General features: G+C 33.9%; 13 protein-coding genes, 3 long non-coding RNA genes, 1 other non-coding gene and 2 pseudogenes across 19 annotated transcripts; 11 read left to right on the forward strand and 8 right to left on the reverse strand.

Annotated features, from left to right (window-relative positions):
• The first annotated feature begins 1,781 nt into the window (after positions 1-1,781).
• On the forward strand, positions 1,782-4,694 carry LOC103868668 (AP-3 complex subunit delta). The gene has a single exon (XM_009146751.3). The coding sequence runs from the start codon at positions 1,908-1,910 to the stop codon at positions 4,458-4,460; it is 2,553 nt and encodes an 850-aa protein (XP_009144999.2). The 5' UTR covers positions 1,782-1,907; the 3' UTR covers positions 4,461-4,694.
• Positions 4,695-6,707: 2,013 nt separating this feature from the next.
• Positions 6,708-7,295, reverse strand: LOC103868669 (non-specific lipid-transfer protein 2). The gene has a single exon (XM_009146752.3). The coding sequence runs from the start codon at positions 7,225-7,227 to the stop codon at positions 6,934-6,936; it is 294 nt and encodes a 97-aa protein (XP_009145000.1). The 5' UTR covers positions 7,228-7,295; the 3' UTR covers positions 6,708-6,933.
• A 1,279-nt stretch (positions 7,296-8,574) lies between these two features.
• Positions 8,575-13,511, forward strand: LOC117133884. Its single transcript, XM_033290917.1, has 4 exons — positions 8,575-8,859; positions 8,957-9,053; positions 9,142-9,266; positions 9,352-13,511. The coding sequence occupies exons 1-4, from the start codon at positions 8,631-8,633 to the stop codon at positions 9,501-9,503; spliced, it is 603 nt and encodes a 200-aa protein (XP_033146808.1). The 5' UTR covers positions 8,575-8,630; the 3' UTR covers positions 9,504-13,511.
• On the forward strand, positions 9,518-10,720 carry LOC103868751. The gene is made up of 5 exons (XM_033292629.1): positions 9,518-9,658; positions 9,752-9,945; positions 10,040-10,163; positions 10,256-10,471; positions 10,571-10,720. The coding sequence occupies exons 1-5, from the start codon at positions 9,518-9,520 to the stop codon at positions 10,718-10,720; spliced, it is 825 nt and encodes a 274-aa protein (XP_033148520.1).
• Positions 10,762-22,725, reverse strand: LOC108871974. 2 transcript variants are annotated; one of them, XM_033290915.1, is made up of 4 exons: positions 18,059-22,725; positions 17,777-17,873; positions 11,350-11,489; positions 10,762-11,105 (listed from the first exon to the last, which is right to left on the reverse strand). In XM_033290915.1, the coding sequence occupies exon 1, from the start codon at positions 22,663-22,665 to the stop codon at positions 21,658-21,660; it is 1,008 nt and encodes a 335-aa protein (XP_033146806.1). In that variant the 5' UTR covers positions 22,666-22,725; the 3' UTR covers positions 10,762-11,105; positions 11,350-11,489; positions 17,777-17,873; positions 18,059-21,657. The 2 variants fall into 2 exon arrangements, with proteins under 2 accessions (XP_033146806.1, XP_033146805.1); XM_033290914.1 differs by having other exon boundaries at positions 10,762-11,489.
• On the forward strand, positions 12,450-24,855 carry LOC117133885 (annotated as a pseudogene).
• Positions 24,856-30,681: 5,826 nt separating this feature from the next.
• Positions 30,682-32,209, forward strand: LOC103868671 (receptor for activated C kinase 1B). The gene is made up of 2 exons (XM_009146753.3): positions 30,682-31,621; positions 31,954-32,209. The coding sequence occupies exons 1-2, from the start codon at positions 30,740-30,742 to the stop codon at positions 32,053-32,055; spliced, it is 984 nt and encodes a 327-aa protein (XP_009145001.1). The 5' UTR covers positions 30,682-30,739; the 3' UTR covers positions 32,056-32,209.
• A 5,538-nt stretch (positions 32,210-37,747) lies between these two features.
• On the reverse strand, positions 37,748-40,315 carry LOC103868752 (lysine histidine transporter-like 1). The gene is given in 8 exon segments (XM_033290919.1): positions 37,748-38,303; positions 38,388-38,456; positions 38,571-38,662; positions 38,872-38,977; positions 39,155-39,548; positions 39,802-40,001; positions 40,093-40,230; positions 40,232-40,315. Coding segments are annotated over 8 exon segments (1,182 nt in total). The 3' UTR covers positions 37,748-38,204.
• LOC103868754 lies at positions 37,748-42,472 on the reverse strand (annotated as a pseudogene).
• Positions 42,473-51,024: 8,552 nt separating this feature from the next.
• On the forward strand, positions 51,025-53,367 carry LOC103868672. The gene is made up of 4 exons (XM_018659374.2): positions 51,025-51,420; positions 51,485-52,240; positions 52,633-52,707; positions 52,795-53,367. Exons 1-4 carry the CDS (start codon positions 51,226-51,228, stop codon positions 53,044-53,046), a joined length of 1,278 nt encoding a protein of 425 aa, XP_018514890.1. The 5' UTR covers positions 51,025-51,225; the 3' UTR covers positions 53,047-53,367.
• Positions 53,368-53,971: 604 nt separating this feature from the next.
• LOC103868674 (putative DNA-binding protein At1g48610) lies at positions 53,972-57,224 on the forward strand. Of its 2 annotated transcripts, none has more exons than XM_009146756.3 (4): positions 53,972-55,463; positions 55,628-56,057; positions 56,554-56,598; positions 56,854-57,224. In XM_009146756.3, exons 2-4 carry the CDS (start codon positions 55,635-55,637, stop codon positions 56,938-56,940), a joined length of 555 nt encoding a protein of 184 aa, XP_009145004.1. In that variant the 5' UTR covers positions 53,972-55,463; positions 55,628-55,634; the 3' UTR covers positions 56,941-57,224. The 2 variants fall into 2 exon arrangements, with proteins under 2 accessions (XP_009145004.1, XP_033146809.1); XM_033290918.1 differs by having other exon boundaries at positions 55,628-56,062; positions 56,541-56,598; positions 56,854-57,202.
• On the reverse strand, positions 57,089-57,885 carry LOC103868673. Its single transcript, XR_632991.3, has 2 exons — positions 57,744-57,885; positions 57,089-57,360 (listed from the first exon to the last, which is right to left on the reverse strand). It is a non-coding gene; the product is annotated as an uncharacterized LOC103868673 (long non-coding RNA).
• A 3,468-nt stretch (positions 57,886-61,353) lies between these two features.
• On the forward strand, positions 61,354-62,382 carry LOC117133883. Its single transcript, XM_033290916.1, has 2 exons — positions 61,354-61,933; positions 62,037-62,382. Exons 1-2 carry the CDS (start codon positions 61,409-61,411, stop codon positions 62,328-62,330), a joined length of 819 nt encoding a protein of 272 aa, XP_033146807.1. The 5' UTR covers positions 61,354-61,408; the 3' UTR covers positions 62,331-62,382.
• A 6,629-nt stretch (positions 62,383-69,011) lies between these two features.
• LOC103868675 (glutamine synthetase cytosolic isozyme 1-5-like) lies at positions 69,012-69,747 on the reverse strand. Its single transcript, XM_033292630.1, has 4 exons — positions 69,649-69,747; positions 69,504-69,557; positions 69,222-69,434; positions 69,012-69,158 (listed from the first exon to the last, which is right to left on the reverse strand). The coding sequence occupies exons 1-4, from the start codon at positions 69,745-69,747 to the stop codon at positions 69,012-69,014; spliced, it is 513 nt and encodes a 170-aa protein (XP_033148521.1).
• Positions 69,748-77,951: 8,204 nt separating this feature from the next.
• LOC103868677 lies at positions 77,952-79,184 on the forward strand. The gene is made up of 2 exons (XR_632993.3): positions 77,952-78,188; positions 78,895-79,184. It is a non-coding gene; the product is annotated as an uncharacterized LOC103868677 (long non-coding RNA).
• Positions 79,030-80,190, reverse strand: LOC103868676. The gene is made up of 2 exons (XR_632992.2): positions 79,939-80,190; positions 79,030-79,449 (listed from the first exon to the last, which is right to left on the reverse strand). It is a non-coding gene; the product is annotated as an uncharacterized LOC103868676 (long non-coding RNA).
• LOC117134522 lies at positions 79,921-80,036 on the reverse strand. Its single transcript, XR_004458707.1, has one exon. It is a non-coding gene; the product is annotated as a small nucleolar RNA snoR113 (small nucleolar RNA).
• Positions 80,191-102,307: 22,117 nt separating the features above from the next.
• On the forward strand, positions 102,308-104,024 carry LOC103868678 (UV-B-induced protein At3g17800, chloroplastic). The gene is made up of 3 exons (XM_009146757.2): positions 102,308-102,570; positions 102,670-102,953; positions 103,014-104,024. Exons 1-3 carry the CDS (start codon positions 102,448-102,450, stop codon positions 103,828-103,830), a joined length of 1,224 nt encoding a protein of 407 aa, XP_009145005.1. The 5' UTR covers positions 102,308-102,447; the 3' UTR covers positions 103,831-104,024.
• An 11,725-nt stretch (positions 104,025-115,749) lies between these two features.
• On the forward strand, positions 115,750-119,302 carry LOC103868758 (zinc finger MYM-type protein 1-like). Its single transcript, XM_033292267.1, has one exon. The coding sequence runs from the start codon at positions 116,280-116,282 to the stop codon at positions 118,746-118,748; it is 2,469 nt and encodes an 822-aa protein (XP_033148158.1). The 5' UTR covers positions 115,750-116,279; the 3' UTR covers positions 118,749-119,302.
• Positions 119,303-140,294: the final 20,992 nt, after the last annotated feature.

The raw sequence follows: 140,294 nt of genomic DNA on the forward strand, positions 1-140,294 counted from the left end.
TCTCAGTACCATCTTCATCACCAACCTCTCTATCAGGTAGTGTTCTTGTAACGACAGAACATGTATGCTGCTTGATGAAACTTCTAACCGTCCAAATATTTGACGTCTTTAACATTGCAACTCGCACAAACCAATTGCACCCATCTTTGGCTCCTCGACATTTAACCACAAATCTCTTAGTATCTGACTTAATTATATCAAATTCAAAAGATTTCTGATACGACGCTGCTTGAATAAGAACTTTTGCTGCCTCCTTGGTTATAAATTCTTGACCTATAACCAAATCCATACCATCATCCCGTCTCTGATTGACACCATCATGCATCTCAATGTCTTCGTGAAAAGTGAGCACACCACCATTACCATCTTCATCACCAGCCTCTATAGCCTCTCTATCAGATAGACCGATATAGACATCAGTTTCATCATTCTCAGTACCATCCTCATCACCAGCCTCTGTAGCCTCTCTATCAGATAGACCGACATAGCTATCAGTTTCATCATCCTCTTCTGAAAGTTGCACTTCTTCATTGATGAACTCCACATGTAGAACACTTCTACACTTCTCATGATTTACTTGCAGTAGATAACCAAAAACGTCTTCATCATTCCAGATGTATGATGGCTTGTACGAATACAATACCATTGGAAAGTAACTAATCTTCACTTGCACCTTAGATTCATCTACCCTTATCTTTCTGCAAATACGCTCAACCAAAGCATAGTAAGTGATATCTTCCATTGATTTCCTCAACACAATCGTGTGGATTTCATCTTCTCCTTCACCACCTCCTGAGATCCATTTTATTTCAGCCCCATCTTTCATATAATATCCCCCATAATCAAAACAAATGATTGTGCAATTCGGATTTTGCATTTTCCTGAAATAAAATAGAATATCATTAGAATTCTCATTATTAAGATGTTTAGAATTAATTATCACACCGTACAATCTTCTCTTACTAATACTAATTTAATTCAGTACTATACATAGTAATACTAGAAATCACAGTAAGAAATATCAATATAGTAATCCTAGTATTTCCAGTAAACCTTTTTTCTTTAGTAAAACTAGTTATACCAGTAATACCCAGAACTTATCCTTGAACTAACTAATTCGCTTTTAGGACCCTATTGTTAGTATTTTACATCAACCATGATGTATAATTCATCTTAAATGAAATTACACACAGAAAATCATCGAAACACACATAAAAATACCCAAAATCTATAAACACAGTTTTCAAAATCTTTTTAAATCTCTCATAATTTTCACTGGATCTTCTTTTTTTTACACTAGCCGAGATATACACTTGTTTTAATAACATTTCAGCAAAAAAATTCATCCAAAACGGACGTTAAAAATACCCGATAGCCCTAAACACAGTTTTTGAAATCGTTTTTAATCTCTCAAATTTTCATCAAATCTTACTTTTTTAACGTTACCCATCATATACACGATTTTTAAATGTAATATCACAAAAAAAATCATCGAAAACGAACCTGAATTGCCTATTTTTTGAGCTTCAAAAAACGCTAATGGAGGATGAGAGGAAGAAGCTTGTACGATGAAGAAGGAGACATGTGGGTCAGGAGAAATCTGATTGGTTAAGGTTGTTTTGTGGGCCATGTAGGTTGTTGAATTATGGTTGGTTTATTTAATTGGAGAATAAATGAAAGGCTAGTTTGGGGAGTGCAAGGATAAAAGGGTAGGAAGAATAGAGAAGGGGCAGTAAGAATTCATTTAAGGGGGTATGGGGTATATGGAGTTAATCTCCCATTTGATCGGCACAAATCTTGCTTTCATAATAAAGACGCAATTCTGTTGAAAAGCCCCTTGAATCTGATGAATTCATGCCTCCTTCCGAGATCTGATCAAAAGCACTTCACCCACGAGAATCAATCTGATGGACAACCTGTTCCAGCGAAGCCTCGAGGATCTGATCAAAGGCTTTCGTCTCCAACTCCTCGGAGACTCATCTTTCATCTCCAGAGCCTTAGAAGAACTCCGCCGCGAGATTAAAGCCACAGATCTCTCCACTAAATCCACCGCCCTTCACAAGCTCTCTTACCTCGCCGCCATCCACGGCGTTGACATGTCGTGGGCGGCTTTCCACGCCCTCGAAGTCGTCTCCTCTTCTCGATTCCACCACAAGAGGATCGGTTATCAAGCGATTACTCAATCGTTTCACGACCAGACACCGGTTCTGCTTCTGATCACGAACCAGTTGCGGAAGGATCTGAACAGTGTCAACGAGTACGAGGTTAGTCTAGCTCTGGAGTGTTTGTCTAGGATTGGAACTCGTGACTTAGCTAGGGATTTGTCTCCTGAGGTGTTTACTCTCTTGGGTAGTAGCAAGTCTTTCGTCAGGAAGAAAGCGACTGGTGTGGTTTTGAGAGTGTTCGACAAGTATCCTGACGCTGTTAAGGTGTGTTTCAAGCGTCTTGTCGAGAATCTTGAAACCTCTGATCCGCAGATTCTCTCTGCCGTCGTTGGAGTGTTCTGTGAGCTCGCCAGTAAAGATCCTACCTCTTGTCTTCCACTAGCTCCTGAGTTCTTTAAGATACTGGTTGACTCTAGGAACAACTGGGTTCTGATTAAAGTTATTAAAATATTTTCTAAGTTGGCCTCGGTTGAGCCGAGGTTGGGTAGGAAAGTGGCTGAGCCGATCTGTGAACATATGAAGAGGACTGTTGCGAAATCTCTGGTTTTTGAGTGTGTTAGGACCGTGGTGAGTAGCTTGAGCGACCACGAAGCAGCTGTGAAACTTGCTGTTGCAAAGATCAGGGAGTTTCTAGTGGAGGATGATCCGAATCTTAAGTATCTCGGTCTACATGCCTTGTCTATTGCTGCTCCAAAGCACCTGTGGGCGGTTTTGGAGAACAAAGAGGCTGTCGTTAAGGCTCTGAGCGATGACGATCCGAACGTTAAACTGGAGGCCTTGCATCTTTTAATGGCAATGGTGACTGAGGATAACGTGTCGGAGATCTCCAGGATTCTTATGAACTATGCACTCAAATCAGACCCTTTGTTCTGCAACGAGATTATTATTTCTGTCTTGTCTGTCTGCTCGAGGAATGCATATGAGATCATAGTTGACTTTGATTGGTATGTGTCTCTTCTTGGTGAAATGGCTAGAATCCCACATTGTCAAAGAGGAGAAGAGATTGAGCATCAGTTGATTGATATTGGCATGAGGGTCAGAGATGCTAGACCGCAGCTAGTTCGTGTTTCTTGGGCACTTCTGATTGATCCTGCATTGCTCGGTAACATGTTCCTGCACCCGATATTATCCGCAGCTTCGTGGGTTTCAGGTGAATACGTTGAGTTCGCTAAGAATCCATATGAACTCGTGGAGGCGCTTGTACAACCACGCACTGATCTCTTGCCTCCTTACATAAGAGCTATATACATACACTCAGTTTTCAAAGTTCTTGTCTTCTGTCTCGGGTCTTACTTCTCCGCCCAGGAATCTAGTTCCGGCTCTTCATCAACGGTTTATGAATCTATATTGAATTTAGTGAATGTGATTGAGATTGGTGTATGGCCGTTATCTGGAGCCTATGATGTCGAAGTGCAGGAGAGAGCTAAGAACGTTTTAGGATTCATTGGTATGGCAAAGCAAGATATAGCTAAGAAAGTAAACCTTCAAGACAACGAAGCAGAAGCTTGTAGAGTCACAGCATTCATGGAAGATGCGTTCTCAGAAGAGCTCGGCCCCATTTCTGCAAATGCACGGGAAAAAGTTTGCGTACCGGATGGGTTAGAGCTGGAAGAGAATCTTGGGGACCTGGAAGAGATCTGTGGGAAATTTCTTAAACCAGTGGAATCGGATTCGGTTTCATGCACGGACAAGATCAGCTTCTCTGTCTCCAAGCTCAGAATCAGAGATCAACAAGAAGCCTCGTCATCGACATCTCTTCCACCTAAAGAATCTTCATCTCTGCTAGCTGAACACCGCAAACGGCATGGCATGTACTACCTTACTTCTAAAAAGAACGATCCGGATAGCAACGGCACACCAAACGATTATCCTCCGGCTAATGACTTAGCAAGCGAAATATTGCTGGATCCATTGGATCCAAAGAGAAAGGCAAAACACCGTAAATCGAGGCCTGTAGTGGTGAAACTGGACGAGGGAGGTGAATCAAGAATCACTACTTCCCAAGCGAAAACGAAACAGGAGAGTGTAACTGACGATGAATCTCTGTCTCGAGATATTCAGAGCGCTCTTCTGGTGAATAAAAAGGGAAAAGAGAGGGAGAAATGCGAAGGGAATTCAAATCTAGTAGTAGTGCAGGAGGAAGAGACCTCGAGAATAGAAAAACCGCAGAACTCAGAGAAGAAGAAAAAGAAAAAGAAGAATGGGGAGAGAACTAGTAGGAAGCATCGATCACGACGGCGAAGTGAAGTAGCTTCTTCTTCAGAACAAGTTGAAATCCCAGATCTGCTCTTGTGAATGCGATAAGTAATTTGTGTGTTTGTATGTTTAAAAGTTGATATTTCGTTATCTGTCTCTGTTCTTGCACAAAACCAAGCAAAAGTTGTGTAATTCTTTTGTGTATATCAGTTTATGTTTTGGTTTCTTGTGTGTTATTATTTGTATTTTTTTTTTCTCATACATGAATTTAATTTCTGTTTTCTTTTAGCAATTTTGTATTCATCTACCTGTTTAAAAATATTTTGTTTTCAAGGTTTTTAAACTTATAGATTACTATGTTACTAGAAAATGAAATCCGGAAAGCTAAGAGAACTGAAGAATCTCTAAACCTCTGTTTTGGAATTGCGAGAAGAAATGTCAAGGATCCTTGTTCTTTGTTATTTCTTGTTCTCTAGAGATTAGGTTGTACAACAAGGATCGTTTGACGCTCTTATGGATTTTTTCATCACCCTGGATTCTTCTATAGCTCAATACAGGATACCTAGTTGCATCAACTCTTCTAGTTCCTGAAAACAGAGTTCTTGCTCGGGTTTTCAGCGGCAAATACATTTCTTTCTACTCATAATTTATATGCTTTGTCTTTTTACAAATTAGGTTTCTCATTATCATTACTTAACTTAACTTTATAAATTATTAATACCAAGCTCCAAAGTCTTTTTTTTTTAACAACTCCAAGCTTCAAAGTCTTAAATTTATGGACTGAGAGGAACAAGAGACTACATGGAGAGCCTCACACCTCTGCTGGGAACCTTCACAAGATTACTGACAGTGGCGGAGCCACGTGGAATAACATGGGGTCATCTGCCCCCAACTCATTTTGAAAGTTCTTTGTAAAACACTGACTATTTTTCAGTATGCCCCCATGTTTTTAACAAATCTATCCTTAGTTCTATGAATATATTTAGTTTTGCCCCCTACAGATATTTTTTCTACCTCCGCCCCTGATTACTGACAAGAGTATCAGAAATCGTCTATGTCTTCTTCGTTGTTCAGACAACAAGAGATACGAAGGGTTGCTGCGATTGTGGTTTAGCACGAGGTTGTAAGTAGAAAGCTATATCTAAGACTGAATTTGATTTAAGTTGCACTTGATGTTTTTGATGAATATAATTTAACATTCTTTCAAATTTAAAAAAATAAAAAATAAATGTATGAAGTTAGAAAAAAAAATAAAATAAATGTATAGAATAAAAAGAGAAATTAAACTTCAAAAGTAAAACCTTGCTAAATTTATTATATGAATAAAAAAAAACCACTACACACCTGGTACGAGAACCCGGTCAAACATCATTTAGTCCTAGAAAAGACAATGGACCCACAAAAGTTCAAGGTTCATCCCAAACTCAAGAGGCGGCTCATGGTGAGCAGAGCCGTGCTCACCCATATAAAAAAAAGGCGATTGCCTCAGGCTCCTCATTTTCTCACTGAACTTAGGGCCCCTTTTTTGCAAAAATATACTTAATTAACTATATCTTCTAAAGATATTGTTAAAACTATTTATTATAATCCTTAAAAAATAATCTTCTTCTTTCTTGACGTTTATATAACAAAAAAACGTTAGTCTTCTTTTTCACAGTCTTGATATTTTAATGATTATGATTTATGTTTTCTATATCATATTCTTAAGTAACTATACTTTAAACTTGTTCAATATAATAGCTACAGAGAAGTATAAACTGTGATAAATTTATATGTATATTTAAGTAAATAAAATAAAGTTTTCATCAGAAAAAAAAACATGATATATAATGTTTGTTAAAACTTTATTTTGTAATAATAGTTTAAGCACTAAGAACATCAGAAACTATTTTGTCATATTCTTAAGCAAAAAAAAAAAAAAATTATTTCGTCATATTTATAGTTTATTTTTTCAGAATTTTTTTAAAAATATGATGTTTGCTAAAAAATTTAAATTTCGCCTCAGGCCCCTGGAAACGTATGCACGGCACTGATGGTGAGGTGACATATTCAAACTATAACGTAACGAAGGTTTAAGGCATAATGGCTTTGAGGAATATCACTTGTGACGGTAGAGAAGAGTATTTCACAGGAATGAACCTCAACATTTACAAATGTATTTGTTATGCACAAGTTAAATGATCTAAGAATTTCTATACAAGATACACAGAAGATACTTAAAATTGTAACTACAATGATTGCTGTTCTTTCATGCCTTTGTTCTTGAACAGAAACAAAATAAATGTGTGTATAGCATTGCCATATATTGGTTTATGTTATAATTTGTAATAGAGATCCGATGAAACATTTATTTAAAAAGACAGTTTTCTTTTACCAAATATATTTCATGTTTTTACTTGGGGTCTTAAGTATATTTCATGTTTTATAAGACAGAAACATAGATAATATTCAAACATGATGATGATGATCATCACCCATTATTATATTAAACAGTAGTGAAAGAGGACCAGACCCACTTTAACTTGTAACTTAACACTCATAATCAGCTACACTTGTCACTTATTAATCATTATTAACAGTTTGGGGAAGCAACCTTGCAACTGTTGGAGACTTTTTTAGCGTTTGGGGAGGTAACATATTGGCGGAGGCCAGGGTTCCTCATGTACCCACAAAGGCATGGCTTCTGCTCTCTCAGCTTGGCACAGCACGACGCCGACGGTTGCGAAGATGACATAAACGCCGCCAAACATGGAGACAATTCCGTCACCGAGCACGTCACTCCTTCGGCCACCGGAATTTTTTCCACCGTCACCAGGAGAAGCGCTGCCACGAGAGCTAAAACGAAAACCCACATCACCTTCACCATTTTCAGCTTCTTTGATTGTTTGTGCTTTGTGGTTGTTCTGTTTTCAGTAATCAGTATGCTATATATCTATTAACAGTCCCTTCTATTTATAGAGAAAAAAAAGTATGATTAGTGATCTCAATTTTATTTAAAACAAAAAAGCAATTGTTGCCTTGTTTATCTGAAAAGCAGAATTAAATGCGGAGCATTAGCTAATTTCTTTTAATAGTTAAATAAACCTTAGTTCACTTCATTGTAAGTTTTAGTTAATACTGTTTAGTCAAATTTGGTGGATTGACCGAAATATAAATTAAAAAAAAAAGAATTTGGATACTGTTTAGATCATTTTAAATTGTTTGCCATATTTTTTTCTTCAAAATAGAATAACTCTAAAAAAGCACATTTAATGGGAGCATCTAACCAAAAATTCTTAAAATATTAGAAGATACAAATATCTAAACTATTAAGGCAGAAGTACAAATAATACTTACTCCTTAAAGTTGCACAAATATTACATCCCTATGCCATTATTAAAACTATGTCGTTTTACTCTGTATCTCTTTTTCTTTCTAATTCGTTGATACATATCAACTAAACAAACCTTATATTATTCTGGGCTTACAATTTCTAAATGGCCCAAACATACTTATTTAGGTATATGTGTATATTAAATCGATTTTGGAATATTACGGGATATGAATACGTTTTACAACAGAATGCGGATTAAAATAACTAATTCAACTTATTTCCTTCCATAGTACAAACCATTCCTAAAACAATTCCTACATTTACGATATTTAAAAAACAAATCAACGCAGAATATTTTTTCCTTATTCTACGCAGTCGGCATTTAAAAAAGGGATCAATATAACTAACGAAATCACATAATTATCTAGCCAAAAACTTGGTTACCAAGTAATTCTTATCTTTAAAGATCGAATATTCTCTTTTTCCTATTAGATAAAAAATTATGAATGTACATTAAATGATTTTACAAAGATTTTGCCATTGATTCTGCTTTTAAATTATAACTACCAAAATTTACCATTTAATTATTACGAATTAACCTAACGGGATCCCATTTGATATGCCAACTATATATACATCCCTCCTCAAGTTGCGTCGAAATCAAATCAAATCAAAGAAAAAAAAACCTCAATATGTCTAAGCTTACGACATTTGTTCCTCTCACAAAACTCAGGCCATTCAAAGACAACTGGAGAATTCAAGTGAAATGTTTACATTCGTGGAAGCAAAACACACCTTTTGCAGGTGATACTTTCGAGATGGTGTTAGCAGATCAATGGGTAAGTTTTGTTACACACGTTTCTTCTTTCATTGTATTACTAATGTCATGAATCTAACTAATATGACTGTGTTTTTGTTAGGGTAACAAGATCCATGCTACTAGCAAACGATCTCTCATGCAACGGATTCAACGTGTCTTACCTATAGATTCTTGGGGAGTTATTGAACACGTTACTGTGACTCCAGCTGGTGGTCAATATCGAACAACCAACTACAAATACAAGATGGTTATAGCAGAAGACGCTGTGCTATCAAGATCGGATTTAGTTGATGATAGAGTTTTCATATCGCTTGCTAATTATGAAGAAATTGAGAATGGAACCAAAAAGCAAGCTTTTCTCATTGGTAATCTCTGTTTATGTTATATTCATATTTTTTTAAAACTATACTAAAATGCGTTTGATATACATCGTTACCTATGTTTCTATTTGTTATCTCACAGACGTGATAGGAAGAATTCATGACCTTGGTGATGTACAGACTGTACAAGTTTCTGGCGAAGACAGAAAGAGGGTTCTGTTTCGCTTAGTTGATGCAGAGTTAGTTTCAAAACATTTTGATTTTGTTATCTTATACACTTTATTTTTTTCTTTTCTTTGACTAAATATCATTCTTTGATATCGTTAGAGGAAACAATCTTGCATGCTGTCTGTGGGGAACATATGCTGAGCAACTTGAACCGTTTTCTGGTCACGGAAAGGATCAAACAATTATTTGTTTGATCAGGTTTGCAAAAATCAAGGAATTTAGAGGTATTTGTTTTGACTCTTATAACATTAGTTGATTAATTTTATTTCTTTTTGATTGAATTCAAAGCCTATGTTTAATGTTTTATAGGAGAGCTGCAAATCACTAATGCTTTTGATGCGACACGACTGTTCCTGAATGCAGTGATCCCTGAAGTTTCTAATATAACTCAAAGGTTTTGCTTCTGTTATGATTATGATTTATATATTATTACATGCCTATCTTATAAAACTAATTTTTAAATGTACAAATTGAAATGCATTTAAGGCTGTCAAATGATGATCTCTCTGTTGCTCTGGTCCCAAAACCGTCTGGAAAGAAGGATGGTAAGAGAATTTTGTATAACCGGAATGATGCTGAAATCAAAACAATTGCAGAAGTCGCTGAGGCCAATCAGGTACATCTAACCATTTTTCCGAATGTAATTGTTTTGCTTTATGGTTATGAATATTTGAATAAAAATCCGCTTATGATTTTATAAAATATTTAGGTGGAGATTTGCAAAATAATATGTACTATTGAAGCTATAGATACAGATTGGTCTTGGTTCTACATTGGTTGTAACCGGCACCAAAAACGTGTACTTAAGATTCCTAAAGTTGATTATGGAAGGATGACAAAAAAAGATAAGCCTATGTTTCGTTGTGAACTTTGTCGTTCTAATATCAATACTGTTGGACCCAAGTAAGTGATTATATTTACTTGAACTAATTGTTGAGAGTTCAAATATTTAGCAAGATCAAAGTATTCTTACTATATCCGATTTTTTTTTTTTAAGATTCAAGCTACATCTGGTTGTGAAAGATGACTCTGCAACATGTAATGTGATGTTGCTAGGCTCTGTTGGTAACTCCATCGTTGGAGTGGATGCTGAAGAATTATGGGATGGCTCATATGAGGAGGTATATATTTTTTTATGACTTTGTGTTTTGCAGTTATTTTTTTCTACAATAATAGTTTAGATTTAACCCCATATATTTCTACTATATATCAGATTGAAGATCCAGATATACTACCAGAACCTATTCTTAGTTTGGTCGGCAAGTCTTTCTGTTTTGGTATTTCCATATCCTCAGACAATGTCACAAATGGATCCGACACTTTTGTTGTTTTAGAGGTTTGTTCTGGAGATAAAGTTCTTACTATCCAGACAGACTCTCAATCTAATTCTGATATGGTCACAACTTCTTCTACCATGTCATCTGGATCTGTAAGTATATTTTTTAATTAATTTATGCTTTACATTTGTTATTAGTGTGTGCTTTTTGATAGTGTCTAACGAATTCCTTGAAATTAAAAACTAATTTAGGCCATGATGTTGGATCAAATTTCCTCTGATGAGTGTCCAACTCCTATAACAAAGCGCAAGGATGATGATTGTGATCTACAGGACCTAACATCTTCTTCCAAGAAACAATGCACCAAGATAATCAAAGAAGAGAAGATCAAGAATGATTAGGCTGAAGATCAAGTTTCTATCCAATATCAAACTCCTTTCGCTTATTTTGGTTTTTTTTGTTATGCTTTCATTTATTCCGTTTTTTGAATTTGAGGCTTTGTTTTTTTAATATTTTATTGTGTTATTTTGAAAACTTTATTTAATAATAAGATGGGTTTTTATGTCATTTTTATGCATTCTTCAAATTAATTTTTAAGACAGTATATTGAAATTCCTTATTACTAATCAAAACAAGAGCCTAACTAACCAATCAACTCATATAGTTCTAATGTAAAACTATACTAACAATCGTATTTCTAAAGGATAATAAGTTTGGTAAGAAGAGTTTACCTGTCTATAAGAGTATGAATGTTCGAACCTGCTCCATCATTGTTTGTCATCGGATCTGTGATTCCAGTACACCATAAACGTTTTTAGAACGAATAAATGTCTTGCGAAGTAATTTTACTAAAAAAGGCCATATCAATCTTACTAATATATATAGATCCGATGGTGAATAAAAATGAATGTTACAGATGTTTAAATAAAATAATTCATGGATTAAACTTCCTTATTTTAACTATTATCCTACATCTAAGCAATTTATATATTGTCAATCATAAATTATGACCAGAAAAATAGGAGATTACCTGAATATATGCAAATCTCATAGTAAGCTAATCCATTCTTCCCAGAAAATCTTTCTGAATAAATGCCGTGGAAGGAACATTCCTTCATCCTCATACTCAAGAGATGAATCGCAAGAGAGGAGACTTTCAGGGATTAGTCACTGGAAAAGATAAAGGAAAAACGATGATTGTCAATGATATGCCTAACCTTGAAGAGATTCAGAGGTTTTCTAATCCCATCTCAAACCAGCCGATTCCTATAAGTTCTATCTACTACAGACTCTTCGAAAATATTGAGAATCACAAAGTTCCAAGCTACACTATTCCTCCATATCAACAAATAAGCAAGCTTTCACCACAAACACCTTTAAATAAAAGAAGATGTATCCTTGGTAAGTCATTCATCCCTAATGAATATTAAGTATCATCATGTACAATCAACAAGATATAAAAACTGTTTTTCATTTTCTAATGTTTCAAAGGTCTAGAAAAGATAAAAGACCAAGTGAATGACACCCGGTGTTTAGCAGCTGCTTAACCTCATTATCAAGTAAGTGTTTGTTTGTTTTTTTACTGTGTATATATAAATATATATAATATATATTCTAACATGCTCATTTTTCATAATCATTTTAACCTTCTTTAATATTATAACAGAGGATCTACAAAAGAGGAGTTTCAAATCTATGAAAACTAAGGCTTGCCATCAAACCAGAAGTTCAAGTAATGTATTGAAAGACATTACTAATACAGCACATCTGAGGAAAAAACAACGCAGTTCATCATCAGATAACTTCGATGCGTCAGCTCAGTCCATAGAAGAAGAAGATGAATTTGTCGGAACTGATTTGTTTGGAGGTAACAAGACCTTGAAAACAAACGATTTTTTAATGGACTGAGCTGAGTGATAATATAAGAGTATTTTTTCGCAGGGATCATTGATACAGATAGCCAGCAAGTCTTTGAATGTTCTTCTCTAGAGAATACTGATACAGAAAATGATGACTCTGATTTAGATGATCCTATGGATTTTGAGCCAGAGGTTGAGCCAAACGATAGAGAGAGAGTGGCATTGGATGCAGAACACACTGTTGGTGTTGTAAAGGCGCCAAAACCTTCTTACCAAAAGTATTATACTGAAAACGGTATTGGTTTTGTTTGTTTTCTTTATTCAATGACATGTTTTCTGTTTCTATATTCTTATTTACGTGTTTCTATTTTGATGTCAAATATTTAGACTACTTAGATGAAGGTGATCCAGACTACAAATGTTCTCATTGTGGTGCTATCATGTGGTATGGAGAAAGGCTAAACAAGCGGAGAAACGCAAAGAATCCTACATTTTCATTATGTTGTATGCAAGGACAAGTGAAATTGCCGTTGTTGAAGGAACCACCAACAGCCTTAAAAAATCTGTTGCAAGGAGATGATCCAAGAAGCAGACATTTTCAAAAACATATAAGGCCCTACAATATGGTTTTTTCCTTTACTTCTCTTGGTGGAAGAGTAGAGAGGTCTCTGAAAAAAGGTAGAGGCCCTGATATGTTTCAGCTTCAAGGAGAAAATTATCATTTATTGGGTGCTGGTATCACACCACCTGAGGGAGGTACACCAAAGTTTGGACAGCTATATATAGTTGATACGGAGAATGAAGTTGAAAACAGAGCAAAATGTTTAAGGTATAATATTTTGTATCTTTCGGAAACTGTGCTTTTAATAGTAGTACGATTACTAACATTGTCTCTTTTTATATTTTATGTTAGCCTGGGTAAACAGAAAATTCAAGTCAAGAAAAAGGATCATCTCAGAAAAGATATAATAGAGACTTTGATGAAGATGTTGAATGAAGTCAATCCATATGTTAAAAAGTTTAGATCAGCAAGGGACCGCTTCAACACAGATCCTGAGAACTCTTTTCATATGAGGATTGTTAGTGAGAGGTTAAAGGATGGAAGGACATATAACACACCCACAGCTTCAGAGGTTGCTGCGCTGATTCCTGGAGATTTTAGTCTTGATATGGACAGAAGGGATATTGTTCTACAAAAAAGTTCAGGAAAACTACTGAGAATAAACGAGATTCATGCTTCCTATCTTGCACTTCAGTATCCTCTTTTGTTTACATATGGTGAAGATGGATTCAGACTTGGTATTAAGAAATGAGCAACAGAAAAGACCAAAAAACAAAAGAAGCCTAATATCAGTATGAGGCAATGGTTTGCTTTTCGCCTTCACGAGCGTAAGAATGAATCTCATTCTCTCCTACATTCTAGAAGGCTATTTCAGCAGTTTGTGGTGGATGCCTTCACCACAATTGAGTCTAATCGTTTAAGATATTTGAAGATGAACCAGCCTTCTTTGCGATCAGATAGCTATGATTCTATTAAGGAGTCTGAGAACGCAGGAAAAGAGGATATGAATGAGCAAGGAACTGAGTTTACATTACCAGCTTCATTCGTGGGGAGTCCTAAATATATGAAGAATTGTTACTTGGATGCTATGGCAATATGTAAGCATTTTGGATTCCCTGATTTTTTCATCACTTTCACATGTAATCCCAAATGGCCAGAGATCATAAGATATGTTAAGGCAAGGAAACTAAAGGCTGAAGACAGATCAGACATTATCTGTAGGATTTTCAAGATCAAACTTGATTCTTTGATGGATACTCTAACCAAAAAAAATATATTGGGAGAGACACAATCATGTAAGTTAAACCTGTTTGATCTGTATATTTATAAAAATTCCAAACATTTGAATTTATATAAATTGTGACAAACGATTTTTTTTTTTTACAGCTATGTACACTGTTGAGTTCCAGAAACGGGGTTTACCACATGCTCACATTCTCTTATTCATGAAGAAGTTAAAGAAGCCTACAACAGCCGATATTGACGACATTATTTCTGCAGAGATTCCTAACAAGAAGGAAGAACCAGAACTGTATGAGGTCATTAAAGATATGATGATTCATGGTCCATGTGGAAGAGCTAATACTAATTCTCCATGTATGGAGAATGGTCGTTGCTCTAAGTCATATCCTAAATCATTTTCTGAGAAGACCACTATTAACAAAGAAGGTTTTCCGGTTTACAAGAGGCGTGAGCAGTCACAGAACTTTGTTATGAAGAGTGGAGTGAGGTGTGACAATCGGCATGTCATTCCTTACAACCGGAAGTTATCTCTTCTATACAGAGCTCATATCAACGTCGAGTGGTGCAACCAAGTTGGGTCTATAAAGTATTTATTCAAATACATTAATAAGGGACAGGACCGTGTCACAGTTGCTGTTGAACCACCAGACAACATTGTTGCAAGTGAGTTAGGAGATGTTGAGATTACTAAAGAGAATCTTGATAAGAAAAGAAATGAACTTAAGGAATTCTTCGATTGCAGGTATTATTACCATTGTTGTTCTTTACAGTATACCAGTTCATTAATTTAGCCACTGTTTTTTTACCAATATGTTTTTTTTTTCAGATACGTGTCAACATGTGAAGGAACATGGAGAGTATTCAGATTTCCTATTCACTATCGATCAACTGCTGTTGAGAAGCTTAGTTTCCATCTCCCTGGAAAGCAAGTTATTACATTCAGAGGGAAAGACAAATTGAAAGCAGTTGTCACCCGAAAGCTCATTGAAAATACAATGTTCTTAGCTTGGTTTGAGTTGAACAAGACTGACTCCTTCGAAAGAACATTGACCTATGCTCAGATCCCAAGCTTCTATACTTACAATAAAAGGTTAAAGAAGTTCAACAGGAGGAAACGAGGATTTGCTTTGGGGAGGATTAACTATGCTCCTAGGACCCAAGAAGATGCTTATTACTTGCGTGTATTGTTGAATGTTGTCAGGGGACCCACGAGTTATGAGGACATTAAAACATACCAAGATGTTCTCTATCCGAGCTACAAAGAAGCATGTTATGCTCGTGGGTTATTAGATGATGATCAGGAGTACATTGATGACATAGTAAGAAGAAGTTTTGAGAGCACAGCAAGTGAGCTACGGAAAGTGTTTGTTATGATGCTTATGAGTAACACTTTATCTAAGCCTGAGTCAGTATGGGAAAACACTTGGATGTTTTTATCTGAAGATATTGAGCACTCTAGGAGAAGGAATTTTAATAGACCAGGTATGTTTTTAGATTTTAAACTTGATTGTTCAATTTAGCTACATGAATTTACGTTTCAAGACTTATAATTTTAGTTTCTTTCTTGACTTTTTCATATTCATTTTAGGTCTGATGCTGAGTGATGACGACAAAAAGAAGTATGCTTTACTTGAGATTGAAAAAATCTTGAAACGATCTGGAACTTCACTTGCAAAATTTGATTCTATGCCTAAACCGCCAAAGATAAGTATCCACGATGAAAATGTCTTGGTGCTAGATGAATGCAGCTATGAGCGTTCTGATTTGTTAGAGACTCTTCGAAGAGATCTGCTGAAGATGACTTGCGAGCAAAGAAAGATATATGAGGAGATTCTTTCTGCTGTTAATAAAGGAGATGGTGGAATGTTTTTTGTTAGTGGTTTTGGTGGAACAGGGAAAACTTTCCTATGGAAATTGCTTTCTGCAGCTATCAGATCCAGAGGAGATATTGTTCTAAACGTGGCTTCGAGCGGCATTGCATCACTGTTGTTGCCTGGTGGTCGGACAGCACATTCCAGATTCGGGATTCCTCTAAATCCAGACGAGTTTTCTTCATGTACTATGAAGCATGGAAGTGACCAAGCTAATTTAGTGAAAGCCTCATCACTTATCATCTGGGATGAAGTGCCTATGATGAGCAAGCATTGTTTTGAGGCTTTGGATAAAAGTTTATCTGATATTGTTGGGAAACACGACACACAACCATTTGGTGGAAAGGTTATCGTGTTTGGTGGTGATTTTAGGCAACTTTTGCCTGTTATAAATGGTGCTGGTAGAGCTGAAATAGTTATGGCCTCACTTAACTCATCCTATCTTTGGACGCACTGCAAAGTTCTTAAGCTCTCCAAGAATATGAGATTGCTATCAGCAGGATTGTCACCAGCAGAGGCAAAGGATCTTCAAGAATTTTCAGAGTGGATATTAAAAGTTGGTGATGGTAAACTTTCAGAGCCTAATGATGGTGAGGCAGAGATAGAAATTCCCTCTGAATTTTTGATTACAGATTGTAATGATCCTATAGAAGCAATCAGCGAAGAGATTTATGGCACTGCAACTTCATTGCATGAAAAGAAAGATCCAAATTTTTTTCAAGAGAGAGCTATCCTCTGTCCAACTAACGAGGATGTTAATACAGTTAATGAATATATGTTGGACAAGCTAGAAGGTAAATTGCGGTATTTCATCTATTGATTTCGCAGAAGTTGTAGTTGACTCTTATTCTAAGAATTTTTGTTTTCTATTTCAGGTGAGGAAAAAATTTATAACAGTGCTGATAGCATTGATCCTTCTGATACAGGTGCTGTGAACAATGAAGCTCTTAGTGCTGATTTTCTAAACACAATTAAGGTTCCTGGTTTACCAAACCATAGTCTTAGACTGAAGGTTGGTTGTCCTGTTATGGTTCTGAGAAACATAGCTCCTACTGATGGCTTAATGAATGGGACGAGACTGCAGATCACTCAGCTAATGGATTTTATGGTTCAAGCTAGGATTACAACAGAAGAGAGGATTGGGGAGATAGTTGATATTCCTAGATTGCTAATAACCCCTTCTGACACCAGATTGCCTTTCAAAATGAGGAGAAGGCAACTGCCTCTTGCTGTGGCTTTTGCAATCACAATCAACAAAAGTCAAGGGCAATCACTATCTAAAGTAGGTCTTTATCTACCAAGACCTGTCTTTTCACATGGTCAGTTATATGTTGCTGTTTCTAGAGTGACTTCCAAAAAGGGATTGAAAATTCTGATTTTAGACGAAGATGGCAAACCACAGAAACAAACTAAGAATGTTGTTTTCAAAGAAGTTTTCGACAACCTTTAACAGCTGAGGTAACATAATTTGTCTATCTAGAAGTTTTTTTTTTTTTTTCAGTATATGTTTTGGTGCATAATTCTCACATTTTGTTTTTTCTGAAAGAAAGTACAGACAAATACTAAAATTATTTTCTTATTTTGATCGTTGCAGGTGAAGTTCCTGTTATATGTGGTGGATGAATGCTTGCTGGTTCACTAAGTTCTATTTTCTTTATGCAAACAACATTTATTTGTTTTACCAAGTCGCTTCATAACAATAAGACTGTTATATTTTTCATTTAGACAAACGCATGCATTCTATTTGGTCGTTTTTAACCATATCTAAATGAAGCTGTTGTTATCTAAGACAAATATCAATGAGGCATTTCTTCCTCAAACATCTTAACTAAAACCAGGGTTCCCTAATCTAAACAGCAATATCTATACTGTCCTATTTGTTTCACCTTACGAAATAGCTAGAGTAGATCAGTAATTACTAACCTCATTATAACTCTGTTGTCCTGTAATCATTGTAGTCTGCTTTTGCATCTTCATAACTGGTACTTGGTTCTCTCCAGGAAACTTCCATGTCCATTTTCTGGCAAATACAAAGTTAATCCTACCAATAAAGATTCTGGGTTAGCAGTTTAAGTTAGTAACATGAACATACGTTCCTATCAGGATTAAAATGTCTGATGTTTTTAATGAACTGTGAGCATAAATTTCATAACTGGTACTTGTTTCATCCTATGAATTAGTTATGATAGAGAAGTAATTACTAACCGTATTCTCAGGTGTGTGTTCCTCGGGTTTTTGTCTTCCATTATATTTGGATTACTGAAACTTGGTTCTCACAACGTCCAAATCAAACATGCGTCACATTTAAAATGACATAATATCAGCTATCAAACGATTGACAGATGTTATGTTATATAAGATCGTGAAGGAAAAAATAACCAGCTATGAATCACTCAGACAAGTAAAAACCAAACATTTATACTTAAGCCAGCGTTCTTTCATAATCACAAAATATTCAAGATGGTCCTACATTGCTTGGTACTTATGAATTTGTTGTGATAGCTAAGAAATACTAACCGTATTCGTAGTCTTTTGTTCGCCAAGGTTGCTGGCTTACTTTGCATCTGGATTACTAGAAATTGCTTCACACAACGTCCAACTCAAACATGCGTCACAATTAAAAAGGATAATATCAGAATTGACACAATTGTATAAAAATAGATACAGAAATTTTAAAAACTGTTGATTTTGACTTTACGACCTTATGTCTCTAAAGACGAAGGTTAATTGCCGGCATACTCATTGAGACTAGAGATCTATCATTCCATAAGAGAAACAATCAAAAATTTTAGGGAAGAAAACTATTCATTGAATCTTAATCAAAATAATCGATTATGAATCTAACCTTTGATAAAGTAGATCGATTGACTTAACAAATAGAGTGACCAAAGTTAATAAACATCTGTTCATTGGAACAAAGATATATGAGTTGTTGACGAAGTGATCAAGTACTGTAACGAAGCATTCCGTGGACAAAGCAGAGCTTATACTGAGTCTTGACAGGTCTTCATGATTAAACCGGGACCGTGCTATATCTATCCGACAGAAAGCTCTTCGTATGACCCCTTCAGTTGATTTTAAAAACCATCATAACACAGAATCTAGAACAACAAATCAAGATAAATAATTTCAACCTAAACCTCCAAAATCATACCTGTTTGCAAAATCGGTTGTAGTTCTCAATGGATCTAACCATCTTTCCTCTTTTGAGAGAGAAATTCAACCCCCTGAGATGGAACTTATCGCCAGAAAGCGGACGGCACCGACAGAGAGATCTGTGTTAAAACGGAAACCAAGAAGTCGTGCAAAGAAAACTGTTTCTGTTTCTTTTCCCGGAAAAAAAAAATTGGGCTTCGATTAATATTTTAAGCCCACTAATTTGAAGTCAAAAATAAATTGCCTATTTCAATGAATCTAAATGGGCTTTGTATATATAATTGTGCACCCGAATACTTTTTGTGAATGTTTTTTGGGTATGATTTTCCATAATTTGTAATTTTTGCTGTAAATTTTTGTTTAAAAAAAATTAAATCAAATGTAATTTTTAAAATAATTTATCACACAAATTTTATAGTATAATTTAATAAAACACCCAAAATCTAAACAAAATACTCTAATATTTTAGATTTAATTGTTTAATGTAATATTTTAGTTTGGACTAAAGATCTAAATTGTTTAATTTACTCTAAGATCAAAATTAATCAAGTTGATTTTTTTATTGACAAAGTAAAAGTTAAAAAAGTACAAATGAAAAAGAATGCAACTAAAATTTAAAAATTCGACACTTAGCAAAATGACCAAGATACACAATATATCATAACTCAATAACCTATGAAACATTAACCTACAATTCTATAACTACCAAAAATATATAATTTTACAAAATATACACCCGCGCGGGCGCGCGGGTCAAAATCTAGTTATAAATTATAAGGGAATATTTTAGAATTCTTGGAAACTCAAACGATAATATTTTTTTTTTGTCATCAATATACAAATTCAAGTGACTCTGTAAACCAAGAAGGAAGCTCTGTATTTATGTGAATGATGTTAAATGATTGTTTTCTGGTACTGTGTGCGACTATATGTCTTTAAATTCTTCGTCTGAGATACATAAATGATCTCCAAGCTGAGGAAGCATTCTTTCAAAAAATTAATGTCTTCAAGATAAAACCCAAACACTGGCCATTATTCTAGTTCTGAAACCATCTTCACCAATTGAGAATAATATGTTTCAAACGTAACCGATAATATTTCATTTGACATATTATTGGCTGGGTTTCCAAATATTTTACAATACATGTAATATAGTAATTATTATTATATATATGCACTAGTATGTAAGCTGAGAATTCCATAGTAAAAAACTCTCATTGAAATTGTTCTAAAATTGGATTCTACTCAAATATTACTCTATTTTTGATCGAAAAATATAGTGATGAACAAAATATAAATGGATTTATCTATTTATAAAGTAAACCAATATTTTATTCTATTATAAAAAATAGAATACCATTAAACCATTTTTACTTGAAAAACATTATTTCAGAGTTAAAAATAAAGTGGACTTGAATATGCTCTTGAAATTTTCTCATGTCACATCAGACATTTTAAGCTTTGTTTACTTCAACTGTTTTGAGTTTTGTAAGATAATTATGCTTATTAAACCGTATGTAGATAGCTGGATGTTGGGGTCAAAATCGGTCACGACAGAATCAATGTCTGAAAGTCCGTAAAAATCAGCAAGAACGTTTTTACGAAGATACTCATCATAAAAAGAATCTCTACAAGGAATCGCGCGATAAAATATTGTTCAAATCACGATTGAATCGAATTCCGGCTGTCCCAAGGCAACATACACGTATCTAAGCCAGCCATGGACGAGCTCGAGTATGGCGATCGGACCACAGACAAGCCAAGCACGATCGCTACACAGCGACCAAGCATGCACACTGCTCAGTCGCTATGTAGCGACCGAGCTCGAGCCAAGCTCAGTCGCTACGTAGCGACCGAGCACGCATCCTGCTCGGTCGCTACGTAGCGACCGAGCTCAAGCCAAGCTCGGTCGCTACATAGCGACCGAGCACATGCACGTTTCGATCGTTACAAAGCAATCGAGCTTTCCCAAACGGTCGATACGACACGAATCCATGCATTCTTGTCTACTCTTTAATGATATCGCCCGAAGACCGTAGCAAACCCATTTCATGTTTCTCGTGATCTGAAGTCATCAATCGAATTTTACATTAAAAACCGCGGAAATTTCGTTTTATCAAAAGAAGCCGTAATAAACGTTTCGAGTCAAAAGACGGCCCAAAGAGACCTAAGACGTGACTCGAAGCCCACTTACGATTTCTTAACCAAAAGCCCGTAAACCGTTGGACGGTTTATGCTTGGTTCGCAAGGAAAGATAAATGTCAAGTTTCCGCGGATAAATACGAAGTTTTGAAAGATAGTTACGAAGATTGGGAAAATGGAATATTTCCATTTTAAGCTATGACGGCTTAAGGGCATAAGGGGAAAAGCGTAAACCGACCTAGGAACGAGTATATAAGGAGTCCTAGGCGAGAGACACCAGGAAAAAGCTTTTTTCAGAGCAAACTTAGCACTTAAAGCGATTTTAGGAAATTTTCCGTTTTTGTTATTCGAGCTGCGACTCAATTAGGTTTTCGCCGTCTTAGGGTTTTTAGAACTAGGAATCTCGCCGACAGCTCTCGTAGCCTAGACACCTACCTTGTTGTAAACGCTCAAACGCATATTTGGAATAAGAACTATCTTGCTCTCTTTTTCGATTTCTTATTTTATTACTGTTCTCGTTTCGTGTTCTGAGTTCCACCAATGAAATTCACTTCTTCTTCTTCCTCTGCTCTACCCTCTGTGTTTACAGCTTCTGTATCTTCAACCAAGCAGACCTGCTTCCTAAGAAGCTTGTGAACACTATCCAACTTTACCTTCACCTCATCCATCTGATCATTCCCAAGGATGGTGGCAGACTTTTTCCTCTCAAAATCACTGTTTTTGGTGCTGTTGCTAGATGCTAGGTTTTCAATCACCTTCACTACCTCTTCTGGATTCCTGGTATTGAAGTTCCCATTGCTGGAAGCATCAAGACCCATCTGGTACTGCACCGCGATGCCTCTGTAAAAAGTACAAAGCAGTTGTACTTCATTGAATCCATGGTGTGGATAGTTTCTCTGATAAGACTTGAATATGATCCAAGAGCCTCTGAATGATTCTGAAAGCCCCTGAGAGAAGGTAGTGATCTTGCTCCTCAAGTCTTCAGCATGTGCTTCATCAAATAAATTGCATAAGAATGCATTCTTGATATCGCTCCAGGATGTGAGAGATCCTGGTGGTAGCTGCTTAAGCCAATGCGAAGCTTCTCTAGCAAGAGAGAACTTGAAGAGCTTGCATAGGAGATAATCCTCTAGGACTCCTTTGACTTTAATAGCAGATATCAGATCCTTGAACCTCTCCAAATGGTCCATAAGATGCTCGTGAGACAATCCATGGTACGATATTTGTCCTACGAGTGTGTAGTACTGCGCCTTCAACTCGGAATCCCTCTGAATAGTGGGAGGACGAATGGCTGATTTGTTGGTGTAGAACTGATTTGGACGGTTGTAGTCAGCCAACGTCTTGGGTAACGCAACCTCATCTACATGTAGAGTAGTTCCTGTAGCATGAGCATCAGACTCAGGGATTGCAGCCCTCTGAGCGTATATCCTCTGACCTGCTGCATTTCGCAGATGACCCTCCTGGTCATGCAAGTCACCATTATTATCTCGTACAATTATCAAAGTCGAAACCATGTCTCGCGACTCAGTATCGATCGATGTTTGGGATGGAGTATCGATCGATGTCGGATGGACGATGTCGGTTGATGGAAGATGAGTGTCTTCGGTCGACAGTGGTGAGCGAATATCGGTCGAAGGGATTAGTGTCTGGGTCGACAGTGTTGAACGAAATCGAGCGACGAACAATTGTTGTTATCGATCGGTGAGGAGCGCGCTTCTTTGCGGATTGAGTGCTCCAAACTTGCAGATCTAGTGAGAATAGTAGTTGGGTTTCCTTGTTGCTTTTAGTGCTGTTGGGAATGTACCTTAAAATCCAAGAAACATTTTGTGTCAGAAACTTAACAAAAATTAGATCGAATAGGCAATCAAAGCTCCCCGGCAACGGTGCCAAATTTGATACCAGTCAAGTTATCCTAAGAAGTGATTTATACTCTCTCAAATAAGAGATCGAGTTGTAGTACGTAGGGATCGAATTCACATGGAGCTAGGGAACCTAAGAAATCTAATATGATTTGTTAAGCTAGATGGTTTTAGAGATTTAAATGTAAATTGCAATTTTATATTGAACAAGTGTTTGTTCAATTGATTGGTTTGGTTGAGTTTTTGGTGCTTAAAAAGAAAATAGTTAGACATAGAGTTTTTATTCAGGAAACTTGGGATTATAATCCTACAGATGCCTAATGAGTTGCATGCATGATAATGTAAAGCTCAACTACTTAGTCAACAAGTGTATCAGCTTTCGCATGTTTAGACTTGTCTATTAACTAGATCTAATGATCTCAATTATCGTATTTCGACCAATTAGAAAGTGTCGATCGATGATCCTATAGGGATATCGATCATCGATCGATACACCTTTAGCTCTATCGATCGATTATTCAATAATGATATCGATCGACTCGCTTCTAGTTAAGCTTTATGCGAGGGTTGAATGATAGCTTACTAAGTTCCCTAGATCAGCTTTCGCCTTACTCATAGCAAGAAACTTAGCTCAGTTAGAATGTTTTCAGGATGAGAATGATGCTCTCGCTTTTATCTATCAATCCTAGGGCAGGTTATAGGTAGCTAATCTAGAGACAGGTGTTAATGAACAATCCTAATGACAATTACCACAACTCAGCAATCTATAGTTGGGGCTAATCCCTCCTAACTTATTTAAACCCTAAAATCTAACAATTGAACTACTCAAACATGGCTAATCAATTCATAACAACAGTTAGGTAAGAAAACTTCATTAGAATAGTAAATAGATATTAATGGAGTTCCAATCACAAATTATAACTTTGGATCTTCTCTCCAATCTATCATAATCCTAGAAAACCTTGCTTTGAAAATAATAAAACAAGAAAAGCACTATTTGCTTCTAACATGGTGGTAAAGCTTATATAATTAGGTTAAAACTCGTCAGGGGCAATGTTGTAAATTGGTGAAGACTTGGGCTTCAAGTCAGATGTGACCAGACAGGCTTTCTGCGCGCTTCGTTGTCGATCGATGTCAAGATATGAACATCGATCGATTATTCCTCTCCAATATCGACCGATGGTCAAACTCGATGGTCATCTCGGATGCTTGCTCCAAATATCTCCAAAATATTCTAAAATCATCACTTATACCCAAATCACTCATGGTCTTATAAATATAATAAATCAACTCTATAATATAATAATTATTAGAAAAGTACCTATAAATCATAGATGAAAATGGGTCAAATCTATGATCTATCAATAACCTTCTCCACTAAAGTCGACTGATGGCCGGCAAGAGATACGAATCTCCATATTGCACTAATAAGATTACCCACTATTACCGACTAAAGTTTTCTTTAGTGCCATCTCTTCATCACACAGAGAAAAATAACTTATTTATAATATCTTGAAACAATGTGATATATGGCACTAATAAGATTACCCACTATCATGGTGTGCTGCACTCTAATCATATTCATACACCTAAAAACTGTGCCCGTATACATTGTCATAAGCACTTAAGATCATCCCTCCGGCTGAGTGGTGAGTCTTCTAACATTTACCAGTCCGTTATTGTTGGGCATAAAATAACTAAAAAAAAAAAACCTATTGCTTAAGAGTACAACACCAGCCTCCTGCATTTGGCTTTTGATTATTGGGTCAGACAATGTTCTCCTCTTTACTAATAAAATATTTTTTTTTTCTAAAACTAAAGAAATGAATTTAGATAAGAACGAATTTTCCTACATCTAAAGAAAAAATGAAGTAATATAATATCTAAAATTAACGAAAAAAAATTCTAATATCCAAATATATGTAGAAATCAAAGTTTTCACTGACGAAATTTGTTCTAGAAGAAAGGGTAACTTTTTTTGAAGGTCCGAATTCTGTGTCTAACTACATAAACACGAAAAAGCGAAAAAGACGAAAAGAGATGTGAAATAATGATTTCAGACTGATCCCTATGAAAGCCTGCATATTTACCCTTTAAGAGGATCAAGCCAGACGTAATTCAATTTACAAAAAGTTGAACAAGAGAGCAAACTGCTTTTGCGACGTTCGTCTAGTAATCAGGTGCAACCAATAGAAAACAAATAAAAGTGAAAGTGAAAGTAAATGCTAAAGTTTCTAAGTGCATAGAGTTTTGCGAAAACTTCTCCTTTTCTTCTTTGTCTCAGCCTTGTTTATATAGTTTCTCAAAATCGGCTGAGTTCCTTTCCGTACAGATCTGTGTCTTCCATTTTCTTCTATCTTTCCTTATTTTTCGGGAGACGAGTGTATCCTTCCCGAAAATATTCAATTATCATGTTTTCTTCCAGTATCCTCTCCAATCAAGATAAATTGTCATTGACATTGGCCTGCTTCTTTTCCTAAGTTGTAAGTGGGCTGTGTCGGACAGAATTTACATGAGAACATGATGAAAAGAGGAATGAGCGATGCGAAACAGTGAGTCATGGGCGATGCGAAAGAGTGACATGCATGGTTGATGAGGAAGAGTGAGAGGCATGATAGCGATGAGGATTTGACGATGAGTGATAGGCCATGGATTTTATCCACTTTTAGCTACAGTTTATAAGGGTTTTAATAACTAATATTATGTTTTAGAGTTTATTTTGCATATTTATAGGATCAAGAGTGATTTGGAAGAAAGTAATGATTTTGGAGATAATTGGAGAGAGCATCCGAGCTGACCATCGAGAAAGACCAATGGTCAATATTTAGAGACAATAATCGATCGATGCACACCTTGTGACATCGATCGACAGCGATGCTCGCAGAAGCCCGTTTGGTTCTAGCGGACATATAGCCCAAGACTTCACCAATTTAAGATTACCTGACGAGTTTTTAACCTAATATTTTTACTTTGCCAAAGTGTTTTAGGCAAAGTGTGCTTTCTTGTTTTCTAGTTTTCACAGCAAAAGGTTTTCTAGGATTTTAGTAGAATTGGAGAGAAGATCCAAACAGATTTGTGATTGGAACTCCATTATTATCTATTTAATATCTATGCAATTTTTATACATCATTGTTGTTATGAATTGCTTAATTATATCTGAGTAGTTCTTCTGTTAGATTTAGGATTATACCTATAGAATGGGAAAAGCTATTGGAGAATTACCTATAGAGGAGGAACGAAGGCGTCACTGATATTGAAAGATACGCAGAGAGGTTCAGACAATCAGTTGATGCATGATTAGCTCTTCCTTTCGAATATAGTAACTTAGGAAGAGAAAACGGTACCATAAACCTCGTCATTAAAAAAAGAAGATGAAAAAAGAAAATTTTGACCTTTCAATTGGTTTGATAGCCATGGATGTAACTATTCAGAGTAGGTTATAGCTCTTTATATAGGAAGAGGATCAAGGGGAAGAGGAACGGAACATTCAAAAAAAAAAGTAAAGATCATCATTAACTGATAAGAAGTGGCTCAAAGTAACTGAAAATTCAGAGAATAGAACAAAGAGGACGAAGTGGAAGAGTCCTGAAAGATGGACTCAAAGCTTCAGAGGAAAAAGAAAGGTTTGTCGACGTGGGCTTGATATGGGCCGAATTAAAATTTTAAGATTTAAAACAGCTCACACGAAAGACTCAGTTTCACCTTCTCTTGGCGTGGCAAAACCAACTCTTTTCATTGGTTGATTTTCTATGCTGACGTGGATAGGTTCAATGGAGCTCATATCCCCCCCCCCCCCCTCCCCCTTTACTTACTGTTTGATGGTTCACTTATTGTTACTAAGATAGTTTTCTTTAACCAAACCTACTTTTTGCTACAAACTAACTAAATAAGTGTCCACAACACTAACTAAATCTAATATATATTTTCTTAGTTAGTAGACAAAATAAGTTGGCCCATGTATTTTTTTCTTCGTCTTCCTCCAGTTAAGTTTTCTATTTTCATTGTAAAATGAAATTTGTTGTCTCAGTTTTTTTCTTTCCAGAAATGTATATTTACTCATTATTTAAATTATTTTATCTTTCTTTTGAGATACGTCAAGCTACATCTTTGATGGTGGTGTAAAGGTGAGTATAAGACGGTGACGTCAACGACGGAGATCGCTTCAACAAAAGAGACTCTGGCTTCTCTCGATGTCCTCTGCTTCTTCTCCGAAAACGCCAGCCAACCTCAGCCAAGCTCGATTTCCAAGCCGCCACATTTGTCTTCTTCGTGGTGTCTTATGGTGATTGAATCCGGTTTTTCGGGTTCTCAGCTTGATTCAATCCTCTGCATTGTGTCTCAGCTCAAGCTTCCTCGTTGTGATTCTCGTCAGAGAAAAAATTGCTAACTTTGACATTTTTCATATCTGGTCCCTCAACTTTTGTATCATTTTGAATTTGATCCCAATACTATTTAAACGTGCTGATTGCTCCTCAATTTTGTCACCAATATTCCAAATTTGCATTTTAGCCCATGTGATATGCAAACGAATACACAAATAACATATATCCACCTAAATGCAACAAACACTTCAAATCATTAAAATCATAGTCTTGAATCACTTACTTTTCACTTGAATCCCAAATGAATCACTCGTGTTTATGCTAGAAAATTTCAGTTGATATTAGACGATATTAGTCGTTCAAATATTCAAACTTGCAAATGTATGTTAAAACCTATTCGGTGTACAAATGACCTGTGTACATGTGAGTTTTCATGACACATTGTACATGTTGACAGTGAAAAATATATGTGTACACGTTGATAATAACGACCGTAATAATATTTAAACTTGAAAATGTATGTAAAAATATATTCCGGGTACATTGAATCGTTGTACAAGTGAACTGGTGTGCATGTGAGTCAATGTCCAAGTTGGTAGTAAAAAAATTGGTTTTGATTAAAAAACAAATTTCACAATTTTGCCTACAATTTTAATTTGGACAGTTTTAGCTATAAATTTGCTAATATAGTTACATAATTAGTTGTCAAATTTTTTTAAAAAAAAATTACCTATCACAACAAACTGATGTTACGGTTTGAGAATTTTTAATTAAGAAGTAGACGTAAAACATTTTAGTCGAAAAACATGATTTTAGCGATTTGATGGAAAATGTGATTTAAAATTTTTGGCGAAAATGTGATTTTGTGGTTTTACCAGAAAAAGTCAATTTAATAGATTTTGACAAGAAAATTTGTTTTTGGTTTTGACTTCAAAACGTGATTTTGGATTTTTAACCAGACACTTAAGTTGGCAGAGACGGAATCTTTACTTTGGACAGAGGCACATGTTTCAATCACACAAAGGACTGTTGCACATAGGGAGGGGGAGGCTACTACACTGCCTACCATTCCGGCAAGATGGTATTTTACTGATGGATCATGGAAGGATAATGAAATTCTTTCGGGGCAAGATTGGTATAATATATTGGAAGGTTTTGATTGATTGATGGTGGCCAGATATACTTGAGCTAGTTTGTCACCTCTTCATTCAGAAGTGGAAGCACTCATATGAGGAATGTAATGTATGAGGAGTTTGCATCAGTTTCAAGTCACATTTGCAACAGGTTGTTCTCAATTGGTGAAGATGGTTTCGGAACCAGAAGATTTACCAGCATTTACAAGCTATTTGGAAGATATCAAGATCCTAAGAGGAAGTTTCTACAAGTCAAAGATCATTCATATACCCGGACACAGAATTCAAAGGCGGACAGTCTCGCACAGAGTGCAAGGATACAACCGTCGTTTGTCGTCCACATGGATGCGGAGTTTCCAGCTTGGCTGCAGAGTCTTCATGAATCTGTTATGTTGATGACAAAAAAAAAGAATGTGATTTACGGTTTTAGTGAAAAACATGATTTTTTGTATATTGCTTTAATAATGTGCAATCTACACAAATGAGACTGTGCATATGTACACATATAAACATATACACATGTACATATAACCAATTATAAGTCTTTATTATAATGTCGATATAATTATTATTTTTGAATAATTAATCTATTACAATTTCTCATTGTAAAATTTGGCGAATTCGAATTATAAAAGTTTAAACTAATCCCTTTTGCTTCCAAATTTTGGGTCATATCGAACTGATTTCAGTCTTCAGCTAGACATGAAGGATATCGTGTTACATTGTCAATTTTTGCAGCAATACTTTTGGAGATAAACGCAAGACTATTGTAGTGATATGGATTTGGATTTTGGAGATATCGTGTTAGTGGGATATGGATTTGTAGTGATTGTTGAAATTCTCAAATTCTATTGTTATTGGTTGGTGGATTCTAAGATTCTTACTAAAATCTAGTGTTATTGGTTTGATGATTGTTTAATGATTTACAAAATCTCTTGTTATTCAAAAAGTTTGGTTTTTAATGATTCTAAGTTTCCATCAAATCTAAAGTTATTGAGAATTGAATTCTAGATAATTTTACTCATAAGACAAAACTTCAAAAGTCTTGCATATTTCCTCTAGATTCTTAAAATCCTTGAATTAGAACATTTTCATAAACTTTTAAAATATGAAATACTCTTTATAACTCTTTACAAATTTAACAAATCAACCAACTCTATAAAAATTCTACTCCCACTTTGATAACGATCACATGTCCTAATCCTATAATAACTTGTGTTGATCTCTCATATAGTTTAGCGAACAACATCTAAGCTCGCTCATGTTATACACATGTACGCGTATTTTTGTCTATACCCTAACAAATTTGTTGTTTTTGATTGTTGATATTTCACTATTTTAATAAGTTTTAAAACCTGTTTTTAATTCAATTTAGTCATATAGATTGCATATTAGGTGTATACATTGCATTTGTATATCTATTTGCATTTGATGGGTTTGGAGTCCACAATTGAAAGTTTGGGATTAAATTAAGAAGCTATCTCTGCAATTTGCAAAGTTAAGAACCGAACAGAAAACATCTAGAAGTTCAAAAACACGTTCGTGTAATCATGGCGAAGAGAGAGCCAAAGGTTGCGTCTTCAGGTGATGATGGAGGAGCACATCGTGGCTTGCACAGAAAGACGGAGGAAGAAGCGCATCGTGGCTTGCATAGAAAGACGGAGGAAGAAGCTTCACGGCGGAGAATAGGCATTCGCGGATTGTGTGTGAATCAAGAGGAAGAGAAATGGTGGAGTTGTTGCAGTGGCGGAGGAGAACAAGAGACGCCGTGATAGAGCAGATTCATTGGCTTGGAATGGTAAACACGAATTTCAAAACACAAGTTGCAAATTTAAAGGAAAAAAATTCTTCATCGAGAAAGATGAAGAAGTAAGATCTGTTCTAATTTTTTAATTTTTTTTAATTGATAACAAATATAAAAAGAAACCAAACAAATTGTCTCTAGTTTTAATTTGGTCATAGAAAACTAACTTAGTAGCCATAACTGATCCACACTGTAATAAAAACTTATAAAGTAGCCTAGAATGTAAATCATTTGATCTTATATTAAATTTTTTTTGTGACAAACATATTTTCATTTAAAAGCCCATATACAGTATAGTAGTTAAGTAGTATAATCCGGCCATAAAATTGGGCCCCAGACTACTGAATCCGATCAAAACCCTAATTAAATCTTCCACTATCAGAATATATAAGCCTCGTTTCTTGTTAGCTCCATTTTGTCGCCTTTCTGAATAAACCCTAGAGAGAGATTCACTCCTCAAACCCTAAACCATGGCTGACGGACTCGTCTTGAAAGGCACCATGTGCGCCCACACCGATATGGTCACCGCTATCGCCACCCCCGTTGACAACTCAGACATGATCGTCACTTCTTCCCGCGACAAGTCGATCATCCTCTGGAAACTCAACAGGGACGAGAAATCCTACGGTGTTGCTCAGCGCCGCCTCACCGGTCACTCTCACTTCGTGGAGGACGTGGTTCTATCCTCTGACGGACAATTCGCTCTCTCCGGCAGCTGGGACGGTGAACTTCGTCTCTGGGATCTTGCCACCGGAGCGTCCACGCGTCGTTTCGTGGGACACACGAAAGACGTTCTCTCTGTTGCTTTCTCCACTGATAACCGTCAGATCGTGTCGGCTTCCCGCGACGGGACGATCAAGCTGTGGAACACGCTTGGTGAGTGCAAGTACACGATCTCCGACCAAGGTGAGGGACACAAGCAATGGGTTAGTTGTGTTAGGTTTAGTCCTAACACGCTTGTTCCTACCATTGTATCTGCTTCTTGGGATCACACCGTGAAGGTCTGGAATCTCGCGAACTGTAAGCTTAGGAACACTCTCGCTGGCCATTCTGGTTACTTGAACACTGTGGCTGTGTCGCCCGATGGTTCGTTGTGTGCTAGTGGTGGGAAAGATGGTGCTATCTTGCTTTGGGATTTGGCTGAAGGGAAGAAGCTTTACTCTCTTGAGGCTGGCTCGATTATTCACTCTCTTTGCTTCAGTCCCAATAGGTACTGGTTGTGTGCGGCGACAGAGAATAGTATTAGGATATGGGATCTTGAGAGCAAGAGTGTTGTTGAAGATTTGAAGGTTGATCTTAAGGCTGAGGCTGAGAAGTCTGATGTTTCTGCTGCAACCGGAAACAAGACAAAGGTATATCAGTTGTCATATAACTCTCTTGGTATAGTCTATTTCGGTAATGATTGATTCCAAGTTTTGTCATTGTTGAATAATCTTAACTCTGTGCATTCATTTCTATTGAATTAGACATTTCTCATGTGTAGATGTCTGAATGTTATTCTTGTGAGGAACCTAACCAGTTAGCTCTTGTCTCTGATTTAGTAAGATGGCAATGTCTGAAAGTTCTTCCATCTGCATGGTTTTTTTAACTCTGTTGGTTACTCTGCGAATCTGATTTCAAATGTTTTTGGTATGAGATTTGACTATAGGGTTGTGTATGTTTCTAATGTGGATGCAAAATGCAGGTGATCTACTGCACAAGCTTGAACTGGAGTGCAGATGGAAACACATTGTTCAGTGGTTACACAGATGGAGTCATCAGGGTTTGGGGTATTGGTCATTATTAGAGAGAAGACTGGAATCAATTTCCTATAAGTTATTTTTTATTCTCCTATTTTTCGATCGGCTCTTCTGCGTCGGTGTTTGAGATTGAATTTTTTCTCTTTTTTTTCCTGAACCACTCACAAGTATATGATATTGATCCATTGATTCTCTTTTTCATGTTTGGTTTTTACACTTGCACCACATAGAAAATCTCAAAGGAATTAAAGATAGTAAAGAAGTCTGAAAACATAAGTCCTATCTATTACCTACTTGAAAAGCATTTGATACGTTATTCATCTTTCTGAAGACGTGAAAAGACGTTCTCGCAAGTTACACGAAGCACCCATGGACTATTAAGGCAAATCACGTTCCACCTCTCCAAATGTGACTCCGCTAAAACGTTTTCTTCCAGCGACTAGGTATCTTGTAAGCGGATGGACTGCTCCTGTGTATACTTCACTTCATCCTCTGGCATGTGAACAAGTTGGTCGCATTTAATAATAGAGAACGCATCACCTAGCCTGTTCTACTGAAAGTACACTCATTTCCCCATCTCTGAAACCAAGCCCTACCACCACATTTTCAAATCCTGTAACAAAAACAAGAGTCATGAATCAAGAAATCCCAGGTTCGCTTTCAGCTACAACAAGAGAGGAATTCCTGCTAAGTTACAAGGGAATTGACTCAAGTATTAAATATGATTCCTGGTTGTTTTGAGCATGACTTTTATGTGTAACCACAGTTCAAAAGTTATGAACTTCTTTATGCTTAAAGTCAGGAATGACTCAATAATCGAAAATTGAATCATTATCGAATTTACCGCTTCAAGTAAGAAACCAAGATTCCTTACGCAGCTTTCAGGTTCATTAATCACTCAGCTGTACAGTGCAATGCTTCAATTGCTATGTAGTTGTTCACATTTCCAAGTCCAAGAATAGCTATGACAAGATCTGATGGCTCCACAAGCTAGAACTACTTGTCCCCTTCCATATCATGCTTGTTTTAATAGTCTGAATAATCCTCTTTTCTGGATTGTATTTAAGATCGGTGTATAATTTCATATTACATCTCAGGGTTTTAAAATTTACTTAAAAATCATCTTCATAGTAGTTTGGGTTGCATTTTATCTTTACTGTTTCCATTTTCTTTCTCGATCTTGAAATCAGAAATAAATATTTTGTTTCATCATGATTTCTAATAGATAGTAGTGTATGTTGATACAAAATATAGATTTAATAACTCATATCACTGAAATAAACTTATCTTTTTATTTACGTCTCCAGAAAACTCTTGAGTTAAACGTGATTGAATTGAAATATATATTGGATACTCCTAGAAACATATTCAATGGAGTCGTAGTGGGGTTTGTAGAGCAGAAGATTAACCACTTATATTTTCGGCAGTGAAGATGTAACACCCGCCCCTTTCCCATTTCCAACCGGGGTTCCTGGACGCGGGATTAAGGACACACATGTCTACTTCCCGACATCTTCGTGTGTCCTGTTACTGGTCCCATAAGTTTCAGGTGCATTTCCTTTGTTACCATCGTTGCATCCACTTAAGGTTCTGTAAAAAGGGAGGGAAAAAGGAAGGGAGAGTATGAATACTCAGTGAAGCGATTCTAGACTAGTCTCCCCAATGAGCCTCTATACAGCTCCATGCGAAACGAGAACTGACTTGCCACTACACTCAATTCGATGCAACTTACTTAACCAGTTACTACAGTTCCATTTCACGAAATTAAGCAACATAATGAACTCAGTCGTCACCCAATTCACATTATTCGATTTAAGACTTCAATCATTCTAGAACTCTATGAGCTACACAGCTCAAGCGGTCCAACCCACCCATTTTTTGCTGCATTCCTGCGAAGCTGCCTGCCCTGGTACACTCGACATCCGGTTCCCTTGGATGCAGTCTACCCCTTGCAGTGTATTACGGCCCCTTCCCGCCAAGACTCGGCGTGACTTAATCTTACCGACGCCTCTATTCTTATCCCACCGTTTTTGAACGCTACGGCCGCACGTTTCCTGTCTACCCACCCTCTTCCCTGTGGCTTATAATTCATTCAATCATCTTTTCCTTTTTCATATTCTTTCATTTTTCTTATCCCTTAGACTCATTCATTCTTTCCTTTTAAACGCCACTCATTCTCGGTGTCACATTCAATTCATTAAGCATCCATTCACAAAGGTCCTTTATTCATCTATCCAGACCCGTTAACGTTGACTAATATCCTACGTTTAATTCTTTCTAAGCATCCTAGCTCTCAACCACAATCAAGAATATAACATCGACCAATCAATCATTCGTCATCCAATCAGTACATACAGTTCATTTAAAGTCTTTAATCAGTATGAGCGTTCTTATGCAGTATGACCTAACAACCTAGCATCAATCAGGATCTACACAATTCTAGCTCCTCATTAAACAATATAAAAGATCATGAGCGAGATCTAGGTAAAACACCTCACCTTAGCCTAGACCTGGATCTGGATCTGAAAATAGGAGGTAAGAGAAACGGGATCTGAATCAGGACACCACACGGCAACCACCACCACTTGCGGCTGCTCACGGCGAGGAGAGAGTGTCGGCTTGGAGAGAGAGAGAGAGATCACGCGAGGAGAGAGAGAGGCACGGCGAAAAGAGAGAAAGAGGAGAGAGATTGCACGAGGAAAGAGAGAGTGCTCGACGGCTAGGGCTTTCTATCTCCAAGAATTCTCAGCAGGGCTTCGTTTCTAAACTTCTGATGAAAGAAAAAGGAGGTGGAGCCTTGCTTTTATAAGGAGAAGCAAGGGAAAATCCTAGGGTTTTCTAGTTGAGCTATAGAGAACCACTACCCTTTTAAAATTTTAGTTGGGCCAGTTTTGGAGTGTTACAATTCTCTCCCTGTTAATCGGAATTCGTCCCAAATTCAAAACATCAGACTTCGAACTTAACATCCCAAAACCGAAGGTGAGTTTTTAAACGCAATCAAGGGGAGCACACATAAGACATCCTACTTTGCTCAAGATCATTTAAAACCAACAGTGAATTTCAATAAATGAAATGGAGTAGGACTACAATAGTTTAATAAAACTCAAGGCACCGCCCAAATCCGCGAATAACCTTATAACCAGAAATGAAAGCTAAAACCAAAACGTAAATAAAGAAGGTTGTGTCCTACTCCTACTGGCTGACTCAGAAATCACAACTAGCCACTATGAGCTGGAGACTTTTGCCCCGCCTCCGGTTCAGGACCAACCACGCGGTCACTCCCAGTCGGCGACGCCGGCTCCTCTTCCACTCTGAGTCTTCCGATGGATCTTCTTCCACTTCCACTTCCTCCTCAGAGCTCGAGATGGCGACGACCGACGGGTAAGTGTCCGTTCGGCCTCCATTGCCTGACCGGGCATCCAGTTCACCAAGGCAAATTCCCATGGTTCCAACACACCAATCAGCTTACCCTGAATTTCCTCACGGAGTCCTGCCTTATACCACCGGCACCAATCCTCTACTGTCATTGGCTTGCATCTTTTGGTTGTCTCCAGGAATTCCTCGGTGTACTCCCAGACTGAGTGCGGTTCTTACTTGGCATGCATCAGTGTCCCACACCTGCATACCTTGGTTACGGTCCTCAGGCGGTCCGCATCAATACTGGGAATCTTCCTCGGGCGTCCATGCTTCCTTGTTGGCACACTGTCCTCCATCCTAATCGGTCCAAGACCTTCCCCTGTCAACCCCGACTTCCTTGGGCGTCCACGGCTCCTCATGGGCGGTGTCATTTAAACTCCAGGTGGAAACTGGAAGGTCCCATTACCCTGGTACAACTGCCTATACTCAGCTGTCCGCTGGGAATGGGGCATCAGTATTCGATGCCTCACGGTCGTCTCCCGGATGTGGGCGTTCGGCTGCTCCACGAACCCATTCCCTCCTCGTCCGGGAAGAGAGCAGGTACCATGTTACCCCAAGCGTCACAGTAGGGCTTGCGGGCGTACGCCCTCATCCCTTTTGGTCCATAGCGCAAGCGTCTTTCTCCGAACTCGTGATGCACTGGTGAAGACATCCTTCAGTGTAAAAAGATCTGCTCAGAAACATAATAGCAGTCATGAATATATGGCCATTCTCAATCATTTCTCAAGTCTATAGTGCTACTTGAGAATTGAATGAAATAATATCCCGGTGTAGTCCTTATAATCCTTTTTTCCTCCCGAAGATCCAATATCCCTATTAGTACTTCCCATTTTTCCCCAACGCGATCCTCCATCAACTTTGTTAGCATCAACCTTTTTGCTCCATGGTGATCTCCCATCATCCTTTTTACCCCAAGACGATCCTTTTTACCCCACGATGGTCCTTACTACCATCAACCTTTTTACCCCATGAAGATCCAATATCCTTATTAGTATATCCCATTTCGCTCCAAAGCGATCCTCCATCGTCTTTACTAGCATCAACCTTTTTGCTCCATGATGATCCTCCATCATCCTTTTTACCCAAGATGATCCTTAGCTTAGCCACCGCAATCTGAAATCGGTTTTCTCCTTTTGTCCAGCCCCCCCCCCCTTGGCCGCCCTCGGTTTTGCTTCTTCCCTTGCTTATGGGGCCCACGCCAATGGGGTGGGGCCCGCGTCCATGTCTCTTTTTTATATGGGAACGAGTCTGACTGTAATATCAGAATGACACATCGCTATTTTCCTGAAGAGATATCTCTTCCGTGGAGCTATCCACGCCTCGGCCTTGCGTTTGGCCCTAGTCCCCTGGCCTTTCCGGGCTAGCGTGGGGTGGTGCTGCCAGCAAGACGTATCACCTCAAGCTCGTATGTCCAACCTTCCATTCCTCCTTAGCCTGTCGTGCTAGGCAACTGATCCCTCTGTATACTTGTCTTACAACTCTTTGCTAATCCCTTCATGAGCCTTTAAAACTCCACTACACCGCGGTTCGAAGACTTTTTGTTGTTCCAATCTCGGCGAAGCCTCTGAGTTGTTCGATTTCTCTTTCAATATTGACTACAACGAGTCCAACAGAACCATAAGGGAATAATGAACAATGGCGGAAACGTTGATCCTTAAGTTAGTATTAAGGGACCTTAACCTGGCTCTGATACCAATTGTAACACCCGCTCCTTCCCCATTTCCAACCGGGGTTCCTGGGCGCGAGGTTAAGGACACACATGTCTACTTTCCGACATCTCTGTGTGTTCTGTTACTGGTCCCATTAGTTTCAGGTGCGTTTCTTTTGTTACCATCGTCGCATCCACTTAAGGTTCTGCAAAAAGAGAGGAAAAAAAGAGGGGTGAGTATGAATACTCAATGAAGCAATTCTAGACCAGTCTAGAGATTTCAATATCTGTCAACTATTAGGTAATTATTTGAATATTGTGTCCTTAATTTTATTCATAAACCAATATATATACATTTTGGATTAAACATATACTAGATTTTGACATGTGGATTAAATCAAGAGATTGTTTTCTGTTAATAAAAATATTAATTTGTTTATTAGTTCATAATAGAAATGACACATCTATTTGTTGAATCCATCTATAATTGATAAATATTTTGTGACCCGTATCAATAAACCAAAGAAAATTTAACATATAGTTACGTAATGTTAGTTGTTGTTATAAATGTATTCAAGTAAAACTATTGTGTGCTATAATATTAAGGTAAACAAAGTCATCATGTATAGTTTACATGATTGAATTATATAACAACAAATTATTAAATGGTTCCGTTGGAATATATGAATCATGTTATATTTAGGTAAATATTAATTGCTATAGTAGAGACAAAATCATTATTAGGTTGTTCAAAAAAGAAAATTCAAAATAATTAATATTGTTCGGCATAAATATAGGAATGACATGTCATTGTAAATAACTTCAAAAATTAAGAACAGAATGAGGGATTTTGCTTAAGCTTTTTTTTTTTAATAACTTGGTGTGATCGCAAAATCTTTCTAAACCCAATGACTAATCATCAAAAGACCCATAGAAGGAGAATCGAACCCAGGGCGGAAACTCTACCCGGAACCCCTTTACCACTCGGCCAAGATCAATTGGTTAGATTTTGCTTTAGTAGTATAGATATAAAATGAAGATGTAATCGACGATTGCAGACTACGAAGTTGGCTACAAAAAAAAGGATGTGAAGTGTTGACAAAAAAAAGGATTGAAGTAGAGGAAATCAAATCAAGTGAAGAAACTGTAATCTTTGGATTCAAGGATGATTTGTCGTAATCCTCTGATTGATGATAGGATCATCAAAATAAATCCAGGTACTATGCATACCTGTTACATACAGAGTTGTCCAATATCATTGTTACAACTTTTTTTTGTCTCAATTAACAATTTGGAGAACAAATAATATATTACCCAATTCGTCCGCCACGACAAGCCAAACCTCTTTGGCTTATAGATAACTAACCATATTATGCAAGGAAGCTGCAGAACAAGTCATATATCATCTGAGGAGTAAGTTTTACAATATCTATAAATGAAAACTTCATCTGCAAAAGAATTTGAAAGAGATTTAATAATTAATATATGTACACTTACAAAATAAGTTGTTGGAGCAAATGTGAATCCTCCAAAGAAAGCGAGTAGGCCGTCAAAGAAAGGTATCATTATTGCAATGAACATCGTTAATGCTGTCCTTGCAGTTCATAGAAAATTTACAAAAATTATTAATAAATATATAATGTAGCATTCTAATTCAATTACTATGTTTTAATGTTTTTCAATTACAGATCTACGTAATCATATGCAGGACTGAGAGAATAAGATAATTTAGATAAAAAATTTCTTTGTAAGAGATTTTATATAAGATAAGATCCAGATTCTAGATTAACGTACTTACCAACATACACATTCCGTACGATGAAACGAAGAATTGAAGAGGGTTTGAAATTGAGTTTCTTAACTAGGAATGTCTCCACCATGTCAAAAACCGGTATTGCGAATATCTGAAGTTGAATTTTTTTTTTTGTTTTAAATCAGATTTCTTGCGACAAAGTTAGTCGGAAGCAATGGAATACTAAAAACCGGCTGGGTTTTCATATCAGAAACCGGTACTCTACGGCTTGATACGATCGATCAGAGAAAAGTCATGCATGAACTGATGTAAAAGTTATTGGACTGACCTGGTAACTGCCAATGACATGCATAACCACTAACAAGTTAGCTAGTGTGATGGCCCAAACTGGTGTTTTGAGCGATATCAATATGTTATCCGAGACATCATTTCCAAAAACGCCATAACCAACCAAAGCAAGGGGGAAGTAACACAAAGCCACAACCACGTAAGCGACCATGACCCCTTTCCACATAGGATCTTTAGAAGGATTACTTGTTGTAGAAGGTAACGTTGCTTGGATCTCAAGCACCACACTATGACCTGCATAAGAAAGTGCAATGCCCCCAAGCCCCGTAAAGAAGTTTAACACCGTGTCAGCGGTTGTTCCCGCTTTGTAGCCGTACTGAACATCTTCCTGAACGCCCTTTGTGGCTGTAGTGGTCCAAGCAATTGTTGAATAACTAAAAAGACAAATAATGAATGATGTAACATTTTCATGTTTTACATTCCAGTACTTCGTTTATCGTTAGTTTATGCATTTTTGAAAACAATAATTCATCTAACTATTTGTACTGCTTCATTACTATCACGTAAAAATAGTGTCAAGATTTGGTCTAAAGAAAAAATTTCCCTTTTAAATTTCGTTATACATGCTCCCCTCCCCCCGGTAATGCTTATGCATATATATGATGATGGTGATAAGTATATATATACCTAAGAGACATGACGGCGGCAACAAGAGAGATAAGGGAGATGGAATTGAAGTTTGGGAGATGAGACAAAACGAAATGAGAAGACGCAAATATCATTATGAAGACAGGAAGTCTAATTGTTGACCAATCTTGACAGACAAGTTCATGGAACTTCTTCAACGATTGTCCACCAGTCACCATATAAACAATGCACACTCCAACCTTAATTTGTTAAACCAATTATAATATCAAGACTTGTATAAGAAAATGATGGGACAGTTACGAATCAGTAATTGTGTTTCGTCTAGCTTACTTCGACAATTATTTGCTGAGGGACGATAATATAGAGACCAAGACGTTCACCGAACGCAAATTAGCCAAGTTCGTGATAGCGGTCAAAGCGTTTTCCAGGAACCTTCTCGTGCATCTCTACCATTTGCCACAACGTGTTAGAGTGTTATTATCCATGATAGTATCAGTATTGTCACGCCCGGGCCCCTGACATATATAATAAGATCATGTAACATTTCAAACATTTTTCAATTAAAAAAAAAACATTTCAAACATTTGGTTATATAGATCGCGATAACATATAACCAATATATGCAGATCTCTTTCAAGTCTCAAACTAATTGGTCGGCATGTACAACATCAAATCAAATGTAAATGTAGTGACGCTAAGTTTTGTGTAAGTATTACGTTTGCGCTCAAAAGTTCCATGTATTTGGTGAAAAATATTAGTCCAACATCTCTTTGAACTTCATTATGTCCACATATTTGTAGAAACATAGCCACGCTTTCTTCAATACTTACATTGAGTGTTGGTTGTAGACCATAGTCTGTTTGTAGTGTATTACACAATAAGCGGAAATACGGCAGTGACATTCGTAATAACTGAAGACAAGCCGCATCATCTTCTTGTATTCGTCACTAAATATTTCTCCATCCTAAACCTCTATCCGTTTGCACTGGTCCCCTTTGAAAATAGCGATGATAGTAAGTCAATGTTGGATTGATTATTAACTCTGCAAACTGCTCATTTTCCAAATTCCAAATTTCAATTCTTTCTTCGTGACTTAGATTATGTATGCCTTGTGCTCGTAGCTGACATATACGAAAAGCTTGAAATTTTAAACATGAAATATAATAAGCCATCAGTAAATACAAACTATATTAACAACATAAAAATGATTAAAAGACTAAATATATCAATATTTTACAACAAAAGCTAGAATACAAAAACACAACTATCAAAAAAACTAATCTTCATCTTCTGAGGTAATTTTGTTGACTTTCATTTATATTTATAGATGTTTCTTATATGTTGAATAAACCTCCTGGTCTAGGTGTATGTGAAATATGGCCAGTGTTATCATTTGTTGAAGTTTCTACAGCTGTATTTTCTTGTTGAGTATTCTTCACACTTTCTTCTTCGCTTCCAACTGAAAATCCATAATGAACATTTGTTGGATTCGTCCTCGATGGCCCGCCTTGCTGAAAGTTTGATGAAAGCCCCCACCCTGGAGGTGTGCCCCATTGTTGAGAATTTGGTGGTGTACCCCATTGTTGTGAATTTGGTGTTGGTCCCCATGGTTGGGTTGGTTGGGGTGAATTCCATTGTTGAACATTAGGTGGTGTCCCCCATCGTGAAACATTTGGTGGTGTGCCCCATTGTTGAGAATTTGCTGGGGTGCTTCGTTGTTGAGCAAACGGTGGGGTACCCCATTGTTGAGCAGTTGGCGGTGTGCCCCATTGTTGAGCATATAAACTTCCAAATGATTGCTCTGCCCCTAACTGTTTTGGCACATCTTTGTTGTTCCGTGAAACACCGGTCATAGCTTCCAATAGTTGTAACTTATTTTCATCGATGCTTCCAGCTATATCAAGAAAATATTTTCGCCAAAATACTAACTTTTTAAGAGTATTAAGACATGTCCAGTAAAATCTTCCTTTTGGAATGTTTAGAGCAAGAAATATTTCTTCTGCATTTTTCCATTCATCATAATTTTCTTGGTCAAAAGCACATGGACGAAGTTGTTGTAAACTTTGACGTTGGAACTCCGTATATCCAGATATAGTGTCTTGTATAGTTGTTTCAAAAGATTGTCTTCTTCTACCTCCACGTGAACCACTCCTTATAGGAAGCCGTGAGTTGTCTCCAGATCTTTGGGAACTGCTTCCACACCTAATACTTGATTGTGAAATTTGCATTCCTTGTTGATGACTTATGCGGCCAGTATGTTGTACCATTTCATTAGTGTTTTCATTCAAAAGATGTGTATCATCATCAATTAAAACACGATACACATCTTCTTCTTCTTGTGTTTGTGGGATGTCACCACTATCAGTGTCAGATTCATCAACACCACGTCTATTAATTAGCTCTTCTCTTCTTAGTCATGCAAAATGTTGAGATTGTGATTGTACATCGTGTAGTGCGAGACATCGTACCATCACATTCCAAAACTCTGGTGGTTTTCTATTCAGACTTTTTGTTAAATTACATCCCTAAAATTTAAAAATCATCATATTAATTTAAACCTAAAAATATTGATATATGTATATATATATATATGTATATTTTCATGAATGTAAAGATTATATGTACTTACATTCTCACGTTCTTTCCAACATGTGTCAGATGCATATATCATAGATTTATCAGGATCAACCGATATACCAGTATAATTCATAAGAGTCTTCCATCTCTTATAATTTTTTTGAATTCATCGAGCTTGTTTTTAAAAAACGCATCAGTTATATTCATGTTGAAGGCTCGGTTAAACTTATCTACCATATACTCTCTCCCACTGGCACTTGGATTTTTAAGAGTATAATTATCCCTCGAAAGTGCTTCGTCGAATAACTAAATTAAAGTTTTTTCTTGTATATATGACCATTTGTATTTGTCTTTGGTCTACATATTTTAAAATTATAAGATTAGTTAATTTATAGAATTTAAAATCTACAACTATTAAAATTTTGAAAATATAGTTAAAACTTACTCTTAAAGTTGTTTCCGTAGGAGGATTTGATGCTTCTGTAGGACGATTTGAATTTGTTGTTCCTCCAGAATTTGTATTCGTTCGCCGGTTAGATGCCATACTACATTTCATAAAATTACAGTTAATTTTAAATATACAAGTATATAACATATTTCAAATTTACTATTTTTAAAAATAATATAAATAGTTATTATTAAAGACTAAATTTAATTTAAGATATGTATGGTATCAAATATATTTGTAATTATGACCAACATAAAAAGGTTGAGTAGGTAATTTAATTTCACGTAAAGGTTACCAACTTTTAAGCTGCATTACAATCAAATTTCAAATAGTTAATTAATAAACTGTAAAAAAAATGAACTAATATAAAAATTCAGTAAGCTCAGAATCCCATTCTCTTAGGTTTGGAACCACTTTATTTTTAAAGAATGCTTATGTTCGTTAGTATCATTTAGTTTGATTCATTGGTTAGTTCTTATATTTTATGATGAGAATAAAGTGTTAACATACATAAAAGAAGTAATGCGCTTTATTTGAAATTTATCTAGAACTTACAGAAAAAGAAACAGATAAGGAGATTTATGAAAAAGAAGGAAAACTGATATTTTAAAAATTGACAAGAACTTGAATTAAATATATATATATGGTCCTGATTATTTAATATACTCAGAATGAACTATGGTTTCTATAAATATTATGTTATCCAACAAAGTATTACTTTAGCAATTTTCTTAAATTAAACTAACAATAGATTTATAATTTGGATTTTTTATAAAAACTACTATTAATTTAGCAATTCAGTTAAATTAAACTAACAATACCCATTTTGGTAATTTATATTAAATAAACTATAATTTTAAACACTATATTATAAGTAAATATCATTTCTTTGTTAACCTTTAATTAATTGGATAACAAAATACTTATTAGTTTATAGTTATTTTATTTTAAGATTTATTATGTGGATTAATTAATTATTTTAAATATAACATAATAAATCAACAAACGTGTGATTATAAATTAAATCAACAAACTTACATATTTTGTGAATTGTGATTATAAATAACTCACTTCTTCCCTTTTGAATAATGTGTTAATGAATGCTTCACAGGCAAGTGAACTCACGTCCTTTTTTTTCTCTTGGTATAATGAAATTGTACACTGATTTAGTAGATATATATAACAGTTTTTATTATTAAAATATATAAATCTGGGTGCATTTTTTATTGGACCGCATGGTCTCGGGAGTGGTCGATTTTGAAGTGTGTATTTCATCCTGACTGTTATTATTATTATCTTGAAAAGTGTGTGCGGTTTTTTTTTTTTTTTAAATGCCTTTCCAAAAATAATTAATTGATTGGTAACTATGTGTGGTTTTCAGTGCGTTTTTTTGAAATTCGCCTTTTCTAAATTCACCAATCACTACCTAAGTTCCAAACTACCAAATAAAAAATTGTTTTCTTTAACCCAGAATAAACAAAAAAAATTCAACCATGATTCTAACAAAAAGAAAAAGAAAATGCAAAACTTAGAGCATCTCCAATGGTGCATCAAAATGAGGAAAACATCAAAAAATGAGGGAAACTCATCTCCAATGGTACATCATTTTGAGGGAAAAAATGAGTATATGAACAGTATTATATCAAATTTGAAGGAATACTATTCACAACCTTATTTTGATGTCAAGCTTTTTTTATTTACATAATGATCCTTTATTTTATGACAATCTTTATTTTATGCATAAACAAAACATTAACACTAAACATAACTTTTATAACTTTATACCCAATATGTATATACTCATTAAACTTCTTAAAATAGAATTACCAATAATTAATTATTAAAATATAATTTATAATTTATAATTTTATAAATTATACTATATAATTTTTTAAAAAATAGAAAACAATACCATTGAGATACATAAGTAATACAAAGTTAAAAAAAAAACACAACAAACGTAATACAACATTTAACAACTCTAAACATAAGACAAACTTAATACAATATTGATGAAAATAACTTAATAATCAGGTAGGTTATTTCCAGATCCACCAAGATCATTAAAATATTGACTGAATGTGGTAGATGCATGAGGAGTTCCTTGATCTTGGTGTTGTGTAGCCTTTTTCTGTAAAATCCGTGTTTGTTCAGCTTGAACATATGGACGAATATTTAGATCTTGAATGGAAGCTAAATCTCGAAATAAAATTTTGTTCTACTCTTTTAGTTCTTTTAAGGCATAATTTCGACTTTGAATCTCCAAGTGGTGTTCTCTTTGTGCAGTTGTCTTTTCTAGTTGCTCCAAAAGTCGTTTGTTTCCTTCTTCTAAAGTATTGATGACGATAGATGTTTGATCATCACATTTTCTTTTTAACTTAGACTTTTTCACTCCAATTGGTCTCTGAGATAAAGTCCCACCAGTAACATCTTCACTGTCATCTAAATTTAGAGAAAATGAAGACAAACCTGGAGATGCTTGTGCAGCAGAATCAGGAGTAGGATTTTCTGATTCAGAAGATGTATATCCAATACCACATGGATTTCTTACTTGTCTAGCATGAGTGTCTTGGTCTTGAAATTTCTCAAAATTTTTAATAATATTCCAAACATGATCAAACTTCCAACCTGATTTGTATTTTGGATCTTCCATTAGCATCACTTTGGCTTGATTAAACTGCAAAATATTTTAAGATAATGATTATTTATTCAAATAAAACATGAAAAAAATTACAAGTAATATATTGTCACTTACAATATCATCATTTGAAGCACCACTTGGACGCCTATTTTCGCATTGTCTGATGCATGCATGTAATTTTTTTGTTGCTTTTTCAATAGTCTGAACTCGAGCTTGGATGGATCTTCTTGAACGTTCACTCCAATTTGCATTTTTCTCATTCTCGTAGGTTTCTACCACACGAGACCAGAACTGATCAGATGTTTGATAAGCACCTGTGATTGGATCTTGAGAAATTTGCATATAAACTAGACATATAAGTTTGTCTTCTTCTTGGCTATATCCACATGTACGGAGTGGCATTTTGTAGATAGATATAAAAATTTATGAAATGTAACAGCCGTGTTTCGGATGCTAGCATATGGTGTACCAGCAGATGCTGCAGATGAATACATCAAGATAGGCGAGTCAACAACAATAGAGAGCATGAAAAGATTTTGTCGAGCCATAGTGGAGATATTTTCAGAACAATACTTACGGTCTCCTACACCGAATGACATTGCCAGGCTTCTCTATATTGGTGAGAAACGAGGTTTCCCCGGAATGCTTGGGAGCTTAGATTGCATGCATTGGAAGTGGAAAAATTGTCCTACAGCGTGGGCAGGACAATATGCAGGCCGTAGCGGATCACCAACTATTATTCTTGAAGCCGTAGCAGATTATGATCTTTGGATATGACATGCATATTTTGGTATGCTGGGCACCAATAATGATATCAATGTGTTAGAATCTTCTCATCTTTTCTCCAATCTTGCTCAAGGTATTGCTCCTCCTGCTCAATATGTCATTCAAGGAAAAGAATATAATATGGGTTATTATTTGGCTGATGGAATATATCCAAAATGGTCTACTATAGTGCAAACTATTCAAGAGCCTGTAGGTCCTAAAAATAAATATTTTGCTATGCAACAAGAAGCATGCAGAAAAGATGTGGAACGTTCTTTTGGAGTTCTCCAGTCACGTTTTGCTATTGTGAAGGGACCCATTCGTTTTTGGAAAAAAGATGTGATTCATGACATAATGTTTACTTGTGTAATTTTACACAACATGATAATTGAAGATGAGCGTGATCTCGATGCACCAATTGTACTTGGAAGAGAAGTTTCACCTCTGAAAGTTGAAATAGCTGAAGACGAAACTACCCGATTCCAAAAGTTTTTGAGTCGGTTTAGACAAATCAAGGATAAAGAAGCTCATTTCTCTCTTCAAAATGCATTGATTGATCATTTGTGGGAAAAATATAGTAACAGTACTGTTTAAGTAAAATTCTACTATTACTTTGTATGTTGTTATGTACTTTTATTAATGTAATAAATATTTGCTTTTTACAAGTTGAAGTTTGGTTAAATTGTATAATTTAAAAATAAGTGAGAATAATCTAAAATATTATAAAATAAAGGTGTTCTTTACAATATATAAAAAGTTGAGAAATGAATATAATAAGATTTTAAGGAGAAAATGAGCGGAACCATTGGAGCAAATCACAAACTCATTTTGAGTTTACTTTATTTTGAGGAAAAAAATGAGGTAAACCATTGGAGATGGTCTTATAACACAAACAAAAGTTGTAATTAATAAGCTGTTAAAAAATGAACTAATATAAAAATTCAGTAAGCTCAGTATCCCATTCTCTTAGGTTTGGAACCACTTTATTTTTAAAGAATGCTTATGTTCGTTGGTATCATTTAGTTTGATTCATTGGTTAGTTCTTATATTTTAATTATGATGAGAATAAAGTGTTAACATACATAAAAGAAGTAATGGACTTTATTTGAAATTTGTCTAGAACTTACAGAAAAAGAAACAGATATGGAGATTTATGAAAAAGAAGGAAAACTGATATTTTAAAAATTGACAAGAACTTGAATTAAATATATAGATACGGTCCTGATTATTTAATAAACTCAGAATGAACTATGGTTTCTATAAATATTATGTTATCCAACAAATTATTACTTTAGCAATTTTCTTAAATTAAACTAACAATAGTTTTATAATTTGGATTTTTTATAAACAAAACTATTACTTTAGCAATTCAGTTAAATTAAACTAACAATACCCATTTTGGTAATTTATATTAAATAAACTATAATTTTAAACACTATATTATAAGTAAATATCATTTTTTTGTTAACCTTTAATTAATTGGATAACAAAATACTTATTAGTTTATAGTTATTTTATTTTAGGATTTATTATGTGGATTAATTAATTATTTTAAATATAAACATAATAAATCAGCAAACGTGTGATTATAAATTAAATCAACAAACTTACATATTTTGTGATTATAAATAACTCACTTCTTCCCTTTTGAATACTGTGTGAATGAATGTTTCACAGGCAAGTGAACTCACGTCCTTTTTTTCTCTTGGTATAATGAAATTGTACACTGATTTAGTAGATATATATAACAGTTTTTATTATTAAAATATATAAATCTGGGTGCATTTTTTATTGGACCACATGGTCTCGGGAGTGGTCGATTTGAAGTGTGTATTTCATCCTGACTGTTATTATTATTGTCTTGAAAAGTGTGTGCGGTTTTCTTTTGTTTTTTTTAAATGCCTTTTCAAAAAGAATTAATTGATTGGTAACTATGTGTGGTTTTCAGTGCGTTTTTTTGAAATCCGTCTTTTCTAAATTCACCAATCACTACCTAAGTTCCAAACTACCAAATAAAAAATTGTTTTCTTTAACCCAGAATAAACAAAAAAAATTCAACCATGATTCTAACAAAAAGAAAAAGAAAATGCAAAACTAATAACACAAACAAAAGTTGTAATTATGCTATCTATGGTGGTGTTGGGAATGAATAATTTAGGAAGGTATTACTCCTGTTTTTGAGCCTTCAGATTCTTGCCTAGAGAATTATCGGTTCAAACCCGGCTCCAATCCTGTCTCTGGGTAAAGTGAAAAATTTCTAATAAAGAGGATTCTAACATATTTCTGAATATGGAAGTTTCTAATATAATTTCCAACTACGAACAGCCTATATAAAGGGATACAAACCCTAGAACATGGGATCGACTTTCAATACACAAATCTTAGAGCTAGGCGGCTAGAACTAGGATTCATACACCAAACGTGTAGTTTTGGCTCTAAAGATCAATAAAAATTATAGTTGAGCTCTTTTCCTACTTGTAATCTTGCTTTACGTTTCTGTAGTGCCAACAAAATACCTACACGAATTTACCCTAACAGTTTGGCGATAGAAATAGGAGGGTAATCAAGACTACATGATGATGACAGAAAGTGAGCATAACAAAACCTTTGTTTTAAATCGAATTGGGGGCTCAGATTGCAGCCTTGCAAAGTTAAGTCATCAAGTTACACACAGCTGGAGAGAATAACACCTTTGCAGATAATCTTGATTATCTCTCAGATGGTTCAAGTCTTGAAAAACACGATGAATGAGCACTACAAGCTGTTGGAGCAAAGAGAGGAAAAACTTTCACAGCTCTAGGCTGAAAACGTAGTTCTTTGAGAAGAAAACTCAGCTCTCCACTCGATGAGCAAGAAACGACACCGGTTCCAAATCCGCGTTCGACCTATGCAACACCTCAAAACTTTGTCTGAGGGAGGCAACACCACCCGTCGGGCACCACCACTGAAAGGAGAACGACTGATGAGACTGACACTATAGGGAAATCAAGCAAACCATGCATAAGACGACGACTCTGATTCAGATTCCTATGAAGAGATGCAAGAAGCGGCCACATCAAAAAAATCCACAAGGATGGACTACCTCGAGCAGGTATTCTCCTAAAAGTTTGAAGTTGTTCAATCAATGATTGAGAGACTCCATGTGTCCGCTCCTCCAATCCGAAGAAGCGCTCCTGATTCATATGAAGTTACTTTTCTCTCACTCAAACGGTATAAGTTCACCTTTTTTGCTCACTAAATTCTTTGAATATGAAGAAAAAAAATTGCTTAAATTGTTAATATTTTCTCATGTCTTTCTCACAATATTTTCTTAGGTACTATCATTCATGGTTTTCATCTTTTCCTCTAAAAATGTAAGTTTTAGATCTATAAATTTTAAATGTTTATTTTTTATTTTTATATTCAAATAAAGTTATAGATTCAAACTATGTGCATTTACTTTACTGCAATTTATCTTATAAATTCTATTTTTGAAGTTTTTTGATATTTAAAGCTAATTTTCACATTTTTAAATGTACAGATTTTTTTCAGACCTGAAAATTAGCTGATAGAGTAAACTTGTAATGAAGTCTACTTATAAGTTAAAGCTAGTATTTGCACATATTCTCTTCCAAAGTTTACAAATCATCTTTCCAAAAATGTAAGATTTGCATCTATTCATTTTAAATATGTATTTTGTGTTTATATTGTACTAAATTTATAGATTCAAACTCTATGTTTTTGCTTTGCTACTATTTTAGGTTAAAAAACAGTTTTGAAATATTTTTCAGAATAAGCTATTTTCTATATGTACATTTTTAGATCTTAAAATTTGTCGTTAGTGTAGAATTCTAATAAAGTTTACTAAAGAATTAAGGCTAGCACAACATTTGGGTAGTTTACTAAACCATACATGTAGCAGCGAGCACAACATTTGGGTAGTTTAAATATACAAAATATAATATTGTAAGATAATGCATAAATATCTAGAAAAAAATATGAAATAAATGGAGTTCATTCAGAATTAATGATATTTTTATTGGTACAAGTTTTTAATCATAAACAAATAAAATTAAAAGTTAAGAGATAAGAGATTTTAAAAGTGTTGAGAGAATTTATAAAATTTGCTACTTGTTATTAATTTAATATTTGTAAACCTTTAAATAATATTATATTTGAGCTACTTTATTAATAGACTATATTAATAAAGATATTCTATGAGAGAGTTGGAAGGCAATAATTTGTGTATTGATGACTTGTCTTACAAAAATGCAAATGTAATTTTAAATGAAAAATAAGTCAAATGTTATGATTTTCATATTTTAAAATCATTTGATCTTTTGTTAAATGTAAAGTCAAGATTGGCATTATCTTATACTTACATAATTTACAATTTTGAAAAATAAATTTATATTAAAATTGGTAAAGTACCAAGTTATATGAAAATATAGGACGAAATTTATTTAAACTATAATAATATTTTATATTAAAATATAAAATAAAATAATATTAATAAATTTAAAACATAAAATGAAAAAATGTTAACATGTTTTTTTAAAATGAAATATATTAATTTTATAAGAAATAATATCTTCTAAACTTCAATAATAAATTTGATTCAAAAAATTATAAAGCCATAAAATTATAATTTTTATGAATATTAATTAATATATTTATAAAAATTTATCAGTCAAAAATATATTTATCAGAAACAGAAATTTGTTTATATGTAATTTAATACGGTTTAATAGTTGCAGAAAAAAAAAAGAGTTCAAAGAAACACAAAACTCAAATTTTATATTACAAAGAGCACACGTCATCGATCCGTGTCGTAAAACGGCACCAAAAGACACTTTCAACGGTTAGATTTCATTCACTCACTCACTCTCCCCATCATATCGTTTGCATATCTCTGCAACCTTCACCTTTTTATCTCTTCCTTGCACAATAATTTAATTTAGTTGAAATTAAAAGAGAAAAAGAAAAACGAAAAAACAAATTTCTCTAAAGAATCACCTTCTTCTTCTTCCTCCTCTGTATTCTCTCTAAATCCATGGATCCTTCTCTGCCTCCTCCTCCGTTCACTGCTTTTCCTCCCTTGATCAACTCCAACTCCAACTCCAACCCTTTCCCCCCTCCCCAACACCCCTTCTCCTCGGCCGTCGCGCAGGCTAACAACAACCAGTTCTTTCAACCATCGCCGCCAGTTCCTTGTCATCCATCCGTTAACCACCCTCATTACTCCGAAGTAAGCTTTGAGTTGGCTAGGGTTATGTTTTCAGTGACTGAATGTGTGTTCTTTATTTCTGTAGATGATTTGCAGTGCGATCTCTGCTTTGAACGAACCAGACGGGTCAAGCAAGCAAGCGATTTCGAGGTACATCGAGAGATTCTACACGGGGATACCTCCTGCTCATGGCTCTTTGCTGACTCACCATCTCAGGACTCTCAAGAACAGTGGTGTTCTCGTCATGGTGAAGAAATCTTACAAACTCGCAGCTGCTGCTCTTGAACCTCCCAGATCTGGTTTCAACGAGACCCAACAGTTACCTGATCCGGCCGCGACTTCTGCTCCTCAAACTCAAACTCAAACTCAGAAGCGTGGTCGTGGTCGACCTCCAAAGTCAAAACCCACCTTGGAACAGAACCAGTTAGTTGTTTCTGAACAGATGCAGGCTCAGCCGCCGCCAGTTAAGAGACCACCAGGTCGTCCTAGGAAAGATGGAGCTTTGCCGACAGTGAAGGCTTCCGTTCCCGGCGGTGAGGAAATTACGAAGCGAAGAGGTCGGCCACCAAGTGGAAGAGCGGCGGGGAGGGAGAGAAAGCCAGCAGTGGTGTCGGCTCCAGTTTCGGTGTTTCCTTACGTTGCTAACGGTGGTGTTAGACGCAGAGGGAGACCGAAGAGAACTGACGCAGGTGCTTCTTCTGTTGCACCACCACCTAAGGCAGAGGGTGGGGGAGAGCAGGTTGCCAAGAGAGGACGAGGACGGCCTCCTAAGATCGGAGGTGTGATCAGGAAGGCCATGAAGCCAAAGAGAGGCTATTTTCGTACTGGAAGACCCAGAAAGGTAAACTATCTTACTATTATAGATCTTGATGTTTAAGTTTAAAGTTAGAACTTTTGTTTGGTCTTGTGAATAAATGTCACTTTCCACTCTGAATGTCACGTTCGTATCTCTCCTTGTTTGTTTGTTTTTGGTGTACTATTTATTATTTTAAGATTTCTCTCTGTTTGGTTATCAGTGGCTCGCTTTTGCTTGTAATAATTGTTTAGAATTACTTAGGAAAATGCACAAACCGTCCATCAACATTTTAAAAAGGATAAATCTTTGTTATTTAATCAAAGTTCAAGACTTTTGTGTGTTTCAAACTCGTTAGTATTGTTGACTATCCTCTAGAATTTGTTTATGTATCATGTATAGATGAGTTATCTTAATTATCTTGCATTTTTCAAACACAGAATGCTGCTTCAAAGGGTGCTTCCGGACAACAAGATATTAGCTTTGGTGAACTCAAGAAGAAGTTTGAATTGTTTGTAAGTCCTGTGTGATACTTATCCTGGTTTCATTTCCTTATAATTTTCCATGCTTAGGCTGCTTCTGGTCTTCTCTTGTTTATGCAGCAAGAGAAAGCTAAGGAAATTGTTAATGTGTTGAAAGCTGAGGTCGGAGGAAGTGATAATCAAGCTGTGGTTCAAGCTATACATGACTTGGAAGAGCTAACGGTAACAAAAAGGGAGACAGCAGAGGAGCCACGCTACATGGAAGACGTGCAGCCAGATGAACTATACTTTGAAAATGAACCCCAGCCCGACGGACATGGACAAGGGCAGGTGCAGACAGAAGCAGAGGCTATGCAAGAAGCTCTGTTCTGAAAAGAGCCGCCTTGGCACAACTTTGTAAAAGCTAGCAAGTGGTGGTGAGTTTGTTCGTCGTGTGTTCCATGGATTTTTTTAATCTTAAGGGTGTTTGGAGGAGAGAAAACAGAGAAAAATGATGATGACTGTGTCTCTAACCAAACAACAAGGAGAGGTAGGGTAATGTCTGTAAAGTGATTAGGATGTTGCCATTGTTCATGTACCATCTCTCTGTTTTTCCAGGGTCCGTATCTGTGTAGGCTTTTGCTTTGTTCCCTCATGTTTCTTAGACTCTGTTTTGCTTATTTTATTTGGTCTCTTAGGGCCTGACTGGTTTAACCGCAGCGGTTGCGGTTGCGGTTGCGGGAGTTTGCGGATGCGGGTGGTTGCGGTTTCTAGCGGTTTTAAGAGATTTGTACGACTGGTTCTGCGGTTAAAAATTGGTGTGTTTGCGGGATACTTATGACTAGTTAACTACCAAGTGCAACAGCGGTTAAATAATAAATTAACAATATTTACATTTTATACAATTATAAAAATATCAAAAATAATAATATTATAATAAATATAAAAGTTATATTTAGAAAGTTATAGTTTAATTTTTTTAAAAATATAGAAAATATTTTTATTTTAAAGTTTTATAATATTAATTAAAATTTAATAGATATATTTTAGCATTTTTATAATTCTAATTTAATTTTTTTATTGAATATTTTTATTTTTGTATTTATATTGTTTTGGAAAAAAAGAAATTTTTTTTATCCTTCCGCAACCGCCCGCAACCGCAAACGCTAGCTGGAACCAGCTTTTGAATTTATGAGGTTCGGAGCGATTTGGAGCGGTTTGGAACGGTTTGAGCGATTGTTGCAAAACGCCAACAACCGCTACCAACCGCAAAAGCTGCGTTTGCGGGTGGTAGCGGGAAAACCAGTCATGCCCTTAGCCTTGTAGGAGTTCATGTTTCTAATAAACGTTACGTAATTTTTATCTTCACTTCTCCGCTTCTATGATTGTTCTTGCGTCTCTTTATGTCAACTAGAGGTTTAACCGCGGTTTATTTGCCTATAAATTTAAGGATTTTAAATGTTAAATATAATTTTTTTTTTGTAAAAATAAAATTAATTAATTTTATTTTTGTGTTATAGATACTATCTCATAAATCATTAAGTTTAATATTTGCTTATGTCGGTTGCTTTGTTTAGACTTCAAAATTCGAAATCCGGTTTTAAGTAATTACTGCAAAATTAGGGAGGAGGCAAACGATATACTCTTCCCTCGCACCTTTTGAACCATTAAACAACCATTGTTTTTCCTCCAAAAATTTTTGAATTTGAAAAAAATGGGTATTTTACAGTTTTAGTTATTCAGTTTTCTTTAAAAAAAAAAGCAAAAAGAAATCACAAAATTCTTTTACATCTAATCTATTAAAAGAGGAGTATAAATTTAAACTACCCCTTAGTTTTACAAATTATTTACAATAGCATGCCACTAAAGTTATTAATTAATAAATCTAACTTTTAGTATTATTTGTCTTTTCCTATTTTATTATATATATATATGTGGTCTGTATTTGATGACAAAATATATATATATATATATCATAATTAAATACATGTTAATTAACTTACCTTTTAGATTTTTTTCTTTTTAATTATCTACCTAGCTTTTTAAAAGCTATATAATTATATTTTTATTATATATAAGTAATAACTAAAATAAAAGTCACATAAAAAGAACGATTTATATAATATATAGATCAATATATAAATATATTATGTTACATATATTTTCATATAAATAGTAGTCCAATGTAAATTTAGTATGATAAATGCTGGAAGTAGAAAATATATAGCACCATATATTTTAAAAAATAAAAGTACATTTGATCCATAAAAGATACATTTGTACGGATATACAGATCATATTCAAAAAATATTACTGATACAATTGATCGTTTATAAAATAAACATATTTAAAAAGATCATATTAGACAATTATTTAAACGGACAAATTTTAAAATATAGATTATCATTTATACAAATAAATATTTATTTTTAAAAATAAAAATAAACATCTGTACAGATGCGCGGATCAAGCTCTAGTTGCTAATTATTACAACAATAAAAAATATATAATATCATTATGGGGATTTATTTGGTAAATTCTGTTTGACCATTTTTCATTACCTAAAAATCTGTAAAATTAATTCGGTAAACGAGAAAGAAAAAAAAACAAGATTTGTTGATAACATAAAAAGAAGGACACCAGGTGGACCCAACCCAACAGATTCAGAATCTCAGGGTCGTTCGTTTTGCTCTCCAAGCTCGAGCCATAGTGTGGCTACCTTGTAACCGTCACACGTCATCTCTACTCTTTCTTCTTCGCCAAGCGTTCTTCAGTATCACTCACTCGCGTCCTTAGGTGAAACAAACAAGGTACGTGCATTGCGAAACCCTAGCTTTACTTACTGTTGTTCATCCCTGGATCTTTAAGAGTTCTTCAAGGTTTTTAAGCGGAATCGAGTTTGTATTGTTTATTAGTTTAGTATTCTTTGAAGTCCGCTTCCGTTGACCCGCTTTTTCTCTGATTCGAATCTTAGATTCCTCATGGCGAAAACAGCTAGAACTCCTTCCGCGTCTCACGGAACTGGTCCCGAAGCTCCAAGATCCGATGCCGCCGGCTCACCCGCTGCTACTGATTCTCAGAAACGCGGCCGTGGACGACCGCCGAAGTCCAAATCCGACTCTCAGGACGGTGCCGTTTCAGCAGCTCAGCCGGCTAGGAAACCAAGCGGTCGCCCGAAAAGAAACCTAGCTACAGCAGCTGTTGCGACTGCGCCTGCGGCAGCAGGTAGGCCAAGGAGGTCGAACACTGTGCGTGCGACGGAGCCTCAGGTCACGGCTGGAGATGGATCTAGGAAGCGTGGGAGGCCAAAGAAAGATGATGTGGCAGCTCCAGCTAAGAAACAACGTGGACGGAAACCTAAATCTGAACCTGTTGCTAAGAAGACTGTGGGCAGGCCAAAGAATGTAACTTCTCTTTTACATCCTTGTCTTTATTAATTAATGCGCCTAACCAACGTTGAGTTGGCCTAGTGGTAAAGGGGTTGCGGCTATAACTTCTGTCACTTGGGTTCAACTCACGGTTAAGAGAGACTATTTACAGTGCTTGGGTTCCCGGTAAAGAGGTGAAAACACCTTCGTATTTACCATTTTACCAAAAAAAAAAAATTAATGCGTCCAAATTGCTTAGAGAAAAGTCGTATATTACTAAGTTTTTGGTTATTTTTGACTGTTTCTTTTAAGTGTGTAGTATAGAGACTTTGAAAAGATGTGCATATTTGGTTAGTGTAATCTTATTAGATTTCCTAAAGCTTTTTTTGTTTGTTGTATAATCTATCTGAAAATGCAAGTGCTTGGTATATTTGGCAAGTCGTTATTTATCTCATATGAGTCAATGTACCTACAACCATTTAGTTTATGTACCATATTATTATGCTTATACAACTGTTTATATACTGGGCAGGGAGCATCAGACCCAAGAGAGCTCAAGAAGAAAGCCGCACTCTTAGTAAGTCAACCATCACCAGTTTGCTTCTATAGTGATATTGGTTTACAATATGCATTTTCATCAGTTTGGTTTACACATTATATGTTAGTGTGGGATCACAAAAGATAACTAGGAAACATATTTATCATGATTTTAGATTGTGTAGTTTCGCTTAGAAGATAAGATGGAGGGAAATGAATGATCATTTGACTAGTTGAAAAGGAAAGAAGAAAAACTGTGTCATGATAATTGTTTTGAATGAATGTATTGTTGCAGCAAAAGAAAGTGAAGCAGGCTGCAGATAAGCTGAAGATAGCAGTTTCAGCAATCGAGGAGGTCCAAGAGATAGCTGCAGGAATGTAGAAGCTGTGATGTGACACGTCCACAAAAATCTTAATGGTGTTAGGGAAACATTTGTTTGGAGAATTTAAGACTGATTGATTTGATGTTTGATTTCCAAATTTAGGTTTGTCTGTACGTTCGTAGGGAGTGGTACAAGAAGAGAAAACAGTTTTAGTGTTAATTGGTTCGTACTCTTTGATGATCTCTTGTGTAGCTGTTACATGGGGAATCTACCCTTTTGTGAGTTTAACTCTTTTGTTCTGAATTGAATGTTTTGTAGTGACTAAACTGTGTTATGCTCTGTCCATACATATTTCTGTGAAACGATTCATCTCTCAGTTTAGTGGTTAAACCTTGTCTTCCACAAGATGATATGACACCCTATACAGATGAAGATGAGTGCTTTAGCTGAAAGAAGATTGGTGATCATTGCTCCCTTCTCTGCAAACATAGGCAAGGTAAAAGATAGTGTATCGATTGTTTAAAAAAGAGAGAAAAAGACGTATAATGGAAAGGCAACCTTCATACAAGTCTCTGAACAAATTACCACCACAACATTAGAATTAGATTGTCGCAAAAACTAACTAAAATACTCAAACAGCAACAGTATTTTATTTCTCTAAGACAAATCCGGAAGAAGTCTGTAAATTCGTTTTGTTTCTAATAACATAGCCTGCAACTATTATAAGATAAAAATCACTAAACATAATTCGTTGGAAGACTGATCGAATTGCAATTAGGTACGTAAGTCACATTCATGGGGTCAGCCAATCAGATAGATAGTATAAATTCATACAGAAAAGGGGCAACGAAGGAAGACTCACCTGCGGCGAAGGTGGGTGGACGGGAGAAAACCAAGACAGATTAATCCCCAAATCTGCATTTAAGATCGCTTTGGTATCTGACTGCAATCTGACAGCAATCATGAGATATAGTAAAGGAGTAGTTTGGTCATTCCCTTTTTATAGAGACTCGGAAATTTTTTGTTACGAGCAAACAAATCTCAGCTTCGACAAATAAAAGTCCCCAACGCCGATATTAAATCGAAAAATGGAAATTAACAGATCAATTAATACTTTCAAAAAAGAAAAAAGTTCGGATCATTTAAACACATAAAAAGAAAATAACCAAAGTCTATAAATAATAAATGAAACCCTGATCCTCCGTAATCACTTTTTTGTTATAAAGACTAATCATTTCTTCGTTAGTCAAACTTCTCTCGTCCTTTTATTTTCTTTTAGTAAAAATGTTAAAATATTATTACCAACTTTCATAGTTTTGACAGAGTTGCAAAGACGACAAGAAACAGAGAACATCAAAAAAAATCTAAACACATACACGATCTAAACGCAACAGAGACCAAATACAACAAACATGTCGCTATCCCGAGGCTTCAACTGATCCGAACCATCGCTTGCTGCAAAAAGAAGCGCCGCAGTTAAATCGAGAGATAGAACCCGGTAATTTTGACCTCGCCGATGATCTACTCTTTATGATAGGCTCGGCCAAAAACTACTTGAGAAGGACTTCCGAGCATCCGCCACCCGAACACACAGCCACGCCAGAGGCCAAGACCGCATCACACTGAAACCGAGCATTTATTGGATGCAAATGCCACCAAGGACGCAAGCGCAAAAGACCTAAACAAAAGGGGATGAAGGCAACAACAACTCCACACCAACATTCGGGATCCTCTGAGCAACTCGAAAGAGCCCATCCACCAAAGGCAGCACGCAAGCGACTGACTTCAGAACTGGAATGATGAGATCAAACAACGCGGAATGGAGAGACTCGAACATGGATAGACTCTAAGAACCAGGGGTCTGACCGGTTTGCAAACGGAACCGAAGCAAACGCGGTACATGAAGAGCAGCCGAAAGAGGACCCAAGTGCTTGTCGGATCAAGAGACGCAAACCACCACCAACGCCAAGGTAGAGCGCCATGGAAAGGGGAGGACAAGTAGGAGCTCCATGAATACAGAGAGAATCAAAGCCATATACGACTTCGAAACGACATCCAAGTTGTGTGTGGCCAAAGGAGAGGCTAACAGAATGCTACAAGACGAAGATGTAAAACAACTAAAGCACACCATTGAGGAAGAACCTCGCCGTACCTACTGCACAACGAACTCCGTGAACCCTGTTCGACGAGACGCCTAGTGTGAAGGAAGAAGCACGCACCACCGTAGCACTCCGCCGGACAACAGAAGACATGAAACGCTGGTAGACGAGCAGATCCAGGTCGAAATAGTCTCCAACAAAAGCCACACGCCGCCAATAAAAAAAACGCCGGAGATCTGAAAAGAGGAAAATCGACTACAAAAGCATCCCTACCCAAAACCCGACCCTAGCCTCTGACCCTCACTACGCCATCCTTCGCGGAAGATGCTATAAGAAAATCGCAAACCTATTTACAGAAGAACTAAGAACCGTTTCATGGATAAGCATATAACAAATCGCAAACATCGTTATGAAATAAGTAAGAAACGTTCCGCGGTAGTGTTAGAAAGCATAACGCAAATCGTTATGAGGTAAGTAAGAAACGTTTCGCGAAAGTGCTAAAAGCAAATCGCTAACGTCGTTCGAACAACCGTTTATAATCCTTGAACCTGATTGAAACTTTATAAACCGTTTTATAAATCGTTTTTCAACCTGATTGAAGCTTTAGACATAATTCGAATAAGAGTTAAGATTGTTGAAGCCGAATTACCGGATCGATACATACGATATAATAAAAGACAATGTTAAGGAAAATAGACGATTCTAAAACCGAAACAAAAAATGAAACAATGACGTCGAGACGAATCTCTTTCCTTAACTCTTATTATTCACTCCGTTAGTGCGACAGATTTGTACGAATATGAATCCCCGGATAAAACCATTTTAGGTTCACGGGCACTCGTGAAGAACCTCTACGAACTATTATCTACGAAACACTCTCTAGACTTACGCTAGGAGATTTTTTACTGTTGTTTACGGTGTGTTTTTTTTTTTAATGAATGAAGAGAGTCGGGTTTACTTAAAGAGAAGAACGACAGGTTTATTTAAAGAGAAGAACGAGAGACACTTCCCGCAATAGTTGCTGCACGTGGGCGGAAATTAGATCACGAGAAGTTGAGTTTCGAAAACGTATTCCCAAGACTCTCTTATCTCGTTTAAAAAATTCGAGAGGATAAAATGTATGACGTTTTTATTTTATAGACAAACTATACTTGCGTTCTTATTAGGCCGGAAGCCTTCCACCAAGATCCAAGCCCAAGCCGAACTAGCCGGACATCGGCGGCACGCATGGGGAGCTCTCTCTTCCTCAGAGCCATTTAATCTATTGTAAGTGTGTAGACTAATATATACTGCTCGTTTTTGCCTCATGTGACGGATGTGGGATGTTTCTAAATCCCTTCATTAAAGTCATTAAAGGGTTTTGTAATTACACCCCATGCCCATTTCTTTTCATCATTTGCCAATATTTATTAAAGCCATTGGGCTTAATTAATTTGTCCAACAAGAACTGAATATCAATATCACTTATCTTTTTCTGATTTGGTTGAATTTTAAATAACGTAAACTAGACCTGCGCAAGGCGCAGGGTAAAAGTATAAATATAATTTTTCTACCGTAGTTCAAAGAAAAAATAATAATTTTATTTACATTTTAGTTAGTAAATACGGTTTTGTATTATCAGACTTGTGAATTAGGTACAACCCGTAACATATTTTTGGGCTTTTTAGTTATGTTAGTGTCAGATTTACTACCTAGTTGTGTATATATATGTTTACGAAGTTTTTTTTTTTTTTTTTGAAAAAGGGCGTTATATATGTTTACGAAGTTTTACCCTAACAAAGTAAATTTAGTTTGTCTTGCAAAGTTGCCAAAAAAAAAAAGTTTGTCTTGCAAAAAAACATAAGACTGAAAGCAACCTTTTTTGGACCCAAAATAAAACTTCCATAAAGTATCTTTGCCACATTAATATAAATACATAAAACCAGAAACTTTTAACAAAACTCAACATAATGGATAAGAATATCTGAAATAATACTTCAACCTTTCTTCTTTGTCTTCAAAATTATTAATAATATCTGAAAGCCTGGTAAACATATTCAACGTAATTTCGTCGTAAATAAAAAAACACGGGCTTGGTAATTTCGTCGTAAATAGAAAAACGCGGACCTGGTAAATTCGTCGTAATATTACGTCGCGTTTACGACGAATCGTTATCTATATAATGAGACGCCGAGAGCGAGGCTACCTTGTTCATTCCTCCCAAACTCCTTTGCTCTCCCTCTAAGGTAAACTCTCTCTTCTCTCTCTTTTTTTTCAAAAAGTTAGTTTAGGTGATTAATTAGTTAGGTAATTAGTTTAGGTGATTAGTTAGGTAATTAGTTTAGGCGATTAGTTAGGTGACGGAATACTAGTTTAGATGATTAGTTAGGTAACAGAATAATTTTTTAATTATGTCGTAATTGATTAAATTTATTTTAATTTTTTTTAGATGGCTCCTAGGAGAAAATCAGCAGCACCTAGTTATGCCCAGTTGTTTGGCGATGGTTCCGGTACATCTTCTTCCGGTCCATCGTCTTCCGATGCAGTTCCAGGCTCTCAGCCTTCTCAGAGAGTTGCTTGGAGTCCTCCTCCTCCACCGCAGATGCCTCCACCTCCTCCTCCAGCGGCTGCACCTCAGCCTGTCCCAGAAGGTGCAGTTCATCCAGATTTGTGTGTTCCTTCATATGCCCCATTCGCGAGATATACGGTGGAGGATTTGCTTGCCCAGCCTGGTCGGGAGGGTTTGGATGTTCTAGACCCCGAGGAACTTATTGGTAAGTTATTAATTTTTATTACATTAAATTTAAATTATTTTTATTTTCTAACGGTTATATTTTTTTTTTTTAGGTTTGGGGCTAACAACCGTGTTAGCCAGAGCGTTTCGAAAACGATTAAGGGTTATTACGACGGGGCATATTCGAACTGGAGCAAGACACCAAATCACATTAAGATCACTTGGTTTAAATGTTTTGCGGTAAGATTTTTAAATTTAATTAAATTTTAACTTTTAAATATATATATATATTTTTTAAATATTTATTATTAATTATAATTTCTTCAAAAAATTTGTGTTTCAGCAAAAGTGGCATTGGTCTTTGGGAATCACCGAGAGGGTGAAGGCGGAATTCGTTGCAAAGGCAAAGATCCGCCTCTGCAACACAGTCTCCGATTGGAAGGACAAGTGGAAGATCTACGGGTATGAGGGAAAGCCCACTGAGCTCACGAAGGATGTGTGGGATGGCCTCATCGCCTATTGGCAGCACCCCTCTTCAATCAAAAAGGCCAATTCGTGCTCGGCTTCTCGAAGAACGAAGGATAAAGATGGTCATTTGCCCATGCTTCATAGAACCGGACAAAAACCTCATGCATGAATCCGTCTAGAAGCTGTAAGTTTTGTTTTAAATATTTATTTTAAAATTTTCAATTAATTTAATTTTTAATATTTAATTTAATTTTTTTTTTGTAGTACGAGAAGACGGGAATCTTACCATCTATGTCTGGCCTATTCAAGATGACTCACGCCACATCCGACGGAGTTTTTGTGGATCCTGCATCTGAGAAACTCTTCCAAGCAGTGGCTTCTCGGATTGAAGAACGGGAGACGCAACTAACCGAGGAGTCTCCCGATGGATTACCCATCACATTGTCCACCGAAGACGCCGACAGAATCTTCGAAGAGGTACAACTTAAAATTTTTGTTTACATTATTTTTAATATTTTAACATAATTAACTATATTAATATATGTTTTAATTTTATAGGTGGCTCCTAAAAAGAAGGGACAAATAGTCGGTATAGGCTCTGTTAACGAAGTTGCAAGGGCAACTTCGTCATACACTTCGAGACGGGATGAAGAGACTTCTCAGATGAAAGCTCGAATGGATAGTCAACAGGTTCGTTTAGACTCTCTTGAGGATTTGCTAGACGTGATGGCCATGGGAAACCCGGTTATGCAGAGAATGTTGAGTGAGAGACGAGCCGCTCTTGGGTTGCCAGTACGAGATCCCCAAGAGTCCGATCCAACCCGTCAACAGCCGAGCAACCCCACCGACTACTTCGATGATATGTAGTTTTTTTTATATTTCGGTTTGTATTATGAATTTAAATATTATTGTATGACTTTAAAATGCTTTTTTTAAATATGTTTTTTTATTTTCATATTTCGTTTTAAAATTAAAATTATTTTAAATTCTGAATTTTAAATAAATTCAAATTTATATTTGAGGTTAAAAAGAGATTCAAATTTATTATATATTAATAAGAATCGATGTAAACTCCACGTAAATGTTTACGATTATATAAAATCGAAAGATTTACAAAGGTTTTACATCGAAAAGTTTACGTGTTCTTTACAATGAAAGTATTTACTTCTGCTTTACATCGAAACCGTTACGTGGAGTTTACCACGAAATATTACGTCTCGTTTACGACGAAACGATGCCCTGCGCTTTACGAGGAATATATTTCAAGTCATTTACGACGAAACCTCCGTTACGACGAATGTTTTACGATGAAACGTCTTTCGAGGTTAATTCGTCGTAACACCCCGTTTACGACGAATTTACAACGTATATTGCTCTCGTAAAAAATATGTTTTCTTGTAGTGATTGGAGTTCTGAAAATATAAATTGTTATTTATAAAGTCATCTATTATAGAACAAAATCAAGAAACAAAATTGGTGTATTTGCTAAACACTGTGTGTTGAGAGTATATGAAAAAGACTTATTCTTAGGTCCACCCCCTAGGGTGAACCTCTAGGTTCACCAACCAATAGGATTCTTTTATTTTATATTCGATATCTTTTAAAAAGGAAACAAAATATTGTCAAATTATATTATGTTTTTAAAATTATAAAGTAAAAAAAAAACAGTAATAATTACAAAAAAAAATATTTTACGTCGTCAGCATAACATTAAACCCTAAACCCTAAATTCTAATCCCTAAACCTTTAATCCTAAACCCTAAACCCTTGGATAAACCCTAAACTCTAGGATAAATCCAAAACTCTAAATCAAAATCACTATACACTAAAACATTCAAGCGTTTAGGGTTTTAGTGTTTTTTATTTAGAGTTTAGGATTTATCCAAGGGTTTAGGGTTTACCCAAGGGTTTAGGGTTTACCCAAGGGTTTAGGATTTACCCAAGGGTTTAGGATTTACCCAAGGGTTTAGGGTTTATCCAAGGGTTTATGGTTTAGGATTTAGGGTTTAGGGATTAGGATTTAGGGTTTAGTATTTTGTTGAGAACATTAAAAATATTTTTTTTTAATTCTTTTTTTGTAACTATTATCTTTTTTTATTTTAAAAACATAATATAATTTGAGAATATTTTGTTTCCTTTTTTAAAAGATATCGAATTTGAAATAATGAAATCCTATTGGTTGGTGAATCTAGAGGTTCACCCTAGGGAGTGAACCCAAGAATGACTCTATGAAAAATAAACCTTAAAAGATTTGTTTAAATAGTAGTCGTATGCAGTCTTAGACTCAATAAAAATTATAACTATCATTAATAATAATATTTAGGTAGTGAATGTAAGATATGAGGAGAATAGTTCCCACAATTAAGCCTAAAAGTTTGGCAAATGTAGAGAACATTAAACTTTGTCTTGATGCACACACGAAGAGCTTACCAAATATGAATAGAAAAATAAGTCGAGTTTCAATTAAGCGTGCAAACGAAGTTGATCATTTTTTAAAAAAATTTAGCATTTAAAGTTCTTCTATATTTGATTGAATTTCATATTTTTGAATATACGATCACATTAACTATTGAAAGAATCAATTTCTAGATAGTTGGACCAATAAATTGCATCCATATTTGATTCTTTTGTAATATTCCTTAGTTATTATTATTAATAGACGCTAATTAGATATTTAAAAACTGTCTTCATCTTCATTTGAACTTCAATGGTCTTGAACCCCTGGAACACGAATTAAATGCTCCAGACTGAGCAAAAGACAACGAATTACCCTATGGACACACAGAATATATAGAAGCATATTATTAAAAAATATCATCAAACAGATTTAGCATGAACATTAATATTGATGGTTCGTATGTCTCCAATTTAAACAATGGAACAATGATTTTTCTATTTCGTTGATGATCTTCCTAATGATCATCATGATATTTTATCATCATGATATATTAGAACGCTATATGAATAAAGATTGAACATTATACAACATAGCTTTCGTTCTTAAAGATATATTGCTCGGAACATTAAACCTTACTATCTTGTTCGTTGATCATGTTTAGGTTATTATTGTCTGAGTGTTTTTAGAATAATGGAACAATGTACATGTAGAACATATTGGTGTGTCTGCAATTTATGCTGAAACAAATATATAACCATTCTAGGGACTAGGATGATCATGTTTACTTGTTTAGGTTATTACTGTGTCAGCCGTTTAAGAAGAATGGAACAATGGACATTTCTAAGATACTCATGTCTGAACTATATGTTGAAACAGATATTTTTCCATGCTGTTCATTCGATTGTTCTTAAGATAATCATATTTGGCCGCAAGTTAAATCATTGGATCATTTTTATAAGAATGTGAATGACTTAGAATGCAGAGATGAGTTACATATGGTTTTCTTACTCAGTGAAGTTTGTTTTCTATTTTATCGCAGGCGTTTTAATGGAAGAAAAAAAAAAGGTTACATGCATGCAAGAGATGGGGTTTGTTTAAAAAGGTTACACACATGACAGTTTTTTAAATATCTAATTAGCGTCTATGAATGAATACACGACATTCTTTAAAAAACTGTCATGTGTGTTTTAATATTATTTATCTGTCTTATCCCTTATATATTAAAGGATAAATATTGTAATAAATACATTCACACTAAACTGGACACATATCACGTATAGAAACATTGTAATAAATGAGGACACATGTTACATATAGAGAGCTTCTCAGTCAAACTCTACATAAATATATTCACACTGTGTACTTTACGTTTTCTTAATAAAAAACTCACATGCATGGTTTTTCTTTACGTTATTTTTAGTATTTACGAATAGAGCTGAACAAATTATTCATAAATTTTCATTTAATTCTTTATCCGTTTTGATTCGAACAAAAAAATACGTATATCCATTAATCTACGAAGTAAATCAAATATTAAAATGCAATATCCATAAAAAAAAGCAAATCACAAATATCAATATTTATAGGAACGTATATCCAATTTGATCCGTTATATGCATATATATACATATATTTAAAGAATTATATATAAGTTATATATTATATATATAAATTTTAAAATATTTTTGTTTTTAAATAATTTCATTTTAATTTTTTTAATTTTCATGTATTATTTTTAAAAAAGTCATTTAATATTAATTAACAGTATCTTCATATATTTATCAACCATTTTTATATACTTTTACATACACATACATGTGCATATTGACGTGAGCACCTTATAACTAAGTATTTACCACAACTGAAATATCTATTTTTTTTGGAAGTTAAAATATTATTTTTCTTAATGTTTCTTTCACTATCGACCAAATTGTAGTAAAATTATTTGTCTCAAACAAATTTTTTTTTATAACTATTATCCGCTTAGAAACTATAATATGAAACCATTGGTTCTACATCACGACTATCTAAGGTTCATAACATGAAAATAAACAAATAATAGTAATTTTTTATAATCAGAGGAAATAAAAACAAAAACGTCAAATATTTTAACCGAACAAACCAAATAAATATTGATTTAAAATGATAGTTATATTTTAGGAGATTAAAAACTAAAAAACAACCTAAAACCGAACTGATATCCAAATTAAACAGATTAATGTCTCCTTATTAAAAAAAATAACGAAACTAATAATCACATTCCGCGCAAGGTGCAGATTATTACCTAATATTATATATATAGGGAAATCTGTTTTTTTAGAGCAAAAAAAAGGTAACTATGTCCCTTTAGACTAATCTATACTACTTTATGTCCTATTGGACTAATTTTTTCGAAAATGGCAGTAATGCCCTTAAAATTGTAATTTTTTTAAAAAGATAAATAATGAGTTCGACAAGCGGGATCGATCGATCCCGCTTTACAAGTTACAGTGGATCGATCGATCCCGATCATTATTCAGAACAAAAAAACGCGAAATATATACTGATCGACCTGGTCCATTTCACTCGATCGACGAAGGTCGATTCCTTACAGATCGACCGATCTGTAAAGATAGATCGATCGATCCCGTGCCCAGGAAAGAATCCCAAATCGATTTTTTGGTTTTGTATGATTATATCCGGGTTGATTCCCACTTGATTTGAACCGACCAAGCATGATTTCAACTTTTTAAGCTCGATTTCTCTGGGACGAAACCCATAATTTCCCATTCACGAACAAAGGGGGAGAAAATCAAATTCTCACCCAAAGTTCATTAACCCTAACTCACTCAATTCTCTGATTTGGACGATTATTTGGCCTAACTCATACGATTTCGTGAGCTTTTTACGAATCTATCACTCTTTAGTTCGTTCTGCAAAGGTATGAAACTCTATCTCCACTTCTTTTTAGAGTTTGAAAATAGAAAGGTAAAAGGTAAATTTTTTGAGTTAGTTAAGATATTTAGGCTTCAATCATGTGTTAAGGTGATGATTAGAGAAGATTTTGTACACAATCATGGCTTAAATCATATTTTTGGGATAGATTTAGGAATTTTAGGTTTTTGTTATTAATAGAGTAGATATGTTGTATTGTTTTCAATTTTCAGGTATGGAGTTGGAGTTGCCTAATCGTTTATACGGTGAGGGATTGGAACCTCAGGTTAAGAAGATTAATAACGTTTCTTCAAAACCAAAATCCTCTATAACGTTTTTCTGTAACTCTTCCAGAGAAGACTTCAATTCCAAAGCAAGTAACCTTCCCCCTTTCTTTTTATCAACATTAAAACTCCAACCTGAAGATACAACCACTTCCCAAACACCACATGAAGCATAGACATGAATCATGGTAGAAATAATGTGAAAATTTTGTGAAAATTTTGTGAACAATCAATGGAATATAGAAGACGGCGAAGAAGGTTGCCAAGGTTTTTTTTGTCGCTTTTTTTTGTTCTTTTTCGTTTTTTTTTATTTAAAAAATCGATTTTTTAAAAAAATATAAAAGTGAATATTCTCAAATATTTTGTTTCTATATTTTTAGGAACTGATTTCTTATCCGTAGAATACAACTAATATGTAGAAATCAATTTCTACAGTTTTTTAGAATTATAGTAATGTTTAGAATTTGATTTCTACATGTTTTAGATTTATAGTAAATCTGTAGAAGTTGGTTTCTACATGTTTTAGAATTAGATTAATGTGTAGATTTTGATTTCTAAAAATTTTAGAATGGTAGGTTAAAATTAATGTGTACTCCTATTTACGTAGATCACGTATTCTAAACATTGTAGATTCAATGAAAAAAGTAGATTTCGTTTTCTACTTCGTAGAATGTCATTTCTACTTTTTTTAGAACATAATCTGAAATTTATAATTTTAACTTGGAAAATATACCATTAAGTTCATATAGGTATTTTAACAAATGTTACTATTTTTCCAAATTTTGTTTTGTTTGTAAAACTATTTATTAAAATTATTTTCATAAATATTAAAGGGTATTATAGGAAAATATGACACAAAATATAGATTAGTCTAAAGGGACATAGTTACTATTTTTTTTGCTCTAAAAAAACAGTTTTCCCTATTATATATTCATCAATGGCATATTATATAATTTCTCTAGTAAATGTTGGTCTATTAAAAATGGATATTGACAGAGGGTACGGTGATGACACCTCAGTAAAAAAAGGCAAAATTGTGAATATAATACTAAATAAAGGTTACTTTTTTTAAATGCTTCTGTTTTAATAACAAGGGGATACCATCGAATCCGTACATACCCTTCAGATTAAAAGCTTGATCAAGAACCGTGTCGAAAAAAAAAAACGGACATGTCATAGAACATCCCATGAATTATTCGCAACCGAAACATGAAGAAGTAAAAACAACACATGCAACAACACAACAACAAAAAGTTTAGCCAAGGATGGTGGTCTCAGCTATTATGGAGGTAACAAGATAAGGATCCATATTAGATGAAGGCCTTCCATCCTCAAAGTACCCTTTTCCTTCCTTCTCCGTATCTCTTCCCACTCTCACTGATGCTCCACGATCCGCCACTCGCTACTCTCAACAAAATCGAATCATATCAAGAAGCTTGTATATACATATCACTATACCACATACTATTAATTTGATCTCATACCCAAGAGAATTTGTTGATGTCTGCGGTTTCATGGTTCCCGGTGAGACGCCTCTCGTTGCCTTCACCATAAGCTGCAATGTGTTGTTTATGCTCACTTCAAGCTTCCCTATTGATTTCTTTATCAAATCCAACCCTCCTTTCCTCATCGATTTTGTGCTGAAGTTTGTATGTGCTGCTGCTCCATTCCAATCACCCTAATCAAACAACCTCAACTCAAAAAAAATTATGCCATTAACTACAAAAAAAGTAGAGTCCTGAATCACCTCGATTGGTTTTGGATCGAATGAGACAATCACGCCGCAGATCTCAGTGATCCTCTGCCAAACACACACATAATGATCCATGGGAAAAAAATTAAACACCTATGCTAGTTAGTGCAAAGAAACAATATATCGGTGGTTTATTCACCTCGAGAATGTAACGAGCAACCCATAACTGATCACCAGCACCAATACCAACAGTAGGACTGATTTGAAACTCCCACTGTCCAGGCATCACTTCCAACATTGGCACCTATGCTTAAACCGGCGTAAACACAAGCTTTATAGTGTGCATCCACAATGTCACGACCAAAGGCTTTGTCTGCACCAACCGCACAATAGTACGGTCCCTGTTTTCATCAAATACAACAGAAAGGGAGAGTCGAGACACTAAGAACCATGTTCTTGATATTTAGACTTTATTGTATGAAGTTTATAAGTTCACCTGAGGACCAGGAAAGCCACCAAGAGGCCAACCTAATGGCCACTTGACGTCTTTTTGAAGTAATGTGTACTAGGATAAGACCCGCGCCTTGCGCGGGATTAAGTTATTATTTTTATTATATTTTGGAAAATGAAACAATAGTTTGGCTTCATTTGGATTAGGGGTGTTCAATCCGAATATCGGGTTGGTTTCGGTTCGGTTCGTTTTTTTCGGTATTTCGGTTAGTAAAATATAACTACTATTCTAAATCCATATTTACTTTGACTTTAGTCATTCACATACTTTTGAAAGATTTCAACTGGACGACTAAATTGATCAGCCAATCTTGTTGCTTTAAATCATTAGTATTTATATATATATTATTTAGTTTGAATATTTATTAAATAAAAATTCATATGCGTTATATTTTATGATCATTTGTAACTTATTATACCAAAAAAATAATCTATTGATCAAAAAATTTTCAGAGTGGGAACATTCAAATTTCTAATAATATATAGACGTTTTGAAAAATTCAAAATATAACATATAAGAAAAAATATAAATGTTTTTATTATATATTTAATGTGATTTTTTAATATCTTTCAATAATATAAAATTAAAAAAAAAACTAAGATACCAAAATTGTTATCAAATATTTATTATTCATAATAATTAATTTTCATATATGCGTGAATCATATTAGGTAATTTCGTAGCTTCTAATTAAGGAAAGTGCAAAAAAAAATTCGTAGATTATTTATCAATTCGATAGTTAGTTTAATAAAAAATATAATGTAAGTTAAGATGGTCCAACCTATTTTTCTAAGAATAGTATATTTTATATAGTCATTTATTAAATGAGGATATATAATCATACAGTTCTATGATCATTCATATCATTTTATAACTGAATATTTAAATCATCGATAACAAAATTTTCAATGTGAAATCTTTAATAAGTTTATAATTTATAAATGTTTTTGAAAATTCATTGAAAGTTTTAATATTAAAATATTTATGTAATCTTATGGTATATAGTATAATCTATATATATATGTGTGTTTTAAAATCATGTGTATCTTCTTATAATATTAAATAAAAGTTCATATTTATACAATTTTATGATCATTTGTAACTTATTATGACAAAAAAATAATCTATTGATCACAAAAATTTCAGAGTGGGGATCTTCAAATTTCTAATAATTTATAGACGTTTTGAAAAATTCAAAATATAACATATACGAAAAAATATAAAATTTTTTATTATATATTTAATTTTTTTTAAATATCTTTTAATACTATAAAATTTTAAAAAAAAAGAACTAAGATACAAAAATTGTTATCAAATATTTATTATTCATAATAATTAATTTTCACATATACGTTAATCAGATTAGGGAATTTCGTAGCTTTTATTTAAGGAAAGTGCAAAACATTTTTTGGTACGTTATTTATCAATTCGATAGTTAGTTTTATAAAAAGTGTAATATAAGTTAAGATGGACTAACATATTTTTCTAAAAATAGTATATTTTGTATAGTTATTTATTAAATAAGAATTTATAATCATACGGTTCTATGATCATTCATATCGTTTTATAACAAAATATTTAAATCATCGATAACAAAATTTTCAATCTGAAATCTTTAATAAGTTTATAATTTATAAATGTTCTTGAAAATTCATTGAAAGTTTTAATATTAAAATATTTATGTAATCTTATGGTATATAGTGTTTAATCTATATATATATATATTTATTTTATTATTAAATGATATTTTTTACTCATATGGTTTTAAAATCATGTGTATCTTCTTATAATAAAAATGTTAAACCATTGATCATTAATTTTTAACATAATAATTTTAATAGTTTTAGTCATTTATTGTCGTTTTTAAAAATTCAAAATATAACATATACGAAAAAATCTAAATTTTATTTTTATAGCAAATTTGATTGTTTAATTTATTTTAATAATATAAAATTAAACAAAAAATGATGGAGGAGATATAAATTGTTATCAAATCTTTATTATTAAAATCATTAATTGTCATATATATATTAGTCATTTATGGTAATTCCGTAAGTTTTATTTAAGGAAAGAAAATAGCATATCATATCATTATATCATATAGTTTGACCAACTTATGTATCTAACAACATATAAAAATCGAATGTGGACCTACTTATTTTTCAATTGAATGTAATTGACTACCTAATTGAGTGCCACCTATGCATTGGAGCCTCTTTTAATTAATACAAAATTGAGGTTACATCTTTTCAAATGTTCCTCAATTAATATATAGGGGATTCTTGCTCTATCCCAAATCTAATAAATAACACATCAAAATATCAAACCGAAATTTATTCCTAAACCGGTATGTTTCACACTAAACTGAAAGTTAAAACTTAACCGGCTCAAAACCGGTTTTGTACAAACCATTCAACGATAGGAGAAGTTCCTTAATAGCACCAAGGCTCTTCAGCCTTCACATTGGGATGATCGAAGATTTTCACGGCTTTGTTCCTATTGTTGGTCGGAATTGGATCTCCTTTAGGTGTGTAAGCATCACACATCACCTGGTTTTGTAGTAATATTCAAGAAATTTTGAATTTAAATATACTAATTAATCAAAGTACACACACAATTAGATGAATCTTTTGCTAAAAATTGAGATGAGCTTTTACCAGAATGTTGTTCCCTTCTACGTTGCACGAAATCTTCATCGGACGTCCGTTTCCCGCTTCAGAACCGAAATTGGAATCGGAACCTTGTGGAATCTTGCGGCATCTCGCTTCCAAAACGTTTCTAAAATTGGAAGCTTATGATTCCGTTTTGGAATCACGCTTCCGTTTTTTTCTTAAAATGCAATGTATATCAATAAAATATAAAACCATAGTTTTAATCTATATAAAATAAATTAATAGTAATGAATATTTAGTTATAAATATACAATTATTAAAAATAATACTATAAATTATCTTTATGCATTGAGATTTTTATTAAATATATAGCACATATTGAAATATATTGTGTCACTTATTTATGAAGTATTAAAAATAATTAATATAATATTATTTTGTAAACTTAATTTATGTGTATTTTTACAGTTTTAATATAAAATCATTCCAAAATTATTATAAATGAATAAATGCTTAATTTCAAATTTAAATCATATAATTTTTAGTCCTAATTTATATATATATATATATTTATATATGGATATACGCTTCCAAAATATACCGCTTCTTAATATTTTAAAAAATCTCATTTTTGCGTTTCCTTACGCTTGCGCTTCCACGTATTCGCTTCCGTTTCCATGTAACATAGGTTTCCTTTCCTGAAGGGGTCTTTGAATATCGCCTGAGGGCTTTTTAATAACAAAATAAAATACATTTTAGGATAATTATTCTGAATTTATTTTTACTTAAAATAATGTGCAAAGAAATATGTAAATGGGTGATGAAGAAGAAGAAGATTACTAAAGAATGACTTCACTGTCATCTCCTGCGGCTTCTTGATTGGTGCTGGATCCATCGTGATTCTATATTGGAAGTTTAGATGGATCGCTTACTGGTCCTGGCAACGTCTGTCAGAGAAAAAATGCAGAAAGTTATTAATTATTTTCTTTTCAAAAAAAGAAAAGTTATTAATTATTTTTTGGTTTAATAAAGGAAACTAATATTCTTACAAGTTAAGTGATTTTAAAAGTTGACAGATTCTTACAAGTTAAGTAGAGTTAACAAATATTCTCCAAATTTCTATCAAATACTTTGAATTGACTTTGGTAGATTTTATTGATTTTTATGGATTTGCATAATATATTATTTTCAAAATATTTCTTCTTATAAGGCAATGTATAATAATCTCTTCAGAACATTTTCAAAAATAAAATCTCGAGTAAACCATATACAAACATGCCCATATCTTCTTCTCTTCTCCTTCTCCTTTTCTCCTTCTTCTTCTCCTGTCCAGCTACATACAAGTATCTATTTCTAGCTCTTTTTATATTCAGTAGAATAAAATTATTTTCCAGCCACCATTGTTGACCGTTGTGTACTATTATTCTACGTATTGCTTTGTGTTTTGACTTCTTTTTGTGACTTTCCTCATTTGATTTTTGCTAGCCTGTGTTTTTGTCTTCAGTTCGAATGTTTTTTATTCGATTGTTAATTATTTATACTAACTATAGTTAGTTCTTGAATAAGATTACAATGGAGGATAAGGAAAAAGGTAAATATAATTCCTGGACTCAGGATGAAACGAAAGTATTGATTGAATTGCTTGTGGAGGGAATTAAACGTGGATGGCGTGATTCTAGTGGTATAATAAACAAGGCAACGGTAGAAAATAAAATACTACCAGTCCTCAATGAAAGAGTTGGATGCCAGAAACTCTACAAGCATTATCAAAGTAGGATAAAGTTTTTGAAAAACCTATACAATAGCTATGTTGATCTTCAACGTAATAGCTCTGGATTTGGATGGGATTTTGAAACAAAAAGGTTTACAGCTTCTGAAGAAGTGTGGCAAGGATATTTGAAGGTTTTTATTTTTTTTTTACATAAGTTTTGATATTGTAGAAACTCATTATTGTATTTCGTATGTATGTTTATAACACAGGCACATCCAAACCACCAGTATATGCGCTATGACTCACATGAACAGTTTGAAGATTTGAAGATAATCTTTGATGGTACAACTGCCAATGGTGGCAATTCACTTGGATTAAGTGATACTACTGATGCTAGTACTTACCTTGTTGGTGATTATCAAGTGAAAGAAAAGTTTGGTGAAAGCAGTGATGATGTTACTGATGTAGCTTTTGTTTCAAAACAAAGTCTGAAAGGTCATAGAGAAAAACTGATCCCAAGAAAGAGGTCCAGAACTGACGCATGCTACAATTCAGAGGAGCTGAAGAATGATGACAATGATTCCATTGTTGCTGTGAGCAATAAGATCCTTAATATCATACAACAAAGGGAAGAGAGACAACAAAAAGAAGCTGAAAAAAGAGAGGAGAAACTCAGATTGGAAGCTGAGCAACAAGAAGCTGAAAAAAAGAAAAACAATGTTTGGGATGCCATGAAAGAGATCACTAATTTGGACCAGCGTACCAAATTTAAAGCTGTGACTCTTATCTATTCCTTGGGGATGAAAGATGTTTTTGCAGAAATGTCGGTAGAAGAACGCTTTGGTTGGATCCAAACCAATCTTAGCTAGAACTGATCATTGCTTCAGCTACAAGTGATCCTTGTTTTAATTTTATATTTATTTGTTTTTAATGATATTTGAGACTTTTTTTGAATTTGCTTGATTAATAATAATATGGATTTTGATAAATCGGTTCTCCCTGATGTGGTTTTCTCGTTTCAGCATAATAGTTGTTTGTTTGATTTAACAGCTTTTTGTTGTGTGATGTCATGATTTATAACTGCATGTTTCACTTGTTTACAAAAGTCGTAAGTTCTTTACGTTATGCTACGTCTTTATCTCTAAGCCATTACTCTAATAATATTTTTACATGTATGTAGGTGTGTTGTCATGGTAGTGATCATAGAAGAAGAAGCAAACAATATGGAAGATGACGAAACAGATTTGGATATCATGCTCGTAATGCTGGATAACCTAGCAAGAGCCTCTACAACCCATATGAATCGCATTGAACGTCCTCTTCGTCGGCCAATCACGAACATTGGTTATGATTACATTCAGAAAGCATTGAAGGAAGAACCGGCACACTTTCGATCTTTATATCGTATGTATCCAAGCTCATTTCTCAAGCTGTGTGATCTTATTAGGGTGAAAACTTGTCTGCGAGATACTCGCAATATATGCGTCGAAGAAATGGTGGCTACATTTCTCTTAACTATTGGCCAGAGTTCAAAATATTGTTAAACCCTAGACACGTTCAAGAGATCAGTATTTGCCACTAGTGAGAACTTCCATAAGGTTCTAAAATCACTGAATACTTTAGCGCCAGACCTGATGGCGAAGCCTGGAGTGACAACATGTGCAAAGATAAGAGAGAGCACAAGGTTTTATCCTTACTTCAAGGTACATAGTTCTGATTTTGTCTAAAGTATTATTAATAAAAGTTTCTTTCAATATTTTTTTTATTTGACATCTGAATTTTTTATTATTACAGGATTGCATCGGAGCAATAGATGGCACACATATATTTGCAATGGTGCCAAAATCTGATGTGCCAAGCTATCGTAATCGCAAAGGATTTGTATCACAAAATGTTCTTGCAACTTGCAATTTTGATCTAGAATTCATGTATGTTCTTAGTGGGTGGGAAGGTTCAGCTCATGATTCAAAAATATTAAGTGATGCTCTAACAAGAAGCACTTGCAAACTAGAAGTTCCAGAAGGTATGGGTGACAAATTTTTTAGTTCATATTATTAGAATGTTCTATGTATATACAACTTATTTTGTAATGTTTAAATTCTGTAGGAAAATTTTATTTAGCAGATTGTGGGTTTGCCAACCGTCAGAATTTTTTAGCTCCATTTAGAAGTACTCGGTATCATCTACAGGATTTTACAGGCGAAGGTCGTGATCCCAGTAACCAGAACGAGTTATTTAACTTGCGGCATGCGTCTTTAAGAAATGTGATCGAGAGAATATTTGGTATCTTCAAATCTTGGTTTCTGATTTTAAATCTGCTCCTCCTTTCTCTTTTAAGACACAAGCGGAGTTAGTTTTGGCATGTGCTGGATTGCATAACTTCTTACGTAAAGAGTGCCGATCAGATGCTTTTCCAGAAGAAGTGATCAATGAAAACTGTGAAGAAGATGAAGAATATGGAGAACTGGGCACTGAAGAAGTAGGTATTCTTGAATCTCAACAACGAGAGTATGCTAATAACTGGAGAAATATGATAGCTTCTAATATGTGGGCCGATGCAGCAGGAAATGGAAGTCAACGGTGATGGTGAGGCTAATTTATTTATTGATATTATGGTTTGGTGTGTTCACGTAGACACATATATTTTATGGTACTTTGTGTTATGTTTGGTGTGTTCCTCTTCTTTTAGTTTTCTTATGATAATAATCAGTCTTTGACTTTTGTTATTTGTGATTTTTTTGAAACACCATTCTTGTTATCAATGTGAGTTTGGTTTCTTCATCATTATTGAATCAAACGGTTGTTTTATCAAATAAGAAACTATAAAAATATAATGAATTATAGATCATGTGAGTTTGATTTGGTGTGTTCACGTGAGTTTAGTTGCAATATGTGCATATTTTTCTTATTACACTAGATTTCAAAAATCTTATGAGAATAGATGATATTTTCAAAATCTAGTTTTATGAGTAATAACATAAGGAATTCACCTCCCAATAACAATAGACTTCAATAGAATGATAAAATCCATAATAACTAAACTTTATGAATAACAAAAGATTTGAATGGAATTTAAAAGTCTTTAAACCAATAACAATAGATTTTGATAAGACTTTTTAAATCTGTAAACCAATAACAATGGATTCTCAAAATTTATTAACTCCTTTAGAATTCTTAAACCAATAACCCCCCAAAGACGATGGGTAAACTACTATTATTATTACTCTGCCTTTGCTTCTAATGTCCATGCACCGATCCTGTTCTTACCAAAACAGAGTAACGTGAGAAAACAATTATGTTTGTAAACAGAGACATGCAAGCAAAGGTCGAAGAATCTATATGACAATATGACATGCATGGTTGTCTAGTAACAAAACACATAGAGATGATTAGAAAGAAGAGATAGGATGGAACTATATGTATTCAGCGATAATTTTCTTGGAGTCTGAGAGATCTAGGTTTAGGAGATTTGAGAGTGGAGAGACTCTAGCCATGATTTTTATCTTTCTTAAGATAGGAAGGAAGAGGAGGGAATAACCAGACAGAGATTTGGCTCTCTTACCTTGAGTGTTCTTTTTTTTGAAGCGGCTAATAATTATCATTAGATCCTATTTTATTTCTTTCCGAGCAATAATCGTTGAACAGTTGCACGTTTTTTATTCTTCATGTGTATATTAACATCACACCTATTAATGAAATTGGAAGTTTTGCAAAAAAAAAAAGATCATTTCGTTTATGAAGTCAACTTTTTCTATATGACCAGATGAACAAATTTGTTTACAAGGTTAATGGGAAACTAACAGAGATCAAGATTTGTGCATTATTGAACAGTGTAACAACCAACAAGTAACAACAGATGCATCATGCAGAGAAGATAAGCAGAAATGCAGAATAGTCGACACATTGGTGAAATTAGGGGTGGGCAATTTACCCGAAATTCGAAGTGGCACCCGAACCCGATCCGAAAAATCCGAACCGAAATCCGAACCGAAGTAGCAAAATATCCGAACGGGTATTGAATTAGGAGAGATTGGATATCCGAACCCGAACGGGTAATATCCGAACCCGAATGGATATCCGAAAATAACCGAACATATGATAATTAACCTTATATTTATAGTTTACATCTTTCATTTTGTATAAAATATTTATATTGATACTACACATACTTTAAATTCATATGATATACATACAATTACGTAGAAGATGATTTCTTATTCGCTTAAAATGCATGTCAAACTTTTTATTTCAGCAATTAACAAAAAATTACATCCAAAATTTAAAAACAATAACCAAATTAATGTCTTTTTAGTTTGAAAATGTTATGTCCAAATCTATTAACCATGCAATCTATTAAAAATAAAAAAATAGTTAAATGAAAAGTTATATATTTAAATACAAAAAATTTGAGAAATGAAAATTTTCATTTTTTTTTCTTCAAAATCTAAATATCCGAACCCGATCCAAAATAACCGAAACCGAACTTAAAATATCCGAACCCGACCCGAAGTACAGAAATACCCGAACAGGTTCTACACTTCTATACCGAAATACCCGAAAATCCAAAATATCCGATCCGAACCCGAACGGGTACCCGAACGCCCACCCCTAGGTGAAACTGTGCGTCACTGTCAGAGACACGTATCAGTGGCACAGACCAAAGGCCGAACATAAGAAATGAGTCATGACCAACCAAATGTCCTACGGCTACACGTAATCAACACAACAAAACCCGTAAATCCTGAAATGAACAAGCAAAAGAAATTAAAAGCATAAAGGCTTTGGCTTTACATGTAACATTCACTAACACTCTTCATGTAGTAGTTTTCAGCTATAGTCCTCGAAGTAACGAGGCGCATTAGACAAGTGATAAGCTACCATAGACACAGAACAACAAACCAACGAGCGCAACTCCTCGCCCTGTAATTTGCACCGTTGTTGACGCATCTTTCATCATAAATATGAGCCTCTGTTCAAGTCATGTAAACAGCAACCAAGGAAACTACAACTTTTAAAACCATGACGAGAACGCAGTCATAAGGTATCCTCAGTCCATTGATTAGACCCCATCTTTTGAGCTAAAGCCGAAGTACGGCTTCTGCACTCGGTCAGTCACAGGCCGGCAAAAATGCTGTCTAAAAGCAAACACCAGTAAAAGGAATCTTTACTGCAAAACATCAGAAATTCAAGTTCTAAACCTATAAAAAAATCTCAAAATCAAATACATCTGAGCAAAAGGCTACAGTTAAAAACATAACACCATTAAGATAGCCATTAGACTTTGTTTCTATGATTCATGATTGGTAACACTTAAAGTGAATAGTGGAATATTTATTGAACTAGATAAGAATCAATGACGATATCAACAACAGAGGCCAAAACCCACAAGAATGAACCCGAGTAACCGAAAAAGATTTTCCCCAGCTCGAGCATATTAATTATCAGATTGCTTTGATTAAGATCGAGAAGAACATATGACATGGCCTCGACTCAAGTAAATTAGTCTGACTTATTATGTTGTATAAAACAAGTCTATATATTCACTAATAATTTCATTATGCATTTTTGCTTTTGATTTAGAAAAAAAAAACTACGGAAGAATAAAAATGGGCTAATAATTTTCAGAAAGAGAAGAGAGGAGGCTCAGCGAAGTAACCTTTGGAAACTTTAGCATCATTCTACTACAACACCCACTTAAACATCCGTAAGAGAGTGGTAGCAGCCGTAAGTCCGGCCTTTTTTTCATCATCGCCACTTTCTTTATTGAAAAAATATTAAGACTGAAAACTTTCACAATTATATCATAAATTCCAAATCACAGAACAAGAATATATAATGCGGGAGAAAATACATAACAAAAAATCCCTCATTAAACGTAAGAAAAGATAGAGACGGCTACATTCTTCTTACACACCAGTTGACAACTAGGATGGAGCGAGATATGAAAACCCTAATTATCTTGGGTCGTATGCTGGTGGGCTCTTTATGTTTTCTTGAGCAGAGCCGGTCTATATAAACCCATTTAATTTAATGGGCCTACAGAAATTTTAAAGTTATCTATATTATTGTTTGAGAATTTGCTTATTTGCCATATTCTCTATGATTTTAGGCTTATTCATTAAACAATTTTAATTTTAATTTGACTAATAAATGTTTAAAATCTAATAAATAAATTATATAATTCATTATTTAACTGATTACAAACTAATATTATAAAAATATCTCAAAAATAAATGGAAGGGAAATTGCCACAACTAGCATATTCATAGTACCACTTTTTATGTTTATACTAACCACTTTTACCCTCACTTTTAATGAAGGGTAAAAAACAATTATACCATTAGGATTAACTAATCTAGACTTAGAGTTTAGAGTTAAGGGGTGAGGTATGGTTTTTGGAATGTGAAATTTAGGATTCTAATAAATATATAAATAAATACTTAAAAAATATAAAAAAAAATTTTAAAAATAGTTTCAAACATAATTTTCGTTTTTCAAAAAGAAATTAAAAAAAAATAAAAAACAATTCGGAAAAAAAAATTTCAAAAAAAAAATTAAAAAAAGTTTGAATTTGACAAAGTATAATTCAAAAACATAAAAAAAATTTACTTTTTTTTTTCTTTTTTTAATTTTTTATTATTATTATTTTTTAATTTAAATAATGATTTATTATATATATAAATAACAAGGTCATAAGAGTCTTTTGCCACTTAATGAAGAAGGTATTTTTGAAAATGTCTCTTTAGTGGTGGTAAAAATGAAAAGTGGTACCATAAAAGTGGTAAACATATAATTTCCCCTAAATGGAAATTGTTTTTGAAAAAAGAAAAGATAATTCCATGTATTTATTTTGTGTTTATCTACATCTTTATTTCTTATTTATTTATTTTTATAATTAGTATTATATATACACATATGATAATTAGATTTATCATTATACTAAAATCTGTACTATTATTTATGAAGTGATTTAGCTTATTTGTCATGATTTCCATGATTTTAGGTAATTTTGTTTATTTGTCATGTTTTAATTAGGTTTAAGCTGAGTCATTAATTTATTAATAGTTTCTAACTGAATCCATAATTTATTAATTTAAATAATATAACTATAAAATTTGTAATTAGATATATAATTATTTTGATTATGCTTATTTGTCATGTTTTTCATGATTTTAGTCAATTTTGCTTATTTGTCATATTTTTATTAGGTTTTAATTTAGTCATTGATTTATTAATAATTTTTAGATGAATCACTAATTTATTAATTTAAAAACATATCCGTAATGAATTGTATATATAATTGAAAACGAGTTTTGATTTAATAATATTTAAATCTATATGTTATATTAAAATTCTTTATTTTCGTATTTGTCATATTTTATTAGGTTTTAAGTTTTATTTTTTGATGAAATGTTAAATTTATTGATCATCGCAAAAGAATAGTATATGTACAACTATAATGAGTTTTTATAGATTAGAAAATGAAATTTGAAATAGCCAAAAGCCTAAATTGCACTAGAATGAGCTTCAAACCAACGTATCATCAGACCATGTAGCTTGGGATTGATCACATAATTTGTGGAGGAGATGCGATTCCTCACACCCTTGTCAATTAGCCTTGCTAGCTGATCCACCGACTTGTTACTGGAGTTGTGCTTCCTCTCATTTCGCTCGCGCCAGATAAAATATATGGTGGCTTGCAGGGCCAGTCTCAAAAGAATGAAAGTCAGGCGATCATACGAACCCGTAAGAAGCCTAGACAGCGTCGTCTCCCAATCCGGGTCAGGTTCCAAGCCAAATAGATTTCCTGCCAACTTCAGCCAGACCATAAAAGTGTATGTGCAAGCAAAGAAAAGGTGATCCCTAGCCTCATCAGGTTCGCCACAGAACATGCAGCACTGCAGTTGGCCCCAACAACTCGTACGATGTCCAGTAGACAACCTATCTCGAATGGCAAGCCAGGTAATGAATGCATAGCGAGGAACCCTTTGTGAGAACCATATCAGCTTACTCCAAGCTACTCTAGCTTTGGGCTGTCTGATTTGATTCCAAGTTGCAGATGACACAAACTTTGAACCAAAATCATCAACCCCACGTTTCCATAACACCTCATCTCTTCCATCAGTTAATATAAGATTGAAAGCTTCAATCTCGTCAATCATTGAGCGAATCAAGGGGTCTCGACATCTCCGAAATCTCCACACACCATCACGTAGTACCTCACGGATCCTCACATCTCTACTGAGCCCCAGCCTCTGCGTGCCAATCTCGCCAACAAACTCAATAAGCCTGCCCAGCGGGTGCCAAAGGTCCGTCCAGAACCTAGTTGTATTTCCATCCTTAACCTCAAAGCGTAATAACTCTTGCGCTCTAGATCGAACACGCAATAGCTTGCGCCATAGCCACGACCCTAGACCTGTGTCTCTTGCATCCCAGAGCGTCTCATCCCGAAGCAAGTACTGCTTGACCCACTGAACCCAAAGTGAAGAGGCGTTGGCAAAAAGACGCCAAATGAGCTTCAACTGAAAAACCAGACTTACATCTGCCACCCAACGAATACCCAACCCACTTTCATCATACGGACAACATACCTCCTCCCAGGAGATTTTGGCCCTCGTTGTGATGTTAGGTGACCCACTCCAGAGAAAGGCAGAACACATACTCTCAATTTCGTCGATACAGCCTTGCGGAAGACAGAACGCAGCACACCAGAAGTTAGTGATGCTGGCAATAACTGACTTTATAAGCACCAATCTTCCTGCATAGGACAAGGATTCACTAGACCAAGCGAGGAGCCGGTTCCTGATCTTTGCTATAAGCGGTTCATAATCACTTCTGGTCATGATTTTAGTTGTGAGGGGAAGCCCAAGATACTTGATAGGTAGAGCAGATATGGAGAGACCCGAAGTCGCTGCAGCCCCATCTAGTACCTGCTTCCCTCTCCCAGCAGAGAAAACAGTTGACTTCGCTACATTAATCCGCAACCCCGACATTGCAGCAAAGTCATCGAAGACTTGAAGAGTACCATGAAGAGATTCTGGCGTACCATCCGTAAAGACCATGATAGCGTCAGCGAAACTCAAGTGGGAGAGATTCACCTCCTTGCATTGAGGATGAAACCCAATTCTCCCCTCTAACATCGCTTTATTAAGGAGCTTTGAAAGCACGTTACTAACAATAACATAGAGGTATGGGGACAGTGAGCATCCCTGCCTTATGCCTCTGCAGCTAGTGAAGAAGCCTTCTAATTCACCATTGACGGAGTAAGAGAAGGCTGCTGTACTTATACATGTCATTATCCAGGTGACAAACAGATCTGGGTAGTTCATAGCTCGCAAGGTGTTCTCAATGAAGGACCAACTTACTGTATCAAAAGCTTTTGAGATATCCAACTTCATGGCTGACCTTGAAGAGACTGAAGACTTGTGGTAATCCTTAACAATCTCAGTGGCTAACAGAACATTTTCCAGCAGCAGCCTACCATCCACGAAAGCACATTGATTCATCTCTATTGCTGCCGGAAGCGTGGCTTTAAGCCTCCTCGCTAGTATCTTGGAGATAACCTTGTATATGACATTGCAGCAAGCAATTGGGCGAAAATCAGACAGCTTCGCAGCATCTGTAGTCTTAGGAACCAGGGACAACAAGGTGGCGTTAATGCTATGTGGCATGAACCCAAAGTGAAAGAAGGACTGTACTGCTATAACGAAATCCTTCCTGATCACTGACCATGCCGCTCGATAAAACTCCATTGGATAACCATCTGGCCCTGGCGCTTTGTTGGCAGGCATAGAGAAGAGAGTTTCTGCGATTTCAGCCTCCTCCACCGGTTTCATAAGTAGTGCTTTGGCTTCATTTGAGCACCGGTAATCAACCAATTCTGTAAGCTCTTCTAGCGGAAACTCGGAAAGAACCTGAGGTGTGCTGTTCAAGAAGCTTTCAAAATGAGCAGCAGCTTCAAGTTTTATGTCAGCAGGAGATGTGAGAATTCTACCATCTGCTGTCATAATGCGCCTTATAGTATTCCGCGCATTCCTACTCTGTGTAACCTTGTGAAAAAATCAAGAATTCCTATCTCCTAAGCCCAACCACTGAACCCTGGACTTCTGATAATAGAATTGCTCTTCAATTCCAGATATGTGGTGCCAGTGTTCCCATGCATCAGAAGCCGCTTCAAAGGTGGAGGTTTGAGGGTTCTGCATTGCCTCAGTTTGCTTAGCACACAGGTCGGCATTAGCCTGTTTAACTCTCCCTGGCAGATCACCAAACATGTCACGATTCAAAGCTCGCATTTCTGACTTTAGCGCTTTCAACTTATCCTGGAATCTACGCAACGCAGAGTGAGAATGGAAGAGAGGGGCCGTTTCATTCCAGACTCGACTCACTGCTTCAAGAAACCGAGGATGAGAAGCTGTATGGTTAAAGAATTTAAACGGTTTCGAGTTTCCCTGAGGTGCCTCGCGAAGCTGAATGTGCATTCTCAGATGATCCGACACGCCACCAGACTCGAACGAGACAAAAGAATTCGGAAACCCACCAATCCAGCAACTATTGATCATAACCCGATCCAACTTCTTGCTGATAGGATTCTCATCCTGACTATTTGACCAAGTAAATGAAGGCCCTACCTGAGCCAGGTCTGTCATATCGCAGTTTCGGACTACATTCTGAAACTCTCTGATTGCACTTCTATCTGCTGCAGATTCCATAAGGCTAGAGTGCTCCAACGAAGAGAGAGCAACGTTGAAATCGCCTTGTATGATCCAAGCATTTACATCTCCCACCACTGTCTCCGATATAGTTTCCATCTCCCTCCTTAGCTCTCTTCTTTCAATCATGCAATTAGAAGCATAAACAAAGGAGCACAGGAAAGTATCACCTATAGCTTTGTATCTCACCCACACCGTAATCATCTGCGCAGACGTAGAAACTGGAACAATCTCCACCGCATCAGACCAACAAACCCATATCCTTCCTAACCAATGACTGGAGTAGTTATGTAAACAACTCCAACCCGGAAAGGTAGCATCAAAAACTTTAGTAAAATTTTCCTCCTGAACTCTAGTTTCCAACAAACATCCAAACGATAGCTTCGCAGCGGTAACCCAATGTCTAACTGCCTTTTGTTTACGTGGCATGTTGAACCCACACATGTTCCAAGTGAAGATCGACGACATCAGTGCCTCCTAAAGGAAGCTTTCTTTTGATGTTGCACCTTCTGTTGCTGAGCCACAGCATGAACAAGGTCTCTGGAGTTCAGTATAACTCGTTTCGACCCCTTGCCTTTACCACGCTGAATAGAGCCCTGCTTGAGAGTGGATCCTGCGGCTACTTCACCTTCAGAGAAGTTAACTGCCGTCTCTACCATTGCCGAAGATTCACCCATCGAGTTCGTAAGAATGCCAGTCTCATCTGCATCTTTTTTATCATTGTCCTCCTCATCAATTTCCCCCTCTTCTCTAATATCCTGAAGGACCTGGAAGCCATTTGGAGAAGCACAACCAACAGTACGTATGGCTCGCGAAGGGGAAGAAGAGCCGTGATTAGTAATAGACACTAAGGCCCAAGACTCATTTTCAGGAGCCACACTGTGAGATGATTCCACCAGACCCACTGCGCTTGCAGTGTTGCTATCTCCAGAGAGACTCGCCTTCCCTGACATGGTTTCAAGCTCCTCCATTAGTTTATTGACAATCTCAGAAGCAGATTTCTCTGAAGCATCCTTTGTTGAAAACCCTTCCATCACTACATAATCATTCCCTGCTACAACCTTCTCCAGAACCGAGCTATCCTTGACTGATCTCTCGGATTCCTTACCCTTTGAATGGCAATCCTTTGAGTTGTGACCCCACTTAGAGCAAAGACTGCACCAGGGAGGGAGCCACGGGTAACTAATCGAGACCACCACTTCTGTACCCTCTCTGCCTTTGAAACTTATCTTGTTTGGCAGTGGTTTGGTCAAGTCCACCTCTACCAGAACACGAGCTACATCCAACCTCACACACCGCTCAGTGTTCGTGTGAAGCTTAATAAATTTCCCAGGAGTTCGGGACAGAAAGCTTAACCCTTTCTTAGAGTAGAGATACCCCGGTACATTCAGCAGATCCACCCACAAGGGCATGGCTGAGAGATCAGGAGGAGCACGAGCTGTCTCTGGAGTCCATTCCCCCACCATCAGAGGCACATCCGAGATATGCCAGAACTTCCTCTTAATGACTCTGCTACGAATCCCCGCATCTTCAATTCTAAACAGTACCGTTGTCTTCCCGATGAACTGAACATCAATCTTACTCTTCTTCAACGGAGACGCCCAAATTCGATTCACAGTAGCATGAATGGAGCCAATATGTGGAGCATCATGCATAAAATAACCCACAGCGTAACAACTCCATAGCGGTTCCGCCTCTTCCATCAATGCCGCCGGAATGGTTACTTCAGCAACACCATCCTTCACCTCAAAATCAGGAGACTCCTCTACCAAAGAGGATCCATCAATAAGAACATTAGAATAGGAAACCTCCATTCAATTTTTCCCTGCCACTTCAGGGTTGAGAGGGGCCTGTGAACCAATCTTCTCCACTGGGAGAGAAACAGAATCACCCTTCTCCACCAGAGAGGAATCATCAATCTAAGGAGAGCCATCTCGTCCAGATTCCAGATCCGATGCGTCCGCCTTGTCCGCCTTGTCACGCGCTTGGGAGTTTTGGGAGTCACCGTCGCCCTCGCCGCTTTCAATCATTAGGTTTTATTTGTTTTAGGTTTTAAGTTTTTATATAGGTCATTGATTTATTATTAGTTTTTAACTGAGTATTTATTAATTTTCACAAAATCCGTAATGAATTTTATATATAATAAACCACAACTTTTATTTTAATAAAATTAAATTTATATGTTATATTAAATAATTAATTATAAACTAATATAATAAAATTGTGAAAATATATTTAAAAATTAAGAGAATTCTTAGATGTATTGTGTTGCTATCTGAAAACAATATTTTTTATTATAAAGTTAAAAAATTAAGATAAAAAACAATTTATATAAATATTAGTCAAATAAAAATATTTATATAAAAATATTTTTTAAAATATTTCTAATATATGAGTCTTTTAAAACTTTTAGCACAATAATAAGTACATAGTTTGATAAACGGTTTTCGACATATATAAATAATTTGATGTTTGATTGACCTATTTAAAATCATAAATAATAACTTAACTTGTGACTGAGTTCAAAATAATTTTTCTTAGTTTTACTTTAAACCAGTTTAGGTTTAATCCGTGAAACACTATATCTTCATTTGGTGACCACTAGAAGAATGAAAAAAATAAAAATAAATAAAAAATAAAATTTCATTTGAGGAATTGAAAAAATTAAAAAAAATGAATTTTTGTTCAATTTGTTCCTTATCAAAATTGCATAGGGAAATGTTTTCTTATAAATTCATTTCTCCATGGGGAATTTATAAGAAAAAAAGTGGATCTAAAATTTCAACATAACTGGTATAAATTTTGAGAAACAAAGAATTCACCATAATTTTTTTCTTTCAACATGTTCACCAATTAGAGTTTTATTATGTCGATTTTTAGATTAATAAGACATAAAATAATAAGTATTCGTAAGATGATTATGCCCGCATATGTGGGTAAAACACCTAGTATTATAAATAGTTTTATACAAAATAACAAAAATTGATTTATATCTGTACTATTATTTATGAAGTGATTTTGCTTATTTGTCATGTTTCCATGATTTTAAGTAATTTTGCTTACTTGTCGTGTTTTTATTAGGTTTTAGCTAAATCATTGATTTATTATTTGTTATTAGTTGAGTCATTAATATATTAATTTAAAATTATCCTTAATGAATCTTGTATATAATTAAAAACAAATGTTAATAATATTAAATTTATATGTTATATTAAAAACAAATTTTAAACAATATCTTTACTGAATTTTATATATAATAAAAATGAATTTTATTTTAATAGTATAAAGTTTATATGTTATATGTTACATTAAATAATTGATTATAAAATAATATAATAGAATTATAAAAAATAAGATTATTCTTATATATATTGTGTTGCTATCTGAAAATAATATTTTACTATAAAAGTTAAAAAAGTTAAGATAAAAAACAATTGATAATTAAATATTAGTCAAGCAAAAAAATTATATAAAGATATTTTCTAAACTATTTATAAGATATGAGTGTTTTAAAAAAATTAACACAATAGTAAGTATATATTTTGATAAAAAAAATATTTGACATATATAAATACTTTGATGTTTGATTTAACTATTTAAAACTATAAATAATAATTTATTATGCTAGTTTTAGATTAATAAAACATAAACTAAGTATTCATAAGAAGTTTATGCCCGCATATGCGGGCAAAACACCTAGTTTGTTTGTAAACATAATATGTCATGGCATATTTTCAAAAAATATTAAATTTTTTTTAGTTTTATACAAACAATAACAATAAATTTGATTTGTATTTGTTTTTTTTTTTACGACAAAAAGCTAAGAAACTAAGAAGATTCCTGATCCGTGAACCACCTCGGAGGAACTGAGTCAACATAAACCCTAGCAGATGGCGAAGTTCTAGCACCTCGTGCCAGCTTGTCCGCCAGAGTATTTTGCGCCCTTGGTATATGCTGAATAGTAAAGTTGAGAAAGAATTCCTTACATCGGAGAAACTCCTCCATGTGTGTAGTGAACGCCGGCTATTCTTTCGGTGTAGACACCATCTTCACCAATTGAGAACAGTCTGTTGCAAACACCACCTCTGAGACTTGTAGGGTCTTCATGCACTCCATCGCTCATATCAAAGCTTCACATTCAGCATGTAAAGGTGATAGACTCCTGCGAATAGACATTGCATCCATCATAGTATCAGTTGATCCATCTTTTCTGTAGACCCATCCCTGCCCTGTATAAAGATCATTTTCCTTCCATGCTCCATCTATATAACACTTATTAACTCCATGTGGAAAATGGGGCTCTGCAATATGTAGAGATTCACGGTTTATAGGTTCCTTTGTCTGGGCTTCAGCCCACAAAACACCTTCGATTTTCGCCATTCGAAGAATATCAAAAGGGGTTTTTATCTGATTCTTAAAAACTTTAGCGTTTCTATTCTTCCAAATATACCACAGTATCCATGGACAATAATTCAAATCTGGTTCCTTAGGTAACCGCCAGAAAAGATAGTCCATATTTGTGAAAAGTGACGGGGTGGAAAAAACACCTGGGCATGAGGGAATATTAGATAAAGCCCACGTTTGTAGTGCTAATGGACACTCAAACAGAACATGATTAATATATTCTTCCTCTGCACCACATATTTGACATTGCACATCACATTTTATCCCTCGTGAATGAAGATTCTTGGTTACCGGTAGACTACCCAAAAGTATCTGCCAAACAAAATATTTCAGCTTTGGTGAACATTGAAGCTTCCAAGAATGAGCCAACAGTGGCTTAATATATGGTCCCAAAACTCTATCATAAGATCCCATATCCGGAAATAATTTATCCGTACAGTAACCTGATTTAACCGTATATCGACCATGGTCCGTAAAATGCCATCCATATGAATCTGGTTTTGGGTTACGACTAATAGCTAAACTCCGTATAATATCCACATCGTCCTGGTGAATATATACTTTGAGCAAATCCAGATTCCAAGAGAGATCGACTGGATTAATTAAATCCTCCACCTTAAGTAATGGATTCAAATATTGATTCGAACATTTTGGTATTGCTGACCTCGGGCGAGGAGCAGGGATCCAAGGATCATTCCAGACTGAAATGCTTGAACAAGTTCCCACTCTTTTGATTAGCCCTTTATTAACCAGAGATCTAGCTGATGTAATACTTCTCCACCCATATGTATTTGTATTTGTTTGTTAACGTGATTTTCGTGATATTTTCATTTTTATTCTTATCATTTAGTTGCAAAAATAACTTGTATTTGTTATTTAAGTTTAAATTTTAATATTTCTTTGTTTTTAGTTTTACTAAATATTTATTGTTATCATCAAGTTGTAATATTTTCAAAATATTTTTTTACAACAAGTACCTTATATTTATGAAAATTTAAAATTTATTTTATTTACATTTAATTTTTCAAGAGTTTTAAAGAATTATAACTTTGTTTGAATTACAATTTCCTCAAATATACATTACATATTAATGTTTTGTTTGTCAACATAGTTAGTGTTTATTCAATTATTATAGGAAGTATTTCACAATATAATTATACACTAAGATAAGATCCGCGCCTTGCGCGGGATGAACATTATATATATAAATTATTTTATATATTATATGTTTATTATGAAATAATAAATATATATTGAATAATTAAAAAGTCATTATCTACTACTTATATAATTAAATTGGTGCGAACATATAAATAAATTTTATAAATCAAAAAAATATTTTTTCTATTTGATATGATATATAATTAAATTTAAATGATAGTAACATATATATGATATATTTTAATATTAATATTTATTAGATGATGTTTTTTGCTCATATTTGTTTTTTATCAATTGTATCTGTTATAAAAAAAAGTCTAAATTAGTGATAACAAAATGTTTACTGTGGGATTAATAGTTTAAGTAATTTATAATATTTTAAGAAATTAAGTTTTCAATATTTTTTCAAATTTTTTATCAAAAAAATGTTCAAAGTAAATTTCAAAATTAAGATATTTATGTATTTTTATATGGCATATAATTTAATTTAAAATGATGCATATATTTATATATCTTTTATTTTTGATATTTATTAAATGAGCCTTTCAACTTATAGTATTTTTTAATTATTTGTATCATGTCATAACAAAAGTTTTAAATCATAGATCATAAAATTTGAATGTAGAACTTTTAACAGTTTTAGTAATTTATACTCGTTTTTAAAAATTCAAAATATAATATTTAAATGTTTTTTTAATTTTTATTATATGGTTACTATGATTGTTTAATTTATTTTAATAGCTTAAAATTAAAAAAATATAATTATAATACACACTTATTTTCACCAAATCTTTATTATTCAAAATCATTAATTGTTATATATACTTTAGCCACATTAGGCAATTCCGTAATCTTATTTAAGGAAATAATGAAGCACATTAATAATGTATTTATTGTGGTTTAATAAAAAGCTTATTATATATTTAGATGGACCAACCTATTTTTCTAAGAATTTTAAGAATCATTCTAGTGATGACACGTGGCTACAAAAAATATTGCAATGTTTCTCAAATAATATATAGGGGATATATCAATATTCTTATTTACTTTGACTAATATAATATGTAAAGCTGAGTTTGGTTTAACATTTTTGTGCTTTTGATTTATTTTGATATTTTGCAGTTTATGCTAATTCTTAGAATTTGGTATAATAACATCACTTTATATTAACAATTATATATATTTTTTATGTAATTATATCATTGTTTAGAAATTAATATAATAAAAATTCGTTCAAGATAACAACATATTTACAAGATATTAGTGTTGTTATCCAAAATAATATTTTTAAATCAATAAAAATAAAGAAATTAAGAAATTGAAACACTCATAAAATAGTATAAATTTAATGTTTTATTTAATTTTTTTGATCTTTAAACTTTTAACATATTTATTAAATAACTATGCCCGCATATGCGGGTAAAACTCCTAGCTATATAATAAACTGCAAAGCCAAAATACTAGATAAAGAGTTTATGTTATGATTATAATATGCATCATCTTTACGTATACACTTAGATCATAAATTGTGTGCATGCGCGGGGCGAATTTTTATAGTAATGTTTTTTCTTTTACAGCAAGCATTTACAAACTCATATTGACTCTGTAAACCAGATCGGTAACTCCGCATCCATGTGAACGACGAAGGACGTTTGTTTCCTAGCACTGCGTGCTAAGCTATCCGCCTGTATATTCTCCGTTCTGGGTACATGAATGATGTCTGAGTTGTGGAAACTTCTTTTCAAAAGCCTAATATCTTCCAGATAGCTTACAAATGCTGGTCATTCTTCTGGTTCCGAAACCATCTTCACCAGTTGCGAACAATCCGTTGCAAATGTGATCTGAAACTGTCTTAAATTCTTCATACATTCCATTGCCCATATGAGTGCTTCCACCTCCGAATGCAGGGGTGAAAGACATGCTCTGACATTCCTTACCTCTAATAAGCCATCAAACCCCGGTAGTGTACTATACCAGCCTTGTCCGGAAAATATTTCCTTATCCTTCTATGATCCATCTATAAAGCACCATCGTCCCTGAGTCACTAGTATAGAACTGGTTTGTACCTGTTGTTCTCTCGTTGGATTATTTGCTACCTTTACCTCAGCCCAGAGTGATGATTCCAATTCTGCCTTTTGAAGTGTTTCTCTTGGATCAATATCCAAATTGCTAAAAACTTTGTTTATTTATTAAATGGTTTTACAACACTACAATTTTTATCGATTATAAAATGATGAATAGAAATGTTGGTCTCTTAAATATATTATCATTGTTGAATAATTAACGTATTAAATCTCATTTTAATTATTTTTAAGATTTCATATGCACAAAAGGAAATTAAGTTTTGCGGCTGACACGAATCACCAAAACCAAATAGGCAATATCGATTGTATAATGACGAAAATGGATTAGGTTTTCTACTCTCGATTTGTTTCATTTATATAAGTTAAGTTTATTTTTTAAATTCTTCTATGAATTCAGTGAATTACGTAAGTGTCAATTTAAAAAAATATGCATCTGTAAAAATTAGTTTCACTTCAGATACATATCTAAAAATCAAAATTTTAAAAAAAATCACCGGCAAACTATATTAACAGGTTAGTGTTCAAATCTAATATATCAAGTTGTTATAGAATATAAGTGCAAACTCGAAATATAAATATCTGCCTAGTATATATTCACCAGCTCGGTCTAAAAATCATCTAATTCAAGAACAACAAAACAAATTACTTATTTCACCAGTGCGGGTATTATCTGAATCCAAACGGGTAATATCCAAACCCGAATGGATATCCGAAGATAACCAATGAATAATTTATTTTTTTTCTTCAAAATTTAAATATCCGAACCCAACCCAAAATATCTGTTGGGGTCAAAAACGGACACGACGAAGTTAACATCCAAATATCCGTAAAAATTAGCATGAACGTTTTTACGAAAAGTAATCTTCACAAAGAAACTTTTACGAAGAATTTTGCGGTAAAATCTTGCACTAATCTCTGTTGATTCATCAAAACTAAACACCCATAGTCCAAAAACACATTCATAAAACGTCAGAAAAGGATCCAAACAAGGTCGCCACATAGCAACCAGTCCGCAAACTAGCCGGTCGCCACTCGGTCGGTCGCTACGTAGTGACCAATTCGCGAACGAGTCGGTCGTTACTTAGCGACCTACGTAACAACCGATCCAGCGCGGACCAGGTCGCTACGTAACGACCAAACTGTCTCGGACATCGATCAACGGGTACGACCCAAATCTGTGCATTCTTGTTTGTTCCTCAATGCTAGCTCCCATGTACCGCAACCATATCATTTCTCACATCACTCCGATCAAAGTTACCGTTGATACTTACGATAAAAACCGCGAAAACTTGTTTTTGTCGAAAAGAATATCGCAACAAACGTTTTATGTCGAAAGACGACCCAATGAGGTCTAAAATGCGACTACAAGCCCACTTATGATTCTTTAAGAATGAGCTTGTGGATTATGACGGTTTATGTTTTTATTTTAAAAACATAATAATAATAGATAAGTTTCCGCAGAAAAAATGTTAAGTTTCCGCAAATAAACATGAAGATCGGAAAAAATGGAATATCTCCATTTTTCACTTAAGACGGCTTAAGGGCAGGAAGGGAAAAGCTAAAACCGACCTTGGAGGAGTATATAAGGAGTCCTAGGCGAGAGGCACAAGGGAGAACTTTTTCAGAGCAATCTTAGCACTTAGAGCAATTTTAGACAACTTTCCATTTTTTTTATTCAAGTTGCGACTCAATTTGGTCTTGCAGTCTTAGGTTTTAGAACTAGGAATCTCACCGACAGCTCTTATAGCTCAGGCTCTTACCTTGTTGTAACGCTCAAACGCGGATTCAGAATAAGATCTATTTTGCTCACTTTTCGATTTCTTATTTTTCTCGTCTTTATTTCGTGTTCTGATTGCTTGGCGTGTGGTTTAGCAGATATCCGGGACCTCTGGGAAATTAAGGTTTTCCTAACTTTTCTTATTTAAACGGAAATCGACAGTGCAAATTTCGGTTTCTACAATTTGGTGCTAGAAGGAGGGGGGTACGGATCAATCTAACTCTCAACCGCATGATAGACCATGGATTTTACCCACTTTTAGCCATGGTCTATAAGTGTGTTAATATATATTTACTACTATATAGAGTCTATTTAGAGTATTTACCGGTTCAAGTACGTTCTAGAGAAATATGGTGATTTTGGAGTCTTTTGAGGTGCTTCAAACGTGTCAGATGTCTAGCTATAGATGTAGACCTTCCGACCATTAGATTGAGCTCATCGTTTGACATAATGAGATCAGTAGAGGGGATAGTCATACATTATTAGCTAAGTTGTTGGTTAGATGGATTTGGTTGCTGCGCTAGGATATATGGTATATAAAATACCTCTAAAGTAAGAATTGATTTGATGTGGCTTGCAATATTGTAGAGGTTATGATAGTGAGTTCTTCAATTGTGTGAATCTCTGCTGTTTTCAAAACTCTTTCATAAAGACTACTCTTTGTTTTGCTTGAATACAAGCAAAAGGGTAAGTTTGGGAGAGTTAATATACCATCGATTTTATCCATTTTTAGCCATGGTATATAGGTGTTTTAGGAACTATTTATGATGTTTTGGAGTTTTTAGTGTATTTAAAGATTCGTGAGTGTTTTGGAGGAAAGTGGTGATTTTAGTGCATTTTGGAGATAAAATGAGAAAAACCCGTAGCTGACCATCGAACAAGTGAAAACGCACATACTGTACCGTCGATCTACAGCAAAACGCGCAAGACACGACTAGGTTTTCAGCCGACTTCAATCCCAAGTCACGATATATTTACAGAATTACCCCTGGCCACTTTTAACCTAATATTTATGTGCTCTGCTATTGTTCTAGGAAACACACGCTTTCTTACTTTCTACTTTTCACATCAAACAATACTTAGGGTTTTTAGTAGATTTGGAGAGAAGATCCAAGACTCCTTCAGAGATTTGTATTGGAACTCCAATATTTCTAACTCTATTCTATTTATGCTTATGAATTGTTTTGCTATGTCTGAGTAATTCACTTGTTAGATTTAAGTTCAAATAGGTTAAGAGAGATTAGCCCAAAATATAGAATTGCTAAGGTGATAAATATCCTTCAAAGAATTATGGTTAATGCATGTGTTCTATAGTAGCTAACTAGAACCTTGAACTTATGATTGTGGACAACTACGACAGTAGGTTCTGCACCAGAACTAATTCCTTTGAGCTAGTATTACTAGAAACAAGTGGAAGCTGATTTAGACAATACTAGTGAACCTATCGGTCAACTCGCTAACGCCTGTCTAAGAGAACCTCGATCAATGTTCTTACCATAACATCGATCAACGTTTGATCCGTATCAACAAGCGACAGCTGAGATATTGGACTTTGTCAATACATAAGAATCACATGCGAAAGCTGGATATCTTTACAATATAAGTCGAGTTCTAGGATTGACAACCTAAGTATTTTATACCTCTACAATCCCAATTACCTGAATAGAAACCCTAGATCTAATGCTTTATAATAACTGTTTGCAAAACCTCAAAACTATCAATTGAACAACTGCCTTGTTTGGTTACTTGCAATCTACTGTTTTTATTACTTACCTAGCTTAATCACAAACTGTTTAGATCTATTGTGTGCCTTAGCTCCTTGTGGATTTGATCCCTAAGTACTACAATTTAACCTATTATTTGAGAGAGTAAATCAATCCTTAAGATAATTTGAGTGCTATCATTAGCGGACTTATCCTTCTGCTTCAGATTAGCCTTTTCGGTCTTTGATCGGGCTTTTGTTTTCTCACGCTCCTTTTGGCTTATCTTAAATCCTGATGGTTTTGAAATCATATATATTTTCTGGTTCTTGTCTATTCTCTTATTCAGTCAAGGGAGAATTTTACTCTTTTTAGTGTATGGCTGACAGAATGGCTTTGGAGTCCAAGTAACTTGTGTGAAGGAGGAATAGATTGTTGATATTATTTGATTAATATGGGGATGATTTTAGTAGGGTTGGTGTTTCTGATGAAAACATCCTAATAAAAAATCAGATCGTCAGGTTTTCAGTTTTTATCTTGTTCTAATCGTTCCAATGATTGCATATTGATTTGCAGAATTTGGATGAAGAAAAGAGATCGCTTGAGTTACACAAAGTTGAATAAATTTTTAGTCTTCCGGAAAAAGGGAAGATTTTTCTTGACGAAGGATGAAGTCTTGAAACAGTGAGAGTTGTCGCAGGCCGTAGAAATTAATGATGATAATTCCGGTGTGATGCTTTGCAAGCAACGCATGAAGACCACATGTCCATGTTACTATTGATATATCTCCACATGTGTTAACAAATAAACCTTATCTTTTTAATAGTGTGAGGAATGGACAAAGAAAATGTTGTATTTGGGCTTTTTAGTGTACCTCGTTTATCTTTGGATTTTAAGTAAAAATTCGACAAAAAAAAAGATAAAAAGTATATGTTCTTTTTTGATGTAAAAGTTACATGGTTATCATTTTTATGTACAAATTTTTATTTAACACATTTTATTAGATTTTTTGTAAGCCATGCCTAACTCTTCCAAAACCTTTAGTAAGTATGATATTGTCTATTTAGGATCTGATTAGCAAAATCCATGTTCTTGAGTCCTTTCCAAAAACACATTGTACTAGCCAGAGTAGGATATTTTTTTTTGTATTAAATATTATTTGTTTAGATTTCTAATGTGGTACTTTAATTGATTGCATTCACAACAATCTTTCTCTCAAGTAAAGTGCCACACAAACCCTTGACATCCAACCTAGCAAAACTTGACACACATTTTGTACAGTCATAGTTACCAACATGTGTTCACCAACCCTTACTAAACCATTAGGGTTATTCACTTAAACTTTGCAGCACCATTATGACATCACCACCTAATCCATGCAGCCATCGGAATTATCTAATTAATTTTCCTTATTCTCGTTAGTACACAGGTTTCTGGTATCTTTATTTGTAAGGTGACCGTGACAACGCTTTTCCCGCTACCAAACATCCAAGATATTTTTGACTTTTCTCTGCCACATAGTGACATAGCCCCCGCTTCCCAGATGATCATCAACTTCGAACTTGAAAAGTATTTTGGTCTTTTTGCATGTTTTTTGTCGTCCCGGCTCTAATTCAATTGTTGAGTTTTTCAGTCTCATGTCTAACTCTTCCTAAATCAATTAGTATGATACTGTCTATTTTGGGTCCATTTAACAAAGCTCGCATATATTTTGTTCTTGCGCTCTTTTCCAAAAGATCTTATATTAATCAAAATTAAAAAAATTTGTATATAATAAACATTATTTGTCAAAAATTTTAATATGGAACTTTGATTGTATTCACGATACATTTCATAATTAAATTCAATGTTTTTTGTTGATTGCTCTCAACAATCAATAGTTTGATACCAATTGATCTGTTTCAGCTATCTAAAACAAATTAATGTGCTTTTTTAGTTCATTCCAAAATATAAATACATGGTCCTACTAAAATAATAAATTAACTAGGTTAAGATCTGTGTCTTGTGCGAGATGAACATTATAGATAAATTATTTTATGTATTATATATTCTTTTACATATTATGAAATAATAAATATATAGTAAATATTAAAAATTCAGCAACTATTGTGTATATTATCAAATTGATGAGAACATATAAATAAATTTTACTAATCCAAACAAAAACTTTTTATTTTATATGGTCTATAATTAAATTTAAACGATATTAATAAAGATATATAGTATATTTTTAATATTAATATTTATTACATATTTTTTTCTACTCATATTGTTTTTAATCATTTGTATCTTCTTATAACAAAAATTTTGAATCATTGATAACAAAAATTTTCATTGTGTGATGTTTAATTGCTTTGTAATTTATAATTTTTTTAAAAAAGTCAATGAAAAATTTAAAATTTAACTATTAAGTTGTCAATATTTGTTCAAAAATTTTATCAAAAAAAATTCAAAATTAAAATATTTATGTATTTTATATTTTATATTATTGTATATAGTTAATTTAAACGCTATTAATACATACATATATATATATTTCAATCTTAATTCTTTTTAAATGAGTCTTCATACTTATATGATTTTGTAGTCATTTGTATCTTGTCAAAACAAAAAATTTAAACTATGGTTCACAAAAAGTTTAATGTGAAAATTTTAACAGTTTTAGTAATTTATAATCATTGTGCCGATGACACATGACTACCTCAAATGTTGTAATGTTTCTCTTTTAATATATATGGGATATTTTGTCATAACAAAATTTTAAACCATGGTTCACGGAATTTTTAATGTGAGAATTTTAACATTTTTAGTAATTTATAGTCGTTTAAAAAATTTAAAGTATAACATATACGGAAAATCTAACTTTATATTACATGGTTAATGTGGTTGTTTAATATATTTTAATAAGCTAAAATTGAAAAAAATGATAGAGGATACACTAATTTTTATCAAATCTTTATTATCCAAAATCATTAATTATTGTATATACTTTATTTACATTAGACAATTCTGTAATTTTTATTTATGGAAAGAATGAAGAACAATAATAGGTAACTAGGATAAGACCAATTATTTGAGTGAATTTATATGAAAATTATTTAAAAAATATCGTATGAAAAAAAAAATTATATTATTGATCGAATTAATATATTTGGCTCTTAAACAATTTTTTAAAACTTTTTTTGTTAATTACATAATTTGTTTGCTAATGAACTGATCCCATTTTTTAAAATATTTTAGGTCAAAAAATTATTTATCGCATAAAAACCTAACGTTTAAACCAAAGAATCTCATGACTACTATTTGGTTTGAATTAAACTATGGCAGCTCGGTTTTATATCATGATTTAGCAATTTAAAAGTTAATTATGGTTATGAGAAGTTTACATTCACGTACCAGTCCTATCTATCTTCGATAGTTTTCTCATTTTTGTGTTATTTTGGTTATTGCTCGACATAAATATTAATTTCTGAGTTCATTCTCATTTCTTTCTTTTATTTTGGCATGAGATTTATAAAATGATTAAGATTCAAAATTATTAAAGAGATACATACTTAGGTTAGGATATGCGCCTTGTGCAGAATAAATACTTATTTTATATTTTTCTGCATATTATGAAATAATAAAATAATAATTATATATTAAATAACTAAAAATTCAGTTACTATTATGTAATTAATTGGCTTGCACATATAAGTCAAATGACCTTTCTTGTTTATTCGTAATCATTTTAGAATAAATAAATTAAAACAATCAATCTTATATATCGTATATGATATATAATTAAATTTAAATGATATGAAGTATATATATATATATATATATTAATAAAAACACCTATTAAAATAAAATAATTTATTTATATGATTTTATTATCCTTGTATCTTATTATAGAAAAAAATTTAAACATTGATCACAAAGTTTATGTGAGACTTTTAACAGTTTTAGTAATTTATACTCGTTTTGAAAAATTCAAAATACAACATATACAAAAAATTTAAAATTGTAATATATGATAAATGTAATTGTGTAATTTATTTTAATAGTAACTAATTAAACAAAAAGATAGAAAGCATACATATTATTAGCAAATCTTCATTATTTAAAATCATTAATTACTATATATATCATAATCACATTAGGTAATTTCGTAGGTTTTATTTAAGGAAATATGTAATAAATAGTCATCTTTCTTTAGTTAATATCATATAGTTGGTAACAATGAAAATAATGCATTCCCTAACGTTTCTAAATACATTTACCACATTAATATATATATATATATATATATATATATATTATATATATTAATGTGGTAAATTTTTACACTTCAATATATTTTGATAATGTATTAAATTATATTTAAGATTATCTATAATACCACATTAATTTTTACACTTCAATATATTTTGATAATGTATTAAAATTATCTATAATACCACATTAATATATATAATGAACTCTATTAATATATATTATCTATAATATTGTAGATAATATATATTAATAGATATATCTATTAATAGAGTTCATTATATATCTATTAATAGATATATCTATTAATAGAGTTTATTATATATCTATTAATCGATAAAGTGTAATTTTAGATAATATATATTAATAGATAAAGTGTAAAAATTAATATGGTATTATAGATAATATATATTAATAGATAATTTTAATACATTATCAATAAATTTACTACATTATATATATATATATATATATATATATATATATATATATATATATATATATATATTAATGTGGTATTATAGATAATATATAATTTTAATATATATACTAGATTTTGACCCGCGCTTAAAAAGCGCGGGATTGTTTTCAAAATCAAATAAATTCATTTGAAATCATTTTTTATAGATAATATATAGTTTGGGCATATTTATCCGGAACTGCGTATCGAACGATACCAAACTAAAAACAACAAAATCAGTTGAACTGAATTTCATAAATAACCTAACAAATCATATATCTTTGGAAAAAAAAAACATAACTGAGAACCAAACGGATACCTTAATTTTAAAAATTCAAATAATATACTTAAAAATATTGGATTAATGAAAACCTATTTATATATTCAAAGTTTGACAAAATCCAAAACTTTTCATTAACCCGTGAACCGACACCGGTTGACCTGACAAAGATCCAGAACAATCTTATAATATTTTTAAAATTTTGATTAAATTTCCGATATACATTATAATAGTACATAAAACTGAATCAATTATTTGATCCGTGATTTTAAAGCGCGGAAATATGTTTTGACAAAATTTTACTTTAACAAAAATAATGATATTTGTTACTTGCATTTTTATATTTGCAATATTTTATTAAAATACAAATCTGAAAAATAAACTGCATCCAATTTTTATATTCAAGAAATCATTTTATTAAAATTAGAAATAATAATTTTTTGGCAATATATTTTGAGGTGTATATTCATATTCTAAAGGTTTGAAAAAGTTTGTTAGTATTTTTTAAGTTGCAGACTTTTGTATTCATATTTCTAAAAAATTAAATTTGTAATATTTTGTATACGTTAGAAAATAAATGAGGACTTGTATTTAAAGAAACCAAATATTTCATATGTTACGCTAGAAAATTAAATGAAACAACATTAGCAAATTATCTCAACAGATATGGTATAGTTAGAGAAAATGAGGGTAAGATCAAAAAATATTAATGAGTAGGTGCAACAATCTTTCATAAGTAGATTTTTTAGGATTTCTTCCCTTTTAATAATATATATATTTAAATTTTAATACATTATCAATAAATTTACCACATTAATAGAGTTCATTTCTATATTTTCTTACACTTCAATATATTTTGAAAATGTATTAAAATTATATCTAAACCAAATTTAAATTAGATGAAACATATTCAAATACACCGAAATCATATAATAAAAATATAAAAGTCAATTTTATAAAATTTATATAATGTATATATGGTAAAATCAGTTATTTTTTATTTAATAAAAATATATATCCTCCAATAGAAAAGTGTAAAATATCTGTTAATAAATTAATAAAATGCTATAATACCAATATTATTAATTTATAGAATTTTTACTGTATTTTAGTTTAATCCACTCAATAGAGATAGTTAAGTCGCAAATATTTGTATCCGGTCTTTCGCAGACCACAGAATCCGGTTTAAGTCGCGTCGACAAAGAAAAAAAGGATAAGTCGCAAACCATCAACGACAGTATCCGGTTTATCTCTTTACATTAATTCTAGGGTTCATTCATCTCCCCCCTAAAGCTCTCATTATCCTTCTCCATTGCTTCCCTCAGAGAGCGTAATCATGGCAGCGAGTTTCGCTCAATCTCCCTCCTTTCTGCGTCGAAACGCCTCTGGGTCGATTCTCCTGACGGCAAGCTCCCCTGGATTCATCCGATTCAGCTCCGGTCCTCAATTTCGCCACAGAGTATGTCTCCAAATGAAAATCGAGTGTTCTCATATTCTCTACGAACATTCATTGTCTCGACTTTTTGATTTTTGAATCCTTTCTCTCTCTGCTTTGCAGCACAGCACTTGTCTTAAACTCTCGAGACCATCGCAAAGCAGAACAACTTCTCTTAAGTCTCGGAGAAGCTTTGTGGTTAAATCTTCAGCTTCTGACTCAATTGCGCCACTTGAGTTGAAGTCTCCGGTGGGGCAGTTTCTGTCGCAGATACTCGTGAGCCATCCTCATCTTGTCCCAGCAGCTGTTGAGCAACAGCTTGAACAGCTTCAAACCGACCGAGAAGCTGAGGAACAGATCAAAGATTCGTCCTCCTCCCTTCCTGGAACAGACATTGTTCTTTACAGGTTTGTTTCTCCCTTGTGATGATTTTGTTCTTGAATTAAATTTTGCTATTGTGGGTTTAGGAGAATAGCTGAGGTTAAGGAGAAAGAGAGAAGAAAGGCTTTGGAAGAGATTTTATATGCATTAGTTGTTCAGAAGTTCATGGACGCTAATGTTTCACTTGTGCCATCCATAACCTCATCATCTGGGAGAGTTGATACTTGGCCCACTCAAGACGGGGAACTCGAGCAACTTCACTCCCCTGAGGTTTACGAGATGATTCAGAATCATCTTTCCATCATTCTTAAAAACCGTGAGGGTGATCTGTCAACTGTAGCACAGATAAGCAAGCTCGGAGTTGGACAGGTATATGCTGCTTCTGTGATGTATGGCTATTTCCTGAAGCGGATCGACCAAAGGTTTCAGCTTGAGAAGACGATGAAGATTCTTCCTGGTGGGTCAGATGAAGGTGAGACTAGCATTGAGCAAGCAGGGAGGGAAACAGAGAGAAGCTTCTATGAAGAAGCGGAAGAGACTTATCAAGCTGTCTCCTCAAACCAAGAAGTTGGAGGGATCAATGCCAGTGGTGGTTCCAGCAGCGAAACGAAACAATCCCGGTTAAAGACATACGTCATGTCCTTTGATGGAGAAACCCTTCAGAGATACGCTACAATCAGATCAAGAGAAGCAGTTGGGATCATCGAGAAGCACACAGAGGCGTTGTTTGGGAGGCCAGAGATTGTGATAACACCGCAAGGCATTGATTCGTCCAAGGACGAGCACATGAAGATCAGTTTCAAGGGACTGAAGAGGCTTGTGCTGGAGGCTGTGACGTTCGGTTCGTTCCTCTGGGATGTAGAGAGTCATGTAGATTCAAGGTATCACTTCGTACTCAACTGAAATTGACTCTGTTTGGTGATACTGTAGTTTCTCTGGGAGGCTTTGGTGGGTTTTCTTTGTAATATATGCACGGACCAACTTGTATTTGTTGTTCTCTCAGTACTTAGATTCATCAATACCTATGTTAAGTCGCTGAACGATTCAACATTATGGATATTGTTTACCGAAAATAAATTTGAGACTGTTCTTTAAAAGATTATCGAGTAAAGAAATGAACGCTAAATGATAGAGAAAATGACTAGGATACCATTAAAAAAGTTTTGGTTACAAATAAAGGTTTTTAAGAATAAAAATGATCAAAATAGTATTTAATATTTTATCAAAAGAGATAAATATGTACTTATATCCCAATGGTAAATTAATTTAGATATTAGGGTTTAGAGTAAAAAGGTGGGATTTAGGGTTTAGAGTTTAAGGTTTAGAGTTTAGGTTTTAGGGTTTAGAGTTGGGAAGTGGAGTTTTGGAGATAAGATTTCAAATTTTGAAAAATAAAAAAAAATTTAAAATTTTTAAAAAATAAAATACTATTTTGGTCATTTTAGGTTTTGAAGACTATTTTTGTGACATAAACTTAGAAAGATGCTATTTTGGAGATTTGCGCTAAATGATATCCCATTTATATCAAAAGAGAAGCATTTTTAATAAGTAATCTTTAAAGTATAATATATTCACAAAATAGTCATTATCATATGTGTCAGCACAATATTCATTCTCACATCACTAAATTAAGAAGCCTTTCCTTACTAGATTAATTCCAAGAAATGCTATTGGTCATCCTAATTATACAATGTACATGTTTTTACATTATACATGCTAGTATAATAATACCAAAACATTTTTGGCTAGAAGAATTACATTAATGCCATCACATCCTACCGTCTACTGTCCGTATAATCAAACGCATACTTTTATAATCATGTCTATATATAAATGCTTCGTTTATTTTAGTTCCAAGCAACTATATATTATCTCTTATATATTAGAAGAGAAGCATTGTAATAAATTCGTTCACACTAAACTAGACACATGTAACGTGTAAAAGCATTGTAATAAATGTTTTTATATTAAAATGGACACATGTCACATGTAGAGAGCTTCTCAGTCAAACTCTACATAAATATGTTCACACTATGTACTTTACATTTTTTTAATATAAAACTTACATGCATCGTTCTTCTTTACATTATTTTTACTGTTTAGAAATAGAGCTGGACAAATTATTCATAAATTTTGATTCGATTTGTTATCCGTTTTAATTCGAACCAAAAAATTCAGATATCCATTACTCTACGAAGCAAATCAAATACTAAAATGCAATATTCGTAAAAAAAACAAATCACAAATATCAATATTTATAGGAACAGATATCCAATGTGATCCGTTATATGCATATATATATATACATATATTTAAAGAATTTTATATAAGTTATATATTTTAGTTTATATAAATTTTATGATATTTTTGTTTTTAAATAATTTCATTTTAAGAAATTTATTTTTCATGTATTATTTTGAAAAAATGTCATTTAATATTAATTAATAGTATCTTTAATATTAAATCTAACAATTTCTCATTTAGTATCAAATCCAGCTATTTTTCCAACAAGTTTCCTCTTCACAAACATAGATCATCTATTCTGAAGAGTTTTTCCGCAGATGGAGGATCACCAGTTTGCATGGATACTATGGTACATCTGGAAAGCTATGAATAACAAAGTTTTCAGTAATTTGGATATGGACCCTATGGATACGCTTAAATTGGCTGAAACATGGATCAGTACATGGAGCCGAACCAGCCTGGAGATCAGAACGTTCTGAACATTTCAACCGAGGTTCATGTTTTTCACCGTACCGGACAGACTGACCGTGCAGTGTACTGGACAGTCCCGCATACGTCCGGAAAGGAGCTTTGGCTGGAACCATGGCCAGATGACCGATCTGACCATACTGGGGCTTGTCTTTCCCGTCCAACTTCACTTTTGAAGACATATGGTCGAGCTAGAATCCACTTTGGACGAGCTGGACGAGGTGACACTTACTTGGGCGAGCTAGATGAGCTGAGTGAGCTGAGTGACACTACTCTGGAGCTGGATGAGCTGAGTGAGCAAAATGACACTAGCTTGGAGCTGAATGAGCTAAGTAACACTGAAGATGGAGCTGGTTCAGCTGCTGGGCGAAATGGGCCTTTTCAGCCCAAAGAAAAGTTCATAAAAAGTTCATTATGGGATTGTTTCTTTCCAAATTCGACCAGCCCTTTTCTCAGTCCATTTCAAGCACATTCTCATCAAGAATACCAAGAGGGAGTCAGCAAGGAAGTCTTGGTCGTGCATGGGAAAAAGAATTCAACAAAAATCATTAATTTCGGTCTTTAGTCAAAGTCTTCATTTCTAGTTTCTATGTCTTGTTTTTAGCACATTCTTCTTTGGATTTCTACAATTTGTAATCCTATAAATAAGGCCTTAGAGCCACGAAATAAGACAGATTGTTTTCCCCTTTTGTTGAGTTAAAACTCTTTGTTCTTTGTAGAACTTGTTCTTAGTTTCTTGGTGAGGTTATCTCCAAGTTTCGATCCTTCTTTTGTTGGACCGGTGCGTCACATCCGGCAACGATCGAAGTCTGGTAGTATCTTTGGGCTATTCCGCAACCCTTAGTGTCACCCCTCGATCCATCAGTTATCAATCCTCTCGGATCTGAGTTCATATCAACCTTACCGAAGAGTGATCCTTATTTTGGTTCTATCAAGTGGTATCAGAGCCACTCTTCCGGTAACTCTATTATCATTCCATCTTCTCATCTCTCCATCATCTTCAAACACTTCTTCTTCTACCTTTCTTAAATCCGGGCCCCTCATTACCATCCATATATATATATATATATATAAAAAAAAGAGATTTACGATTTGATTCAAAAAAAAAAAAAAAAAAAAGTTCAAAGTTTGTTTTGTGGATTGGTGGTGGAAGAGAAAGCCTGCTGGCTGAGGAGAAATCCAGCCTTTGAGGTGGTTAAAACGGATTTCAAAAAAATCAAAAATCTCTTATCTATCTATCTTGAGAAAATTCCCTTGTTAGCTTGGATTTGCCCATTGGGATTCTTTGATTTGTTCTCTCAGAACATTTAGTAGAAACTTGTGTGTGATCACCCAAATCTGAGAGAAACACTTGTGTGGGTGAGGATCAAACACTTGAGAGTGTGAGGTTTTTATCTACTAACTTTTGTGTTGAGATTATTCAGGTTTATGATGTTTGGTCTCCAAAGGAAAAGTAACAAGGAGAAGCACCCACGACTTTCTGTCTCTCAAACCTCCTTTAAATATGCTTTGAATACTTTTGATGAGTTTGTTGATGTGCAGGAAAAACCAATTTGGTGGAGCAAAGAGCATGTCAATACCTCCAAAGATGTGGCTGATCCAAAAAGGCAACATTTTCAGTTTGATGTCCAACAATTTTGTGATAACTTTGTGAAGGGTGTGGACAAAGCCCTCAAGGACGTCAGCAAGAGCCAAAAGAAGAGCACATCCACACGTGCCCAAGTAGCTGAGCCATCCTTTTCCATCAGTAAGAAAACCCAAGGTGAATCTGAAAACTGTTTTGAAGAATTTCAAGATTTTTCAGATTCTTCACCTATATTTGATGAAACTGATGAAGAACCAATTGAAAGTTTGATGTCTTGTGAAGAAAGTCGTGACCTTCCTTATCTTGAATCTGAGTTTATAAATGATAATGAACAGGCTAATGTAGAACTAACTGTTTTGCAACCGGAGCATCCGAGTAGCCTTGTTTTGTCTCAACAGGTTTTTGAGGAAGAGCCACTGGATGTTCCACATCAGTGCCCATGTCTTGACATTTGGATATCTTTGGATGAAGTCCCAGAACCTATCTTTGATGAGGAGGACGAACCTGATCCAGTCTTTGATGAAGAAGCAACAAGCATCATATCCACCTTTATGGAGAGCCATCTTTGCTTTGATTCCGGCACAACTACTGCTCCTTCATCTCCTGCCCCTTTGCTTCATGATCTTCAAGAGCACTGTGAGGAACCTTCTTCTCTTAATTCTCTGCCTGACATGGTTGTGAAAGTCAGTACTGATGATGTAATTCGTTTTGGTCTTGACAAGATGAAAGATTTTTGTGTTTCAAAATCTGTTTTTGATAACATGACTAATTCTTTAAAAATCTTTGAACCTGATAAATGTCTTGATCAATCACGTTTTCAAAATGTCAATGGCATTACTTCTGGAATTATTTTGAGCTTTGATCAGTTCTTGGAACATAACAAAGGTTTTCATCTTCTTGGAAGGCCATTTGATCTTGATTTGCAACAAACTGATTTTTGTGCTGAAAAATCTCTTGATTTGTTTGTTTGCAAAGGAAATGGCTTTGATCTGAGTTCTTCTAGACATGTACTGATCACTGATGAATTGTTTGCATCCTCTTATGCCTTGGACGAAATTTTGATTCAGAAGTTGCTGGAACAGAAATCACTTGAAACTGTAAATGATTTTCGTGATCTTGAATTTTGTGGTTCTGTTTTGCAGCCTGATCTCTTAAGTTTTGAAACTGATAAGACTTGGTATTTTCTGAGATCATTTCGTGATAATGGTGTTGTCTTGAGTTCTGATGATATTTTGGTTTACAACACATTCTTTGAAAAATGCCTTGAACTTTTGATAAATGATTCTCAAACTGAACTTAAGCTTGTGTGTTCAGATGTTGGGAAGGATATGCACATCTTGAAAATGAATACTGTTATTGCATACCTTGATAAAATTCTTGTCTGTAATATCTACTTTGATGAGCACCTTGACAGGCTGAAAAATGTGCAATTTGTTCTTGGAAAAGATATCTTGATTTGTGATTTGAACAAATATTTATCTTGCACATTTGATCCTGGTCTTTTAGTGTTTATTTTGAGTATACAGGAAAGACAGGTTCAGCCTCTAAGAATTGAAAGCATTGTCCGTGCCCAACAGTCTGAGTTTTGGAGAAGCTTTGTTGAAACCGGCTACCTTGATACCAGCAACAGAGATTCAGTCCAAGGAGGATTTCTCAACATTCCGAAGGCCTTTTGTCATGAATCCAATTTTCCCAGAAAGCCAACTCAAAAGGTATTCACTGAGGCTTGGAATCGCATGAAAATCTTCACGGATGAAGAAGTTATGAATTTTCCAAACTGGAGGTTCTTCAGTCCATCTATCCGCGAGTACCAGATTTCTAAAGGAGATTCATGCCCCAGAAAGAATCGGCCTGAGCCAAAACCGATCCTCCATGAACCAAAGGTGTTTCCTCAGTCATTCTCCTGTATAAACCAAAAGCACTGTAAGGATCATGAGTTGATTGTCTCTACTCTTCATGAAAATGTTTTGAAACCGAGAATTTCAAAGAGAAAACATATTCTTACGTGGTTGAAAAACGTTTTGCTCAAACCTTTTCATGAATTGTGTTCATTGAGCTGTGCTTTGAAAGAGATTTGGTTTAGGAAAAGGCATGAACCCAAATTGCTTAGGCCAAAGAATCAATTTGATTTTATTCATAATAAGAATTTTTCAGATTTGGCATTGTCTCTTTCTGTTCCTAACTGTTTCTCACCTTGGCCTGATTTTGAGATTGATAAATCAATTTTTGGCAACCAGCTTACTTGCTTAATGCTTTCCCACGTCCTTGATGATTATCCTAAGTGCTTGGATCCTGTTTTTGGTGTCTTAAGGATAGAGAAACCCTTTGATTATTCCTTTACCAGATTTGATGTGGTTTCTCTAGTTGCTTTGAATAAACAGGATAAGCATGATCAGCTTCTAAGGAGAGCAAGCACCAATGGACGCCAAAGTACTTGGAATTCCTTGATGAAAATGACTTCAAAACTCCAAGGAAGTTTCTGTCCATATTTTTCATTCTCTGAATTTTCCATGAATTTTAATTCCTTTGTACCTGATTCATCTCTCTTTGATATAGGTACTTTGGATTTGAGGACAAATCCTTTTGAAGAAGGAGGGAATGATAGACCGCGGTCCACGGATCAGTACATGGAGCCGAACCAGCCTGGAGATCAGAACGTTCTGAACATTTCAACCGAGGTTCATGTTTTTCACCGTACCGGACAGACTGACCGTGCAGTGTACTGGACAGTCCCGCATACGTCCGGAAAGGAGCTTTGGCTGGAACCATGGCCAGATGACCGATCTGACCATACTGGGGCTTGTCTTTCCCGTCCAACTTCACTTTTGAAGACATATGGTCGAGCTAGAATCCACTTTGGACGAGCTGGACGAGGTGACACTTACTTGGGCGAGCTAGATGAGCTGAGTGAGCTGAGTGACACTACTCTGGAGCTGGATGAGCTGAGTGAGCAAAATGACACTAGCTTGGAGCTGAATGAGCTAAGTAACACTGAAGATGGAGCTGGTTCAGCTGCTGGGCGAAATGGGCCTTTTCAGCCCAAAGAAAAGTTCATAAAAAGTTCATTATGGGATTGTTTCTTTCCAAATTCGACCAGCCCTTTTCTCAGTCCATTTCAAGCACATTCTCATCAAGAATACCAAGAGGGAGTCAGCAAGGAAGTCTTGGTCGTGCATGGGAAAAAGAATTCAACAAAAATCATTAATTTCGGTCTTTAGTCAAAGTCTTCATTTCTAGTTTCTATGTCTTGTTTTTAGCACATTCTTCTTTGGATTTCTACAATTTGTAATCCTATAAATAAGGCCTTAGAGCCACGAAATAAGACAGATTGTTTTCCCCTTTTGTTGAGTTAAAACTCTTTGTTCTTTGTAGAACTTGTTCTTAGTTTCTTGGTGAGGTTATCTCCAAGTTTCGATCCTTCTTTTGTTGGACCGGTGCGTCACATCCGGCAACGATCGAAGTCTGGTAGTATCTTTGGGCTATTCCGCAACCCTTAGTGTCACCCCTCGATCCATCAGTTCTCAATCCTCTCGGATCTGAGTTCATATCAACCTTACCGAAGAGTGATCCTTATTTTGGTTCTATCACTATGGATACGCTTAAATTGGCTGAAACATAATCAATATTGTGGGTTGAGGCACAAGTAGTGAATGATCAGAGGACGCCACCACCAATAATAGATATGGTATTGCCGTCGATCCCAGGAAAATGGTGTTTTACAGATGGTTCGTGGAAGGATAGTGTTACTTTTTTCAGGACAAGGTTAGCTCAGTACTTTGGAAGGTTTTGATGGATTGTTGGGGGCGAGAAATATTAGGGCTAGTATGTCGCCTCTTCATGCAGAGATGGAAGCGCTATTACGTCAATTTCAGGTTACGTTTGCAACGGATTGTTCTCAATTGGTGAAAATGGTTTCGAAACCAGAAGAATGACCAACTTTTGTAAATTATTTGGAAGATATCAAGATAATGTCATTGTAAGTTAAAAGAGAAATACATTTTAAAGTAACATTGATTCTATGTAGGATATTATAAGATATGTCATTGTAATTTAAAAGATATATAAAATGTCATTAAGGTTAATTGTGTCTTTTGATTTCGGACCAAAATTTGTGGAACCTACAGAAATGAATTATACGGAAATAAAGATAATATTGATACATTAGTAAACTAACTACATAGTTTTCTTTTGCAAATATTTTGTTAGTTAATAATAATGATTTTATGATAATTATTTATAGCCTACGAAGTTAACTAATATTATCATGATGGTAGCTAATAATCTTTATATTATAATAATATGATTTTAGTTTACATCAAATTAACCAAAATATAAGATTGTTTAACTTTTGTTTATATTTATGTTATGGTATAGCTTTTATGAAATATAGATTTCATCAATAATATTTTTTAATAGTCAAGAATATTTTTTCAAACACTTCCATGTATTTCTATATTGAATAAAATATTCATAGAAAAGAACTGTTTAATCTTGGACGGTAAAAAATTGTGAGAACATTAAAATTTGATATACATAATAATTAGAAAGATGATAATAAATAGGTAAGCAGACTACGGGTACATTATCATACAATTTTGAATAACCATAAATTATAAGATAACATATACTTCTTTATTTGATGTTTAATTACAATAGAATATAGAGTACATTTCTTCAGAATTTCCGCAATTTTAAAAGAGATCTCTAAATAATTATAATTTTTTTAAGTTATAATAAAGCATAAAACAAACGCCATATGCCACTACAAATAATCCTCGCATGATTAATATATTTTACAGAATTAAAAATATTAAGGTGGTGTTGTTCAATCTTTAATATTATTTTAATATAAGTAAAATATAACGTTCTTTGAATGATCATTCAAAATTCTATTTTAAAATTTAGTATTGCTGGATATGGTAATTATAAATTTAATGTAAAATCTGATGTTATTCACTGAATGATTTAAATATAGTTTTAAAAATCTAATGTTATCAATTTCAAAGGATTTGGAAGTAATTTGTATTTAAAATTGATTTCAAATCATCTGTAGTGGATTTTTATGAACAAATGATTGAAATCAAAATTCAAAATATACTATAGAGATCTTTGAATTCTTTAACTAAAAATTATGTTTAAATTATATGTTTGATGTCAAACAAAAAATTATCTTTAAATTTAAATTTTTTAATTGATTACAGAACTTGACAACTGATTTTAAATCACTGATTGAATAACAACCCTTAAATGATTTTCAATCAACTAAAACTAATAACCAGTTTCACTAAAATGTAGATATATAACAGTTAATCAATTTCAAAATTATTAATCTTAACTGTTAAATGATCATTAATTTCACTAAAATATATGAAACTATTGAATTAATTATATTGATCGTTAGTTTCACTAAAATATTTGTTTATCGTAGTTATAACAAAAGTAAAATATTATACACATCAAAGCCTTTAGTAAAAAATAATATTATACACATCAAGACTATTCACTTTTACGTAAAAGTTAAAATAAAAAATATTACATATAAACAGAAACTTTGGTCTATAAAGGTGAGTTAGTTAGTCTAAATAACGTTTATTTTACCAAGGTACATATTTTAACAGAAAACATTAAATTGTATTTTTATAGCATATTTTTGTTAATAACATAGTTGTAAATATATTTTTAAATTTGTATTGCAAATTACTCTTTTAAAATCCAAAAGGAATATATTTAAAATTAAATTAAGGCTTTCATTTTATTTCATAAATTCAAGATCAAAATGACATTTATAATATTTCCTTGTAATTTAAAAAACAAAAATATGTAGAACAGTATTTATAATTGTTTTCAATATCTAAAAATTTATCTCTAAGAAAAATATTTAAAATAAATAAACAATCTGAACCAAAATTCTACGTATAATTTTAAAAACATACATAAATTATGTACAATATATATAATATTTATTAAATAAAATTCTGTAAATTAAAAAATAATCTCATGTTTAATATATGTATAGAAGTTTGATAAAAAAAATATATTAACTAGCTTTAGTACAATTAGAATTCTGAAAATTCTGTGAATTATAAGAACACAAAAAATTATTCCTAAAGCAAATAATTTAGAACATAATTAATAAAAAATATAAATTACTATATGATTTTCATAAAATATAAAAACTGTCTTTTATTTTTAATTTTATATTATTATTTTTTACTATTTTAAATTAAAAATTTTTGAACAAAGTAATGAAAAAATATATCAACTTCATGAACAACTAATTGATAAGGTAGCAATTTAAAAAAAAAAAAATATATATATATATATATATATATTAATGATGAAAATGGTATAATACAATTATACAATATATATAAAACCAAATTTTAAATAGAGTGTTTATTATATAAACTAAAACTTTAACATGTTATGCGCATACGCACGGTTCAAACTCTAGTATTATATTATTTAAAATTATAATTATCATATTTTAGGGTTCTAAAACCTATGTGAAACAAGATAGTACTACTAACATGTGTTCACATCAATCTCATCGTTTCGTATACAAAAATAATAATAGTTTGATGGGTCGGATCCTACCTATTTTTAACCCCCGCAGTACCCTTTTATTTACTATATATGCCATTGGTTTTTCGAAGATTTTGACTCTCTCATCAAGGTTATTTCCGTAAATTATTAAACACACGATTTATCCCCTATTCTCGCGGCTCTTAATTAGCTTGGCTCCAATAACAAGTTAATATTTGGCTGAAAAATAAGCCCACTTTCCTAACAAATGCAGTGGTTTTTTTTTTTGAAACACTTTTTTTTTTTTGAAACACACAAATGCAGTGGTTTAGTTTTTGATTTCTGAGCATGGAAAATGGAAATTGTCGCTTGAAAAAGAAACATCGGGACTTTTTTAATGGTTGGTCATAGAACACACATATTGCGTCGATACAAATCTATTTCTTTGGGGCATTGGGGCTGACCAGTAGCGGCCCTGAAGGGAAGCGAGAGAAGCATTGGCGTCCGGCCCTACGAGTTATCAATAATTGTGCGGCCATATATTTCGTTAAGTATCAGTGGTGCAGTGATTGCGAGTTGGCCCTGATTGTTATACACCCGGGTTCAAAACCCCACTTATGCAAATTGTTTTTTCTGGTTATTTCCGAAAATTTATTTGTTTAAGGAATATTTCTTTTATGCTTGTCTGTAAATAAGGAAATCACTAGATTTTGATCCGCGCTTGGAAAGCGCGGGGTTGTTAGATTATATTATAATACAAAGTTTTATTATATCGAAAAACATAATTTTTAACAGCTATATAATCTACAAATTAGTTTATTTGAGATTTTATATATACATTTTTACGTAAGTTTCTTTTCGACATGAAAATTATATCCGGATCAAAAAAACAAACCGAACCGACCCAAAATTATAGGTTTAGTTCTGGTCAAGAGAAGATAACATATTAGGTTTTTTTTGACCCGCATGTCTTTGTTTGAGTTCGGGTCTTACCGTAGACCCGATCATAAATATGTGTTTATTAGGTGTATTTGGATATTCCGAATATGTTTCCGGTATTATGGATATTGTTTTTAAGTTTTTGGTTTACAATTAGAGTTTTGATTTCAGGTAAATTTTTCAAATTAAAAAAAAAAATTGGGTGTTTGGATAAAATTTTGGGTATTTTTCAGTTCATCGTGTCAGATTTTGAATAAGATTTTAAAATTTTAGGTATTTGAATTTTTTTGGTATTTGTTTGGAGTTTCAAATACTTTTCGTGTTTCTGATGTTTTTCAGATTTTTCATATATTTCAAATTCTTTTAAAATCTTAAATACCCGAACAGATGTGGACCATTACGTCCATATTAGATCCAACAACCTTTTGATATAAATTTTTAATGTTATTGTACAAAAATATGGTTGATGAAATATTTTTCTGAGTAAAGGTATCATAAGAAATAATATTAAGATCTGTTAAAAATATTTAAAATATTGTATGTTTAGAATGATTAATGTATTATCAGAAAAATAATAAATAGTTATACATAACTCCAACAACTTTTTTATATTAGATTTTTTAAAACTCTTTCCTTTTTAATAGTATTGATTCGTTTTAAGTGAAAAGTATATAAAAGTATAATATCTAAATAAATAATTTTCAAAATCTTGAATAATCAATACTGATATCGTGAAGTCAAGTTAGATTTAATAGAACCAATGAATTTCTTCATTTTTGTGAAGGTAACATGAATATTCAGAAAAATCATTTTTAAATATGAAAATATTATCAAACTATAAACGGTTGAAAATTTAGTATATGATATGAGATTTTAGTGGGAAAGTTTATATATGATATGATTATTTTATTATAAACGAAAGAGGAAGTTAGAATGTATACATATATGTCTTGTAATTTATCTTGCTTTAAATCATATATTATATGATAAAAGTGATAATATAAAAATTAGTTTCAATGCTTTTACGATTTAAAAATCAAAATGATAAATATAGTAATAGTAATGATTAGGATTTAGGAGTGAGATTTAAATAAATAAAAGAATTGAATAAATTATTGTTAGAGAAATATATGGTAACATATTGTTAGTATAAATTTAAGGTAAGACCAAAAAATAATGAATTAAATGAAAAAGTCCAAACAACTTTTATATGTAGATTTTTTTAGACTCCTTCTCTTTTAATAGTATTGATATATTTTTATTTGGTAATTAATTAATAAAGAGTAATTATCTATTATTAAAGTAACTAAAAGAGAAAAAAAAGAAGCAAAAACTAAACCTAATTACGTTTCATCAATCATCATCGTATCATCTTCTTCTTCTTCTTATTTTTTTAACAACATATCTTCTTCCTCTTATTCAAGAAAAACACAAACTCATCTTCCTCTTATTCATTGGTTTTTCCAAGTTTTTATTTGAAAGCTTCGACTAGCAACAACAAAACAATTCAGGTTTGTTAAATATTTACCAAGTGATACCTTCTGTTCGCTGTGTATAAAGAGATATTTATTTACAATTTTTTTTTAGTTCAATGTCTTCGAATCGAATAAAGAATGAAAAAGGAGGTGCAGCAAAAGTAAGAGAAAAGAAGAGGCAAGAAGCACTAACAAATTCAATGGCTGGTTTCATGCTAAAGTATGTTAAAAAATCTAAACCTTCTCCACCTGATGAATCGGTAGAGGAAGAGAATAATAAAAGTAGCAAAGAAGCTACTGGGTTTGATCATGATCAAGCTGAAAAGAGTGGTGAACATAGCAACGAACATGAGTTTGATGAGAATGAGAATGAAGAGGATAAAGAGTTTGGTGTTAAGGAGTATCAGATAGATGGAGATATAAATGATCCTGGAAGTTGGGGAAAAGTTGATAAAAGAATGAGAGATTTTCTGGTTGAAAAAGGTCCAATGGCAAGACCTTCAATTGATTATCACTTTCCAAGAGATCATCTAGGCAGGTGTTTTTCCCATTCGTCTTATACCAGAAATATATTGAATGGAGAGAAGCAAGACAAACTTACGAATTTGTTGGCAACTACTGGGTCTGATGATTGGAGAAATGTCTCGAAACTGCTTAAGGAACATGAAAAAGGTCATAAGCATATCACATGCATGATTCAATGGTTGGAGTTGGAAGAGAGATTACAGAAGAATCAGACAATTGATAAGCATATTCAAGAAGAGCTCAACAAAGAGAAAAAACACTGGAGAGATGTGTTTCTGAGGATAATTGCATTGGTAAAAGGTCTTGCTAAACAAAATGTTGCATTTCGTGGAAGTAGTGATAAGATCTATGTAGATGGTAATGGGAATTTCTTGGGCATGGTTGAAGTATTTGCAGATTTTGACCCAGTGATGAAAGAGCATGTTAGACGGATCGAGAAGCATGAAACTCATTATCATTATCTCAGTCATAGGATTCAGAATGAGTTGATTGATATGCTTGGGAATGAGATCAAACAAATGATCTTAAAGAAGATTCGGTATGCGAAGTATTTTTCAGTTATTCTTGACACCACTCCTGATATCAGTCATCGGGAACAAATGTCCATGGTTATTCGATGTGTGGATATTTCTGAGACTTCTCCAAAGATTAAAGAATTTTTTTTAACATTTTTGGAAGTGAAAGACAAGACAGGAGAAGGGCTTTTTGACGCCCTTCAAGCTGCGTTGCATAATCTTGGGCTGAGCATAGATGACATTAGAGGGCAAGGTTATGATAATGGATCAAACATGAAAGGAAAAGTTAAAGGAGTACAAAACAGGTTGCTTGAAATTAATCCCATGGCTGCCTACACACCATGTGGTTGTCATAGTCTGAATCTTGTACTTTCTGATATCGCTTCCTCCTCATCGATAGCAATATCATTTTTTGGAATTAGTCAGCGCATCTATTGTTTGTTTGCTTCTTCTACAAACAACTGTGATGTTTTCAGAGAGATTGTGAATGGTGTTACGGTAAAACCATTATCACAAACTCGTTGGGAAAGCCGCATCCAAAGTGTTAAAGCAATACGATTTCAGGCTCCACAAATACGAGAGGCTTTGATTTACTTGGCTGAAAACAGTGCAAATCCAGGAACAAAAAGTGAAGCCGAGTCTCTTGCAATGAGTGAAACTTATGGGATTGGAAACTTTGAGTTTTTGATTGGAATGATTATTTGGTATGAGCTTTTGTTTGTTGTTAACAAAGTAAGCAAGATCCTACAGTCAAAAGATATGGATATTGATATTGCTATTGCTCAAGTGAAAGGTCTTATTTCTTTTTTTAAAGACTATAGAGAAACAGGTTTCCAAGCAGCAAAATTAGAAGCTGAAAAGATTGCTATTGCTATGGAAATTGATCCTGTGTTCTCTGTGAAAGTAAAGCGGGTCATTAAAAAGAAGCAATATCATGATGAAGAGCCTAGAAAAGATGATGGAGATGTGATATTTACAGCAGAAGAAAACTTCAGGATCAATTACTTCATCAAAATTGTGGATCAGAGTTTGGTTTCTTTCGAGAAAAGGTTTGATCAGCTCCAAAGTTATGAAAAAACTTTCGGATTTTTGTTTGATCTGAAGAAGCTGCAGTTGACAAATGATGATGAACTGATGGTTTCTTGTGTCAACCTTGAAGTTTTTCTCAAGCATGGTGATCGTTCTGATATTGATGGTAATGAATTATTTATGGAGTTGAAGCTCTTAAGAGGGAGTTTACCAGCAAATATTCAGAATGCTGCTGAGATATTAGATTTTCTTAAGAAGGTGGATATTTGTTATCCAAATACATGGACTGCATATCGTATAATGATGACAATTCCTGTATCAGTTGCATCAGCAGAAAGAAGTTTTTCGAAGTTAAAACTCATAAAATCCTATCTACGGTCATGTATGTCACAAGAGAGATTAAATGGTTTGGCGATCATATCGATTGAAAGGAAGATGACTAAAAAATTGGACTACACAAGTTTGATGAATGAGTTCGCTAATAACACTGCAAGAAGAATTATTTTTGAAGAATAATGTATTTTCATCTTTTAAATACTTTGAATATTTATGTTTTTGTTTGACATTGGATTTTTTTTAATATATGTTTAAGGTTTTTTTATATACGAAAAACAGCCGATTTTTTTCTTTCGCTTCTGGTCTTTCAAAACTCAAGACCGGCACTGGGGCTGACAATAATATTTGTTATATTTCCACATTATTTTTGTTTGGGCCATTTCAAATATTTTGTTTTTTTTAACATCAAATACTTTGTTTATATGAACAAAAATTAAACACATGATTATGTAACCTTTCGTTTTCTCTATATAATTTAAACTTTCATAAAATATTAGAATATTTATAATGAAAGACGTAAATCTTTTGTTAAAAGAGTATATAATATTTTATTAACAAGTTAAGTCAGTAAAAAAAACCTTAGAAAAAACAATTCAATACATAATAAAATTAATTGATTAGAGAAATACCACTTTAAATTCTTTCAAATATAAAGTTCAATTTTGTAAACATAAATACTCATTTACAAAATAATAATAATGAAAGATGATAATTTTAAGTTTTTGAATACAAAAAAAAAAGTAAAAATATTAAAAACACCAAATATTTTTCAAATTTAAAAGATTTTTAAGCGAAAAATAAATCCGCGCTTTTAAAGCGCGGATCAAAATCTAGTTCTCATGTTATAAATGAAACTTTGTCTGAAAAATCTAGTTCTCATTTTTCTTTGGTACTCATATCGTTCTGTCAACTGATGTATCGTCCGTATAGGAAAACTCAGTTACCAAAAAAATGAAATAGTTTGCCATCAAGTAGCTTTCTGATGGATGCACCAGTTTCAGGTAAAGAACAACGTAACCAGTTGAAACTGAAGACACGTCAAATCAATTAAGGAAAGAAAAGAAAATTTAAATAGACATTAATACGAAATCAATCCACGTGAAGACCCATCAGCAACATATACAAATAACATGTAACCAATTCAAACAATCAAAATAATAGATAGTCACCAATTAATGAGATAGAGAAACAACAACGTCCAAGACCCAGCGGGGCTCCGCTCCTAGTTAGTAAAAATATCAAAGTTTTCGAGAAGTATTAACTTCTCTAAATCGCATGCCATATTTCTATGAAAACAAAAGAGTTATAAGTAAAATCTGGACAGATTACCAACAAGAAGCAGGTTAACGGCATGGCGCATCCATGTTGCTCTCCAACATGTTGCGTATGCTCACGAGGAGATGAAACCCGAGATCACCTATTTCTGTCATGTGAGTTCACACAGAAAATATGGAGAATGATAACGCAAAGATTCAGCAATCGCGCTGTCTTATATATTGAGTGGTCAGAACTGCTCTCCTGGCTATGGTCCCCGAGGAGAAAGAGGGTCATGCTCTTGCGTAAACTGGTCACTCATGCCTTGGTCTTTCACATTTGGAAGAATCGAAACAACCTGATTCACAATCAGATCTCGGCAACAACGTCTACTGTTTTTCAGGGAATCGATAGGGAGGTCAGGAACATCATAACGGCGAGGAAAAACTACAAGGCTTTTCAGCGTCTTAGAGCATTTGCACCGGGGAGTTCACACAATTTTCAAAAAAAAAAAAAATTAAAATAAACAAAAGAAGTGAACCTGTCTCTTATGAATTCACTGCACTGAACCCGGGTCATCACTGTAGCGCGGGCCCCACGGCACGTGGCGGCCCGAGATTGATCCGATTAATTAATTTTTTTTTTTAAACAAAAATCAAACAGAAAAAAAAAAAATAAAAAAAATATTTTGTGAACCCCTTCCATGGGATTCACTGATGCAGATGCTCTTATGCCCCTATGGTTACAATAGTTTATAGCCTTAGTGTCGTTGAAGTTATTACTCTCTGTTTTTATCTTTTTTTTGCCGGAGTGTAATATGTTTAAGATTATGCACTTTGTAAAATCTTTTCATCATTAATATGTTAGCAAAAAAAAAAAGTAATAATTTATATTTGCACTACCACATTCTATTTATCTCACTTTTACGCCTTGGTAAAAGTCATAGTTAATTCATTCCACTATTAAACATAGCCTCCTGATCTGGAATTGGCCACATAAACAAATAGAGCTATTTGTAAAATTGACTCAAAACTCAAAGTCAAACCTAAAATTAACCCATGTTTTTTTTGAATTTTTCTTTTGTCTTATTCACCCCATAAGTTCATATTATTCACGAAAATGCCATTAGTTTTTTTTTCTTTTAAAAAATGGTATTTTTACTCTCTCAACCTCATCATCTTCAAGTATTTACAAGATTGTCATTGCCATCAATACACCAACCACCATGAACAACCAATTTGAAGCTCTTAATGCACCTCAAATCGATTTACACTCCTTCTTTCTCAATTCTTATGAACTAAGAACAACATTTCTTTCACTTTCTCTCCATATTCATCCAAAAAACCCAAGATTTTAATTCTAAAAATTTTATGGTTCATAGAGCTATTGAAGCTAATGATTCTTGGTGGGTCACTTTTGTTTGAGATTCTGGGTGCTTGGAAAAGACTTTTGTGTGCTAAACAAGTTATCTCACTGGTTGAAATTATGAAATTAGTTTTTTTTTTTCAGATATCTTCGTCCAGACGAGACGACTTACATGGAAGCTTCTGGTCAATACAGAGGTTAGTTTTGCAATTGACTTTTAAATGTATTTTTCAAAACAACTTATATGGAAGTCGTCCATCTTTGTTTGTTAAAAAAAAATCTGAGACGACTTCCATTTAAGTCGTCTAAGGTAAACAGGTTAGTTTTGCATTTGACCGGATTGTGTCAGAAATTTGATTAAGTCGTCTAGTAGAAAATTAAAAAATCAATATTTTGTTATACCATGTAAGTCGTCTCATGTTAGACGTCCAGTAAAAGTTAAATTTCTGACACAATCTGGTCAAATGCAAAATTAACCCATTTTCCCTAGACGTCTCGAATTTTTTTTTAACAAACAAAGATGGACGACTTCCATGTAAGTTGTCTAGGTTAAAAATCAATTACAAAACTAACCTAAATGGACGATTTCCTAGATGTCTACCAGACGACCTCCGTGGAAGTCGCATGCGTCAATGTTTAATAAATTTTCATTTTCTCTAAAACTATAATGACTTTTTAATTTTTTTTTTGTTATTCATGTATATTAGTCAATATTGGGGCTATTAAATGAAATTGATAACTTAATGGGTGATATTTATGAGATTACCAACATTCATGCTTAGTAAAGTTTCTAGCCAACTGAGTAGACTTCTGTAGAAGTATTCTACGTTAGTTTTTGTAAATTTGTTAAGTAACTTTAAGATATGTTTATTCAATTTTCAAAAGTGTTAAGTAACTTCAAGAATATCAAGTAACATGGTTTAATGTGTCTTCTTAGACCATAAGATATACTTTTTACTTATGTATCTAATGAAAGTGTTCTATCTTTGAACTTATGTAATGTTTTATCTTTTGTGAATTTGACTAAGTTATCTTGAGAATTCTTCTCCCTTAGTTGTAATAAATTTGATTATTTTTTTTGTGTTATTGTGTTTTGCTATTGAGGTTGTATCAATAAATTCAATTAGTTCAAGTAATTTTGGCAAGATAATATTGTGGATAATGAACATATTTACCAATTTATCATTAATTTTCTTCAAATTTACAAAAAAAGTCACAACTAAAGGAGTACACATGCAAATCACAAAACAGACCACAAACAAAACTATTATATATCATTCCTCTACAAAGACAAGCTTATACTCCACTGGATATGGAAGAAGACTTCATCAGAAGACTTCCTGGAAGTCGTCTGGAAGACTTCTTTGAAGTCGTCTGGAAGACTTCTTTGAAGTCGTCTGGAAGACTTCTTTGAATTAGCCTGGAAGACTTCCTGGAAGTCGTCTGGCGCATTATATTTTAGAAGACTTCCGAGAAGACTTACCATAAGTCTTCCAAAATCTGATCCAGATATGAAAAACATATATATCAAACCCAGATCTGAAAAACATGCATATCATATCAAAAAATTGTTCAAATGGCTTACAAAAAGAGAAAATGAGTGGAAAATTAGACATATATACTTTTATAGAACACACAAAGTACATATTGAAGTGGAAGATGAGAACCATCTGTTAAAAACATGCAACAAAAAGATAGATTAGTGTGAAAAACATGAGAAAAAAATGAAAAATTCATATAAAGTTTAGTGTTTTCAAGTCAAAGAGATTATAGTGGTTTTGGAGAGTTTTAGTCTGGTAAAAAGGTATGAAATTTATGCAACATAAAGTTACCAAATGAAAAAAAATCAGACATAAAAACAAAACGCTCAGATCTGTTATGAAATAGAGACATGGGAGAAGATTCCGTCAGAAGACTTCCTGAAAATCGTCTGGAAGACTTCTTGGAAGTCGTTTGGAAGACTTCCTGCAAGTCGTCTAGAAGTCTTCTAGCCCAGACGTCTTCCAGATCTGAAAAACATGCATATCCAAATCCATATCTAAAAAACATGCATATCCAAAAACGTTCAAATGGCTTAAATTAGAGAAAATGAGTGGAAGATTAGATAGACCTACCTTTATAGTACACACAAAAATACATATCTAAAATTAATAGATCTACCTTTAAATGAGTGGAAGATGAAAACCATGTGATGAAAAACCAGCAAAAACAAGATAAATTGGTGAGAAAGACATGAGACAAAACAATAAACTGATATAAAGTTTGATGTTTATAAGTTAAAGGAGATTAGAGAGAGGTTGAAGAGTTTTAGAATGAGGAACATTACAACCATTTGAGAGGAGGGAGATAATGTGTAAATTTTTCTTTATATAAGGAGACAAAAAATCCAATTAGGTTAAATATTTTTGATTCAGAAGAGTTTCGAACACTTTCAAGTAAGTCATCCAGAAGACTTCAATATTTGTAGCGGGAAACTAAAATAGAAGACTTCCTAGACGACTTACATGTTAGTCGTCTAGACCCTAAACATAACTTCTAAACTAAACATTTCGTAAAATCAAATTAAACTTAAAAAGTGTTTACTATACATATAAATAAACACATATAGGTAAAAAATTAATTTTTCAAAAAAACATTTAAGCTTTCCAAAATCTAACCCTAAGAATACATACATACTACAACATATGTTGTCAAACCCTAAACAAAAAAATATCATGATTAACTACTTTCACTTATCTATGTTGAAAACTATTCAATTTTATTATATCTTAATTACATCACTTTAAACTATTTACAATTACATGATTTTAATTTTTCACTTGGCAAAATATTTTTTAAACAACTTATAAATTATTTTAAGATTAACAACACCAGACGACTTACCTGACTTACCTGGAATCCGTCCAGATGATTTCCAATATCCCAAAAGACTCAGACGATTTACCGGGACTATATTCGTAAAAATAAGTTCTGTTTTTTTTTGTCACAAGGGGTTTGGTGTATTTTCACTAGGCTTTTAGGTTAGTTTTGCATTTGATTCAAGTTTGGGTATATGTTTGCATTTCAAATCAAGTTTTTAGTCATATTTGGCAAATTCACCTAACAAATATGCGAAAATTTCGTAGTATCTGTAATCCGTTCTGTTCCAAACAAATATTTAGATTCACGATTTGCTTCGATCTGGAGAATGTTGAATATCCGAATATTCGGAATTCTTTTAAGTATTCACAAATTATTTGATTTGATCCATCAATTATTATAAATAAATTAAAAATTAAAAATTATATATAAATAAAAATTAAATATACAAACCTTCATAATATCATAATAATAAAAAATATCATACTAACAAACTAAAATTTTAATGGAAATTTTAAAGAAAAAAAATATTAACAAGCCTAATAAGAAAACTTATATGTTAACATTTGGCTCAATGTAAATATTAAACTGGATATGCAATAAATCAAAAACAAAAAGTTGAAAACAACTTAAAATTAAAAAAATACCAAAATTATAAAATAAATTAGGGATTATTTGTGAAATAATTAAAAAAAGGCAAAGTAGTTTTGTAGAGAGAAGGAAGATAGAGATAGGAAGAGAAAAGAGGAGAGAGTGTAAGTTTGGTTAGTTAGTGAACTATGATTTTTTGTTTTGGTTAGTGAGTACAAATTTCCATATAAAATATGTATAGATATAACTTTTTGTATATAGAATTACATTATATATCTATAAGTTTACGGATTGGATCAGATATTCGGCTTTTAGAAATTAGTATATGTGATTTGTTTCGTTTTTACGGATATCACACTATGTAATTTGCTTTGATTCGATACTTTACGAATATTCGAATGTGTTTGATTTTAACTTTGAAGTGTTTGTTGTTTCTTGCTTTTGATTCTTATTTCTTGGGTTTGATAATTATCTGATTTTTTCTTGACTTCTTGATTTTGAAGTTTTGATTCTTGTTTGGTCAAGTTTTGATATTAATAGTCAAGACTCAAAACCGTGTTGTGGTTGATGTTTGATTATGTTGTATTCTTATGTTCCTTGTTTGATTTTGTTATTTCTTGAGAAACTTTCTAATTTAGCTTTTTATTGTAGATGGCATTTTGTGAGAATCCCAAGGGGATAGATGAACCTATGTGTGGTGTTGATGATGATTTAACAAATGAAGTTCAGACACTAAACTCTCGTAATAAAGGAAAAACGTAAAGAAGTAGAAGGAGGCAGTTGTAGAAAGTCAGCAAAGAAGATTAATCATTGGTATGTGATCAATGTACTAGAAAGAAATAAGACTATGACAAAGCTAGTTTCAACTACTGTGGGAAGGAGCTCGCATGTCCAACCAATTCGGGAATATTTAACAAGAAGAAACATTTGAATATTGCATGCAAGTGTTACAAGGTGTGGCAATCTGCAAACATATTCAATAATCAAGGTGTGTTATTATAGATGGGGACAATAGTAATCTTAGGTTGTGAAAGGTCTATGAAACTGTCTTCAGGGAAGCTACATATGAGATGATGATGATAGGGGAATGACCTTTAGCTTGGGTAGATAGCTTGGTTGGAAGAAACAAATTTTGTTGTCTTTGTGTGATGGAGATAAGTATGACTGAAATTAAAGCTTCGCAAATTTTGAAGTGTAAGATAAATCCATTGTAACTTTTGTTATTAGCATTCACAAAAACGTTTCGATATATATATATATATATATATATAGAACTCTTTGTTTTCTAGCATTTACTCAAAACTTTTTTTTTTTACTCTTTTCAAGAGATTTTGCATTCAACATAAAATAAGATTCCTAGAAAATGAACAGGAGTGTTAGGGTTAAAAAAATATGATGAAGATATGGTGTTAGGGTTAGAAAAATACGTAGAAGTCTTGTTTGCTATCGTCAGGATTAGAAGCTTTTCTTTATGCTTTTCTATACTTTATCATGTTGTAATCATCCATCCTTTAATTAATGAAAAAATTAGTTGAAACTATCAACTTGTGGGTTTAACTGTGAAATAGAGAGAAAGAGAATTTGAAGATAGAAACTACGTCATATTGTTCTTGGACACCCACAATGATATGATTCATTGTTTTCAGTCCATTTGCATATTTGGGAAGAGAATATATATGTGGGAAGTACTTCTCTTTGAAGATTAGTCTAGACCTTTTTATACGTATGAAATGTTAATAAAAAAAAAGATAGAAACATGTTGAAAATAACTGATAAAGTGACAATGAGAATGATAAGATGTGAGACTAAAGAGAAAGGATTTAAATGTGTAAGGAATAGATAGAAAAAGAGAAAATAACCATAAGTTGGTAAGAATATGTAAACTCCAATTCTATCAAAGGTTTTTTTATAGTTTACCAAGCCAGTTTCAGATATTAAGTAAATCCATACATATCAAATCGATTGTGAGATCTATTCAAATAACAGCTCTACAAAGTTCTTTAGTGTCTACAATCTGTAATGTATAAATCGTTTATGTGAAAACGATAGTTATGATTAAGGAAATAATAATTTAAAAATGAAAAGTACTTTCACAAAGTATATATTTGTTGTAGGCAGGTTTCACCAAATTCAAGACCCGATGCAAGAGTCATCACGTTCAATGTCATTAGGGTCGAGAAAAGACAATAGACCCTCTAGCGAGAAGAGAGAACTCTTCCTTGAGAGCCCTCTATGAATGATGAGTATGTTGTAAATTAAAGGGAGAAAGAAATTGTCTATTTCTCATAATTATGAAACTCTTTATATATATAGAGAATTACAATAGATCGTCATAGATAAATGGAAAATATACAAATTCTAAAGCGATTAGGAAAAGAAAATCTTAAGCATACAAGGAAAAGGAAACTGTCTAAGTACAAAGGAAATATGCCTATTTGGTTATGACATTCACAAATCGGTTCATAACACTCCCCCTTAAATGTTATAGCCATAAGAGCTTGTAATACGTTTTGGATGTTGCCTCATTAAAACCTTTTCAGGAAAACCCAGTGGGACAAAACCATGGATAAGGAAAAAGAGTACAACACGTATTACTCCCCCTGATCTGAACCTCACTGAAAAGTTGATGTTGGAAGTAACTTGATGAATAGATCTTCTGAACTGTCACTTGAATGAACATGAAGTACTTGGACCCCTCTCGTCTTCTAGAACTCGTTGGTGAAGAAAACTTGGGTAGAATATGTTACTTAGCCGTCGATCATCCTATACTCTGATCGAATGGACCTTGACTACACGCGCCTACGGCTTGCCCCATGATAGTTGGTATTTCTTTACCATCGGCCACAATCTGATCGAACATATTGAGTTGTGGACCTCCAACCCTGCGGCCAAATATACTCACGAATTTCTTGGCTAATGTTGCTGCAATGGTTTGTTTCATAACCTGTATGAGATCTGATAGATAACATGTATCAACAAAACCAATTAACCCTTCTTTGGGCTGGTTAGTATAAAATAAATCAAAATATATGTCTAATCTCGTCCCAGTGCCTTTAGGTCAGATATGAGCTAAGTTTAGATAGTAAATACACGGCAAAACATGTATTTGGCCTAGTGTAGCTTGCCAGATACATCAAAACTCCTATGGCACTGAGATATAGCATTTCAGGACCAAGAACTTCTTCATCCTCTCTCATTGGACCATGCACACGAATTTGTTTTTTTATCAAATCTCTTGAGTACCTTTTCTATATATGCCATTTGATGCACAAGGATTTTATTATTAATGTACTCAAATTGTAAACCCAAACAGAATTTTGTTTTGCCTAGGTTTTTCATCTCAAATCTTTCTTAAGATATTCAGCTGTTTGGGACATGTATCCAGAGGTTCAGATTATCAACATACACTGATATTTTCGAATTTTTTTATGCAATGTTGTTCTCGAGAACTTGTTTTATCTTTGAGCTCAATAACCTCTGGTACTTCTATCGTTTTATTCAGTGGACCATCTAATTTCCTTTCTTATATATATATAGCCAGACTTATTAGGAATCTAAAAGTATCTGTATCCACCACAAGGCAGTATATTTTCTCATAACTTATTCCTGGTCTATTGTGAGAATCCTTGTGCAATAAGCCGTGCTATATATCTCACGATATCTCATATTCATTTCTCTTACTCACAAAGACCCATTTATATCCACTTGTTTATATCATATGACGTCTATATTATATGACCAAATACGCCTCTCTTCTTTAAATAGTCTAACTCCACGTTTCCATTTAATCCAATCTGATCTTACGAGTGCGCACTCTCATATTGACTTTGGTTCGTTATCCTCGTTTATATCCATTAGTTCAAGTGCTATCTTGTGTATAAATATATCATCTATGTGTCGACATTCTTATGTGTTCCATTATGTTCCAGACATGATATAATCAATTACAAACTCATTATTATCAAGACCATTAGTACCCTGAAGCTTGGCGTCCCAAGCCTCAGTGTTTGGTACCTTAGAGCCGGCTTTGTTTTCATTTCTAGGATGGTTTCCTCGACCTCGGATTTGTTTATCATTCTCTGCACCTTGCTTTTGTTTCCGAGGATTCTTATCTTTTGAACCTATCGGTCTACCACATTTCAAACGTTGTCTAGACTCTGTAGCAACTTGATTATGTCCTTCTTGGACTTCATTTTGAATTGGTGCATTATAAGCTGGTACTAGATTTTGACCCGCGCTTGGAAAGCGCAGATTTTTTTGGATTATATTATAATACAAAGTCTTATGATATCGAAAAATATAATTTTTAACAGTTATATAATCCACGAATTAGTTTATTTGAGATTTTATATGTGTACACTTTTACGTAAGTTTCTTTTAGACATGAGAATTAAATCCGGATCAAAAAAATAAACCGAACCGATTCGAAAATATATGTTTAGTTCAGGTCCAGAGAAGATAACCTATTGGTTTTTTTTCCGACCCGCATGTCTTTGTTTGAGTCTGGGTCCTACCCTATACCTCATAATAAACATGTTGTGTTTATTAGGTATATTTGGATATTTCGAATATGTTTCCGGTATTATGGATATTTTTTTAAATTTTTTGGTTTACGATTAAAGTTTTTGATTTCAGGTAAATTTTCAAAAAACAAAATTGGGCATTTTTCAGTTCATCATATCAGATTTTAAATTTTTAGGTATTTGAATTTTTTGCGTTTTGGTTTGGAGTTTCGAATATTTTTCAGATTTTTTAGATATTTCAAAAAATTTAAGATCCTAAATACCCAAACATATTTGGACCCATTACGTTCATATCAGCTCTAACAACCTTTTGATATAGAGTTTTAACGTTATCATAAGAAATAATATTAGGATATGTTAAAAATATTTAAAATATTGTATGGTTAGAATGATTAATGGTATTACCAAAAAAAAATAGTTATACATGACTTCAACAACTTTTTTATATTAGATTTTTTAAGACTCTTTCTCTTTTAATAGTGTTGATTCTTTTTTTAAGTGAAAAGTACATAAAAGTATAATATCTAAACCAATAATTTTCAAAATCGTTTATAATCAATACTGATATCGTGAAGTCGGGTTAGCTTTAAAAGAACCAATGAATTTCTACATTTTTGTGAATGTAACATGAATATTCAGAAAACTCATTTTTAAATATGAAAATATCTATCAAACTATAGACGGTTGAAATTTTAGTATATAATATGAGATTTTAGTGGAAAAGTTTATATATTATATGATTACTTTATTATAAAGGAAAGATGAAGTTAAAATGTACACATATATGTCGTGTAACTTCTCTTGCTTTAAATCATATATTATATGATAAAAGTGATAATATAAAACATTAGTTTCAATACTTTTACGATTAAAATCAAAATGGTAAATATAGAAATAGTAATGATTAGAATTTATTAGTGAGATTTGAATAAATAAAAGAATTGAATAAATTATTGTTAGAGAAATATATGGTAACATATTGTTAGTCTAAATTTAAGGTAAGACAAAAAATAATGAGTTAAATGAAAAGGTCCAAACAACTTTTATAGGTAGATTTTTTTAAGACTCCTTCCCTTTTAATAGTATTGACTAGATTTTGACCCGTGCAACCGCACGGGTGTTTGTTTTCATTTTTCTATACATAAATTATTGTTTTAGAACATAAGTGGTATATATTTTTAATGTTAATCATATACTTAAATATTTATATAACTATTTCAAATACAATAATTTTACAATTTACATGTTATAATTAATTAGTTGTTTAAACCTTATGTATTTGCCACTTCTTATTATATATTTATCTTATTGTATTTTCATTTAGTTATTAAGTAAATTAATATATTCATGAGAAAATATATTTAAAAAATATTTTGTATTTAGTTTATGCTTAATTCTGATCCGTATTTCAAAACTAGATTTCTTTTTATCAATATTTTTATGCTTATTCATTTTAGATAATTTATTATTGTATATATAAAAATGTAAGATATGTTAATTTTTAGACATGTATTATATAGTTTGTTAATTTTAAGCTGTTCTATCATCATATTATATTTTAAATAAATAGTTTATATTTATGAAAATAAAATTTATAAATTTATCAATTGAATATAATTTTGTCATATTTATTTTAGTATAATAATTATATTTTAACATGATCATAACTATAAAAGTAGACAAAATAGGATATAATTTATTTATTTTCATTTCTAAACGATAACTTAAAATACATTAAGTTATTGTTTAAAGGGGTTTTTGCAAAATTGACCTACAACTTAAAGTCAAACACAAAACTAACCTCCCTTTTTTTTGAAAATTGGTTTTGCCCTATTCACCCCACAAGTTCATATAATTTACGAAAATGCCATCAATTTTTTTTTTTTTTCAAAAATGACATTTTTACTCTCTCACCTTCATCATCTTCAAGTAATTACAAGATTGCCATTATCATCAATACCACAACCACCATGAACAACCAATTTGAAGCTCTTAATGCTCCCAAAATCGATTTACCCTTCTTCTTTTTCCATTCTAGTGAACTAAACACAACATATTTCTCACTTTCTCTCCACAATGAGCTAAAAAAACCCAAGATTTTGATTTTAAAATTTTTATGGTTCATAGAGTCATAGAAGCTAACGATTATGGGTGGGTGACTTTCGTTTGTGATTCTGTGTGCTTGGAGAAGCCTTATGTATGCTAAGGAACTTATCTCACCAATTTAAGGTATGACATCGAGTTTTTTTCCAGATCTGTTCGTCAGACGACTTACTTGGGAAGTCGTCTGGCTGTAGACGACTTACCCGGAAGTCGTCTGGCTGTAGACGACTTACCTGGAAGTCGTCTGGCTGTAGACGACTTACTTGGAAGTCGTCTGGTCAACGCAGAGGTTATTTTTGCAATTGACTTTGAAATCTGTAACCTGAGACGACTGAAAGTTAAGTCGTCTACTATTGTTTGGTTTCAAAAAAAATTCCAAAGAACCTAGACGACTTACATTTCAGTCGTCATAGGTTAGTTTTGCATTTGACTAGATAATTTCAAAAGTTTGACTTCCCCAGACGACTTACATTTCAGTCGTCTGGTGAAAATTAAAATAATAATATATTTTTTAAAGTAAACGACTTACAATTAAGTAGTCATAGGTTAGTTTTGCAATTGAAAAAAAAAACTTCAAGATTTAATTATACACAGACGACTTATAATTCAGTCGTCCATCAGACGACTTAATTGTAAGTCGTCCAGGATTTTTTTCCGAGATTCTGGTCAAACCTCGTAAATCCTGGACGACTTACATTTCAGTCGTCTCGTGGACGACTGAATTATAAATCGTCTGTATATAATTAAATCTTGAAGTTTTTTTTTTCAATTGCAAAACTAACCTATGACGACTTAACTGTAAGTCGTCTACTTTTAAAAAAATATTATTATTTTAATTTTTACTAGACGACTGAAATGTAAGTCATCCAAAAAGTCAAACTTCTGAAATAATCCAGTCAAATGCAAAACTAACCTCTGACGACTGAAATGTAAGTCGTCTAGCTTTTTTGGAGTTTTTTTTTAACCAAACAATAGTAGACGACCTAACTTTCAGTCGTCCGAAATAACAGATTTCAAAGTCAATTGCAAAAATAACCTCTGCGTTGACCAGACGACATATAGTTTAGTCGTCTAGACAACTTAGATTGAAGTCATCCGCGTCTTATCCACTAGTTTTTAAGTCTTCTACGTTAGTTTTTGAATAACTTGTATTTTTAAGAGTGATAAGTAACTTCAAGATATGTAAAACTCATATTTACAAAATATGTTCTCTCCCTTAGTTTTACTAAAGTGACTAAGTTTTTCAATGCAAACTTATAAAAAATATGATATGCTTTGACTAGTTACTATTGTTTGTTTCCATCTCTTAAGTATTATTGTTATAGACAATAATGATGACTATTGTTATGAGTTGGAAGAAGGGTTAAAATGCTTCTTAAAATGTTGTATCAATATGAAACTACCAACATTCTTGTTTATTAAGATGAGAAAAAGGCCATTGGAGTTTATTATTGCATATGAGAGATCTAAAGATAAGAAAAAGGCTACTGAAGTCTATTATTTCATTGATTTGTAAATGTGTAAACACATTGTTAGCACATTTAATACATCTTGGAAAACATTATTACTGATTTTACAAAAAATTCACATCTAAAAGAGTATACATGCAATTCACAAAACAGACCACAAACAAAACTATTATAGATCATTCATCTACAAAGACAAGCTTTTATTCCACTTGAGTAGACAAGACCAGACGACTTTTAAGAAGTCCAGACGACTTCTAAGAAGTCCAGACGACTTCCAGGAAGTTCAGACGACCTTGTCAGAAGACTTTTAGGAAGTTCAGACGACTTCCAGACGACTTTACAGGAAGTCCAGACGACTTTTAGGAAGTCCAGACGACTTTTAGGAAGTCCAGACGACTTCCAGACGACTTCTAGACGACTTCCAGACGACTTCCAGATGACTAACAAGTAAGTCGTCCCAGAAGTCTTCCAGATCTGAAAAACCTGCATATTAAATCCAGATCTGAAAAACCTGCATATTCAAAAACGTTCAAATGGCTTAAAAACAGAAAAAAATGAGTGGAAGATTAGATAAATCTACCTTTACAGAACACACAAAAATACATATCTAAAAATAATAGATCTACCTTTAAATTAGTGGAAGATGAGTATCATCTAATTAAAAACCTGCAAAAAAAAAATAGATTAGTAAGAAAGACATGAGACAAAATTGAAAAATTCATATAAAGTTTGGTGTTTTCAAGTCAAAGAGATTAGAGTGGGTTTGGAGAGTTTTAGTTTGGGAAAAAAGTAAGAACTTTATACAACAAGAAGTTACCAAATGAAGAAAAATCAGACATAAGAACTTACCAAAACGCTCAGAAAAATCCAGACGACTTCCTAGAAGTCCAGACGACTTCCTGGAAGTCCAGACGACTTCCTGGAAGTCCAGACGACTTTGTCAGAAGACTTCCAAGAAGTCCAGACGACTTCCAGACGACTTCCAGACGACTAACAGGTAAGTCGTCCCAGAAGTCTTCCAGATCTGAAAAACCTGCATATCCAAAAACGTTCAAATGACTTAAAAATAGAGAAAATGAGTGGAAGATTAGATAAATCTACATTTATAGAACACACAAAAATACATATCTAACCTGCAAAAGAGATAGATTAGTAAGAAATACATGAGACAAAACTGAAAAATTCATATAAAGTTTGGTGTTTTCAAGTCAAAGAGATTAGAGAGAGGTTGGAGAGTTTTAGAATGATGAACATTACATTTTTGTTGCAGCCATTTGAGAGGATGAGAGAGAATGTGTAAATTTTTCTTTATATAGGGAGACAAAAAATCCAATTAGGTTAAATATTTTTGACTCAGACGACTTCCTGGACGACTTACATTTCAGTCGTCTGGTGAAGAAATTAAAACAGACGACTTACATGTAAGTCTTCCAGAAGACTTTAATATTTTTAGCGGAAAATTAAATTTTTTTAGCGGGAAACTAAAATAGAAGACTTTCCAGACGACTTACAAGTAAGTCGTCTGGTTTAAATTATTCAAGCGGGAAAATAATTTTTTAAAAAAATTTTAGGCGGGAATATTTGGACGACTTACATGTAAGTCGTCTGTTTTAATTTCTTCACCAGACGACTGAAATGTAAGTCGTCCGAGTAAAATGATCCGGTTAGGTTAAAACGTACATTGGTAAAATATAAGGTTCGGTACGATGTGGACGACTGAAATATACGTCGTCCGGGTAAATTATTCAACAGACGACTGAAATATAAGTCGTCCACACCCTAAACATAACCCCTAAACTTAATTATCTAATTAAACACTTCATAAAACCAAATCAAACTTGAAAAGTGTTTACTATACACAAAAATAAACACATATAGGTGAAAACTAATTTTTGAAAAAAATATTTTAGTTTTCCAAAATCTAACCCTAACAATACATACAATACTACAACATATGTTTGTCAAACTCTTAAACCAAAGTATTTCATGATTCACTACTTCCACTCATCTATCTTCAAAACAAATCAATTTTATCATATCTTAATTTATATCAGTTAAAACTGTTTATAATTACTTGATTTTTATTTTTTACGCATCAAAATATTTTTTTTCAAGATTTATAAATTATTTTTAAAATAAACTGGTACCAGACGACTTACACTTCAGTCGTCCAGACGACTTCCAACATCTCAGACGACTCAGACGATTTACTGGGGCTATATTTGTAAAAATGGCTTCTGTTTTTTGGTTTGGTCACAAGGGGCTGAGCTGTAATTTCACTAGGCTTTTAGGTTAGTTTTGCATTTGATTCAAGTTTGGGTATAGGTTTGGGATTAAAATCAAGTTGTGGGTTAGTTTTGGCAAAAACCCCTTGTTTAAATATTACACAGATTTATTAGAATTTTTAAAATATAATATATAAATATAAATGGACCTAATGGACCTATTCATAGATATAAATAACATTAATTTGTGAAAAAAGGTTGTGACTTTATTATATTTAGCTCAATTATATAGATTTTTTTTATTTTTCATTTTATATAACTGAATATATTAATGTATAATAATATGTTAAACTAATTTCGAAATTAATGAAAATATTTAAATATAATTTCGAAAAAGAAGATCTTGTAAAAATCTTTTTAAACAGATTTGTTAGAATTTTAAAATAAATATATTTATATTTAAAATGAAAAGATATCAAAAGATACTATGATTAAAATATTTTAAAAATTATATTTATTATTAGTCTGAATTAAAATATAATATGAATTTCTATGAATAAGTCTATTAGGTCCATTTTTAAAAAAATCACACATAAATCAAGATTGTGACTTCTGTTTTAATATATAAGATATATGACTTAGTCACTCTCTTTCGGGTCAGCAAATGAGTCTTGCAATTGATTAGCTAGCTTTTGTAAATGTATTATTGTGGGAACCGAAATTCGCACTGTCGATTTCTGTTTAAATAAGGAAACTAGGAAAACCCTAATTTCCCAGAGGTCCCGGATCTCTGCGAGAGCCAACGACAAGTGATCGAATATATGCGGAAATCATGAAAAGATAACAAACGAGTTTAGAGAAAACAGTAGATTTTATTTCGAGTCCGCGTAAGAGCGTTGCGATCATTACAAGGGATCATAAAAGCTTTGGCCGCAAAGGCTGTCAGCGAGTTACTTAGTTCTAGCAGCCTAAAAGCTCAAACCTATTTGAGTCGCAGCTCGATAACAAAAGACGAAAAAGATAAATAAAAGGTTTTTGATTGATTTCGGACTGAACCTTGTTAAAGGCTGCCTACGTACCCCTTTCGAGGATCAAGCCGAACGTAGTTCAATTGATAGAGCTGGACAAGAGATCGAACTGCCTAGGCGAGTTCGTCTAGTAATTGAGTGCCAGTCATAGAAACCGAACTTGTCGAGAATAAAGCCTAAAGTTTCTAAGTGCAGAGAATTCCGAGTCTAAAAAGCTCTCACTCTTGCTCCTCGCCTAGAACTCCTTATATACTAGCTCCAAAGTCGGTTTACGCTTTTACTCTTCTGCCCTTAAGCCGTCATAGCATAAAAATGGAGATATTCCATTTTTCCCGATCTTCACAATTATCTTCAAAACTTCCGTATTTATCCGCGGAAACTTGACATTTATCCTTCCTTGTGGACCAAGCGTAAACCATGCTGTGGTTTACGGGCTTTTGATTAGTAAAATCGTAGGATGGGCCTCGAGTCGTGTTTTAGGTCCCTTTGGGCCGTCTTCCGACTCGACACGTTTACTACGAGTTTTCCGCGGTTACTAATCCGCGAAGTTTGATCGATGAATTAGAATGGCGGGAAACATGGACTGAGCTTGCTACGGTCTTCAGGAGATAGCATTCGAAGGTTTTGACGAGAATGCAAGAACTGGTGTCGTATTGACGTTCGGAAAGGTTCAATCGCTACACAGCGACCGAACTTTGGCTCGAGCCCGGTCGCTTCGTAGCGACCGAGCGGGACGAGCGCTCGGTCGCTACGTAGCGACCGAGCTTGGCTGAGCTCGGTCGCTACGTAGCGACCGAGCGGGACGATCGCTCGGTCGCTACGCAGCGACCGAGCTTTGGCTCGAGCTCGGTCGCTACGTAACGACCGAGCGGGACGATCGCTCGGTCGCTACGTAGCGACCGAGCTTTGGCTCGAGCTCGGTCGCTACGTAGCGACCGAGCGGGACGATTGCTCGGTCGCTACGTAGCGACCGAGCTTTGGCTCGAGCTCGGTCTCTACGTAGCGACCGAGCGGGACGATCGCTCGGTCACTACGTAGCGACCGAGCTTGGCTGAACTCGGTCGCTACGTAGCGACCGAGCGGGACGATTGCTCGGTCGCTACGTAGCGACCGAGCTTTGGCTCGAGCTCGGTCGCGACGTAGCTACCGAGCGGGACGATCGCTACGTAGCGACCGAGCGAGACGGATGCTCGGTCGCTACGTAGCGACCGAGCTTGGCTCGAGCTCGGTCGCTATGTAGCGACCGAGCTGTGTGCATGCTTGGTTGCCGCGTATCGATCGAGCTTGGCTTGTGCGCGGTCTGATTTCCATACTCGAGCTTGTCTGCGGCCGATTTGGATACATGTCCGTTGCCTTCGGACAATCGGTATTTAGTGGTTCGATTGAGATTTGGACGATATTTTACTGCAAGGCTGTTCGTAAAGATATCTTTACGAAGATTACTTTTCGTAAAAACGGTTATGCTGATTTTTACGGACTTTCAGACATTGATTCCGTCGTGACCATTTTGACCCCAACAGTTAGCCCCCCAGCTCGTTAGAATCATGAGCTTCTAGCGTGAGGTTCTAGCGAGTGGCTTGGCAAGTTAGGCAAGTTAGGTGAGTTAGGCGGAATTAATGGTTGAAAAGGTCTGTGGTAAGTATCTTCTCGCTCTCCTAAAAGTAGAAAACGCGATAAGATTGGGGCTGCGCCTTATGACGGCTGCCTACGTACCCTTGTTGAAGGGATCAAGCCTTTCGTAGTTCATCTTGGAGTTAAGGTTCTTATGACTAGTTTTCCAGTAGGACCTTTATGGTCTAGTTTTTATGTAGCGGTTATAAGGCGTGTTGCTGCCGATGGCATTTTGTATGGGTGTAGAGGGAAGACTACGAGTTGTCGTCTCGTAATCTAACTCTGTGTGAATTGCCATATCCATAATCTGTTTCGAGAGTTTTCCGCAGTGTGTAAACTTGCGGGATTTTCTGAAGACGTTCGAATATTGGCAAAGAGACAAATTTTGGGATCTCGTATCAGGGTGTTTGATACTATGCCTAGAGATGTTAGAGACCAGTGCGCTGGGTTTAGGGCAAGACCTAGGTTTACTCCTGGTTTTAGAGGGTGCGATGACTAATTCGACTTACGTATCCCGTTTCAGTTTCATCCTGATTCCATACCGATTTAAAGTCCGCGATAGGTTCTCGGCTTATACGACTTGTATGGTTGGAATCGAGCATCTCTGCGGAGACCGGAAGTGCTGGACCAAAATTTCGGATTTCTTTTATAGCGCTATTATCCTTGTGTCGGATGTAAGAGAGTCATCTTCTACGAGATGGCTAAGTCTGTTTAGGACGTTAAGAGTTTGTTGTGATCAGCAACAAACTTAATGGTAAAAATTACTATTTTGAGTCTTCGCGAAGAATGTGTTTTGAGAAGATGTTAGTGCGTCTGACTGTCTGGTCTTCCATGAATGTGTTTTTATCGAGGAAGGAAATTTCGTCGAAGAACTAATCTTCAGGCGTCCGCGACGTCTCGCGATGCTGAAGATTTGTTATTCTTTCGTATGCCACGTTTCGTGCTTGAAATGTTCGCGGGCTTTGAAGATATTTCGCGATGTTGCGAGGGTTTAGTATTAGCCCTGTGTTTGAGAAACATTCTGGTTTGACTAAGAATGTTCGCAGCCAAAAATTGTTGTTCCTGCTCGGATGCTAATAGTTTTGTTTGCGATCGAGGAATTATGACTGAGGTGTCGTGTAAATTTGTCCATGGGAACAAGTGTTTTCCTTCATGGTGCTTTGTGAAGAGTTGGCCTTCCGAGATGTATTTCGTGCATTTTTTAGGATGTTTCGTATAGCTCTAGAAGCTTTGTTACGAATTTTTCCTTACATGCCGCGTATTGTGGTTAAAACGTTGCGGGCTTAAAGTGAATTGTGGAGCGTATTGAACTTGGTCAATTTTCGAAAAGTTTAGATTTTCCGTTAACCGTTTGGTTGTTAGGACTTAGTTTCGTTATGAAGAATTTATCATATGATTTCCGATTGTGGGCTATACGATAATTTATCATATCATATAACCGATTTTACGAAGGTCGTAAATCAGTGATATGTATACATATGTCAAAGTAGCATTGTTTCTGCGGGTTCTACGAGAAACGTTCCCGCTGTGATTTTGATCTTAGGTGAAAGTTGCTTGGCGTTACCCATGGAGTATTACCGAAGTTTATTTCAATACGATCTAGTCGCGGAACGTTTTTCATAGGTTTTTCGAGAGGATTCTCATGACACATTTGTTTCTTGAAAGAATTGGTCAACCAGAAGTGGATCTAGCTAACCATCGGGAGGAAAGTGCTCCTTTTAATGTGCACGATGCTACATATATTCTCGAGTTTTCTTCGTCGCAAATGTTTTCGATACTTTTCCGTGACTTACTTGGTACAACGGAAACTGAAAGAAATGCTTTGGTGATTGAAGATTTCTCGCCGCTAAGTTTAAAACGAAACTGGCTTTCTGAAGCCGGAAAAGGCTTCAATACTTTGGCTAATCGTCGAGTTTCAGTTTGATATTGGTACAAGTTTTCTGTACGCATGATTGCGACAAGAAATGATGTATAGTTTTTGAGATTATGTTCATGATCGTCTGGATATGTTGCTAGCGTTTAGACGAATATTAAGATTGTCGTTTGCCTATTCTTGACGATTTGCAGAAGTTTTTTGAAGTTTGGGAGTATACGAGTATAGTATACGTACCTACTCCCCCTTTTTTTTTACGAAAGAAAAACGGTTGAACCGATACTTTGAAGGGTTGTGTACGTTTCCTCTCCTGATGTTTGGAATGATCGATAATTCGGGACGATTTATAGACGACGCTTGGACTGTGATTTGGTTGTTTCCACGTTGACGACTTGGGATATGTCGGTTCCGAGAAAATTGCCAGAAACGAATCGGTTTTAAGACGACGTTCATGTCTCTAACTTTTTCTCTCTTTAGGAAGCGAGCTTGATATGCGTGGCGATCATTTCTCGACTTTCGGAGAGTTTAGATCGGTTTGCAAGATCTGGATGAACAATTATGGGACAATATATCGAGACAGGAAAAATCGCTTAAAACTTAGTTCGCTAGACTATCCGCCTAGGTTTTACGTTCCCTAAAGTTCTATGGCAGCCTCAAAGTAATTTCCTACGAAAATTCCAAGTCTGATTTCAAAAATTTCAAGTCGGAAATACCTTAGTTCTCTCGAAGATGCAGTTTTGTCCCTTCTCAGTTTTGCGTGCTCATTTCCGTTTCCTATTCTCGTGTATGTTCGCCATTTCCGATATTGGTGTTTATCCTTTGAAA

The sequence above is a fragment of the Brassica rapa genome, chromosome A05, assembly GCF_000309985.2.
Source record: "Brassica rapa cultivar Chiifu-401-42 chromosome A05, CAAS_Brap_v3.01, whole genome shotgun sequence".
NCBI classification, from domain to species: domain Eukaryota; kingdom Viridiplantae; phylum Streptophyta; class Magnoliopsida; order Brassicales; family Brassicaceae; genus Brassica; species Brassica rapa.

Excerpts from the sequence above, each read along its gene's own strand:
- LOC103868678 (XM_009146757.2), top strand. The coding sequence starts at position 102,448 with ATGGCAGCGAGTTTCGCTCAATCTCCCTCCTTTCTGCGTCGAAACGCC. Across the intron at positions 102,571-102,669 it reads GTCCTCAATTTCGCCACAGA|CACAGCACTTGTCTTAAACT; the intron begins GTATGTCTCCAA and ends TCTGCTTTGCAG. Across the intron at positions 102,954-103,013 it reads ACAGACATTGTTCTTTACAG|GAGAATAGCTGAGGTTAAGG; the intron begins GTTTGTTTCTCC and ends TTGTGGGTTTAG.
- LOC103868751 (XM_033292629.1), top strand. The coding sequence starts at position 9,518 with ATGCATTTAAGGCTGTCAAATGATGATCTCTCTGTTGCTCTGGTCCCA. Across the intron at positions 9,659-9,751 it reads AAGTCGCTGAGGCCAATCAG|GTGGAGATTTGCAAAATAAT; the intron begins GTACATCTAACC and ends TAAAATATTTAG. Across the intron at positions 9,946-10,039 it reads ATCAATACTGTTGGACCCAA|ATTCAAGCTACATCTGGTTG; the intron begins GTAAGTGATTAT and ends TTTTTTTTTAAG.
- LOC103868671 (XM_009146753.3), top strand. The coding sequence starts at position 30,740 with ATGGCTGACGGACTCGTCTTGAAAGGCACCATGTGCGCCCACACCGAT. Across the intron at positions 31,622-31,953 it reads CAACCGGAAACAAGACAAAG|GTGATCTACTGCACAAGCTT; the intron begins GTATATCAGTTG and ends TGCAAAATGCAG.
- LOC103868675 (XM_033292630.1), bottom strand. The coding sequence starts at position 69,747 with ATGTTGGAAGTGATGCCTGGACAGTGGGAGTTTCAAATCAGTCCTACT. Across the intron at positions 69,558-69,648 it reads TTGCTCGTTACATTCTCGAG|AGGATCACTGAGATCTGCGG; the intron begins GTGAATAAACCA and ends TGTGTTTGGCAG. Across the intron at positions 69,435-69,503 it reads TCGATCCAAAACCAATCGAG|GGTGATTGGAATGGAGCAGC; the intron begins GTGATTCAGGAC and ends TTGTTTGATTAG.
- LOC117133883 (XM_033290916.1), top strand. The coding sequence starts at position 61,409 with ATGGCTCCTAGGAGAAAATCAGCAGCACCTAGTTATGCCCAGTTGTTT. Across the intron at positions 61,934-62,036 it reads CTTGGTTTAAATGTTTTGCG|CAAAAGTGGCATTGGTCTTT; the intron begins GTAAGATTTTTA and ends TTTGTGTTTCAG.
- LOC103868674 (XM_033290918.1), top strand. The coding sequence starts at position 55,635 with ATGGCGAAAACAGCTAGAACTCCTTCCGCGTCTCACGGAACTGGTCCC. Across the intron at positions 56,063-56,540 it reads GGCAGGCCAAAGAATGTAAC|ATATACTGGGCAGGGAGCAT; the intron begins TTCTCTTTTACA and ends ATACAACTGTTT. Across the intron at positions 56,599-56,853 it reads AGAAGAAAGCCGCACTCTTA|CAAAAGAAAGTGAAGCAGGC; the intron begins GTAAGTCAACCA and ends GTATTGTTGCAG.
- LOC103868669 (XM_009146752.3), bottom strand. The coding sequence starts at position 7,227 with ATGGTGAAGGTGATGTGGGTTTTCGTTTTAGCTCTCGTGGCAGCGCTT.
- LOC117133884 (XM_033290917.1), top strand. The coding sequence starts at position 8,631 with ATGCAACGGATTCAACGTGTCTTACCTATAGATTCTTGGGGAGTTATT. Across the intron at positions 8,860-8,956 it reads AAAGCAAGCTTTTCTCATTG|ACGTGATAGGAAGAATTCAT; the intron begins GTAATCTCTGTT and ends GTTATCTCACAG. Across the intron at positions 9,267-9,351 it reads AAAAATCAAGGAATTTAGAG|GAGAGCTGCAAATCACTAAT; the intron begins GTATTTGTTTTG and ends AATGTTTTATAG.
- LOC103868668 (XM_009146751.3), top strand. The coding sequence starts at position 1,908 with ATGGACAACCTGTTCCAGCGAAGCCTCGAGGATCTGATCAAAGGCTTT.
- LOC108871974 (XM_033290915.1), bottom strand. The coding sequence starts at position 22,665 with ATGGTTTCGACTTTGATAATTGTACGAGATAATAATGGTGACTTGCAT.
- LOC103868672 (XM_018659374.2), top strand. The coding sequence starts at position 51,226 with ATGGATCCTTCTCTGCCTCCTCCTCCGTTCACTGCTTTTCCTCCCTTG. Across the intron at positions 51,421-51,484 it reads ACCACCCTCATTACTCCGAA|ATGATTTGCAGTGCGATCTC; the intron begins GTAAGCTTTGAG and ends TTATTTCTGTAG. Across the intron at positions 52,708-52,794 it reads AGAAGAAGTTTGAATTGTTT|CAAGAGAAAGCTAAGGAAAT; the intron begins GTAAGTCCTGTG and ends TTGTTTATGCAG.
- LOC103868758 (XM_033292267.1), top strand. The coding sequence starts at position 116,280 with ATGTCTTCGAATCGAATAAAGAATGAAAAAGGAGGTGCAGCAAAAGTA.